Below are 108308 nucleotides of genomic sequence, written 5' to 3' on the forward strand. Positions count from 1 at the left end.
TCTGCACCAATTCGTAAAATTCACTCTTTTGGGCTCAAATCACAGAGTCTGAGATTGTGGTACCCTCTTTAGTCATTGCCCCTGTTTAGCAGCTTCCATCCACTTCCTGATGCCTCTCATCACAATCTCCTTCCCTTTAAAAAAAGGCCAGTATCCATCTTATGGGCAGTTGAGTGGCACAATGGATAGAACGTTAGGTAGGCCTGGGGTCAGGAAGAACTAGATCAAATCCGGCCTCAGACACTTACTAGCTGCGTGACCCTGGCCAAGTCACTTAACCCTGTTTGCCTCAGTTTCCTCATCTGTCAAATGAGCTGGAGAAGGAAATAGCAAACCACTCTAGTATCTTTGCCAAGAAAACCCCAAATAGGGTTACAAAGAGTTGGACATGACTGAAATGACTGAACAACAAAAACAGCATCCATTTTACCCTTAAATTAACCTCAAGGTCAATCTCTGTCAAGGTGACAATTAATTAATCTTATTATGTTAATGTGTTAAAGGAAGTCTGCTTGGCAAGGCTCCCTTTCAAATTCCTAGGCCATTATTACATTAGAATGAGAGAAGTGATTTTTTTCTATGATATTAATAATCAATTATTAAATTACGATTGAGCCTTAAGCCTTTTTCTTTCTATTTCCTCATTCAGAGACCAGCCCATGTAAGTCATTCAGCCAGTCTCTGAAGGACAAAGCTGATAGATGAGATTGGCCTAATCTTTGGGGTACATGCTCTTCAATTTTGGGTAGGACTCCACTCAACCAGAAGACCTTGCTTCTGTTTAGAATGTAAACAGAATCTAATCTAGGTGAATTCTAGCCCTAAAGCATTAAGTTTATGTCCTTGTACCCCGTTCCCCTTGGAATTTAAGATAACCTAGCTCATGAAAGAGAAAACCAACCAGAGTGGTCTGGATAGAGATGGATTCCTTTGTTCAAATTGCTGGAGGTGGTTGAGTCTCACAATCAAACCTTGTTCTCATCAGGAAGATCTGAAGGCCTTCAGCCTACCTCCTCATTTGAAAGTCGACCCCCTCATTAATTGTTCAACAATCAGGGTTGATTTTCAATTGTCAGGGGTACTCTCTTTTCTTTACATTAAGGCATCCAGTATCTCCATTAGGTGTCTGGTTGCTGAGAGAGACCACTAACCATCAATTTATTGATTATTTGGTAACCTAATTAATAAATTGATTATTAATTATCCAGAAACTCTGTCTCTCAGGCTTTTCACTTCATTTTAAGAAAAAAAGCTTTCTATTTCAATGGCTCTCAGTGCAGGTATTCCCTACAACCTCACTGATTGTTACCCATCTGTGCTTTATCCCATTTTACTATTCTTGTCGATGGTGTCTCAAAGATCCTCCACAAAAGATCTCCTGACCATGCTAGAAGCCTTCTTCTTCATATTTTTACATTTCATAGGTATCGGTGCAGTATTTGGGCTGTTCGTGTTTCTTGAACTTTCTCCTACACCTAAAAGGCCCACCTATTTTTCTGATCATATAATCGCTCCATGGCATTCATTAAGTTATTTAGGAAATAATGGTGCAGTGTGTTTGTGTACTCCATGTACCTTTGGACCATTCCCTTTGCCCTTTGGCTTATTCACAATTTTGAGTGCTGAAGACCTTCTTAACCTTCTTTAGTACTATGAAACCCTTTGGCAGTCTGGTGAAGCCTACGGACCACCCCCCACACCTCGAGGACAAAGATTTTAAAATCATAAATAAAATACACAAGGAAACCAAATATATTGAAATGCAGTTATCAAAATATTTTTTAAAAGTTCACAGACCCGAAGTTAAGAACTCCTGTTTTAGAGGCAGTAAATAATGTGGTCTTTCTATTACAATTGCTGGAGGTCAATCAATCAAGGAGCTTCCTTGATCAGTTGGGTAAGTTTAAGCTTTTGCATCAGATGGAGGGTTTGAATACAGCCGCTGAAATCCTCTAGAGGATTGGGGGATATCTATGAGGCAATGCTTCATTGAAGATGAGGATGAGAACATCTCACATCTTTTTTGTTGGGGGATGAATTGATTGGCGTGGACTTTATTTCTTTTCACAGACACCCCTTTATGTTGGGCCTCTGAAAATGGGCTAGTTGCAATAATAGGCCCTTTTCTCTATTCCCTTTTTAGAGAGATCCTAAGGGAGATAAGAATGAATCAGAAAGCTAGGAATGGACCTTGGTCCTTGGGTAGCAACTGCATGTTGGTACAGTTCCCCAGGTACAGACCAATTCTTTTAGACCCAGAAATGGCAGCCTCTTGGCCCAAGAGATGGCAACATGTCAGTCAAAAAACATTTAAGTACCTACTTTGTTTGGCACTGTGCTAAGCCCTGGAGATACAAAGAAAGATAAAAGACATCCCCTGCTCTTAAGGACCTTACAATCTAATGGAAGATGAAAGGTCAGAGGTTGAGGGAGAGACCCAGCAAGGAGGCCTGATGAAGTCCAAAGTAATACAGCCAGGGGGAAAATGAAGAGATGGTTGGCATGGGGCCCCTCCTAAAATGGAGGTTCTCCACCCTCCATTTAGAGGGATTCCAGGGGCAGAGGGTACTGATGAGGTCTCAGAAAGGCAATTGAACTAGTTGAACTAGTTTCTCCCCCAGAGAAGCCAGAGAACTTAGATCCCTAGGAAAGGGGAGCCAGGTAGCCAGCTAAAGGGTGCTCTGAGTCCTACCCTTCTAGGGAGAGATGGGGAGTTGTGGACAAGTATGAGGAAATCAAAGGAATCTGGAAAGATTTTTATGAAATAATATAAAGTTTAAAAAGTTCCAACAAAAGGGAACATATATTAACTATGAACATATGAGGAAAATAGAATGAGAATAGAATGAAAAAGAATCTTGATAGAGACTTTAGAGGGAAGGTGTGAAATATGTTTGGGTTTGCTTTTTTTTGCAGTGACATGAATTAATTTAAATATAAATTGTTACTGTGTATTTGTATCTATATTTAAAGTTTCTAACAAAACATTTACTTTTTAAAAAATAAGCCAGAGACATTTTTAGTAATTAGAAATGCCTACCTCTATCAAAGGTGTATTAATAGCAGTACTGACAGTAATTCCTGTGGATATATGTGTGTATTACTTTGGTTAGGAGCATTTTTTTTTATTTCTTCACCACTGAGTAGTGTAAGTGTAAGATCCTACTCCAAAGAAATTCCTCTGCTAGGAAAAAAAAACTGACTTATATAAGAATTCTTGTGTTGGCTCTGCTTTTGTTCTAATTTTGAGGGAAGTCTTACTATTTTTTTCTGTTAAACTAGCCTAATTGAAAGTACAGGAGAAATAAATCTATTAGCTTCTTCTGCCTAAGGGTTTGAGATTAATAAATGTTTATTGATTGATCTTACGGGAATTGTAGAAAGACTAACAGATTCCTTGTGAAGTATTGCGCTAATAAATTCTTGCATACTAAACTCTGGAAGATTTTAATTAGAAAACATTTGTATTGATAGTGTTGTACCAGAAGCGAGCGAGACACACCACAGAGTATACGTTTTAAGTGGAGAATTTATTAGCCGGCGGCCGTCGGGGTATGGCACCACAAATCAATGGCAATGTGTTGAAGCGAAAGGGTAGTTTATATAGGATATATGTGGGGTACAGAATGGGGGGGACAGGAACAAAGGTCCTGGCTGATCAAAAGATTCAGTCAGGTTATCGTACTAGTGGGATAATCTCATTTACATTCCTTGGTGGAGTCACGGAGTCCCAGGGATATCTCCCAGGAAGGGTCTGTCAAGTTATCTCTCAGTGGGATGGTTCTATCTATTGACATTCCAGGGAGGAGCCACGGAGTCCCAGGGGGTTTGCTAAATACCAAAGATATCTGAGTCCATTCTTTCTGGGGGTGCTTGTCAGTAGCTAGGGGTTTCTCAGGGGTTCCTAATTTTCCTTGCATTACAATAGTATATATCACATATTTCAATAGATATCTATAAATTTATACTTTGTCTTTATTAAAATACCCTTACAGTCTTGTTTCAGTTTTTTTGTGTGTTTTATTGATGCCTTCAATTCCCAAAAAACTAAGGAGGTCCTCCTGGCTTGCCAAACAGAAATTATGGGCTCATATGTTGGACTGCCATGTGGAGGAACCCCTCTGCTTCCTCAGGCCAATGAGCTATTAAGAATGACTCTTCAAAACCCAAGGCCCCAGCTCAATGAAATCAAGATCCCATAATCAAGTTAGAATTAAGCCTGGCCTCTGACTCATAAGAACCACATGAGACAAATCCTGAAAGAGGGGGAGGAACAGATAAGAACATGATAGCCTCTGTGAAGAGGCAAGGCCACTATATAATAAGGAGTGCCAGGAATCTCGTCTCCAGGCTGTGGCTTTCCATGAGCCTGCATCCCAGCTCTTGGTACTTTCCCTTGTGGGATCAGCAGGTTCAAAGCCAAAGATTATCTGCAAACATGCAACATATCCAAACATCCAAAAGGATATTCAAATCAATTGATTTCAAGTTATAAAGCACCTACTATGTGTCGGGCATTGTGCTAAGCAATAAGGAAACCAGAAAAGAGTCTCTGCCCTAAAGGACCTTACAATCTATTGAGGGAAGACAATAGACAGAAAGGAAGAAGAAAAGGTAGGGGGAGGGGGAGAGAGGGTACCTGTATACTGTGGAATCTAAACCAAGCACAGTTGCTGACAGAGAATGGAGAATTACCTAGTACATCCTGAGCCTCTATAAAGAAAAGCTTTGGGAAGTTAATGTTCTCTCTTCCAGTCAGAGCAAAGAGGCAGCTTTTGGAATTGAGAAAGTGCTGAGTATCAGAAACTGAGTCTATCTGTATGAGATTTCAGGTGATCAGCTTATCCCTGGGGAGGCATGATGTTCCATGGAATTGAAATCAAGCAGAGGTACTGATGGAAAAAAAGAATATGCCCTCTATTGGAAACACCTGGAGGCCATGAGACCGAAGGCTAGCTGATTGTACTTCAAAAATATCTTCCCAATAAATTAGGCTCCAGATATGTTGTTTGGTGCATTTTTTCTGATGTACCTGCTGACTTACCATAAAATCACACATTTAAAGAATCCTGCCTGCTGAGTAGTGGGGACATTGGGCCTGCAGAGACTGATCACCTGGAAGTCCCTTAAAACTCCTAAAACTCTTATATAAATTAAATATTAAAAATAGATTTTAAAATACAAACGTTAATGTTGACTCTCCCAGGTGAAAGAAAATGTGTGCATAATGCTTCTCTTCAAAAAGTAACATTCTAATGATATTAAAATTCTGATGCTTACAATTGTGATAAGCCGTGCCTAATTAATTCAGCAGCAGCTGTTTCCATTTTCAGGCTGTGTTCCACTGGTGGGGAACCTCTAGTCTTCCACCTTGATGTCATCCAGACACGAAGAGGTCACACTATTTCTCACCCATAATCCCCGTCACGAGTATCACATTGTTTTGGTGCTGATAATGGGTATTTCACTCAGAGCCATTTCTTAGTTATAGATAGTAATCATCATTTCAAAAGTGGTGATAAAAATGAAAGGATTACACCAAACTATTTCTAAAGGCCCTCCTACTCTAATAATTGATAATTCATAATGACAATTTTCTCTTAGTCTCGTGGTCCAAGTGAACAGAGTATGTGAGAACAGTTTAATTCTGAACAACATGCTCATGTTGGAGATGCTAACCCTCCCAGTCCTTTTATCTCTATCTCTACTTTCCTTTTCCCCAATACCCATGAATCTTCTTTCCCACTGTCTTTTCCTTCCTCTGGTCTTTTATTTTCCCTTTGTCCCCTCTCAATCTGCCATTACTAGAAGTGTATCTATTTTGGCATTTGTTTCCCATTCCTGATTCTTCGAGGTAACGAGTTCCACATGTACTACACAGTGCTTTAAAAGACAAACAAACCAAAACAAGAAACCTATTCAATTCCCAACTTCAAAGGCTGGATAACGATTAAACATGTCTATGGTCACTCCATCCACAATGGCCCTTCAATATTTTAGAAGGGTTCTATGTGGGTTTTAGAGATGGAGGAGTCTTAGAGTGTCCTCATAAGGGAAGGTGAAAGGGAGCAACATGTGTAGAGCACCTTCTATATTCTAGGCTCATAACAAGGCAGGTGCTGTTACCACCCTTTATAGTGGAAGAAACTGAGGCAAACAAGGATGATGTAACTTGTCCAGGGCTACCCAGATGGTGAGTGACTGAGGCTGGACCTGAATGCTGATCTTCCTGACTCCAGCCTCTTGGCTCTAGTCTAGCAGCCTCTACGTTCTGTCTGCCTTTCAACGAATGGCTCTGCTTGTCGTTCTCGAGGTACGATGATCAGAGATGCACACAGGTACACCATCAATCATGGTTTTGAGACATTTTCAGTTGGACAGTCCAACTGTTACAATAGCATGCTTTAAGGAATAACTTTTGGTACCATTTCAGGAATGAGTAATTTGTGCAATGGATAAAGTACTGAGCCTGGAAGCAGGAAGACCTGAGTTCGGATCCAGTCCAGAGCAAGTCACTTAACCTTTGCTTCAGTTTCCTCCCACCTCCCAGCGTTGCCAGGAGGATCAAATTAGATCACTGTAAAGCGCTTAGCATGGTGCCTGGCACATAGTAAATGCCATATAAATGTTAGTTATCATTCTGATCTGTGAGGTACAGTACTTTTAGCATTGGAAGGGACCTCAGAGAACATCAATTAGAACCTCTTATTTTACAGACGAGGAAATGGAACCAGACAACTTAAGGAACTTCCCCAAGTACACATAGCTAGTTAGCGACTTGACTCCTAGCCCAGGGCTCTTTTTTCTATACCTAGCTATCTTTCATGATCCCTTAGGATTTTTAATATTTAGGTGAGCCCATAACTACATGATACCTAAAGCTTCTCTATTGTAATTTAAAATTAAAAAGTTATCTCAGGAACTTTTCCCTCAGACTTTTTGATGGTGACAGTATACGTACTACTGGCCATATATGTATTATAATAAAATCATCCCTATTTTTACAATGGGAAATTGTAACCTACTATGTGTTTGAAGTTCGAGGCAAAAATATATGGACATTCATATGCATGTTTTGTCTCAGTAAAAGGTGGTTGGTTAGTTTTGTTGCTAGAAGAAATACGGCCTGCTCATCAGCAGTCAGAGCTCAGACCAACAGGCAAACTTGGGTTTTCCTGTATCTGTCCTAGTCCAGGGGTGGGAAACCTGTGGCCTCAAGGTCGCATGTGGCCCTCTAAGTCCTCAGATGTGGCCCTTTGACGAGTCCAAGTCTGTTCTGTGAAACTTGGACTCACTCAAAAGGCCACATGCAGCCTTGAGGCCACAGGTTCCCCACCTCTGTCCTGGCCCTTTCTTGTCTTGATCTAGTAAGAAGGCCAAGAAATGCAGGATCTGTTCTAACACTGTTCTTATGTCCCCAATCTGTTTCTGACTGGTTAAATTTTAATTTATTTTAGACATGTGCCTTCCCTTCCTTATATTCTCACTCCAAATAAAGGGCTAATTAGGGGTGAACTTCCCCCTCTCCCATTTATGGCTTACTTAAAATCTTTTACTGAAACATGGAAAAAATTAAGGTAAAATTGGTTGTCTTTACATTTGAGAAATATACTCATCTGATTTTTCAAATTAAGAACAGGGAGCATGAACCTTGTTGAACTACAAGAATATAAAACTTATTTGGGTTTTTGGGGAAGGTTAATTGAAGGCAGAAAGAATAAGATGGGAAAACACGTAGAAAGGGAAAGGTGAGCAAAAGGTACCTGCTCAAAGGAAGAGAGGGGGATAAAAAAGGTAAAAGACTGAGAAAGAAAAAGATAAAGTAATCGAGACTCAGAAGGTTCTTGGGTAAATACTACAGGAAGGGCCAGCTGCAATTAGTTCTATAATAAAATCTGGCTAACTGAATCCCCCAGGCTTCTGATCCCACAGCCCACCTGATATTTTAAATACAAAGGGATTTTGTCTTTTGGCCTGTTGGTTACCTAGTTCTAAGCACTGATGAATATCTCAAATCTGTTTTGGGGAAGCATTTACATGATTCTGAGAAATGAGAAAAGTCCTTAAAAAGTGCAGTAACAATGAAATTTCAATCAAAATATATCTGGGACATATGAAAAGAATTGATTATTCATACACAAAGGCTAGAAAACACTACGACAAAATACTTCTGTTGCTTCCCTTCTAAAAGTTGATTTGACATCTCGTAGGCACAGAACATCCTTTGTGTCATTTTATTTATAACTATATTGCCTATAATGCGTTGGTCATTGTATCCCATGTTACTACTGTTCCAAGTAGTTATGTTTGGGGGAAAATAATCCAGTTTGCTCCAAAGCTGGCAATAAGGATCTTTAGAAAGAGAGTTTAAAATTAATGCCACTTAATACAGTCTCTTTTTCACCAAATTTATTGTTGAACATTTAGAACATTGAGTATGATGGGTTAAAAAGAAAGCACCAAAAACTGCTACACATTAATACCTGAGCAAGGACTGAAGTATTCACGCACTGCACCCTACACCTAATAGCAGAAAGTTGAAACAAGGTAAAAAACCATTTATAACACTCTATATAGAGCACAGTAAGTAGCACTTTTTGTGAATTACGAGTTAGATGTAATAACGTTAATTATACTATACAAAACGAGTACACATAAATGTGTCTTTAGCACAACACTGTACAAAGTTTTGAAGAAAAGCATGCATGTCCTTGTGGAAAAGACTTGGAAGAGAGTTATCTTTTTAGTCTATGTTATAGTATAATAACCCTTTGCACTGAATGGGAGTGAGTATACAGCATAGTTCAGTTACTATGCACTGCATGATCTGTATGTGAACATTATTTGCAAAAAGATTTCTATGTCTCTTATGTCATCATTACATACAGCCTTTCTATGAGCCTATAATTAGAGTATGAAAGTAGATATGGGACAGCACTGGGTCTGGGAATGAATTTCTTCTATTACTTTCCCTTTTCTCTGCTTCCATCTCAATGTAGTCAACAAAGGTATAGTCTCTACAGACTTTCAGAGAACCTTATCATTTCATAAAAACCAGTGAGAACAGACATTTAACATGAAAAGGGATGAATTAAAAAAAAAACCCCAACTTGAAATGGACTGGCCTATCAAGTCCACAAACGTGGGAAACTTTCAGTTAAGACTGCAGATCAAAAGACAACTTGGAGTTCAAACAGGAATCACATCTATTATTTTAGGAAAAACATACACATGATCCTTTGACAAAAAAATCTGTTCAGTCTTGGTAATTGAGGTGGAGAGGGAAAAGAATCTCAAAACACATACATAATGTATATGAGTTTAATGGATTAAGAATAAAACCACTAAAGTTTTTTTTAAATGCTCACATACCACGTTTCTAAAAAATTTGAGGGGAGAGGTCCCTGGCCAAGGTAAATCCTAGGAAGAAATGCATGACTGCTGGATCATTAAGACAATTACATGTTAATATTCAGATTTTCACATGTAAAGTCAAGGTCATAGGTGTTTCCAATTGCTTCAAAATTAGAATTTAATTATTTAGTGTCATCAATTCCCTATTTCTTTGTATTATAACTGTTCATTTGAATTTTAAATGAAATCTCTAGAAAGTAAGGGAGATGCTTGGAATGACAGTTCCCCAAATACGGAGGAAATGAGTAGCTCATATTTTTAAAGCCTTATTTTATTGACCTTGAAGAAAAAGATTTTTGGCCAATTTGAGATGAATGCCCATAATGAAACCTATAGTTTCCAAAAATCTATAGGGCATTCTTCTTTACTGTTTTAAGGCACAGTCTATTTTGCCCTATAAGACTAGTAATCCAAGGTCACAGTGAGAATATAAGCTCAGTTTTGGCCTGGTTTCCCTATGAATACAGGTCATATTGACCTTTGTATTTTGCCACATTAATGAAATGTCAAATTATTATTGTTCTAAAATTATATTAGAAATAATACCATATATTTAAAATAAACATTTAAATGATCTGCATTTAAAAAAAATCTAGCAGTATGACTGTCAAATTTATAATACATTAGGAAAAATCCAGTATGGTAAAGTTTGGAGTATTTTAAAAATATACTTTTGAACATATACAAAATATAAATACATGAGATACATACACTTCCCACTTAACAGATATTAGCAACATTAATCTGGAGTTTAGATCAAATTTCTATAGTGTTTTAAGATTTGCAAAGCACTTTAAGAATGAAATCGCAATATTTTCTCTTGAATTCATAGTTCCTTAACTTCCACATGGTCCTTGCTGCCTCTAATAACTAGCTGAACTATCTGTGCATGAGTATAACAGTGAAACTATAGCACTTGCTGAAGTTCAACAGTGTTTAGCACTTTGCTAAACCCAATCAACACTATCTTAACATGAGGATAGCAGCAATTATTCAATTAAATAAATAATTATGCACAATCTACTAATTGTTGTTGAAGCAGCTATCAGACAAGGTATAGGATCAAATACTATAGCTATAAAGGATTTTTAGGGATCATCTAGTCCAACCCCCTTCATTTTCTATATGATAAAACTGAGGCCTAGAGGTTCTGCAGTAAGACAGGTTAAGGTCATGCAGCTAGGTTACGGACAGGACCAGGAATAGAGCAAGAGGTCTCTAACTCCCAGTCAGTTGCTCTTAGCACAAAACCTTGCTGACCTTTCAATTGCACAAGTATTAGTAGGCAGTGAGAAGCCAGTGAAGTCACATGATGTAAACGTAGAAAAAATAAGGCAAGATTGCCTGATATGTGAAGTTAGAAGTGTTAGGGCTTGTCGTAAAGGCAAATCCACTGCATCTATAGGGTGACACTGGAGGCAAAGTATGACTGTTGTACACTTTGAGTTTTAGTAATTCTATTTTGTGACTTAAATGCAATAGTACAATTATTATGTTAGCATGGTTAATGTGGCATCCTAATTTTCTCTTAGCTTTGATATTTTAAAAAATCAAAGTTTTATTTGAGTACATCTAGTAGGCTCGTTGTGTCAAGTTTCCTTCATGGTGGTACCGGAACCAGAGAATCTTAAGAGCTGGAAGGGATCCAAAAATAATTTCCCTTTTTGTCTTTGTATTCTCCAGAGTCCGGCACAGTGCCTAATGCATGGTAGGTTATGCTTAAGAAATGCTTCCTGAATTGAAGGACTGACTCTGCCTTAGGATCACGCACAGTTTGATTTGCTGGCAAAGTCATTATGGTTAACCCCAACTCTGAAAGATGAACTGATCCCAAGGTGAATGACTCTTATGTCACTTTCTCTCTTGGAACAACAGTTTTAATATCTGTAAAAACAAGAGGGATACCTATAAAGTACAATTCTAACTTTTTGTGTTTTTTTTCCCCTAACATAGCAATCTACTATTATCTTGGCAGTTAAGTGCTTTTTGGAAAAATTAGAACCAATGAACCAAATCTGCTTTACGGCAAAGTTCCCTAGAACTACTGGTGTATTCCATTAAATGAGGGACACTTTTATTAACAACAAAAAGATCAAGTGATATAAAAATTAAGACAAATTACCATCAAATAATGTAAATTAGATACTTCAAATGAAGAACCAGATGCTATTTCAGAAATCGAATAAAGTTGTGATACTATACTAAAATCTTTAAACATATAGAAAAACAAGGGTACAAAGTACAAGCTTTTGTCAGTTACACATTTGTTAAGAGTTAGCTTAAAATGCGAAAAATTGTTTTTGCTTTACCCCAACATGCATTTGTTTGCTAAATATAGTTCATTGGCACAAGTATACAGAGGTATATTACAGTTGCATGTGGCTTTGGTGGCAAAAGTACATTCTGCTAAATTTTTGAATACTGTTCAATAATTTCCAATTCAGTGCTTTATGCTCAAACTTAAAAAAAAACCCATCATTTTTCATTACAAAAGGATGTAAAAAAATTTAATATGACACAGAACAAGTGTAATGTGAAATATAAAATGTGCCCTTTTGAGGCCCTGGAACATATAAATAATTTTTTACTAATTATGTTACTATATAAATACTAAAAATGAAAGCAACGTAAAAAAAAGGCAAATATAAACCTATAAAACGGCTATTCTCAGTGTTTTCAGAAGCAAATTTTCATTGGCCCAAACAAAATAAATCAGGAAAGTTCTTCACAAATGTTCAAAGTTAGAGGTTACAGAATAAAAGACACATTGATTCTGACTTGGTATTTATCAAGTCCTATAAAAAGTCATCAGCAATTTAACCTATGACTTGGCATTTCAAAACATAATTTACAGCTGGCAATATGCCACGCCAAACAAAGTTATGAAAAGATCACAGGAAAATGAAATTGTATCAAGAATATAACTCTGCGAAGAACCTAAATGAGAACATGGTATTTTTCCCCTCCACATTTAACTGAGGTGTATTGTCTACATTCATCCTATAAGGAAATGTTTCTCATTCTTATTCTTTCATATCAATCTTGAGAAAGCTTTATACTTGAGTTTATAAGGAACAAAGAACCAGACATTTGCATTTCTAGTTCAATTAAGCAGATTTAACAAAAAGATTTTATTAGATCAATCATATTTTCTCATATGGACTTTTTCTCATTAATCACAGGATGCTCTGATTTGGCCTTTCCTTTGAATTATGTGGTTGCTGCAATGCCTTTTACGAATCAAGTGTTGAAAATGTATTATGCTACCAATTATGACAGAATCTTGAAAACTTTTACTGTGAACTGAAAGCAAAGGCTGTCCTGAATTAATAAAATGCTGCCTCATCACAATCAAAAACTTAAATATAGTAACTAGAGCTCCATTAACCAAATATTGCTGAAAAGAGGATTTTTTAATGAATAAGAATTATTTGCAATTAGTCTATCAAAGCAGGCTCCAGGTCAGCGCTAGCCTCTGTTCATGTGCCATAATTTCATGTAGGAAAGAATTCAGAGTTCAGGATTCATGGTTTCAAATATGGTAAGCCCTGACAACCCAAACAAATCAGTAACTAAGGTCCCCTTGCTTTTTGTTCCTGTTCCTACCACCCTTATTGGCTGCTAATGCAGAGTGTCCAGAAACATCTTTAGTGTTAGTGAAGGGACGTGTGCAGCTCTCTCTCAATAATCAATTGGAAGCAAATACCTGTTAAAAATAAAAAGAACTGATAATGCTGGATTACATCAAGAAGAAAGCCTCCCTTTAGCACTAATAGCACTAAAAAGACACAGAGAGAGAGAGAGAGAGAGAGAGAGAGAGAGAGAGAGAGAGAGAGAGAGATCTGGAAAACAAAACAAGGGTCATCATTTTCTGTTTTAGAAAAGAATAGTGGTGGATTTAGACATCTGTGGGTCTTTTACTCACTCTAGATGAATTTATTGTCCCTCCAAGGGAGAGTAAAATGAATGCACTTTTATTGTGCCTCAAAATGATTCATTTTCTTTAGTAGATATTCTCTCTAAAAATTTAATTTACAGAGGAAAATCAGTCCAGCCTTGGTAAATTATTATAAATTTTGAGATTTGGACATATATCTACTTTTATTTTAAAGGTTTTAGCTTGACACAATTAGCATCGCTGAATCTTACTTTCTCATCACTATAAATTAAGAAAGAACACAAGGCTAGAATTTTGAGCATCCTGTTTTCTCAGACTGATTGAAGATATGAAGCATTAAATGACTAATTACAAAAGCAGCCTGGAATTTTGAAGCAAGGAATCACAGGATCATAAGATTTAGAGCTAATTAGTAGGGCCCTCAGAGGTCATTTAGTCCAACCCCTCATTTTATAGATGAGGAAATTGTGACTCAGGGACATTAAGTGACTTGTCCAGGGTCATAAGGCATTAAGTGGCATAGCCAGGATCTGAAGTTAGGTCTTCTGATTCCAAAGTGGCAACCTTAGTTCAAAAAGATGGGAGGAAATTTTCTAATTCCAAAGCAAAATACTGACTCTACTTTGTAAAAGTATCATTTCACTTTTACCTAAGATAAAGCATGGGTATGCAGGTATGTATACACAAACATACATACACAGTTTTTCTGCTTGTGGAAAACTTTTTTCTTGTATAATTTGATTACATGTATAAAGTTCCTAAAGATACTTTTAATATTTCCTTACTGTGAAGATCCAAATCCTCCTTAGTGCTATTACCTTCTCTCTATTATGTATCTCAATTTTATTTTCTAGCTATCTTGTTTGTACACAGGTACCTGCATATTTTCCTCACTAGATTATTAGTTCTGTAAAAGCAAAGCTTGTCTTTTGCCTTTCTCTGTATACCCAGTGCTCAGCATGGTGCCTAGAACATAGTAGGTACACTAAATAAATGCTTGTTGACTGACATTCCACAATGCCTTTTCCCAGTTAACTTCATAAGCCTAGGACCTAGGTGATGCCTAAAATACTGCAGAGTAATACATCCTAATTCATGAAAAAATTTAAGATAAAAATCAACAAACCAAGATATAATTAGATTAATATAATTTTTTGAGCGGAAAATAAACTTAGATGTCATCTGTCTAGTTCAACTTTCCCTGTTTTATTCAATATTTTTAAAATATCACAACAGGCTAAATGAGTTGTTAATAGCAGGCCTAAGTCAAGAACATACTTCATTTAACCTCTCTATGCCTCAGTTTCCTCACCTATAAAATGAAGAGTTGAACTCACTGTCCTCTAAGGTCCCTTAAATACAGGATTTTATGTCTCCTGATTACCTTTCTTTTGTACATTCCACTAAACTGACTTTCTCTGTAACTAAGTTAAACAAGCATTTATAGCAAAGGTATAGAAATATATAGAATTTTGGTAAATATTCGATTTGTAGATATGAATGTGAAGAAATAATTTTCTAAACTTAAACAAACTAGCATTTTTAATCTGCATCTACTTAGATCCAAGTGGAAAATTTGAAACTATTTGTTTAGTTTCATTAGACAGTCAAACCATGATCCTATGAATTCGGGCCATATAAGTGATCCATATTATTCAGCTTAAGTGAATATTTTTAATTCCCTATTTCCCTTCATGATGCACAAACAGATCATACCTTTGTTTATTGTGGATTATTAAAAACTTAAATAAATTTAATTTAATTTGATAAAGCATTTATTACTGTGAACTTAGGACAAATTTCCCTATAATCTATGATTCTGATGGTCCTCTTTACATCTATTTCTTTATCATTACAACAAAATATGTGAGGCCACTTGGCACAAAGAACAGAAAACTGGGCTTGGAGCCAGGAACACCTGGACTCACGTCCCACTTTTGGCTACATTATTCTGGGAAAGTGACTTAACCTCCAGTGCCCTATGCAACTTTAAAACTTTAAGTTGGAGAGAAGGTATTGCCTTACATTGGTAGAAGGAATTGCCTCATCTGGAAGTTCCCTTTATTAATGAAATCAAATGTTCAGTCTCTATGCCTATTATGAAATGTAGTATGTTATACTATAATGAAATCATGTAATATAAAAGTCCAATTTAATATTGGTCTGATCAGCAGTCAAAATGGTCAAAAGATATGAACAGGGAGTTTTCAGATGAAGAAATCAAAGCTATCTATAGACTCATGAAAAAATGCTCCAAATTACTATTAATCAGAGAAATACAAATTAAAACAACTCTGAGGTACCACACCACAACTATCAGATTGACTAACATGACAGAAAAGAAAAATGACAAGTGTTGGTGGGGATATGGTGGAGTTATGGACTGATCCAACCATTCTGGAAAGCAATTTGGGACTATGCCCAAAGGGCTATAAAACTGCACATACCCTTTGATCCAACAATAACACTACTAGGTCTGTATCCCAAAGACATCAAAGAAAAGGAAAAAGGACCTATATGTACAAAAATATTTATAGCAGTTCTTTTTGTGGTAGCAAAGAATTGGAAATTGAGGAGATGCTCATCAATTGGGGAATGGCTGAGCAAGTTGTGGTGTATAATTGTGATGGAAAACTATTGTGCTATAATGACAAGCAGCACAGTTTCAGAAAAACTTGGGAAGACTTATATGAAATGATGCAAAGTGGAGTGAGAAGAACCAGGAGAACATTGTACACAGTAACAGCAATATTGTATGATGATCAACTGCAAACGACTTAGTCATTCTCAGCAATACGAGGATCCAAGACAATTCCAAAGGACTCATGATGAAAAACACCATCTGCCTCCAGAGAAAGAACTGCTGGAGTCTGAATGCAGATAAAAGTACACTATTTTTCACTTTCTGTGTTTTTTTTCGTTTTTTTTTCCTTTGGGTATGTTAATAGGTTTTGCATAATTGAATATGTATAACCTATATCAAATTGCTTACTTTGGAGGATGAGGGAGGGAGAGAGAAAATCTGGAACGCAAAATTAAAAAAAAAGAATGTTAAAATTGATTTTATATGTAATTGGGGAAAAATAAACTATTATTTAAAAAAATAAGGTATGGATGGCATGCTCATCAAATCGGCAGGTGACACAAAGTTGGGAGGGATAGCTAACACAGAGGACAATAGTCAGTATCCAACATATTGGCAGACTAGCAATGGGCTGAGTCTAATAAGATGGACTTTGGAAAAGTATTTTACTGGCTACAAAAATGTAAAGTTTTATAAATGGGTACCAAACTCCTCCCTGCAACTTCACAAATATGTGATGGGAAAGGAATGAATAGACAGTTTATCCGAAAAAGATCCACGGGTTTTCATGGACTGCAAGTACAACATGAGTCAACAGTGTGATGTGGCTGCCAAAAAAGCCTCAAGTGATCTTGGGCTGCATTAAGAGAGGCATGGTTTCCAGAAATAAAGAGGTTATCATCTTTCTGCATCTGCCCATCACTGACCTCATCTGGAGCACTGTGTCCAGTTCCAGGCATCACCACTTGAGGACATCAATAAACTAGACAGCCTTCAGAGTGGGGCAACCAGGAAAATTAAAGGACACTAAGTCTTTGTTATATAAAGACTGACTGATGGAACAGGGGATGTTTAGCCCAGAGAATAGAAGACACTAGGGGGAGGGAAGGAGAGATCACTGTGTTCAAGTATTTGAAGGGCCATCATGTGAAAGATGGATTAGACTTATGCTGTTTGGCCTCAAATGCCCGAACAAGAAGCAATGGGCGAAAGTTACAAAGAGCCAAACTTAGGTTTGATGAAGGCACAGACTGAAATCATTAATTCAATGCCAGTAAGTAAATAACTATGACAAATTGTTTTCTTATGACCAAACACTAGCATTATTTAGGAGACTTTAGGTATTTGCCATGAATACAAAATGATAGTTGGCATTTGAAAAATAACAAAAAGACCATTTCTTTAACTTCTAAGCTCTTGATGCTTTTAGCAATAAGTTTTAAAAGGTTACTGAAAAATATCTTGTCAGAAGGCCAAGAAAAATTCAAAGTGAATATAACCTTGTAGACATAAAAGAATATTAACAATACACCTCATAAATATGGTTTTGCAAAACTGATCAAAAAGTATTCTTGGTATTTTGTTTTCTGAGGAAACTGATATTATGAATTTTATCCACCTCTTTAAGACTTGATTCTCAATATACAAACTATAGTAAATACAAAGGAACACATATTTCAGTAGAAAAACTGGATGAAAGAACAAAATGCCTGCAATGTCAATACAAACAATGCCATATCTACTGAATCTAGACTATAAAAACATCACTAGTATCATAAACCAAATAAGATTGGTACGCACAGAAATTGATATCTTGAAAGAGTTTGGCCACTAAACTCCTTATGTTCATTTTTCAAAATGATCGGTAGACAAATTCCACACCACAAGAGCAAAACCATGCCTCAAATACTTTCCTCAGGGGTTACAAAACTAGCTTTGAATTTTCATATTGTAAAAATAGACTTGTCTTCTCCAAAGGATCCCGCAGTCCGAGTTGATGAGTCTGTTCGTTTTTCGTTCTCATTACCTTCCTGAAGAGCCAAAGTACCCCTACTATTTCTCAAATCAAATACTAGACAACATGTGGAGTAAAAGAGGAATGACCACAAAGTATGGCACTCTGTATAAGTGTGTAGAACCAAAGGCAACCACACCAATGGCGACTATGAGTGGAAACTGTGCAGCAGTCTTCAACAGTCTACTGCAAAAAGAAAGAAACACAATTATATGTTATGATTGCAAACTACAAGCAAGAGTGGAATTCTGTAAAGCCAACATTATACATGATTTTGAGAAAAAAATAAAAAATATTTTACGCTGTTTTAAATGTAATATTTTGCTAACTGTGAAGCTTCCCTCATGTACAGATTTTTTTCTATATCAAAAGATTGAAAAAGCTGATTTTGAAAATTACATTTTATAATCAGAGTTTTGTTTGGCTTTGTAAAATTTTACCACTAGAAAAGCACTAATTCTATAAATGTAGGAAATTTACAATTAAAAATAGCACTAGTTATTTCTATGTTACTATAACTTATGCCAAATTTCATTTTATATTCAATTTTACATATGACAATCATGATGGATGGCTGAAAAATTATAAAAGCACAAAGAACCTCAAATAACAAAAACTTGGGGGAGGGAAGAATGAACAACTTGATATAATGTTTGTAGACAGTCAGCCTATAAACATTATATAAACAATAATTATTATATGCTTACAACGTGCTAAGCATTGGGCTAACACTGGAGATACACACAAAAGGAAGGCAAAAACAGTTCCTGCCCTGAAGAAGCTCAGATTTTAATGAGGGAGACACACAAACTATATACTAACAGGTATGTAAGGGGCAAGTTGAAAGTAGTCACAGGGCGAAGGGTGAGGGAAGTCCATAGACTTCTTACAGAAGGATGGGAACCTAGCTGAGAATTGAAGGAAGCCCAGGAAATCAGGAGGCAAGATAAGAAGAGAGAGCATTCTGGGTATGAGGCACAACCAGTGAAAATGCACAGACTCAATCAGGAGATAAAGTGTCCTGTGCAACTAACAGCAAGGAAGCCAGTATCACAGGATTGTAGAATATCATCTATGCAGAGCAATAAAGTGTTAAAAGACTGGTAAGGTAGGAAGGAGTTAGATAATGAAGAGCTTTAAAAGACACATCTTTTAGCTTAGCCTACCACTAAGTCTTTGCACACTTATTAATCTTACTTGTAAATGAAAAATAAATATACAAAGTTAAGATCCAGAATATTTCAAACACCAATTTTATAGTAAAGTTAAAGCTTTCTTAGGAACCTAATGAAAAAGGCAGGCAATTGTACTGACAGTAAAAGGCACATAAAAACTTTTCATTTGGTGAAACAAGCAAGATAGGCTTCAGAAAGCTTAATTTTCTGCCAATCCTGCCTCAATACCTGTGACTTGTAAGCAATCCTGTATGTGAAGTGATTAGTGCAATTTGATGTCTCCCTTCAATAACTTCTAATAATATGGTAATTCAGTGGCAAGTATGGTTGCATCATTGACTATATGTACATATACATGATGTAGCAAATCAAAACATAATTTTATTAGCACTAGAAGTGTATAGGGATGCTTAAAATGTTTCAATATTTACTCATGTTTAAATATAATAGGTGCTTTCAGAAGTTTGAATTCCTAACACATGGCTTTGGTTTCACTCTGTATCTGTGCAACATTAAAATATGGGTATGAAAATGCATATTTCAGCGTCACCTGGTTATAAAATTACTATGGTAACAGATTTAGAGCTGTAAGGAGCCATAGAGAGTGCAACTCCCACATTTTGTAGTTGAGGAAACTGAGGCCAAGAAAGTTTTACTTGCCCAAGGTAACAAGGCAGCAGAATCATGTTTGGAAAATAGATTCTCTCATTCCAAATCCAGAGTTTTTACCACTGTACTACATTTTATTTAGGTTACCATTTTACACAATTAAAAAACAGTTAAAGTTAACTGAGAAGGAAAGAATATCAAGTTTTTGATTTTGTACAAATTATATTTCTATGAATACACTAATTCTGGAGGACAAAAATATTCTGAAATTGATAAAGAAATGTAATAACATAAGGTTTTGCTTCTAAAATACAAATATATGTGTACATTCTGAAAATCAAAGACTCCAAATATTAAAACAGATTGACTTTGAAAAATATTACGTTAATAATAATAAATATCATATGTAAATGTATATTGTGTATAATATAATATATAACTAAGCAACAATAAATAAAACTTAATCATACTTAATATTGTGTTTGTAAATTTTATTAGGAGTCCAACTAAAATTATTTAGTTTATAATTAGGGCATTTTTAGTAATTTTCTTGATATTCAAATGCTGAATTGTTCTCTTGTCCCTTAAAAAGTTTTTCATTATTTTGTCTTCTGTTCTGCAAAACTGGTCTCGAAATCCTTTTATAATATTTAATTATTACAAACAGATAAAACCAAGAGCTTGTACACAGCTTAGAATAGGAACCAAATCATCTTAAAGAAAAACAAAACTTTAAGACTGCCGGTATGTTAAAGTTGGAGGGAGCATAAAAGCATGAAACAGAATAATTTTAAGAGGCAGGAAAAAATTCCTGGAAAAGAGGAAAAAAAATTGAGGAAGGGATTTGACTTGTTCTCACTGGGCAGCTTTGGAGAGTATAAATAAGAGAAGTGAATAATGAATGAATGAAAAAAAACATTAAATGCTTACAACGTGCAAAACACTGAGGCTACAAAACACAAATTAAGACACTCTTTGCTTTCAGGGGGCTCAAATTCTAATGGTGGGTGAAAGTTACAGAGAAGCAGATTTTGGTTCAATGTAAAGGAAAAGCTTTCTAATAGAAAGTGGATTGGGTTACAGTTAACATCAGCTCATAAGGTAATGAGCTCCGCATCACTTGCGGAGGATGTTATAGAGAAGGGTCCTTGAGGTCCCTTCTAACACTACAATTCTGAGAATTCTACTCCTTTTACCTTTAAAAATGATTGACTAGGTAGACATGTCCCATAAAATCACAACAATAAAAAATAACTTCAGGATTTTCAAAGGCAAAAATAAAAATACAATATAAGAAATAATAAGCATCAGGTAAGGACTGGAAATGGAAGAAACTTATGAATCTATAAGCAAATAGAATTACAACAAATTAAGGAAAAAGAAAGGCAGTATGGTGTAATGGAAGAGCTAGTTCTAAGTTCAGACTTTCACACATGCTAGTTCTGTGACTCTGGGCAAATTACTTAACCTCTCAGTGCTCCAGGAAACTCTCTAGGACCATAAATGGCAGAGAAAATGCTGACCTGTATTGGTCCATGGAGTTTCCTCACCTGAGAGCTCCCTAAACCAATGATATCATCCCTATACTCAAGGAAAATATCAGTAATTTACTATATTCTTAGAGAATTATTGCATTCTAAGTTCATAAGAAGATCTTAACAAAGTTAGTTGACTCTTCACCTGGCTTACAATCAGCTAGCTAGGACACATCTGAGAACCAGGGATGAGGAATAAAAAGCTTTCCAGGCAGCCAAGAGGGAGGCTACCAAAGTCCCTGCCCTTTACTCAAGGGTGAGCCTTTGAGGGAAGCTCTTTCAGTCCCTATCATTTCATTTTCAGTCAATTTTAATAACTCTGGTTGCCTCTTTTCCAAGCCTACATGTACCAGAAAATGCCAATTAGAAGAGCACAGAAGGGCTGCTACCAGAAGGCATGACCCTCACAACAGGGTGGTTGAGTAAAGAGTTTTGCATTCAGAGCCAGAGGCTCACAGTTTAACTCTTGGCTTTACTAAGTAACTACCTGAATGAATGTGGCAAGTTATTTAACCTTGCGGAGCTTCAATTTTCTTACCTCTAAAATAAGGGACACAGCCTAAGTAATCTCTAAGCTTAAGTCTTTCTACTCAAAAGGCAGTAGAGTGTTAAGCGTAATGAGCCCGGAGTCAGGGTTGTTGTAAGAATCAAATGACATAATGTATGTAAAGTTCTTTGCAAAACATAAGTCGCTATATATCTTACTGACATTATTTTTGCTGATCTGTGACCTTGGACAAGTCAATTAACTTTGAGGGCTTAGCATGCTCATGTGAAAGATCAGAGCTGAGCTAAATGAGTTTTAATGTCTAGTCCTAATATTATATGATTTTTCTATGCTGCAAAACAGTGATACCCTCAGATGTATAGGCCTGCTTAAAACTATACAAAATGGATGCAAACTGCTGAAATTTTAAATTCTTTTGTCCGATTTTTATGTATTTTTCATTTTTCCCTTTTATCAGCCTTAGTTGTTAGTAATAATAAAAATGGATACTGTTATTAGAGACTGTACAGTAGTAGTGCTGGCTGTGTGATCCTAAGAAAATCACTGAAACTCTCAGCGTTCTCTATAGGTTAAGACTAGAATGGCAGAGAAAGGTCCAACCTACATCAGTAGAGGGAGTTTCCCTTACCTGGGAATTCTCTATGTCAATGAAATTCTAGGTCTAGTTCTTATCCCTATTCTTGTATAACACAATCCTCAAAAAATATACTCTCCTCCAGAGGTGTCAAACACAGGGCCTTTAGGCCACATGTAGCCCATAACACTTCCAACTACAGCCCAAGGAAATATTTTTAAAAAATATATAAAAATACAATAAAAATGGGTCTAATCTGTGGGGAAGTAGTACACAGGGGGATCATTTTCTGAAATGGTTATTCTTCTATGGACAATGTCCTTGCCTCAGAAGAAAGGAAAGTGGAGTTTTTGGGGGCAACTGGGACCCAGATGGAGGGAGGACATATACCCAAAGATGATACCGCAGGACAAATGGAAAGGAAAATGATCATGGGGAAGACAAGACCAAGAAGTGAATGTTTTCGGACACTGGATATGGCTCGTTCCACCGCATCTTGAAGGTAGACTATTAGCTGCACTGGGCCCAACAAACAAAATATCTGGCTCTTCTAAATGGTCCAAAATCATTAGCTCTAGCAAATAAAGATGAAAACTTATTAATCTAAAAAGATTTTGTAATAGGCCATTTTCTTTACAAAGATGAAGGTTAATTTAAGGTGATCACTTTAATTACCAAGAATAAAATATTTGCCTATGAAAACAGAAACAAAACAGAAAAGGAAAGGTAGAGGGAGACCTGTTGAAAAAACAACAAAGCACAATGCTAATTTAGTATGTAAATGTCTGAAGATACATATAAACTTAATTACAGAAATGTTATAAGTGGCTAGCAGTGTAAATCTACATATACATCATATTTCCTATTTGAACCTACTTAACCTTAGGAAAGAGAAAAGTAATCTAAAATTATATAACAAATATGAAATGTATGGTGCAAATGAGGACTAAAAATCTATGTGAGAAATAAAAAAGATTAAAGTACTATACCTTGACTTTACTGAAACAATGTCAGAATTCCCAAGAATTCCCAGAGTTGGAACGAAGAAAAATGACAGATGTTTACATGGATCAGGATTAAGTCTAATATAATACCTATATAGGGGAAAAGGGGAGAAAAAAATGTGGTTACATAGACATGGTTATTTCAAATCAGTATAAATCTGAATAACACTCACAAATCCAACCAAAAAATAGAGGCCTTGCTCCTGAAACGGCCAAGCAGTCAGTGTCACTGGATCAAAGTGTACTAGTGTTAGGGTGTTAAGAAGACTTGGAAAGGTAGAAGCATATTAGGGTTTTAAGGGTTTAAAGGGTTTTAAGCACCAAAGAGAAGATTTTGTATTTGATCCTGGAGATGATAGGGAGCCCTTGAAGTTTATCGAATTAGATGAGTGGCATGTTCAGACTTGTGCTTTAGGAAAATCACTTTGGTGGCTAAATGGAGCATGGACTGGAGTGAGGAAAGATTTGAGGCAAGCAGAAACCCCCCGCAGCAGGCCACTGCAATAGTCCAAATGTGAGATGATGAGGGCACACATCAGAGTGATGGTGGTGGCAGAGGAGAGAAAAAAGAAATATTCAAAAGATGTTGCAAAGGTGATATTTGTCTTTTGGGGTCAATCTGAATTTCCACATTTTAGTTTTGCTTAAAAAAAGAAATATATCTGAAGTCTTGTAAATCTAAGATTGGTAGTTTTTTCGAATAAAATTGATCCAATAGCAAAAGCCTGGACCTTAATGACAACAAGGAATTAGGAAACTACTTAAAATGTACACAACCTTATTTCTCAAATCTATATTGGGCAGGATTCACTGAAAACTCTGAGGTTTTACCTATTTGTCTCCTTTAAAAAAAGTTTCTTAATTAACGAGCATTTATTTTCTTCCCCTTCTGCCATACCTCTCTCTGAAGAAATGAAAGAAGAAAAACAAACATAAAACTCTCATAACAAGCATGTTTTCAAAAACTCACGAAAATATAAACTCTAAAAACAAACTTTGGTAACACTGTTGAATGTGTTGTATGACTCATGACTTCAGTCAGGACAGAAGATGATAGTTTTCTGGGCACTAAATTCTTTTTAGTCACTAACGTCATTTTAGGTCAACTTAAGGGACTCCTTGCAAAGCTACAGAAATCCATTTTTTATTTCTAAACTTTTCAAGTGCAATTATCAATTAAGTACAATAGAAGTTCTACCTTTCTCTTTTTGTTGCATATTTATAGGAATTTATGTTTAATAAGATAGAGAAAGAACTTTGGCAAATGTAAGTGGGCTCAATGTAAATTTTCCTCGTCAAAAATCGCATACAATGACCAGAAGATGTGTAGGTATCTTAAATCTTACTTAAGCTTTATGGATGGATAGTTCAGTTGTAGGCCAAAGCAAAGTCAAAATTATACCACAGTTTTTACACAACTCTAAACATTTAATTGTATCATTACCTGAGATTCTTTAGCCAATAAATTAAGGATGGCATACTGAGTAATACAACCCATATTACTAAGTTAACAATAGTAATATGCATCTTGAAATTATCTTCAGCATTATCAATGGCTAAACTTAGAGGAAGTATATCTGGTTTTGGAGGAAGTCTTCGCCCAGATCCATTGTTCTTCTCTGTTTCTCTAGCGGAAGAGTTTGTATTGTTTGAAACATTTGAAATCTATAAAAAAAGCAAGAATACCAAAATACTGATTAGTTATCTTAAACAAAACCAGGTTTAAGATAGTTTCATTTTAAATCAAACCCTTATTTAAAAAAAACAATATGCATACACTACAATCCTCATAACTGAGGACTTCCTAGATAGTGATGTTTATTGGAAAGCACAATATAAGCACAATTGGAAATAATTTCTGGGTCTTCTGAATTAGCCACTCTCAATTTTATGGCGAATATGTCCTCAAAAGATGATCCTCTTTCTAAAACTTTTTCTCCTTAATCCACAATAGACAGGAGATATTGACCCTTCCTCAATTTTTTATCCAAGATGAAGGTCCACAATTTGAACTCTTTCAAACTTGTTTTTAAAAAGCAATTTCATAGGGACAGAGTTGGATAGAGCAATTCATAGAATAACAAATGACTAATTTTACTACAGTCAAGAAGAACTGGGCCTTGAAGGTGAGAGAGTGTTTAGTTTTCATGCGGTTTCCATATTTTCTTAAAAATTAAGATGTGAACAGTTGAGGTTCCAGGGCTCAAAGGCTAAAATCACCTCTTGACTAGATGGAATACAAGTGAATACAGTGGGTACCAGAGACATTAACCACAGAGTTCTGAGGGACATCTAGAAGGGAATATGGATAAAGGACCTAGTGAGACATTAGGAACACAGAAAGTGGTTAATAATTTTAAATAGGGTAATCAAAATGATCTATGATTTCCATAAGGATTAAGTGGTAAAGTCGTTCCATCCTGAAATGATAAATGGCTAAAGATGATGAAAATACGTAGTATGTTTTACCAAAAAACCCAACTTACCATGTCAGGGTTATTTTTCAATGTTGTTATGTTGGAGTACAACTTAATAATCTAGGAAAAGAAATGAATTTTTGTTTTCAAAATTGATTTGGATCAAGAAATATCAGTGTCCTTGTAAAATTTATAGATACACTTAATTCCTCTTTAAATGGAGACTAAAAATCCAGGGAGCAATGGGTTTCTATTCCTTCCTAACTAATTCTGTATCTTACTCCCCATAGAAGCTATTCTAAATGTTCTTTCTTCTTTAAGCCTCCCACACCTCACCCTTCCCCCTCTTTAAGCTGAGGACTTTGCCTCTTAACTTAGAAAATGGAGGTCATTCAACGTGAGCTCCTCCCTCTCCCTTTCTCTTCAGCCCCAAATCTTGCCAACTCCCCCCTCCCCTTTTCCTCCAGTATCTAACAAAAAGGTGGTTCTTGTTCTTGCCAAGTCCAATCACTTACCCATCTCCTACTATTTTCTCCATTGGGTTGCATTCTCAATAGTGCTCTCTCGAATTTTCAGTCTCTCACCCTCTGTTCCCTTCCCTATGATCTTTAAACGTGCCTCTGTCTCCTCTATTCTTAAAAAAGCCTTCACTAAACTAAAATCATTTCTAGCTATCTTCCTATATCTTTTCTCCCTTTCTCAGACAAACTTCTTGAAAAAGCAGTGTCTATTTGCTGTCTGTACTCACTCGCCCTTTGCAATCTGGCTTTCCACCTCATTTTTCAATTAAAATTACTTTCTTCAAAGTCATCTTTTTTTTAGAAGGGGGAAGGTGGGGCAATTGGGGTTAAGTGACTTGCCCAAGGTCACACAGCTAGTAAGTCTGATGCTGCTTTTGAACTCAGGTCCTCCGGACTCCAAGGCCAGTGCTCTACTCACTGTGCCACCTAGCTGCCCCATCAAAGACTTCTTAATTGCCAATTCTAATATATTTTTCTCAGTCCTCAATTTTCTCAACCCATCTGCTAGACTTCATCATATTCTCCCTCCAGGATACTCTCTTCTTTCAGTGTTTTCTTCACTCTGCTTTCTCTGGTTCTCCTCCAACATATCTGACTACTTCTTCTCAGTCTTCTTTGCTGGCTAAGCATTCATAGAACACTCCTTAACTGTGAGAGGCCACCAGGCCCTCTTCTTTCTCTACTTGGTAACTTTATACACTTCCATGAGTTTAACTATTATCTCTATGCACATGCTGTCAGATCTATGTATCTATCCCTGGTCTCTCCCTTCCACTTCAGTCCTGCATCACCAAATACTTACTGGACATTTCAAATTGGATGTCCCAGAGGTAGCTTAAACTCAACAGGTCCCAAACTGAATTCATTATCTTTTCGCCTCAAACTTCCTTCTTCTAAATGTCCCTATTTCTGTTGAAGGGACTGCTACCCTCCTAGTCTCCCAGCTACATGACCTCAATATTATCTTCGATTCACATTTCCTCACCCTAGATAGCCAATCACTGCCCAGTCTTACCGTCCACTTTCACATTTCTTGCATCCAACCCTTTCTTACACAGCCCCACCTTAGACCAGGCCCTTATCAACTCTTGATTAGATTATTATAACAGCCTCTTGGTTTTCTTGCCTCAAGGATATCACCATTTCAATCCATCCTACACAGTAACACACACTAAGCACATATCTGACAGTGTGACTGGCCTACTTCCAGGGGTGTCAAACGTTGAGTGAGGCATGAACCAGATTAAAATGTAAATGGGAACTATTTAACAAAATAAATAAAAATACAATAGGACATAACGTTAATATGTTTTCTAAGTCAATATGCAGCTGCAGGGATCTTTAGGTAGGGTTTAATGGTCCCATTTCTATTTCAGTTTGAAACCACTGTACTATTCAATCAACTTGGCCTTTAGGATAAAATATAAACCCCTGTGTTTAGGATTTAAATTCTTTCACAAGCTGGTTCAACCTATATTTCTAGTCTCAGTGATAATTACTTCCTGTCCTACACTGTGCAATCTAGCCCAACTAGCCTCCTTTGTTCATCACAGATTGAACTCCATGTCCTCTGTCTGAGTGCCTTTGCATTGGCCAGAGTCCATGCCAAAAATACGCTTCCTACTCAACTTGGCCTCTAAGAATCCCTTTCTTCCTTCAAGATGCACTCAAGAACCATCTCTCTCATAAAGCCTTTGCTATTTCCCCCAACTGAGAATGTTCCCCTCTCAAATTACAAGGTATTTAATTACTTTATACTTACTCATACTTATTGTTTGCATATGTGCATGTATGCGTGCATACGTGTGTGTGTGCGCGCGCGCGCGCGTGTGTGTGTGTGTGTGTGTGTATTTTCTTTGGGAAGGGTATTGTTGCAGTGATGAGATGCAGCAGCTGTCAATATATAAGGAATGTACATAAGAAAAGTTGGGTGTTCATAACTCAGGGACTACCTCCAAATAGAAGATAAATTCACTTCTTCTTAATAACTTGAGAATTAGTTAACATTAAGATATAATGTTCTTCTGAGCTATGGGGATGAATCTATATCAACGGTTCTTTTTGGTCATATGCCCCTTTGGCAATCTAGTAAAATCTATGGAACTCTCCTCAGGATAATGTCATCTATAAATAGGAACATCTATAGGATATCTCTCTTCATTTGGACTTCATTCTCAATATCCCATATAAGAGTGGCAAATGTACATCTTTCTGTTCTAAATTTCACTTGATATTATTAACCAAAAGGCTCAAAATTATTTCCATTAAATCTATTTAGAAATTGAATACGATTTTGACATGTGCAAGGAAGATACCTTACTGAAGGACAGCTTTTTGAAGGTTGAAGGTATTTGCTACTCCAAAACAAATGCTTTTTTATGGTCAAGGATCACGTACGATTCTCTACACTTCTGAGTCAATTTTCTAACTGCAGACTACTGTCCCTCAAGTTTGAAGGAATTTGCAAACCTATCAAGATTGTCCTCAATGTTCATGTAAATTATCTTTATATTTTTAAAAAATATTTCATTGATGCCTTGTTTTTAATATATCATTTCCTAATCTACTCCACCTCCTCAAGTGAGCTCTCCCTTGAGACACAGAAAAACAAACAAAACTAACCAACAGAACAACTGTGTCCAACAGCATAGGCAACATTCCATAGCTACAATCCTCTGCCTCTCTGAGGGAACTGCATTACCTGTTCTCTAGGACTAAGACTGATCACTACTGATCAGTTCAGTTGCCTTTCACTGTTGTTTTCATTTACATTGTAGGAATCATTTTCTATGCTGTTCTCCTAGATGTATTTATTTTATTCTTCATCATGTAAGTCTTGTCACTAAGATTTTATAGAGGTAGATTAGCCATATGTTTTCCCAATCAGTTCTTCTGGTAAAAGTAATATTATCTTTTCTAAGCATTGAACATCATCTCCTCTTTGAGGTACCTTGAGACGCAATGCCCTCAAAATCGTGTTACCTTCAGCACCGGCCTCCTCTACACATATTTTTCTATTTCAGTTTCCCTTGTCTTTACTTTCTTTTGGGCTAGCTCTCCTTCCTCATGTGCACCTAGGGTACTATAAAGATGGATTCGAAATGGGGTGCACCATAGTCACTGAAGGAGAATGGTTGAAGAAATCTTCACAGATCTTTTTCTTTTCTGATGTTTGTTGTCTTTCAAGTTTCATCCCTAACTGTTCTTGTGGTGGGGGCTTAGTTGTGTTTATCAAATATCTTGTTAAAAGAGAGAAGTTTTATGCCACAACATCGCTCATAATCCTCTGTCAGCTTCCTTGTCTTATCTTACAAACGTGTTGATATTTTGAACTGGTGTGTTATCTTTGGCTATTATCTCTCAGCATCTGGCAAAGATAGTATTTATTTTTCTGTTCAAGTGGTTTCAGGCCCTTTAATTTCCTTGTTGGGGCAACTGATTTCATGAATTGAATGTCCTGAGAAAACAGTAGGAGTCTATGCAATCTATTTTACATTGTAAACAGGTTGTTTAAATAGACTACATTGGATTTGCCTCAATTACACACAATATCTTCTCATTTTTTATTTAGTACTGATTAAAAGATGTGGGAGTCATTTTCAAACTACAAAATTTCAAGGGATCCAGAGGAAGACTTAGTAGGTTAGGTGGACACCCATGGGGAATTTATGGGATGATATGTACAAGATTGATAAGAAAACATGGATGTGGAATGGTATCCTTGGAGGGAACATTCCCATTGATGAGATCACAGATACATCAAGGAAGAAGTATTAGTTTCCACAGCAAACCATTTATATTAATTTGCTGCTATGGATAACAGCTATATCCACAGTAAGTGGGGGGGAAGGGTGGCAAAAACCCCTTTGCTTAACAATGTTAAAAACATATTAAACAAAACATATCAATAAGAAAAAGAAATACTGACTCCCCTGCCTCTCCAAAAAAAGCAGTTTACTAGTTTTCACTATCTTCCTGTGCTATTGCCTTATTTTTTACCTACCCTCTCAATCCTGTATATAGACTAGCAAGCTGGAATGTTCTGGTAACCATTCTTGGTAAGTAACTTTCTTTATTCTGAAACTTGACAGCTTTGTGCTTTAGGTAATTTCTTTCATTATTTGAGTTGTCATCAATCTGTTCTAAGTACATGTCAGCCCTTCTTTCTCACATCATTTCAAAGCATGCTTCTCTTCATAGCAACTGTTATAGAAAATCCAGTCCCTGTCCTCACAACTCAAGATGGATTTTAACTTCTCCTAATTTCTTTTTATCTAATGAGAAAATAGTTGCACTTGACACAGTGCCTGGCACATAGCAGGTTCTTAATAAATGCTTGTTCCCTTTTCTTTGCCCTTTTTGGCCTCTAACCACCAAAGCCTACTATGCTTAACTATTTGTAGATGCAGATTCCCATCCTACAGCTTACACCTCACACCACCATACACAAATAGTTACAACAGTAACAAAAATATTTAAAAATGTCCTGCAAAATAAATTGTAAACTCAAATTTTAACTTATGAATTTATAAACTCTTTTTGAAGAGTCTGTATGGAATGATGTTTGATATAGTGATGAGCATATTCTGACATTCAGGTTAAAAGACTTTAAGTTGATACCTTAAAGACATAGTAAAGATAGATGAGAAGTATTGCAAGTGCTCCACAAGTTGTCCAACCAATTATTAGCAGAAGCATAATCAGAAATGATAATCTTGTTGTTATCAACCTGGGGTCGTTAGGGATTTCAGAAGGTCTAAAATAACAAGAATATAGCCTTTTAAAATTCTTTAAAAAGCAGCTCAGATCCAGGAGAATAACTTATACTGTAACATCAATACTTTGACAATGAACAATTCTGAAAGACTTAAGAATGCTGATCAGTGCAATGACCAACCATGATTCCAGATCAGGGCTGTCCAAAATACAGCCCGTGGACCACATGCGGCCTGCAGTGCGATTTTATGCGGCCTGCCTGTGGGTTTTAATTTTCACGAGCGAAAAAATAAAATATAATTTGCATAGAATGTGTATTAGATTTTTGAATTCCATCACTAATAAATAATCTCGTAGATGTTAATTTTCTTTGGTGTTTTTAAGCAGTATCACGGATGGAGCATATCGCATGGAATTTTCAATCGATCTGTGGGATGCATTCCGTCTGTACCATGCAGACTAGTCAGTATGCACCTACCTTTAAACTGTTGTGTTGCCGCTTTGTTGTTTTGTGTTTGCTTTCGTGCTTCACACCTTCGCCTGTATTGATGACACGCATTCCCCCACTTTCTATTAGTGTACTGTATTTTTTATTCTGGGTGTGGCCCTTGAATAATCATTTTATTTTAATGCGGCCCTAAGATAACCTAAGATTGGACAGCCCTGATCCCAGATCAATGATGATGAAGGATGTTACCCATCCCCTGACAGAGAGATAACCAATTAATATGCAGAATTAGACACATATTTTTGGACATATCCAATAGGGGAATTTGTTTGTTTGACTATGCTTATTTGCTTTAAGAGTTTTGTATTTCATTCCCTCCCCCCACCCCAACTAGTGGGACAAAGAGGGTAGTGAGGAGAAAAATTGTTTCATAATTGAAAATAAATTTTTTAAGCAGTTAATATGGTCATATGTTAGAAGCAACATGATCCAGATAGTCTATGCATTTTGGGGAAGGCAAGGTTAAGAAAATACTAGGTATTTACAATGGTTCTAGATGATGTTAATTGTTGGAGTCTTAAAACTTTTTAAGTATTTTAAGAATTATTTTAAGGCATTTCTAATTAATACAGAATTTCACATTGTAAGCAGATGTAGAAACCAAAGTTAAATACATTAGCTATTCTATTTATACATATTATGGCTAATAAAGACTAAAGTGGTGAATTTCTAAAACAGAGGAAGGCGATTAGCAATGAAATGGTAGTCCTATTTATATGTCTATTGTGAAGAATAATGGTTTAAAGTGAGACCTTAGAGCTTAGGGTCCCAAATATTTTTTATGAGGAGGGGTTATTTTTCATTTTCCTGAAAACTTGTAGGAGAACCTGAGATAACTGTTTTTAATGAAGTCAATGAACAGGAAATGATGCTAAAAGTACAATATCTGAGCATGGTAATGTAAAAGAGTTCTACAGCTAGGTTTACTCTAGTTCCTGCCAGAAATCCTAGCAAATGATGCAAGGGGGTGTGATAAGAGAAAATGGCATCAGAAAACAGCTTTGAGGTGAGTAAGTAGAACACCAGTTGAGGATCACTACACTATGACTTTACCGTCTGTATGAGAATACAAAAATATTGTCCTAGGATGGGGCCACCCACTGAGAGAAATGCAAGATAGTCAAATTCAAATATGTGTATGAATTACAGCATATTTTGATTTACTCATATTTGTTAAACATAAAGTACCTTAAAATGATCAACTTTGATGATAAAAATGAAGTCATTAATTTGTAAATTATCTATAGAAACCAGTTAATATTCGGGGAAATATGCAAACTAATCTTTAAGATATCTTTTAAGAATATAACTTTAGCTTATGCAAATATTTAATAGATTTAATGTATAATCTTCTTAAATTATAGAAGAAAGATTTTGACCAATTATTGAAATGTCTTTTTGTTTTTTACCTGTTTAAGGTTAGCCACAGTGAAGAAAGAAGCCTCACAGATAAAGATGAAAGTATGCCACCCCAGTATGCAATACCGGTTCCAAATAGAAAGAGGACCAATGATACAAGTGGGAAACACATACTTTGCGTATTCAGAAAAATGGCATCTAATTCTGGTAAGAAGAAACTATCCCAAATTTGTTTAAACCAGTTATAGCTGTAGAGAGAAAAAAAAGACAATGACATAATTAAAATAGTCAAATATGATGCATATACACATTTAAGATTTAACTTCAGATTAACCCATGCATGTTAAATAATTATTTCTGAAATTACAGTTTTAACAGGTTTATAGAACTCAACTTTCATATTCATTTAGAACAGTTTTTTTTTTTAAGTCAAATGTGTAATAGTTCAAACTTAGTCAAACACCAGCATCTACTGTTCTACATATACACATTTGCAATGGAGGTAAAACAAAACTTGAAAGTAATTACACAAGTAAAATAAGTTCTGAAGATTGTATAGGGCAGTTTTTCACCTTTTTTCTGTTGTGCTCCTCTTTAGCAATCTAAAGAAGTCCATGGAACACTTCTAAGAATATTTTTAAATAAATAAAATAGAATACATGAAATTATAAATCATTATAAACCACAACATTTCTAAACATTTATCAAAGTAATTATTTTAATGGCTACGTGACTAATCTGTATTTTATTTCATTATGACTGATAAAAGAATGCAGTGAATTCTTATCCATGTTCATGAAAGTGAGCTGTGCTACAGATACCAAAGTAGTCAAATAAATGAAAATCATTTATATTTAGGTGTTTAAGCACATGCATTTTAATTTTATTTTTAAAATTTATTTTATTTTTAATTTTTGGAATAAAACAAGCATTTCCATAACATAGTATAATAAAAAAATAATTGCACATGAAATGGCAAACCAATTATGTACAACTTGCTATTCCTTTTAAATATATAATAAAGTTATTATGTAAATTTTTTTCCTTCCCCCTCCCCATCCTGAAGATGGCTACCATTAGATATAACAAATCTGTAGATTATTTCAAATTTATCTTGTAAATAGGTTGTTTGAACATAGTTGTTTGTGTATTATTTGAACACTGTTGTTTGTGCTCCTTGAGAGCAGGGACTGTTTTGCTGTTTTTTACATTCACAGGGCTTAGTATACAGTAGGGGTTAACAAATGTTTACTGGATGATCAACTGGATTGAGCTATCTTTGGAACCAAAGCCTTTGATCAAGTGGATGTTAGATGACCATTTCTCACATGGGCTGTAGAAGGGATCTGACTTTTAGGTAGGAGCTAACTTCTAACATTAGTCCTCTTTTACTCTGAAATACCACATGTCTATGAAAGTTGACTACACTTTGATTGTTCCCGAGTCCACATAGTCCTTTTTCACATTAGCTCATGCTTTTAATTTCTGTACTTATTCTTGTTTTCTCTAAAAAAAGCTTAAAGATCAATATGCATTGGGTCTAATCATTTCCCCATTTCTATTTCTTACAAATCTCTTGCAATTTGAAAAGGATGACTCTGATCTCTAACATAGCTCCTTTTCTAAGTTTCTTATCATAATGATCCCCATAATACTGCCATTTTCCTTTTATCAGTCATTCTAAAAGTCTTTTATAAATTAAATATGGGGCACTATTCCTGGAGCTGCATCTCCCCCACTCAAATCTTTTTTCTTTACTCAATTTTATCCTTCCCTGGCTCCTATGGTACTTGCAGCTTAGTTACAATGGTGCCAGGTCCCCTAGGCAAGCTCCCCAAACAACTAAATGACTCCCTGGGAGAGGAAAGATCTAGGAGATGGATAGAAAGAGTTGGTATAATGACAATCGGGCTAGACCTGGGCTACAGGTCCCATGAATAAGGTCATATGGAGTACAGCACATTGGAAAACAGACTAATATGACCACATTACCACATTATGTTCTCTTTTAATGCCTTCTATAAATTCAAGTCATCATATTAACATGAGAATAATTAACAGAATATCAATATAATTCTTGTTACTTAAGGAATCTGTGCACAGATCAACGAGAAAACCAAAAGTGAAGTTTCAGTTCTTCAGCAAAGGACTAATGAATGCAGTTCCTGAAAGCCCAGATTTTTTTGGTCATCAAGGTAGGATCATAGAGGGGGAACTGAATACCATTTTCTAGGGCTGTGAATTCAAATCTAGCCTCAGACACTTACTAGCTGTGTGACCTTGGTCAAGTCACTTAACCCCGACTGCTGAAAGGAAGGAAGGAAGGAAGGAAGGAAGTCTGGGATTCTATACTGGATTAGGATAACAGATCACGAGCTGGTAGGGGGACCTATGAAATAATCTAGCCCAATGTTGCTGGACTCCAAATGTACCACACTATGCTATATCCAACCTCAACGTCAAGTTACCTCAGAAGAGATTTAAACTGTTATAAGCTCTACTAGAAAATACAAGATGATTCAAAAGGCCTCAATCAACTTATGCCACTTTCTGCATGGGGGCAGCTAGGTGGCACAGTGGATAGATCCCTGGGCCTAGATTCAGAAAGTCCTCAGTTCAAATCCTGCCTCTGACACTTACTAGCTGTGTGACCCTGGGCAAGTGACTTAACCTCTCTTTGCTTCAGTTTCCTCATCTGTCAGATGGGGCTAACAACAGCACTTACCTCCCAGGGTTATTGTGAGGATTAAATGAGACAATATTTGTAAAGTGCTTAGCAACACTGTGCCTGACACACAGGAAGCACTAAGTGTTGTTTTTCAGTCATTTCAATTTTGTCCAACTCTCCGTGACCCCATTTGGGGTTTTCTTGGCAAAGACACAGGAGTGGTTTGGCATTTCCTTCTCCAGCTCATTTTAGAGATGAGGAAACTGAGGCAAACAGGGTTAAGTGACTTGCCCAGGGTCACACAGCTAGTAAGTGTCTGAGACCACATTTGAACTCAGGTCTTCCTGACTCTAGGCCAGGTGCTCTACCCACTAAACCACCTAGCTGTAGTTGTTGTTATTATTATTATTATTATTATTATTATTATTATTATTATTATTATTGTTATTAAATAAAGCTATACCAGTCAACTGCAGAAACAAAGTTCTAAAATATTCATAATAGAACTCTGCGGTAGCAAAGAACTGAAAATAAGTGTGAGCGCACATCGACTGACGAATGGTACGTACAAAACTGATATTTGGATGTAATGGACTACTGTACAGCAAGAACTGACAAATTTAAGGAACTCAGAGTAACATCAGAGGAAAATAAAGGGAAAACGAAATATGTAATAACTGCAACAATGTCAATAAAAGGTCACTAAGAGGAAGTATAAACAAATACCTGAAAAACCAGAAATGTTCCCAGAGAACAAATAATGAAATACAAGCCCATTTCAGGGAGAGGCGGGGGATGACAAGGGAAGAATGTTGCACACATTGTCAGAATGGTTATTTTAGCAGTTGCTGCTGCTGAACTCATTCTTTGTTAAAAGGGAAGGTTCAACTTGGAAGGGGAAAGACAGATAATTTTCAAAACTGGCTGTGACCAAAGGCATTCTGAATCTGATTTTAAAAAATAAAGCTATAATTAATAGATTTGTCTAATTTCTTATTTTATACCATAAAAGACAATTACAAATATTGGCATACAATTAAAAAATGAAGAAAAAATGTGGTATTTTAAGCTGATCTTGAGTTACTCAAATCATAATAAAAGTTGTCTTTAGCCAATTTGTGAAGAAAACGAAATAACATGGGAAACTTGTGTTTACCAAATGGCATGCTGTTTTGGTTATTAAGCAAAATTAAACTACATGAAAAACATAACTCACCCCAACATGAATTTCATAATTATTACAAAGGGATCGACTTTGTATGGTTTGGCTTCTTTATCCAACATACTGGTAAAATCTAAACAATGGCCTGGGAGAAAATTTAAATTTAATTAAGTATGAGTTATTTTAAAGAACTGTCAATAACTGCAATAGCTTTAGTTTTAGGGACAGTACATGTCTATAATTGCCAGAGTAATACTTGATAAAGAACTGATTTCAGAGATAATCTGATTCATTCGGTCTTTTAAATGAACAAAATAATGATAACAGTTGACATTTATTAGCACTTTATCATCTACAAAGCATACATTTGCTTCTTACAACAATTTAATGAAAAGAGTTTAAGTATAATTATCTCCATTTTACAGATGAGTCAACCACGGACCAGAGAGTTTAAATAATTGTCCATCCTGATCTAGCTATTAAGGAGCAGACACATGAAATGGCAAGCAAAGTGGGACTTTTTGTTGTCTTTTGTTTTAGAGTGCTTCTCAGCACTAAAGCAACCAGGTGCCTTTGAGTCTTGCCTTTGTTTAAATCAAGAGTCATTGATTGGAAACAATATATATGACTGGTGCTAGTGTGATTAGAGATCTTTCCCACACCCTTTGCTAAGTAGATGCTAAGCCTCAGGCCTACACCCTTTTGTTAAGTAGGCCCAAGGCCCCAGGGCCCTAAATAGGATATATATGCTCTGAGGTTAGCATATTCCTTTGGGGGCTTACTCATGGGAAGAGTGTTCATGTGATTTGGCCAGATGAGACTCTGGGTAGCCATTAAGGAGCCCCCCTCCCCACTTTGAAAACCCAGATGTTGATGCTTCTCTCTCTCTGGTAACTATGTATGTATTATCTTGGTCAGACAGCTGGAGGCCTGTCTATTGATTTGTGTCATTTGCTCTGTTTGTATAATTTTTGCTTGTGATTTCTGTCTGAATTTTCTCTGAAGCTCAGGGTGCTGACTTTTTCCCCTAAACCAAGTGAATGATACATGTATGTTCAATTAAAGTAAGATTGTTAACCCCTTAAAGTTGTTTTCCTTAGAAAAGCAGATCCAAGAACCTGTGCTAGCGTCCCTCCTGTGTGCTGGTGTTATTGGTCTTACACCCCCACAGCAGCTGCTAGCAACATTGTTGTTAGAACACAGGATTTGAACCCAGGTCTTTTAATGCCAAGTAGGGTGCCATTTTTGTTATCTCACAGCTGCCTCTAAATCAAGGAAGAATAGATTTTAAAAGAGGCAATCTAAGACTAAACAAGATGGCTGGACTAGATGACCTCTAACATCAAGGCCTCCATATCTAAAGCAATCATCCTACATATTAGTCAAACATTCTATAGTGTATTCTCTACATCTGAGATCCAAGAGTTCTTGAATGACATACTACAAAAAAGATATCAATAAACAATAAATATCTGGGTGAAGGGCAGTGAGGTATGCTAGGCAATGTGAGAGATAAAAAGTTTATCCTCAAACTGCTTGCAGCTTAATAAGAAATGGAAGGAACCTTAGGGGTCATCTAGTCTAACCCCCTCATTTCACCACGTGAGGAAATAGGCCAAGAGAGGTTATTGACTTGCCCAAGGTTATACCTGTAGCCAGCCAGAGCAGAGCCAGAATTTACACCCAGATGCATTGACTTCAAATTCAGTTTTCCTTTCCCCTTTTCCTACCCTTTGCTTCATACATCCTCTCAGGAAGGTAAATATAGTCAGCTGAATTAAAACATGCAAAGCAAAAATAATTTTTGTGGGGGCCAAGTAGTTCAGAAAACTATTAGCAGGACTCGAGATAACAGTTATGATTTAATTAGGAGATTTAGGAGGGGGATTTAGGGGATTTAATTACCAGGCTTTAAATCTATTGTCTACGAATTTTACCAGCACAACTCTGGATCCTATGATCAAAGGATAAGAGATGAAGTGCTCAAGAAGATCTCAAAGGTCATCTCAGTTCAGTTTCATCCTATTACAGATGAAGGGAGCTATGACCAGAAAGTTTAAATGACTTACCAAAAGTTTCACAGATAGGAAATGGAAAAGCCAGGATTCAAACTCTAGTCCTTTGACTACAAATACAGTACTCTACCATGCTGACTCTCACAGCAGGACTGATGGCTAAAAGTATCTGGAGAAAATATCTAGACATTTTTCTGGAATGTGTTAACCATTTAAAAATTAGCTAACAGAAGTAGGGAAGGAAGAAAAATCATCCGCTACTAAGTGGTTAATTTTTAAAGTTCCTGAATTTGAAATATCATCGAAATAAAATGGACTAATAACTTCTTTACTTCATGTCTCATCACCAAAATAACAAAAAAATCTTCATGGACATTCTTACCTATTGAAATAAGGGACTGTAATTGTCCTCCATAAGTAAGGAGGATACTAGACATGACATAGGCAGGAAGAGCTCCACCATGGAATCGAATTACCTAGAAAACAGATAAATCACAAGGTATTTCTAATTATGCAAATTATTGATGAAAAGGTACTCTCATGTGCAATAAAAATATTATTTTTCATTATCTTTTTTAAACATGGTTATACAATCACTTTCATCAAAGAAAAATAAAATCATGGCTCTAGAAACAATAAATATTGTAAATTTGTTATACTACGAATGTCATCTGCATTTTCCCAATAATTTGGGTAAGCCAATCCACAGTTGGGCTAGACTGTGTTGCAAACCTGTTTTCAAAGATCTAATCCAAGCCACATCATATGCTAGTCTATCTTGCTTGCTTTTGGTATTTCTACTTTTTTTTTTTTTGGCAGATATATGCATTGTTTTTGAAAGGACTTCTTTAGCTTCAAAATACAAATTCCCTGCCACCTGAATCCTCTTATGTATTCTTCATTCAATAAAGTTTATTAATATGACATGAAAGCTTTTTTAAAAAAATCACCATTTCAAGAATTTGTGCTACTGCATTCTCATGAAGACTTAACCTAATGCTTACAAAATCACCATCACCATCATCTGAGGCTTCTGAAAACATAATACAATCCTTAACCTTTTCCCCAGAACTGGACTTTATGCTTGACTTTATACATAATCCCATGCACAAGCAACATTAAAAATTGTAACCTTAATGTTATAAAATTGAAAATCATCTATTAGTAAGTACATGATGAAATCACCTTTCTTATAAAATCTCTTTGCTAACAATATTTCATATTCTGAATAACACCCTGGCTCAGAAGTTGAATCAACAAATATTGATGCCAGAGATGGCAGATCTATTACCATTACAATGCCTTGGTCAGAATCGCTATCAGCTCTGCATTTGTCTAGTAACAGACTACTTTTGCTATCCTTGAGAAGGTCATGATCCTGAAATATTCTTTCCCTGTAGGTACAAAATTAGGATAAAACTGATCACAAAAAACTATTTTGTTCTTCTATGTATCAGGATGTATTCTATGAGCAACATAAACACCTGGCAACTTTGAAACCGCTAAGGTAACTAAGCTTTTCAATCAGCAACGTTTTTTTATGTAAGAATGTGGCAGTATCCATCAATATCCAGCCTTTCATTCTGTTTAACCTAGTAACACCTTATTCACTTGTTGCTAGTAGGGTAAAACTTGGCAAGCACTCCCAAATTAGACCAATGTTAACCGCGTTGGAAAACTATTCAGATGTCTAGTGAGACGACCAAGGTTATGTCTAGGCAGATCCTCTTCACCACTTCAAAACAGCAATAAATGCATTTTAGTAAATAACAGAAAAAGGGAAAAAAGATAGAAAAAAGGATGAGGGTCACATTAACGAGACCCTGAAGATGTGTATTTTCTGCTCTGTGCTCTATGTGTTAGTGGCAGTGGTTACAGGGAGGCTACTAGAGGCTGTTATTATTAGCAGGTGGGGTAGATTCCCACCAAGAACATTCAAAAGCCACCCCATCTAACACCCCTCAGGGTTTGTTTTCAGCAACAATTCAACCAGATTCTTTCGAGTTAAGATGAAGTTCATGGGTCCACTTGAGCAAACCCTATTGCACAAAGTATTACCCAGACAAAAGAAATGGGGCAGCACTGGATGAAAGACAGGCTTAGCAGCTCTGTTCCAGTGCTATCTAGAACCAAAAAGAAAGGGTCCCCAGTAATAACAATAAAAAATGCTTAATCAATGCTCTAGCTAGCTATTTATCTAACTTTCTCTCAGATGCTCAATACAGTCAGGAAAGCAAATTAGCTTAAAAGAAGCCACTAACTACAGTAACGAAAAGAAGAGAAATTCTAACAGAAGTTTCAATGATGGAGAGAGATGGGGGAACACAATTCAGTGGAGAGTGAAGAAATGAGTAAAGAAAAAATAGCATTGTGTAGGATACTCTCAAAATAAAATTCAACAGAAGAAAATTATGTAAAAACTACAACCAGAACTCCAAAAAAAGAAAAGGGAATGGCCACAAAACCCACCAAGAGTAGCTGGAAAAATAGACTAAAGAGAGAGAGTGAAATTGGAGTTCTCAAACTCGAAAGAGGAAAGTTGGCAATAGAATCCCTGAAAGAAAATGAATTTTACAATTTAATAGTTCAAGAAATACCAGACAAAGTTTAAAAAGCAAATTTGGAACATATGAGACAGTTATAATCAATATAAAAAAGTTTCAAAAAATAACAAAGAATCGAGGACCTCCCAGAAAAATCTAATGAAATAAAAAATATGAATGCTCTACTTTTAGAAATCAATTGCCCAAAAGTACTAGAACCAAAAGCTATGAGAAATTCATAGGATGCCATTAAAGAGGAACATCCTAGGTTAAATCACCCAGAACTGTGACTGCCAACCACAGGTGTTCCTAGGTCAACTAGAACAGCACTTCTTAAACTGTGGGTTGCTGTGGGGGTCTTGAAAAGGTTTCTGAATGGGCAAGGACCAAAAATTAATTCAAAATCAAACTCATAATGAAGCAGAGGTGTTTCTGGCAGAGCTTGCCCCTGTTGCATCAATGCAACTTCACTGCAGCTTTGATTCTGAACACATGTGCACTTTGCACTACACATGCCATCTCGCCACCTAATGTCAATGAATACAGTGCTTTTACTTTACATACAAAATTATTAAATGAATTTTGGCATGGGATTGGAAAAAGTTTAAGAAGCCCTGAACTAGAAAACATTGCAGGTGACTGGGAAGAAATCTAAGGAAACAACAAAAATAGATGGTCTTTCACCCTTCTGCCCAAAAATGAAACTGTCAGAAACTACTATACTCAACTATATATGACTCCTTGTCCAAATGTCTGAATAAAATGAAAATTTACAAAGATATGATACCCAGATTAACAAAAAAGAAAATAATACAATCAGCCCGACTGAGGACAGTTATAGCTTTCATCAAGTCAAAAATCCAGTCCTCCACCTCCCAAAACAAACCAGGTCAAGATGAACTAATAAGTGAATTCTACCAAGTACTTAAAAAATGAGAAAGTTAGGTGACACAACAGATAGAGCTCAACTTAGAATTAGGAAGACTGAAGCTTGAATCCTGCATATTTACTAGTCATGTGACCCTCAGTAAGTGACCTTCATCCTTTCTCTGCCTCAGTTTCCTAATCTGTAAAATGAGGGTAATAATAGCACATACCTCACAGAGTTGTGAAGATCAACCGAGGTAAAATATGTGAAGCATTTTGCAAATCTTAAAATACTATATAATATTAGCTATAAAAAAGAACAAATAACTTCTATACAAATGGTTCTCAAAAAACCAAGAAAGATAACATCACAACAAGCTCGCTTTATGAGACAAATATAATCTTGATAGTAAAATCAGGAAGAGAGGAAACAGAAAAATATACATATACTAATATCACTATATAAAATAAAATATTGGCAAAGATAATATAGTAACATCCTTGAAATTTTTAAAAATATGACTCAGTTATTTTTATAACTTGCAAATATGGTCCAACACTAGGAAAAGTATAAACAATAACTTTTGAAAAAATATAGCTTTCATTTATGCTCCAAACACTAAAAACACAGGAATAAGAAATTCTTTGCTGAATGATTAAAGTACATATGTGAAACCAAGAGCTAGCATTATTTGTAATAAACACTAAAAAATATCTCAAAAAATCTGGTATAAAGCAAGAATTCCCACCCTCTCCACTGTTATTTAATGTAGTACTAGAAATGCTGAGTATAAAAATAAAGTAGGGAAAAAAATGAAGGAATAAGCAAAGGGAAAAAGTAGGCAAAATTATCTTTTTGCAGATGATAGGATGATTTACTGAGAGAACTCCAGAGGATTAGTGAAAAGCAACAATTTCAAATAATAGCTTTAATAAAGTAGCAGAATTTAAAATACAAAAAAAACTATTACTAAAAATATTATTAACAAAACTCAGGAAGAAAAGAAAAAGAAATTCTATTGAAGATAACAAGAAAACACAATTATTATCTGGAATACATGTAAAATTTATACAAGATAATTTGAAATACATATTTATACCCAGTATTACTAACAAAACCCTTGCTCTGAGTCTATATAAGTACATTTAGAAACTACCTAATATTGATATGAAGCTATTATGACAGCATGGCATTTAAAAACTAAGCTTTTGTTGCCAAAAATAATGTGTGCCACCTGGAAAAAACTCTCAAAGGTACACACATTGAAAACATAATTTTCCAACCTGTTTAAAAATTGGTTTTGAAGCTATTTACTTAAAATATAAAAACACAAGGAGTTCTGATTAGTTTCAAGTACTACTGCTTAACGACAGGCAAGATGGAAATTTAGTGGACAAATTTCGATTAAAAACCTTTAAATGAATAGGAAAGAAAAATAAACAACACAAGTCAGTAAAGTGCAAACAACAATACAGCTTTCCCATTAAGATATTTGTGAAGTTTTAAGTTATGTTAACTATTAAAATCAAATATCAAAATACTATAAAACTGGACTATTATTTTATGTAACTATTACAAAAAGTATTAAAAATTTTCAAAAATGATGATGCATATTCAATATTATTTTAAAATATTAATAATATTTAGTATAATACAGTTCTCTTTGTATCACTAATATTGTTTATTTCACCTTTATCTCTTCTGTTTTAAATTTCCTTTTCTGTATATTTTTAAAATGTACACAATATATTAGTACAAATACACATATATCAGGTGAGTGCTCAAATTTTTTTTATAAATTTATAAATTTTATAAATTCAATGATTAAAATATTTTGAAAAACAGTTTGAAGATCTCAATAACTGCATTTATTCATAAAAGCATTTTGCATTTTCAACTAAAATTCAGGACAAATATAGGGACACTTTTATCTATCAACAATCTCATGTTAAAAGTTTAAATTTAGCTATAAGCAGTATAAAATCTATGTTGAATAGCTGTAGGTGACTAAGACTATGCAAATAAATAATATACCCTAATGTTTTTCCTGAGTCTAGGTGTCTAAAAAAAACTATACTGATCCACTAAAATGTACCCCTTTCATTCTTATGTAGAAATCTTCAGTTTTATTTTAAAGTTGACTATACAACTATTTGAAAATACAATCTACATTTTTCCCTCTTGCCTTTCACTGGAGGAGAGGTTCTTAACCTGAGATAATGGGAACTTTTTTTAAACTGTTTTGATAGCTGTATTTCAATATGATTGGTTTTCTTTATAATCCTCTGTATTTTATTTCCTGAATTTCAAAACACTCTGAGAAGGGTGTCATCAGAGCAGTCATCAGACTGCTAAAGGGTCAAAGACACAAAAAAGCTTAAGATCTCCAGCAGTAGAGGAGTAGCCCACCAGAATACTGTTAGCGGTGGTATTTTCTCCCACTTGGTGGCTGGCTGGCTGTATTTCTATGGGTTATTTGATCACCTTCTCACTGTCTCTACTGCCCTCACTCTGGACTCCACTCTAACACCAACCCCACCCACTCCCCTTACTGCTATAGTTTTCTCCTCCAACCTTCATTCTATGCTGTATATAACTAGTTCTTTTATGTTATTGCACCCATTTTATTGGCATTGGCAGTGACCATTTTATTTAACATTCTTTATATACCCAGTGCATAGTACCTGGCACATAGTTAGAGTTTAATATTGTTGATTGTTGACTTATCCCTACAATCCTACACACACACACACACACACATACACAAACACACACACACAGCAGGTGCATAACAAATGCTTACTGAATGACTTTTTTTTGCCTGTTCTCACCATTTCCCTTTTTGCTTCTCTCCCTTTCATTCATTTTTAGTGTCTCTTAGGTTTTTGTAATCACTGTGAAACAATAAGAACATACCAGTGGCTCAGGGAACTAACTGGACAATCACAATTCACATTCTTTAATTTTCAATTCCTTTCACGGGTATTTCTGCTTAAAGATTTCTCTTACCTCCAAGCTCATAAGGGATCTGCAAGGAAAGGATGCCAGCTGTCTGAGCATCAGACAAGTAGAGTATTACTCTATAAAATTAGTCTTAACCTTGCACTTAAATACGCAAAAGTAAATAGTGCAGTTTGGAAGAAAAAGTATTAAAATAAGAGTTAGGAGATCTGGGTTCTAGCCAAAGCTCTGCCATTAACTAACTTCGTGATCTTAGGACAGTTATAACTTCTCTGGGCCTCAATTTACAGACAATGAAAATCATAAAAAATTCTCCTTCAAGTTTTCAGTTCACCATCTTCTAAATGTAAAGGCCTGACTTATAGTTCCCCTACAGAAATACTTTAGCTCTTCAGAGAGATGTGTATTTTTAATGTCAAGTGGAAAATACAAATTATGCCTTCTGGGTATTTCTATTTACCATACTCTGATAGATGAATACACTGTTTATTAAAATTATTATAGATTCTTGAGGCCACTCATCCTCATCCCATATCACTTTTACCAAAGGCAAACACAGTTTTTTTTTCAAAATTCCAAGACTATTTAAAGGCTCTTCCCATGTCCTCCACTTACTACCACTATTATCACTAACTGATAGCTAATATGCATCTATCAATCTGAGGTTTGCCAAGTACTTTACATTCATGACCTCATTTGATCCTCAAAACCATATGAAGAAGGTACTGTAGGTATTTGTTACCCTCTTCTACAGATGAGAAAACTGATGCTCAGAAAGATTAAGTGACATATACCACCGCGAGGCTAGTAAGTTTTTGAGATGACTTAGTAGCACTACCCAACCTCCCCCCTCCTCCCTCCTGCCCATCAATATGAAAGCTCCTTGAGGATAGTGACTGCCTTCATTTTGTCTTTGGATCCCTAGCACTGGTGTGGGGCATGTAGTAGGTACTGAATAAATGGTGATTTAAATTGAAGAATACGCTTTCTGTTCTTTTTTTGACTATAGGTGATAAGTTTGCTCTGAATCATTTACATTGATCCTTTTATGAGCAAAAACAGACATTTTCAAGGTGGTCAGTAAGGTTCTACATCTAACATATGTTAGAATCCTGACTCCTGACTCTAACTTCCAAATGACTTACTAATTGCCACATCTAGTTAAAAGAACTCACGGAGCACCATTATTCTCAACTACTATATGAATATAAAATCCAGATCTTGATTTCCAGGTCTGGCTTTTTTCCTTTGCTTTGGTTTCATATCTAAAACTACCTGTTGGAAAATCTTCACCTGAATGTCCTACTGGAACCTCAAGTTTAACATGTCATTTCCCCCTAAATCTGCCCCTCCTTCTAATTTGCTCATTTCTGTTAACAGTATCATTCTCCCACCCAGGCTTAAAATATTAATCATCTCTCATTCTTTCAACTCTCTAATCCACCAAATCTATCAGTTGCCAAAACCTGATGATCTGCCTTCTGACATATATCTGGCATGCATCCTTTCCTTTCTGCCCCCACTGTGTCATTAGGCTAATTTAGCCTTTTCAAGTTCACCTCACTAAGATGAACTAGCGGCAATGATCTTCTTCTTGGTCTCCTTGCCCCCAGTCATATCTCCTCTTTAAATTTAGCCCACACAAAGCAGTGAGGATACTTTTCAGCTTTAATCACATTACTATCTTGCTCAAAAATCTTCAATGCATCTCTGCCTACTGAGAAAGGTATAAACTTCTTAGTTTACCATGCTGCTTCCCTACTGCCTAAAAATATGCCCATGTGTTCTCCATCCTCAAAAACCCTTCATATTTCCCACCAGGTGCACTCTTCTGGACTTCAATGATATCTTCATCTTATATTCTCCAGAATCTCCAGAATCTCTTCATCCCAAAGGACATTAACCCCGAAATGTACAGGACCTCAGCCTCCCCTGCCCCTGGGGCCCCTCCGTGTTGGTAAGCAAAATGTGCTCTTAGCACTCAGTATAACCAGGTACCCTTGAAGAGTTTGGCTTTTGTTTCCTTTGATTAATTCAGTGTATTTCATTGAGTCTTACTAGGTGCTAAGCCCCAGGCCCAAACCCCTATTAGGTGCTAAGCCTATGTGGCTGTGAAACTTCTAGGGTCCTAAGAGGAGGTGCTAACTCCAGAGCCAATCATAGCAGCCTAAGTTCTGGTCATTCAGATGATGTTTGATGAGGTCTGAAACAGTGTAAGAAGAGAAGACAGAGCTATTTGCTCAGGGCTCTCACTCTTGGTGGTGCACTGATGTGGAGACTCCAGGCAGCTGTAGCTAAGAGCATTCCAGCTAGTAAACCCGGATGCTGGGATTTTGTTAAACTCTGGTAACTATGTATTGGGATTTGAATCAGACAAGGTCTGTCTGTTGACAATTGTACTTTGTATTTTGCTCTGAAGTTCAGGGTGCTGGCTTTTTCCCCTGAACTAAATGACTGATGTCTGTACGTTGGATTGAAATAAGATTGTTAACCCCTTAACGTTGCTTTCCTTAGTAAAGCAGATCAAAAGAAGGTGGGCTTTTGCAGCGTGCTGGTAGCATGCTTGTTGTTGGGCTTGTGTTGGTCTTTCACCCCCACAGCAGCTGCTAGCCAGATTGTTGAAACACCCTCCCTTCCTCTGCCTGGAGAGGGTGGAGGGTAGACAGACCTTCATTTAAGGCAGGTTCCCAGGGAAGCCATCACATTATTTCCTACCTAGCTGCACTCTAGACTTCTTTATGCCCCTAAGATGGGTACCTTCCCCATCCTGTTTTTACGTATTGTCCCCACCCCCCACAATTAGATAGTACACTCCTTGTAGGAAAGAATTGTCTTTTGCCATTCTTTGTATCCCCAGTGCTTAGTGCAGTGTATGACAAACAGTAATAAATGTTAACTGACTGACTGGATCTATCCTTCCCAACTAACTTTCATCCAATATTTCTCCTCTCTTTAATGGCTAAACTCTTTAAGGAGGTTGTCTACAACAGCTGCCTCCACTTCCTTTCCTCAAACTCTTAACTCTCCATAGCCCTGCCTCTTATCTTATCATTCAACTAAAACTGCTCTCTCCAAAGTTACTAAAAATCTCTTAACTGCCAAATATAAGGAGCTTTTCTCAATCCTCATTCTTCTTGACCTCTCTGTAGCCTCTAACACTGTTGATCGCTCTCTTCTCCTTGATACTCTCTTCTCTCTAGTTTTTAGGACAACCACTATCTCCCAGTTCTCCACCTATCTGACTTCTTCTCAGTCACCTTTGCTGGATCTACATCTGGGTCATGACCACTAACCAGGAGTGTCACACAGGACTCTGTCCCAGGCCCTCTTACTTCTCCCTCTATACTATTTACTTGATAATCTCATCAGCTCCCACAGATCAATTATTACCTCTGTGTAGATGATTCTCACATCTATTTAAAGGTGAAACATTTCTGCTGACCTCCAGTCTCACATCTCCAACTGTCTATTGGACATCTTGAATTGGATGTGCCTTTGACATCTTAAACTTAACATGACCAAAACTGAGCTCACCTTTCCTCCCAAACCCTCCTCTCCTTCTAACTTCCCTGTTACTACTGAGGATACCACCATCCTCCCAGTCACTCATCTACAACTCCTCACTCTCTCACCCCTATCACCACATCCAACCTTGTCAAGGTCAGTCTATTTAATCTTCATAACATCTCATATATATGCCCCTCTCTCTTCCAACACTGCCACCATTCTGGTACAGGTCATCACCTCACGCCTGGACTACTGCAATAGCCCTCTGGTTGGTCTGCCTGCCTCAAATCTCTCCCTAATCTAGTCCATCCTTCACTTAGCTGTAAAAGTGAATTTTGTACAGCATAGGTGTGACCATGTCACTCCCTCTTTCTCTCTCCCCCCATTCAATAAATTCCAATGGCTCCCCAAATCTCCAGGATCAAATACAAAATCCAGTTTGGCATACAAAGTCCTTCATAATCTGGTGCCTCTTTCCAGTTTTTTGGCATCTTACACTCCCACCCCCACTCATATACTCTGTGAAACAAAGACGCTGACCTCCTAGTCGTTCCTCAGTCGTGACACTCCACCTACTAATTTTGGGCATTTTCTCAGGCTGTCCCCATGCCTACCATGCATCTTCCTCATCTCTGCCTCCTGGCTTCCTTCGAGTCCACCAAAACCCCCAAATTCTACAAGAAGCCTTTCCTGGGCCCCCTTAATTCCAGTGTCTTCCTCCTGTTTATTATTTCCAATTATCCTGTATATAGTTTGCTTGTGTATAGATGTTTACATGCTCTCTCCCCCACTAGACTATGAGTTCCTTGACAGCAAGAAATGTGTATGTGTGTGCGTGTGTGTGTGTGTCTGTGTGTGCGTGTGTGTGTATCCCCAGTGTTCAGTACAGTGCCTGGCACATACTAAACTCTTAACAAATATTTACTGACTATATTCAACCTGTTTTAGCAATCTATCTTTCACAAGACTCCATAATCCATTCAAATAGGTTATATAATCCATCTATAATCCATCCAAATATCTATTTCCCAAATTCATTATGCTCTTTTCTGCCTCTATATATTTGTTCATACCGTGAAATGTTATCTGGAAGTGGTATTTTTCTCCTGAGATATACTGTTATAGATCTCCCTTATATGCTTATAATATTCCATTGTGTATTATGTTTATATTTATATTCTATGTTGTTGGCATTTTTTTTACATCACAGCAGTAAATGCAATCAACAGTCTTCAATGGGAAAAGTTCTGTAACTTTTGGAAAACTTTGGGAAGTTTGGGAAACTTTCCTACTAGACTGTTAAAAGTGTTTCAATTAATTGTAATTACTCAAAAGAACACAAAAAATGGCTCAGAGAGTCATGATTTTAGAGATCTACTTCACTATATTCACTTGTACCAGCAACTATATAATCATTTCTTCCTTAACTTCAATTTTATAAAGAGATAGGGATAGATAGCAAAGTGAAAGAACACTCACCTAATTTCCTAATACTTTTCTTATTTCTATCCAGAGTACCATGATACCACAAAAAAATGAAAGCAAAGATGAAGTAAATGGGAAATTAGGATTGATTTTGAATGAAAAGCAAAATGGAGAAAATCCAGAGATGATATAGACAAAAAATTAGTCGCTCTGACATAATCTGAAGGTAGCATTCTAGAAATACAACCAAAAGCAGAGATTTCTATTACTTGTCAGTAAATACCTGGAAGAGGTAATAAAATTCATTTTAATTCATAAAATAAGTATGTGTCATGCCACCATTTCAGGAAGAACTATCACAAAATTGAATAAAAGGATATTGTAATTCCAAAGAAAGAAGAGAATCACTGTTCAAGACCAAAATACATATAAGAAACAATAAAAATGTAGCATGATATATTTTCCTAATAAAAGATTTTAGGAAAAAGTTAACTTCCTTTCACCTTTATAGATGCTTAGATTACTTGTATTTTAGGTATATCCACTTGCTCATTTTTGTTCATTATTACTTATACTTTAAGATTTCAAAACATCTATGACTATGTCAATGTGGGTTAGCCCACCACAGACATAGATCCCAATCCCTTCCAAATTTTAATACATTGTTTCATGAGTTGCTATAGCCTCCCTCCAATTACCACCTGCTTGCTAATCTTAAAGTAATAGTTGATTATCTTTCATAACATATTTTGCTCATTATTGTTAGAAAAAATGCATTTTTATATATATATGCACATATTAATCTCAACAAAAAGTACAGAATCTTATAACTGAGCCATATAAATAATTTCCACTTAACTCTCTGATTTAAAGTCAAATGACATTCTTAGAATATATATCTGACAGATTCCCAAAGTTGATCTTTATGCTAGGAGGAGATCAAATAAAACTATTTGGTAGAATCTAGATAACACAAGCACAGTTGTGTACCTACAAGATTTCAAAATATGTTTACTTTAGATGTAAAAAAATCTTTAGATATGGCATTTGTTCATTCCTAATTGGGTTAGAGCCTATTGTATTCTATGCTGTTGGCATTTTTTTGTATCACAGCAGTAAATGCAATCAATAGTGGTCAGTGGGAAAAGTTCTGTAACTTCCAGAAAACTTTGGGAAGTTTGGGAAACTTTCCTACTAGATCCTTTCCTACTAGATCCTTTGACTAAATCCAAACTTCACAGAACAAATCCCCTTAATAAAAGGATTTGTTCTATAAAACTTGGACTCAGTCAAAAGGCTGTATGCAAGTAGCTAGAGGGCCACATGTGGCCTGGAGACCACAAGTTCCCCACCCCTGGGTTAGACAATTAGAAGGACTCTAAAGATCGCCTCTTCTGGAGCTGGTAGTGTAACCTCTACCTTTTCCCTACCATAAATGTAAATGATTTGAGGGAAATCAGGTTGTAGTCACCGGAGCCCAAATCTCCTCCACATATATTTTCTGTGAGTAGAAACCAGTATCACAGGCTAACTGCAGTACCCTCCCACAAAGCAGAAAAACCAGGGCTAACCTGCAATCAAGGATGTAAAACACCTTTCCAAAAATAGAGCTGAGACTAGAGTTTCTGGAAAATCTTAGTAACTTTGAGGGACATTAAAACTGTAAAACCAGTTAACATTTTGGAATGACATTTTCAAGGTCATACTATATCTAAGAAAGCCATAGTTACAAAAATGAAAAGTCAGATTTCCTCACAAAGCACCTTTATCAGACATGGTATCACTGTTTTGTCTAGGGCCTCTCTAGCTTTTGCTGAACACAACTGATTGGAATCTTGGTGAAGGCAGGCCTAAGTAATCTGTTCTTGTCAGGAATGATTCCCACAAATGATCTTGGACTTAGGTCTTACAAGAACATACATGTATAATGAAACAAAGGCAGGTCCTCTACATAAAAAGACTTTTAAGATATTCCAAATGAGGAATAAACTGACTCATAAATCTAATTTTGGAACCTCTTGAGTTTATTAGAGGCATATCTGCTAAAGATGATCAAGGTAAAAATGCTTCTAACCTTTAAACTTTCCTGTTGTTTGGCTCCATGTGTTTAGATTCTCTTACATGTAGAGAAATATCTCTGTCCAAGGGGAGCTCAATGAATAACCAGGCTGGCATCTTACCTGTAAACTAGTGTTCATATTAATAGTACATCTACCAATCCAGTTCATTTACTGGGTTGGCTCCACCAACAATAGTTCCAGATTATGCAAATATGCTGACTGTAGCTAAACTAAGGTCTACAAGAGGTTGCCCAATGACATCTTTCCAAGACACTTCCACAGCTGGAGTGAAACATAAGAGAAAAGAGACAAAAAATGCAAGGAAGGGAACTGCCAGATTGGCAGATGTACTTTGCATGCAAAGACTGATTTTTTAGATCTAGAAATTAAGTTCCGTATTAAAGTACATCCACCAAGCAAACTGATCTATTAAAAGAAAAGCAAAAAAGACAAAAAACTCCTACATGAAAAAGAGAAGGGAAAAACAAAGACTCAGAAAAGATGAACAACAACAAGAAAAACCAAAATCTTATAAATTGGGAAAAACTTCCCAAACATGGACATCCAACATGATGCTTTAGACAATTCTACTCCATTGTTCCCTCTACAAAACAAACATTTGTAAATAAAGACAGTACAGAGCCCCAGCATCAAAATAAATCTGTGCTTATACATTTTTTGTCATAGACCCTTTGGCAAACTGGTAAAACCTATGGATTACTTTTCAGAATAGTATTTTTAAATATGAAATATATGGGATGACAATGGAAACCAGATGTGAATATTGAAATTCAGTTGTTAAGAATATTTTTAAAAATGTTAATGAGTGCCAGGTTAAAATAACTACCCAAAAAGAATTGTGGAATCACCTAGATGAAAGGGGCTCTAGAGGCACCCTCTCTAAGAAGTGGTTATTCAGCCTTTGTGTGAATTCACTACATCCAAAGGAAAACCATTCTATTTTTTTTTATTAACTCTAGTTGTTAAGGAGTATTTCCTTATAACAAGAAAGTCTATCTCTTTGCAACTTTTACCCAGTGTTCCTAGTTTTGTCTTGTTGGGTTAAATAGAATATGTGTAATCCTTCTTTCCATGAGACAACCCTTCGAATACTTCCTTGAACTATCATGTTGTCCTATTCCACTCTTGCACTTCCAACTCTTTTCTTCTACAGGATAAACATGTTCAGGTTTTTAACTAATCCTCATGCAGCATGAACTTGAGGACCTTTACCAACTTCTGGATGCCTAAATGGGGTCCCTTCTAAAATGTGGTGCTCCAAACTGAATGCAGTACTACAGATGTGATCTGACTTCCTTATTTCTACAGTTTAGGACTGCCACGTCATACTGATGGTTCGTGAGCTTGAAGTCCACTAAAAGATCCAGATCTTTTTCAAAAGATCAGCTGCCTATCTCTCCCATTGTAAATGTGGAGTTTAAGTGTAATATTTAAATTTAAAATTATCTTTGTTCAATTTCATCGCATTAGATAAAAATGTTTAAAAAGTATTTATTTGTATAACCTAGATTCTCATAAGTGCTTAACAAGTATTTAATTTATCAATTCATTCCTTTTTTCATGCATCTAGTAACAAGTCTCCTATTTAATATGAGATTTTTCAGGAGTGCTTTCTACTGATCCATCTCAATCTGGCTAAAAATAAGATAAATCAGAAAAGCAAAATAATAATTTGTATCCAGATTAAGAAGGTTCAATCTTGCCTAAAAAAAGGTCCAAGTTTTTTTAAAGCTCTAATACTAAACAGAAACAGGATTAAACAAAATTTTTAAAGGTATGCTTTAGTGGTTAATAGTAACATGTTTATGATAAAGAACTTTAGTAGGAGGTAAATATGGAAATATGGGTGCTTACTGAAGAAGATATTTTCCATTATAACATTATATAAGACAGAATAGATTCTTAAAGACAAAAAAAACACCTATAATTTTGAAAATAAGCCTGCATTTTTTGTAACCACTGGATAATTCTTATCATCTGAGAAAAATACTAAGATGTACAGATAGAAGATACGTACTTACATCCATCTATGCTGACTAGGAACTTTTAAGGAAATAAAGGAATACTATATTTAGCAGTCTAAATTAGGAAATAGCCCTAGTTCCACAACAAAGATTTTCTTGGGGAATTTCCTAATCAGGGATCCCTACGTGAGTGATTTTTAAATTAATAACTATCCTTGGAATTTGGGAAGTGGTCTCAAGCCCAGAAAGAACTCATGGATGAGCTTTAAAAAGAGCTTAAAATCATATAAGAGAGAAGAAAAATAGGGAAAAGAAATGAGAGTGATGCAAGAGAATTATGGAAAAAGAATCAACAACTTGGAAAAGGAAAATAACTGCTTAAAAAGTAGAATTGGGCAAATGGAAAAGGGGGTAACAAAAGCTAACTGAGGAAAACAACTCCTTAAAAGTTAGAATTGGACAAGAGGAAGCTAGTGACTGTATGAGACATTAAGAATCAATCAAACAAATTCAAAAGAATGAAAAAATAGAAGAAAATGCAAAATACCTCACGGGAAAAACAACTGACCTGGAAAACAGATCTAGGAGAAGTGATGTCAGAATCATTGGACTACCTGAAAGCCATAATCAAAAGGACGACCTGGACAGCATCTTTCAAGAAATTATCAAGGAAAACTGCCCTGATATCCTAGAACCAAAGGGCAAAAAAAACCATTGAAAAAAATCCACTGACCACCTCAGGAAAGAAATCACAAAATAAAAACTCCAAAGAACATTATAGCCAAACTACAGAATCATCAGGTCAAGGAAAAAATACTCCAAGTAGCCAGCAAGAAACAATTCAAATATTGAGGAGTCACACAGGACGTAGAAGCTGCAACATTAAAGGATCAGAGGTCATGGAACATGATATTCTGAAAGGCAAAGGAGCTAAGACTGCAACCAAGAATCACCTACCTGGCAAAATTAAGCATAATACTTCAAGGTGGAAAAATGATCACTCAATGAAGGATTTCAAGCTTTCATAAGAAGTCCAGAACTGAACAAGAATTTCATCTCCAATATCAAGATCCAAGAGAAGGGTAAAAAGGTAGAAGAAAACATAAGGGATTCAATGGGGCTGATGTGTTAGCACACCTAAATGGAAAGATGATACTTGTAATTCTTAAAAATAATTGTACCACTACTAGCACAGCTAGAAGGAATATAAATAGACATTGGGTATGGGTATAAGGTGAATTTGAAGGAATGACACAAAAAATAATAAAGAGATGAGAAAGAGGAGTATGCTGAGTGCAGAAGGAAGGGAGAAAGGGGTAAATTATTTCAAATGAAGAGGTGCAAAAATATAGTTACAGTGGAGGGAAAGATGGGAAGATGGGCAATGGGCAGCGCTTGAACCTTACTCTCACCAGTATTAGCTCAAAGACAGAATAATATGCACAATCAGCTGAATATAGAAATCTATCTTAACTGAAAGAAAAGTAGGAGGGAAGGAAATTAAGTAAAGATCCGGGTTGGGGGGTAGGGGTGGACTGACAGAAAAAAGGGCAGACCAGGGGAGATGGTAGACAGAAGCAAACTACTATCAAGGAGGTAAAGGGTGAAAGGAGAGGACAAACAGGAGGGAAAATAGGATGGAGGTAAATACACAATTAGTAATCATAACTGTGAATGTGAATGGGATAAACTCTCTCATAAAACCAGAAGTGCATAGCAAAGTGGATCAGAAATCAGAATCTGAAAATATGTTGTTTACAAGAAACACATTTGAAGCAGAGAGATACACAGAGAATAAAGGTAAAAGGCTGGAGCAGAACATATTATGTTTCAGCAGAAGTAAAAAAAAAAAGCAGGGGTAGCAATCTTGATCTCGGACAAAGCAAAAGCAAAAACAGACCCAATTAAAAGAGATAAGAAAGGAAACTACATCTTGCTAAAAGATACCATAGACAATGAAGTAATATTAATACTAAACATATATGCACCAAATGGTATAGCATCCAAATTCTTAAAGGAGAAGTTAAATGAGTTACAGGTTCATGACCAAACAAGAGATAAGAAAGTATTAGGAAATGTAAAACAGATAATTTTGACTACATTAAATTAAAAAGCTTTTGCACAAACAAAACCAATGCAACCAAGATTAGAAGGAAAGCAGAAAGCTATAAAACAATCTTTACAGCAAGTGTTTCTGATAAAGGCCTCATTTCTCAAATATGTAGAGAACTGAGTCAAATTTATAAAAATACAAGCCATTCCCCAACTGATAAATGGTCAAAGGAAAGGAACAGGCAGTTTTCAGAAGAAAAAAATCAAAGCCTATATATGCACACAGGCATATGAAGAAGTGCTCTAAATCACTTTTGATTAGAGAAATGCAAATTAAAACAACTCTGAGGTACCACTTCAACCCATCAGATTGGCTAATATAACAAAAAAGAAAAAAGATAAGTATTGGAGAGGATGTGGGAGAAGTGGGACACTAAGGCACTGCTCATGGAGTTGCAAATAGATCCAACTATTTTGGAGAACAAGTTGGAACTATGCCCAAAAGGCAACCAAACTGTGCCTACCCTTTGATCCAGCAATACTATTATTAGGTCTGTAGCCCAAAGAGATCATAAAAAAAGGGAAAAATATTTATAGCAGCCCTTTTCACGGTAGCAAAATATTGGAAACTGAGTGGATGCCCATCAATTGCAGAATGACTGAACAGGCTGTAGTATATGAATGTAAGAGGAATACTACTATGCCATAAGAAATGATGAACAGGCAGATTTCAGAAAAACCTGTAAAGACTTATACAAACTGGTGGAAAATAAAATGAGAAGAACCAGGAAAACACTGTACAAAGTATCAGCAACACTATGTAATAATCAACTATGAATGACTCAGCTCTTCTTAGCAACACAATGATCCAAGACAAGTACAAAGGACTCAAGAAGGACAAAGCTAATCACATCCAGAAAAGGAACTGATGGACTCTGAATGCAGATCGAAGCATACTTTTTTTCACTTACTTTATTCTTTTTTGTGCTTTTTTTCTTTTTAATCTTTTTTCTTTTTTCACAAGTATGACTAATAAGGAAATACATTTTACATGATAGCACATATATAATGTATTTCAAATTGCCTACCATTTTGAGAAGAGGGAAGGGAGGGAGAAAAATGTGGAACTCAAAATCTTGTAAAAATGAATGCTAAAAATTGTCTTGATATGTATGTAATTGGGAAAAAAATAAAAAAAGTACTAAAGAGCCATTATAAAAATTGAAAAAAAAGAAAGAAACTTTCTAGCTATGTGATCTTGGGCAAGTGACTTAGCCTCTCTAAGCCTGTTTCCTCATCTGTAAAATGAGAATAATAACTGCACCTACATCACGGGGTTTTACAGAACAAATCCTTTTATTAAGGGTATTTGTTCTGTGAAGTTTGGATTCAGTCAAAGGGCTGCACTTGAGGACCTAGAGAGCTACTTGTGGCCTCAAGGCTGCAGGTTCCCCACCCCTGCCACAAATCATTTCATAAACAAAGTGATTTCATCATAGCTATAATATTTGATGGCTGATAAGCTCTGGAAATTTAACCTTTATAATCTCTCACATACTCTTTGTGATTTCTTTACCCTCACATGACACAATCTCTACTTCATTCAGGCAGTGGTTATGCCTTCCGAAACAACAGTCTTTTCTCCAGTAAAACATTCTGCCACCATAGGAGATACGTTTTCCTATACAAAGAAGACTGTCATAGATCCCCCAAATTTTCCACCATCCCCCTAGAATCAACTAATTACAATCTCATCAACTAGCCTGTTCTACTTGGCTTCTCTCATCTTTTCTCAAGTTTATGTTCTCTTCTTCCACTTTAGTCATTTTACATTACTTGCTGTTCTATCCCTGACCAAACAATTTCAAAATATACCATGTGCACCTATGTTTAGACTTGATTAAACAATTTAATATTGTTTTTTCAAAAACAATAATGATAATTATGTAGTGCTTTGTACCTTTATCCTGACAAAGCATGGTACTATTTATTTTAAAGACACAAAACATGTTAATTGCATCAATGAATTTCAGATATCCTTATGAACATTTAAAAAAATTGTTCCACTGACATACACAACCCTTTTTTAACCACTATCCATGTAGCTATTTTTCAAACTTAGGAGCATGATTTAAAAGGCTTTCTACACATATGCACACATAAAGATGCACATTTCATTCTCAGTTTTCTAATATTTGCTCTCATGTTCTTTATGGAGGCATTTCTGCTATATTATGATGACTTTTAGTATCATTCTGAATACACAGTCTATGATGTAGCCTAGTCTGTCACCCTGAACTCTTCTAGGAAAAGAAATGAGACCACTTATTTCACAAAGTGATCTTCTGAATACCATGTATAGCAAATGGAATGGTAATATTTAATTTGAATTTTTGCTGTTGTTGTGTTTGTCTTCATTCTTGAAGACATCAGGGAAATGATGACATGACTTGCAGCTGACTTTGATCTGAATGAGAGAGGGCTGTGCAAGGTCACCAGACTCACTTTCTCCTCCAGAGCCATCTGGGTCCAGTGGCCTGATATTCACCAGGACGACTGGAGATGGCCCAGGATGCATTGGGAGACCCTGGCCCTTCCAGGCTGAGGTCTTTTCAGGTTCTCACTGTGAGTGAGGTTACTCCCATTCAGTGAAGTTAATCAAGGGATGGCCCCTTTAATCAAAACTCAAAAACACAAAATCAAACTGGGAGGGGAAGACTCTCAGGGTAATTCAAACTTTTAAATCAAACAGAAAAGCTAAAAGATAGTCTTAGTTCTTAAACATAGATACTTGGGCAGATTTAAGTGTGGTTTTTGGGTAGTTTTTCCATCCTGGATAGCAGACGTAATATTTAAAATTTTTAAAGATTTTACTATATCTAGATTTCAAAGCACAAGTGAAAAAGGAATAAAACAATGGAAAACAAGCTTCAAGTAACAAGCTTGAGGGAAATAAAAATGTTTTATTAGGCATCTTTATCACCTATGTCTTCTTATTATATTAATGCTAAACTTATTTGTATTGTTATGTTTATAATGTTGCTGTTTCATTAACCCGTCACCATAACAAAAGCTATTAGTCTAGGACAGGCCTTCTAGGTCCTTGCATGTCCTTTTGACTGAGTCCAAGTTTTACAGAACAAATCCTTTTATTAAGGGGATTTGTTCTTTGAAGTCTGTATTCAGTCAAAGGGCTGCACTTGAGGACCTAGAGGGCCACATGTGGCCTCAAGGCCATATGTTCCCTACCCCTGGTCTAGGAATTTTATAAGGTCAGCACAAGTAAATTCAAGGTGATTCAACATATTTACAAAGAATAAAATTCTTCATCTCTTCTGTTCACCAAAATATACAATATATAAAAAGTTACTCTAAAATATTTTTAAATTTTATGACAAACATAAAAACATCTTTACAATACCTAATATTACATACCTAATAAAGTAAAAGAAGTTATTAATTCATTTGAGGATCAGGTGTTACTTCTTATTCATATCAAAAATATAAATCATCTTGTATAAATATAATTCACAAGAAAAAATGTAATTAAGTAGAAAAATTTCTTACCTGCCCAAGAATTTGTAAAAACGAAGTCCTAAGTGTTATCTAATTTAAAAAATATTTCAATAACATATCAGGATTATTTTTATACAGTGAAGGAATTATTATGATATTTCTTACTGCATCAACCGAAGCTATTAAACTTATATCCCCAAACAGCTATATGATACTCATGACTCATGGGCATAATAGTTATAGCTAAAGAAAACCCTAAAAGTACTCCAAGATCTTGAAGGGTTATCAGTCGAAAGGATCCGAATTTAAACAGAGCTTATATGTGCAAGTGTGTACGCTTATATGTATGGGTTATTTCTGGGGCAAAGAGTAGTGTTGTGTAATGGTTACAGTGCCGAATTCGTAATCAGAAAGTGCTCAATTCAAATCTGTCCACTGACACTAGCTGTGTGACCATGGACAGAAAATTTAATCTCTTTTACCTTATGATAATTGTCTACTATAACTTACAGAGAGGCATGCATACCATGACAACTCTAGATCTTCTGGTATTTATATTTTTTTCACTTGAATTCTTTGAAAATGGGAATTAGAAATCTGATATATGTGGTACTTCAATACTTCAGTGATTTATAATTTCTCTGGTGTGGTTACCTCCTCCAGTAATGCAGTTTATAATCCTTCTATTACTTAGTAGAGAGTCTTCAAAAGTTGCTGTGGCCAAAACAAATAAGTGCCCCGTAGCCAACTATTAATAATTATGTTAGGTTAACCTGAACAATACATTATTCCACAGCCACAACCATGACAGATGACTCACCGAATGAGTAAATCTAGAAAGCATATAAATCTTTGTAGGGAAAAATAGTCATTTGTGAAATAATCAAGTTACTTCAACATCGAAAGTCAAGACTAAATATTGCACACAACTCTCCTAACGCAGAGTAAACTTTATAAAGAGTGTTCCACCAAGATTCAAAGTCAAAAAGAAATAGTATTAGATTGACTAAATTAAAGGTTAAAATAAGAGTTTGAATAAATTCACCATTAATTCTCCCTATATTTTCACAGAAAATTAATTCATATTATATTGTTAAGAATGAGAAAAAAGTGTTTTTTGGGAGAGTAAAAGTAACTTAGGGTAATAGCTGTTCTAAATTTTTTTTCAGTTTTTTTTTTAAATAAAGATAGGCAAGCCTTTAAAAGCATACAGCAGTTTTAGTTATAGTACCTAGTACAATTATTTAAATAACAAAATCGAGAATTTTTCTTTTTACATAAATTTATCAATACAGATTTAGTTGTTAGTATTTTATAACATGAAATGTTATTGAGAGAATGCATTTAAAATGTGACATTACAAAAATATTTCATATCTCAAAAGTAGCTTAAGAATTCAAGATTTTTTACAAGACTATAATATATTGTGGGTTAATAAAACCATTGACGCCTTTTACCTTCAGTCAGCTCTAAGACTTCTAAATTGAATCACTGATATTGCCCTTATTTTGACCAAGGAATAAGTCCCTTCTCTCAGAGAATGTACCATTCAGCAAGGAAGAAATTAATTATATTCCTTGGCACTTAATACCAATTTTAATTCATCCTAATGGGGTTCCCACAAAGAAACCAAATGTTTAGTTTAAAAGCAAAGTTGAGAACAATTGGAAAATATTTTAAATTTATACATGGCATCACTATTATAAAACAATATAAATTCTCAATGTTTCATTTTATGATTATTACTTTATTTTTATTTATTTAATCCAGGAAAAACTAAGATGATATTAACAGACAAAATTAAGGATGCCAAGGACGCACCTAAGGGATTGTTTCACATGAGCTTTTATTTATAATGACTATAACAAGATTATGTGCTCTAGACTAGAGATGTCAAATAGAAGGTGTCAAGCCTCCCAAATGTACCAGGATCTGATTTAAATGAAATTGAGAATTGGAAAGCAAAATAAATGAAAATACAACATAATGTTAACTGTGGTTTTAGAAGTCAGTACGTAAATTGCAAGGGATCTGTTTCTACTTGAGTTTGATATCACTGCTTTAAAGAATTACCTGAAGAAATGATATAAATATATCAAATATTACACAAATAAACTTCCCTTATGTGTAATAAGAATTAGGAATTTATGTTACCTCATAGCGACACTCTGCTGATGTAAACATATGGAACACAGCTACATGGCTATCATTTTCTGGTTGTGCAACATGAAGTTTTAAAGAAATTTCTGTAGTAGTTGGGGCTCTGAAATGAGAAGCAAATTACTCATTCTTCAATAAAAAAATAAATAGTAAGGGCAATGGATATTCCTAACAAAAGAAGCAAAAGGCTTCCAGCTAGGGTGGAGCTGATAATGACATCTGAACAGAAGAATTATGATAGGTGGATATTTTCACTGGATTGCTTGGAAACAATACACATTAATAACAATCATTGTATTTCTATATCATGTAATAGTTGGTATTTATTTCTATGTCAAGGATTACAAAAAACTGTAATACACTACTTCATTTTATCTTCCCTACAATCTTATGAGATAGGAATTCTAGATATTATCCCCTTTTTGCAGATGAGGAAACTAATGCTTGGAAAAGCTCTTTTCACAAAGGTCTAGCACTTTTCCATTTTTCCATATCTTTCTATTATACCATACTATCTCTCATTCATCCATTCAGTCAACAAACAATTCTTAAGCAGCTACTATATTGCCAAGCTCTGCCCTAGATGCTAGGAATACACAAACAAAAAGTTTCTCTCCTCTTAGTGGTGGTTGGTTCTCCCAATCAGGTTAACCATAATATATTTGACAATATTAAATGTGAAGCAAAATACGAGAGAAAATAAAGTATACTACTTAACAAGATATACCATGTGTTTTGTCCATATGACTTTTAGTGAATAAACCAAGACAGCATATAAGTTACCTGAAAAACACCGATTCCAAGATAAATTTGTTCAGAGACTTACTTTGCAGTAGTCATGAAATCTTCATGGGCCCAAGGTATATGGAGTCTAAAAACATTATTTTTTTCAACTGTAACAAAAATAAAAAAATATTTCATAATTATTACCATGTCACCAAGATTAACATAACCTACTGGAGTTCAAAATCACATCTAAATAAAATGTATGAAAGATTTTGACAATTTCTACTTTGCCAAAAGACAAGTTCTCTAATCATTATCATAATTATTTTTTTTTAGCGTCAGAGGTATTATCAGTTCTAATGAACGATTACAAAAATATTCCTAATTATTATGATCTTATAAATTAAGATATTTGAATAATAAATGCTCACTGATTTAATGTAATAGTACTAAAAGACTGGAAATCTGCCAAATGGCTAAAATTTTGCTATCATAAAGTCTAATAAATCATAGTATTTCCCAAACTCTGAAACTAATAACTGATATCTAATGTAACTGAAAATCAGTCAAACAAAAGTTTAAATATCTCCTACATATTTTTCAATTTTATTTAAGGAAATATATAAAACTGGCATTTTAAGAAAAATATCAAAATAAGCAAGCTTAAACAATGACTCCTCTTTTACGTCTAATTTTAGGGGCAATAAAATTACCTTTGGTAGATGTGCATTTGCTCTTTATTTCCACATTGAAAGCTTGGTATATCTAAGCACAATTTAAAAAAGAAAAATTTACTCATTTATTTACATACCCCAAATAGGAAATATAAAGTCTTTCTTTTTTCTTCACCTAGAATTGTTACCTGTCCAAAGTTCATGACTGGTACAGTGTAGAATAAGCCATTTGAATTTAATTTGATCTGCTTTGAAGTTAACCCTGTTGAATTAATTAAAATCTGGTTTTAATTAGAATGATTACCAAAGAATCAGACTTTGAAAAATAATAAGTTAATACAGTAACAAAATTTATTTTTTAAAAAGTTAAGAAAGATACAAGTTACTAATGAGAGAACAGGAATCTAAATAACAAATTTAAATTAACTTAGTATTTGTATTAGACTAACTCAGTATTTGTGTTAGTATTAATAGGTGTTGAGTTGTGGCTTACCTTTGAATAATTTCTAAAAAAGAGGAACTTGCTTATTTAATAAGCAAATAAATCACTAAGAAATATGTATTAAGAGCCTACTACACAAAAAACATAAAATAATACTGCAAAGGGTATGTTTACCTATTAAAGAGAGAAAACTTATAAATCATTCATTTACACATTAAGACCTGCCAAATAAGCAGAAGCCAAAACTGTTTGAGTTGGTCCTTTGATAATAATTCAAATTACATTTTTTTCATTAAAGTAGCACTTCTACCAGGCAACATCTGATTAGTTCCCATTATTAGTACCTGAATATAATAAAGCTATTACACTATTGCATTCAATATAATCTATAACAGAGCTGTCCAACCTTAGGTTTTTATTGAAACAATAGACAATATATTTTGATTTGCCATTTTAGTGAGAGCTCTGCGGTAGCTCGGCTTCCTTTACTAAAGCATTTATGTAAATTTCTATGCTTGTAGGCAGGCCGCATAGATCGCACTGGGCCTCATTTTGGACAGCCCTGACCTATGATACAGATAATTCTTTTCCCAAAATAGTCTTAATAAGTAAGGCTTTGCTTTATAAGAAAATATCATGAACTCAGAGAAAATCAGAAAAACTGAAACAAACAAACAAAAAGCTCATTGGATTTGGGGCTAAAAGGAATCTCTCATTTTCACATATGATGAAATTGAAACCCAGGAAAGTGAAACTTCTTGGCTAATGTCATACAGGTCCTACTGGCAGGCAGGTATTTACTTCTCTGCATAAGTGGTAAAGCCTGGAACAGAAGAGCTCTTTCAAACAGAAAAGGCCTTGGTTTTTTGCCTCTTACAACAGTGGTATCAAACAAAAAAACAGAAAATAGAAATAACTGTACAGAAGGATCCCTGCAGGCTGTACACTGACTCAGTTTTAAAATATATTATCTATATTTTCATATTTTTATTCATTTTGTTAAATATTTCTCAATTACATTTTACTTAGGTTTGGCCATACTCGGGAGTGTTGTGGACCACATGTGGCTCTCATGTGTTTGATGCCTCTGTCTTATGATATGTGAGACAAATGACAATAGAAAATCATTTCGTAAACACTTCTAGACAAAACTTTGTTCCTTCTGTTAGGTGGGAATGTTGGTCATACATGTTTCTGATTTTTAAAAAAGAAACATTTGAATTTTGATCAGATGACATAACTATGACAAAGGAATATTTAAATTAAAATAGAATAGGGAGGCTATAAGTTACAGATTCCTTAAGTCATAATAGATATTTTGATAAAATTCTTGGGAGAATTCATATTGTCAAAAAGGTTTAGCTTTTATTACTGAAAAGTCATGGAAGACTGATAACATACTAATTTGTATAACACTTTGCAATTTTCAGTGAGTTTGCATACCCATTATCTGACTGGACCCTCAATACTGACTTGGGCAGTGCAAGTATTATCCCCATTTTATAGATGGGGAAACTGAAGCTCGAGAGTTGATGTGATTTGTCCAAGTGCTTACAAATCTTGTAAATAGTGGAGTCAGAACTCAAACTTGTGTCTTCACAGCTCAGTCATCTTCCACGTCAGCATTTCCCAAACTATATTCTGTGGAATCTTCATGCTCCACAAATTATGAAAAAAGGATTTCATGACAAAATGTCAACGGAAAAAATGTTTCCCTCTGAAGTATTTAATGTGAAATTCTGTATTATATTTATGTGCAGTAATCTTTACAAAAAAATTAATTTTGACTAATTTGCTCTCAAATGTTCCCAACCCTCCTTTATTCCTGAGAAACCCCATTTTCGTAGAGTCCCTGAACCAGAATTTTAAGGTTCCGTCACTGTACTTCAAAGCTCACAATTGTTCAGGGTCAAATTAGTTTGGGAAATACTTATTCATACCATATTATCTGAGGTAGTATACAAAATATACATTTTGAATAAATAATTTTAAAAATGGAAAAAGGACTTTTTAAAAGCTACAATTCTGTAACAAATAAAATTAATTTCTTTCAATGAGAGATAAAAAATAAACTTAGGAGATTAATAGAAGGAAAAAATCTTAGTTTCAATAGAGTTTTCTATTTGTCCTTTGGCAACTAATTGGGAAAACATGCCATAACCATTAAACATAACTTCTCTTTTCAATCATCATGCCAGTGAATAACCTGTCTGAGTATTTAACATGGAAACATAGTATTTAAAAGATATCATGTCACAAAATCTTAGATTTGTAAGGGACCTCTGAGGTTATCTAGGTCAATCTGTAAAGAATAAGAATCTTCTCTACAACATACCTAATATGTAGTCTTCAAAATTCTGCCTAGACACCTCTGAGGAAGGGAAATCCACTACTACTCAAGGTAACATATTCTACTTTTAGATAGCTCTAATCCAACTCCCTTATTTTAAATATGAGGAAACTGAGGCCCAGAGAGATTGAATGACTTGTAACACAGGTAGCAAGTAAACAGAAATGATATTTGAAACCAGGTTCTCTGATTCTAGATCAAGTTTTTCTTCCATGACATCATATTTCTGAAATGCCTTCTTCTCCAAACATGTCCTTGATGCCCAAACAGTTTATGGATGAAAAGAGGAAACTGACTTAGAGATTGCAACGATGGCTATACATATAGGAAAGTTACTAAGGCATAGATTGGTATAAAAATCAGAGTTTACTGGATAATAGTCTGATAGATTATGTCACAGGTTACACTTCTCAAAGACTAGACTACCACAGGCTGAACATACAAGTGGCTCAAAAGTCAGTTCACAGGATGTAAGTATTAGTATTCTCACTTTAAAGATAGAGAAGTAGTCATAGAGTAAATGACTCACTCAAATCTGTTGTTACTGTTCAGTAGTTTTTTAGTTGTGTCTGACTCTCTTTGTGACCCCATTTAGGGTTTTCTTAGCAAAGATACTGGAATGGTCACACAGGTAGTAAGTGTCTGAGGCCAAATTTGAACTCAGATCTTCCTGACTCCTGGCCCAGAACTCTATCCACTGTACCTCCTACTTGCCCTATGCCTAAATCTAATACCTGCTGAAATCTGGATTACTTGAAGAGAAATGCAATAACCTTTTAATTTTTCAGAGTATTACCACAAGAAGTTTTCAATAGGAAAAAGGAGCCAGGTCAGATGCTAATTGTACAATATCCTTCTGAATCTAACAGAAATATTTTTTAAAACCAAGGCATGTATAAGCAACTAGACAGCATTTATATTAAAGGATATTACATTAATTTAGGAATATAGTTAGCAATTTAGAGAATAGGACTAAGGAATTAGGATAAAATTAAGGAATAGAATAAAAATATCTTTGGCAAATTGAAGAAATGCCCAATAAAAGCAAGAGAAAATTCAGCAAGGATGCAAAATTATACATATAGCTATAAAAATACCAAGGAGAAATAATGAGGGACTGAATTCCTATATGTCACCTACTTCTAACGCTTGGCCTCTGACTCAAATAGTAAAAAAACTACTGCAGAGAATATGTAACACTGCAGTCAACTCAGAGTCTTGATTTCTTTGATCTAAGTTTTAGGATTTTTATTTGGATTAACATCTTTAAACTTAAAAACTTGCACATTTTATTCCATTTTCACTTAAAAGCAAATGATGAGCTAGACTAACTTTTCAGTCATATACACACACATGGTTAAAAACATCAAACATAGATTAATTAATTTTATCAAGTTAAAAAAATTTTGCCACATCATTTTTGAGGGAAATTATATAACGGGATGCCATAGTCTTAGTAGTTTTCTAAGAAATGAGGCCTAACTTGATGACAGGATTTTCTTTCAAATAGCACTTTTTTTTTCTCATATAGAATGTAAAGAACATTTTAGAGAAATCTTGGAAAGTTATGAGGAAAATGAAGATCTCATAAAGGGCCAACATAGCACAAGAACATATGTAAAAACAAAATTAATAAAAAAATCAAACCCATACACCTTTTAATTAATGTAATTTGCAAGTCAATGTGATTATTATGGAGGACAGACAATTCTTCCAAAGGTCATTTCAAGAGACTGACTCACTATGAATAAGAGCATTCATACTCATAGCCACTTCTGATATTTACACAGGTAGTACAGTATGGTAGAAGGAGAACAGGAAGTCAGTGAGGAGACCTGGATTCAAGCTGTGCAAATCACATTTTCTTTGAGCCTCTGTTTTTTAATGCATAAACTGGAAAATAATATCAGTCCTTATTTTATAGGGTAGTATTAGCATCAAATGAAGTCATACAAGTGAGAACTCTTCATATAGCACCATAACAATGAGAGGCATAATTATTATGTTTGCTTTAAACAGTTTTTATACTGCTTCGATTAAACAACAATCTTTAGCACGACACAAGGAAGCAGGCTCCAGTGCCTCTTAACTTGTCAGTGGGAATCCAGCACACAGATAAAAGATACTTTGAAACTATAAAACATAAAATAATCTGTTAAAGATAATCTGTTACAAATAAAAGTAGTTTTCAAGATTTGAAGAAATAAGATACCTACCAAAAGAAAAGAGATGAGTTACAGGAAGCTGTACAGTTCTTAACTCTATTTGAAAAAATTCACAGTCTAAAACAAACTGGGGGGAAAAACACACAAAAAAACCTTACTGGTAAAACTGAACTTATAGTAAATGTGGTGACCAAGCAAAAAGTCACTAAATAAAATGTAAAAGTTTACAAAACTCAACCTCTAAACAAGTAATATCAATGATACCAATGATCATTAACTATCTCAATAAAACAATCAACATAAGTTGCAAAAAATCTTCTATTAAAGGTGTGCCAACTTTTAAGAAAATTCGATACAATACATTTAACTTTTCCCAATAAATTAAAGTTATGTTCATTATAAAAAGGGGTAATGGCAATGTCTCTTTAAATAGCAAGTCTGCCTATTATTTTTGAGTATTAGTTTATAGATAATCACATACTTGGCAGACAGGCTCAGAAAGAGGAAAGGGAGAGAATATCAAAAGTACTTTAGGAGCTACTAACAAATGAGGATGAATTATAAATGAACAAATTATTTTACTGAAAGTCTAAGTCAAAAGGAAAATGTAGCTCGATTTATACATTTATAAGAAACATCTATTGTGTATAGTGAGTATAGAACACAAACCATAAAAGATTTTGGCAAACTTGTAGATCAGTTGTATATGGTTGATCTTATAATTATGGAGTATTTCAGGACAATAGTGTTTATCGTAAGATTAAAAAAAGCCAGTAAATGGAAAGAAACTAAAGGAGCTCCCTAAAGAAATAAAGAAAAAATTATTGAAATTTGAGGAAAGACTGGAAAACCATTTAAATTTATCTGAAGTAACACACATTTTGGAAAAGAGGGATTTTACATTCCCCAACAGACAAGCAGTCAAAAGACATAAACAAGTAAGTCTAAACAGAAGAACTGCAAACTATCAATAACCATATGAAATAATGCTCCAAATCAATGATAATGAAAGCAATACAAATTGAAACAACCCTGAAGTTTCACCTCACATCCAGCAAACTGGCAAAGGGTACAAAAGATAGAAAGAATCAATGTGGAAGAATTGTAGAAAGATAAGCATACTAATTTAATGCTGGTGGCCCTGTGAATCAATACAATCATTCTGAAAAATAATTTGGAATTAAGCAAAATTAGCAAATAAAGGGGCTAAAATGTTCTTATCTTTTGGCCCAGAATATACGCTATGCCTACATCCAAGAAGGTTGCTGATTATAAAAAGAAAGTCTCTATACACATCAAAATAATTTATAGCAACATTTTTTGTTATTAAAGAACTGAGAACAAAGTAGATACCCATCAGTTGGGGAATGACTAAAGAATATAAGGGAATATTATTGTGCTGCGAGAAACATGTATGAATACAGAGAAGCACAGACTACATGAACTGATATAAAGTGAAGTAAGAATAGTCAAGAAAACAATAAACACAATATCTATGAATGGAAATGGAAACAACAATCACAAAACAATCAAAATGAATGTTAAAATGTTACAAATAACAAGGTTGGCCCCAAAGAAGAGACATGAAAAAAATACCTCTCTGCACTTCTTTGTGGAGGCTTTAAGGGGAAGGGGTGGGAAGTTCATGGTTGTGGAACATGGGAATACATTGTGAGATTTAAAAAAATGTAATCATACGTTTTGGTAGTGTTTTTTTCCTCTTCATTGTTATCGTCCATAAAGGACAATTCTCTAGGATGGGGAAGGAAGAGGGATACAAGGGGAAATTTACACAGTGTAAAAAACAAAAGATATCAATAAAATGTATTTGTAAAAAGAATTAGTAGTAGTGGTAGTAAATAAAAAAGCCCTAAACATAAAAAAGAAAAGGAAATTATAAAAAGGATTGTTAGATTAATGCCGCTGAAGAATCCCTTCTGATTTAAGCTAAGTAGAAGAAAGCCGTGAATCTAATATAGGTATTGGTAAGACTTTAAGACCGAGAATTTTGCTTTCAAACCTTTCCAAGACAGAAAAATGCAACTGAAAGTTCTCATCTGGACAAGCATTTGTATTCAAAGTTGAATCAGAATAAAATTGGTATTAATGCTTTTCTACGACTCTAAGGAGTGCTCCAAATACACATGAAGCATATCGTGTTATTTGCAAATAGGAAAGGGAAAAATAAATACAATCACCAAATATAATTTTATAAAGGCTATTTTAAAATTTTTATGTAACTATCACAAATATACTTAGAATATCTTATTTCCATTAATATTTTTATATTAACAGACAAGTTGAGAATGTTTAAAAATTGTTATTACCCTGTTTCCATTAGTAGTTGGTACATAAACAACAAGATGAGACAATTTTGGATAATCTTGAAGTTTCAACATGAAAGTCTGAAACAAATGAGAAAGGAGTTTCATTCAATTAGGTGCATAATGATTTGACATATGCTATAAGACTTTGCTTTAAACACATATGATTCCTGTTTATAATTATGACAGAGTCTCCAAATTTTATTTGGTACTTTATAAAATTTCCTTGATGGCACATTTAAATTACCAATAATGATAAAATAACTGGAAACCAAGTTCCTAATAATTATGTTTACTGAAGAAGCTTTACCATTGTGTTCTTTATATTTCACTGCAAGCATGGTAAGTAAATTAAATTAAATTAAAAATAAATTATATTTCACTGCAAGCATGGTAAGTAAATTAAATTAAAATAATTAAATGCAATTTAAAATAACTACATAAAATAATTTGACTCATTTACTATATATTTTTAAATGTAAAAAAAGTTTCTCAGAAACTTAAGATAGTAAAAATTAAAAGAAAAACTGGTAACTGAGAAAAAAAATCTTTGCAGCAAGTTTCTCTGTTAAAGGTCTCATATCCAAGATAAATGGATTTAGCTATATCACTACTAGTTTGAAACCTCAAAGAAAGAGGAAAAGAATTTACATGTGCAAAAATATGGATAATAGCACTTTTCGCAGTAGCAAGAATTGGAAATTAAGGGGGTATCCTCTTATTGGGGAATGGCTTAACGAATTGGAGGGCTTAATTTCTGGTTTTTTTTAAATTAACTATGGGGGAAGCAGTGGATAGTCAGATTAATTTTTCAAATGTTTATTTAAAAAAATCACTAAAAATTTGGAAGATTTATATGAACAGATTTACCATGAACCAGGAAAATAATAAAAGGAAACTAAAAAAATGCTTCTTATATTCCTTAAGAAAATGCTTCTAAAAGGCTAAGGAAGTACTTACTACCAAGACAGATTAAAACTGCATGTACCAATAGAGTTTCAAAGTATTTACAAATATACCAAAGCACTTTTTCATCAGGAAGAACCCAAATTAAAAAGGTATAATGTACCTTCATTGTTGGCAGTAGTTCACTCTTCCAGGACAAGTCAACACCTTGAGTACTATAAATGAACCAGAACAAGGTTGTTATCAAAAGAGACAAATACCTGAGGTTAGACTCTGATCAACATAACAGTTGCATATGTGAAAAAAAAAGCAAAAACAACTGGCAAACAAAAAGCAAAAATAACAAAGAATTAGCAAATAAGCCACAGAATGAATTTAAAATTGGTAATACAGTTGTAAACAACCATCAGGAATTATGTAATTGGCAACAATTATATAGCATTTTAAGTTTTATAAAACTCATTATTTCCAACATCCCTGGAAGTAGGTGGTGAGAGTATTACAATCTTCATTTAATAGAAGAGAAGATGGATGTTCAGAGAGTTTAAGCAACTTGTCTAAAGTCACATAGATATTAAGTGTTGGAACAAAGACTCAAACCCAAGTCATTCTGACTCCAAGTCTGGCAGTCTTCCACTATACATGTAACATTAAATTAGTTTAAAATAAAGTCTGATGGTTTTGAATATTTAATTTATGTTGGGGGGGAAACTAAAATTTTGGTCTTTAAGTGACTCTAAATGGAGGCAAAGCAATACATTTCTAATACAATATAACATACTCACCACATAGAAACACTGTTTATACAGCCATAAATCCAACTATGTATATCCTGTCAGTTAACACAAAACAAGACAAAGTGTTAAATAGAGTTAAAATAAGAACAAAGGCAACATCAATTTTTTAAAGATCCACTACAGACTGAGTGGAGAAGCAACATAAACAAAGGTAAGGATATTGTTACTTAGAATTCCACCAGTGATGCCTCCTTTGAGAGGGAGTAAGAAGACAGGGAAGGCAGGAAGCCTAAAGCAGTAGGATGACCTATGTGTCTTAAATGATTTAACAAAGAAAGAGGGACTTAAATTAAATGGCTGGAGGGTGGGAGGGAGGAGGAGTCAAGATGTGCTGTGGAAGGCTGGCAGGAAAGTGTGGCATTAATGGAACATCAAATTCCTGGATGAGAGTCCTTTACTCTAATGTCATCTAATCTCCTAAGCAGTTTTTCATCCTGAACCTAGGAAAGGCATTAAATCCAGTTTCCTGATAAATTCTATCAATAATGCAAGCATGTCATATTTGGTCCTAAAATATATTCAGTATACTAATACTGAAGTAATACTCATCAAAACAGGATATGACTGTGCTAGACATTTAAGGAGACAACATAAGAGAATATTCTATTTCAGTTGCAGAACGAATTTAAATGGAGTAACCACAAGCAAAGATGATTCAAGAAATTCACAAAGAACAAAATGATAAATAACTTCAAAGAATGCATGACATAACTGTGAATCTCTGTGAACTGCGAACCTAAACTAAGGCAACTGGCAGACTAGAGCAGATGGGCCTGGGATAATCAATAAGCAAGATAAGTAAGTCAACCATGAGAATAGAAACAAACACAAAAATAAGGATAAGCTCTGCAAAAAATAATGCAGCCAAAATACTCTACTAGATTATAAACATTTTAAGAGCAAGGACTTGTTTTCAAATCCTGACTGCTGTCTTTTAATATCCATGTGACCTTGGGCAAGTCACTTAACTTCCTTAGGCCTTATTTTTCTCATCTGTAAAATTTAAGGGTGGAATTAGAGGAAGCTTCTGAAATCCATTCCATTTCTAGACCTATGTACCTATATGTCTTATTAACTTGAAGAGTTAATACATAACCCTAACCCTCAGCACCTAAGCCAGTGCCAATAAATTAACTGAATCAATAACTGAAAATAGGACACTTCATATGTGAAGGGTGAAACTGAGTGATGGCATACATTGGTCTTAAGTTATGCTTATGTACAATAAACAAAATGATAACATAGGTGCCTCCAATTCACTGGCGGTGAAGCAAGCAGAGAAATAAAGTAAATATATATTTGAAACTTCAACCTCAAAAAATACTATTTGTAAAACACATGTATCTTTAATTTTAAGTAATAGGCTTCTAAGAAGAGACCTTTGAGGTTTGAGAGGTAAGAGCATCAGAGAGGGTAGTGTCATAGAAATGCAGAGAAGAGAAAATATGCAGGCAGAGAGGGTAGTAAACACTGTCAAATACAGCAGAGTGATCAAGAAGGATGAGACCTGAGAAAAGTTTCTTATCTGGCAATTAAAAGACTATTGGTAATTCTAGAGAGAATATTCCAAGAGACATATGTTCCCAAACTGAGCAATAGCGCCCCCTGGGGGCACTGGACCAATGGGGGAGGGCAGTAGTAGCCTCGGGTGCAATTGAGAGGCATTGAATAAAAATAAGGGGGGGGGGCAGTAAAAGTATAAGGAAAGAAGAACAAATAAGAAAATCTTGAAAAACCATTCATACATGTTTCATCTGCTATATAACAGAGCTAAAGTCATAGTGACTACATTATTTTTCAAATAAACACAAAAAATGCAAGTCAGTGGTCATGTCTGCTGATGTATTAACAAGCAAGTGTTGGCAGGTGAGTGTGTCATGTCACACATTGTCGAGAAGTCCAGCACACATTGGCAGGAATATGTGTGTGTAATGACTTACTTACAATATAATACTATACAGTTACATGACACAATTTGCATCATCAAAATTTCAATCCAGGAAAAACCTCACAAATTTACAATAAATTATTATATTTAAGATGTGTCTTTTTTAATAAATTATTTTATATATTTTTTGAAGTGATGCAAATTTTGAAGAAACGTTAAAGCGTTAAAGAAATTAGATTTCTAGTGGGGCACTGAGTAATTTTTCATTAAAAGGGTGGCAGACCAAATAAGTTTGGGATCCTAAGGGATAAGAGGAGAAGCCAGATTGCAAAGGGTTGAACGGGAATGAGAAGAAGTGGAGGTAATAGAACTGGAGTCTGCTTTTTTCCCCTAGGAATTTGGCTGAAAAAGGAATGAGAGATAGAGCATGATAGTTTGAAGAAATGGGAGGGTCTTGTAAAGGTTTTTAAACAATGGGGGGTAGGGAAGAATCTTGGGCATATTTGAAGGTAGTAAGCAAGGAGCCAGGTGGGAGACTGAGAATTAGAGAGAGGGAGGAAATGACTGAAGGGACAAGCTGCTGGGAAAGGATGGAATTAAGGATATGTGTAGAGGTACTGGCCTTGGCAAAGAGAAGGGTCACTTCATTTTACATATATGTGTGTATATAAACACACATGTATTTACAGAGAGATTTATACAGATATATATGTGCATATCTACAAAATGTGTGTTTATGATATACAGAAAGCATGCATGTATGCATGCATGTGCAAGTGGCAGCAGAATGCTGTGGATACAGTTCCTGGCTTGGAGTCAAACAATCTGCATTAAAGTCCTATATTTGATACATTGTAGATGTGTGTCCTTGGGCAAATCACTTAATCTCTCAGTGCTGCAGGCAATTCTTAAATGAATGAAATGAATGAATAAAAAATCATTTAATAAGTGCTTAATATATGCTAAACATTGCCCTAAACACTGAGGGTACAAATATAAATACAAAAGCAATCCCTGCCCTCAAGAAGCTAACATTCCAACAAGAGAGCTAACATATATAGGAGAGTAGTTGCCAGGGAGGAATATTTTGGTTTGGAAGCTTACAGGGATGGTGAGTGCAGTCAAAAGGGAGCAGACTGAAGACTAACATATCTTTTCCATGAGCAAAGACAGTTATTTGATCCTAGTTCAGCAATTAGGAAAGGGACAGAGCAGCACGGTGGCTAGTGAGGAGAAGTCTGGGGAGTCAAATGAAACATGGCTTGAGTTTGAGCCTAGATGTGAAGCAACCACCACTCTAAGACTTTAATTTGAAGAAGGGTTGCTGATCTGCATCAGTACAAGTTTCTCACTGGGAGTTCTCCACACCAATGAAATCATACAACTGGATCTATCAACAGATAGAGCTATAAGACAAATCCTATAGATTGGGGATATTTACGCCCCCAAAAACAGTGTGATGTAGTGAATAGAGAACTAGACTTAGAGTCAGGGTCAAGGTCTGCCTCTGTACCACTGGCGACCAAAGTTACCATCAATGTTCCTCACAGTTTTCTGAGACTAGAAATTGCAGATGAGCTGCCTCATTGATAGAGGAAGTGTCCTCACTTCGAGTTTCCTATACCAATGAAATCAAAGAGGGTGTGTGTGTGTGTGTGCGCGCATGTGTGTGTGTGTGTGTGTAACTTAATGGAAACCCTTTGAGAAGCTGACTGATGATGTGGGAAGAACAGATGTAGAAGAGTGACAGGGACAGGACAGAAACCAACCACACTAAAAAGTTATAGATGAAAATCATCTAAAAAGAGAAGAACTGCTACATGCAAATAATAATATTATGTTGAAATTAAGAAGATTGGTCATGTAATGAAAGTGCTAACAGAAGAACAGTGGACCTCATGAAGTCCAGGAAAAGCACATCTGAAAAAGAATGTTACCTTATCTGTAGCACTGTCTAGCAAAGGAGTTCTGACCAGTGGATATGGGTATTCTATTTGTATAGCTGATACCACCGTGGGAGGTAAGGCTTACTCATGAGGCTTCTCCAGTGTCATAAAAATATCCTTTTTTAGACAGCTAACTCTCTTGGCCTTAACTCTATAGTTCCTCAAGAACCATCTGATTATTCATTAGGTTTCACAGATCCCTAGATACCGGGAAGGGTATATTTATATGTTCAGCCCAATGAAGAATAAAATTGTGAAATTCTTGATAGTTGTGTTATATGATTGGCTCTAAAGAATGAACTATCTTTAGCCATTTTAAACTTTAAAAAATAAAGTACAGACATTTTCTTACCATCATGCTGTTCTGACAGTATACATGGGTATAGGTTTTTCTGTGATTTGCGAGCGGAAATGCAAAATACATCGCATAAGACTCCTAAAAAATAGAGAGGAAAAAAATCACTATATATATTCACCCTCACAAAGTAGATATTATCTTCATTCTAAAATATTTGGTTAAGTACTTACATTAAAAGCCATAAAGGTCCATTTTGATACTTTCACTGGAACCCATTTAGATGTCCCTAAAGTAGAGAAAATTATTCTCACTTCTGAATGATAAAATCTTAACTGCTTTCCTGCTGACTGCTGGAAGAAACATTTATTCTTCATAATATGACATTAAACAAAGTCTACATTTCTAAACATAAGGTATTTTAAAACAGGAAATATGGGTTGCCATCATGTACTCATAACTAACTAGCACCTACATTAACAATTTAATAACTATATTTAGTCTTGTTCTCACTATGGAGCTAACAACAGAAAGGAAAAGTATTTATCTTCTTTCATAAAACAAGAAAAATATGTCCCTTCTAAATCATTTTGTTACTATCCCATTTCTTTTCTTCCCCTTTGTGGTCAGTGTTTTTTTCTAATTTAAAAAGCATATATTAAGTGACTACTATGTGTAAGATACCATTGGGGATATAAAGACAAGGCAACTATCATGTTTCCCCTAAGTATTCTCTTCTCCAGGCTAAATATGCCTTTTTCCTTTAAACAATCCTTATTTGGCAGTATCTCAAGGTCCATTGCATTCTGGATGCTTTCCAGTATACTCTTTTCTAAAATGTGGTGCCCAGAACTATACACAATATTGTCAATGTAGCCTGACCAGAGAAAGGCAAAATTATTTCTCCATTTCTGGACACTATGTGACAAAAAAAGCAGCCTCTATTCCAAGTTTCCATTTTACTAACTCTCTCTTCAGTCCTTTGTAATCTCACTTTTTGTCTGCACAACTTTACTGAAACTTCTCTCAAAGATTACCAATGTCCTCCTAATCACCCAATTTAATGACCTGTCTTGACCAAGAGAAGGTGGATCACTCTGTATTTCTGGAAGTTTTTTTTCTCTTGGCTTCTGAGACATCATACATGCTCTGCTGGTTCTGTGTTTGTTTCTTTACCTGCTGCTCTTCCTTAAATACATCCTCTTCTCTCTCTACCTTGGTGACTTCATTAACTCCTCTGAATTTAAGTAATTCATTTCCACAGATGACTCACAAATATGTTTTCTCCATCCCTGACTTCTCTTCTAAGCTCCAGACCCAAGTCTTTAACTGCCTCCAAGATGCTTCTGCCTGGATGTCCCATGTGTATCTCAAACAATGTGTCCTTTCCCCAAAGCTTATTCCTGCTTCTGACTTTACTATTTCTATCACTGGTACTACTACAAGCCCTGCATGAGAGGGGTATACAAAGCATTCATTTAATTTTTTCAACTGGATGAGAAACAAGTACTTAATGCTTTGGCTAACATGGGTCACACTTCTCAGACACACTGCCCTGGCAGGCTAGGCTTTTGATAAGGTAACAAGATAACAAGACTAAAATTTTCCAAGAAGGCTCAGATCAGCCGGCAGAAGAAAAGTTTCAGTGATTAAATGAGAACAAAGGTTGCTATGATGACTCCTTAAGCACAAATTCCAGTTGAAATAACTGAATTGGCTTTTGAAAATGGAAGGAATGTATCTTAAACATTATACTCACTTGGCAGCCCTCGGCCATAGCTTAGTGACAAGCATGAAATTTGAAAGCAGAAACAAAATTTTTGCATTGAATCTGGTGCAGACTTGAGATCTGGCAAGTTCTCCTCTTAGGATCTTCAGAAAGGATTGAGAGGAAAAATTCTCTGTGTGACAGATTGCAGCATTCATCTGGCAGAACTTCCTGGTAAATCATTGCTCTGCACCAATAACTGTGAGAATGTGGATCTAATTTTATATAGAAACAATTCTGCATCCTGAGGTGGATTTCTTTTTTAAATTTTAAATTTAGTATTTGTGTAAAATCAAGTTTTGAAGCAACTACTATCAAGCCAGGAAAAGAACTGAAGGATTTCACGTACCCTCTAAAGTTCAGTAGCCTTTATATTGTATATTTATACACAGTATCTTAATTTATACTAAAGAAACTATCATTATCATCTTCAGAGCTAAACTGTTTAAGATGTATTTCTGCATGAAAATCCAGGGTCCCTTCTCACCCAAGATAGTTATTACCTTGGGAGATAAAGTGTTACCTAATCTGGAAATGCAGGAATCTTGAGTTTTTTTCTTATATCATTACTTAAGTCTATACCTATTATGCTTATCCTATTACCTCTATTTTTCTTTAAGAATTCACTCTTCAGCTGGTACTAGCTAATCTAAATTTGAACCACAGTCATGAGAAAATACCTTCCTTATTTTGTAATACTGTTGTCAGTAGAAGAAAATTTTCATCCACAATATCTGAGAATCTTTTTTCTAATTTCCTGCTTCCATCCTTTCTCCTTTGGCTTCTTACTTGTGTATTGTATTAATGTATTGTCACATGTACACATTATATTAATACACAAAAAGCTACATGAATGCCACTGTTTCACTATGAATTTTTTAAAAGCTGCAATACATTAAATACTTCTAGTTCACTCTTCAGTCTTCCTCTGTCTTCTCATCAGATTCCCCTGTCCACCTAAGGCCTGATTCCTGATAGGTAAATACCTGCCCACGATAGCCTTTATCTAGAGGAAGTCCAGTGTGGCTGGGGCTCAGTCACTTTCTGATCTGTTCTACCTTCCCACAGGAGTCTTGCCCTGTGTGGCAACCCTTCTCTCCACATTCCTCCCATGTTTCCCAATCCCTCTTAATGTTTTATCTTCCCCTATTAGAATGTAAGCTCCTTGAAAATAGGAGGACCTTATTTTCTTGTTTTTGTATCTTCATAGCTAATCACAGAATTTGGCATATAGTAAGTGCTTGGTAAATGCTCTATCATCTATTTATCTATCTACCTATTTACATCTGTCTATCTTTTTCTACTTATCTATCATCTATCAATCTACATCTATTAATCTATAGCTATCTCTACCTATCTACCCTCCCTTAGCCATTATCTATCTCTCTATCTCTCTAATCCCCATGGGGTCCCAAACTCTGTTAGGTTATAACGATGGTGTGTCCAGATATTATTCTTAGAATCTACTAAAGTATAAATATGCTATTCTTATCACCAACCTGTTAAATCAGCAACTATATTAGGAATTTCCTCAAAAAGCTTTGCTGGATTCTTTATAAAGTGATGATTCAAAACAGACATCTTCTTTTTGGGTTTCACAGTTATCTGAAAAGAAAACATGCGACATTTTTCACAGTTCATGTGAAACCATAGTTGAGTAGCAGTCTAAAGAGAAGACTATGTAGCTTGTAATATTACTACGCTCATAAGTCCCTCAAGAGGAGGAACATGCTATTCTTCTCTTCTAGTTGTTGTTGTTTTCAGTCATGTGTGACTCCTTGTGACCCCTTTTTGGGGTTTTCTCAGCAAAAATATTGGAGGGGTTGCCATTTGCAATTTCCTTCTTCAGCTCATTTTATAGATGAGGAAACTGAAGCAAACAAGGTTAAGTGATTTGCCTAGGGTAACACAGCTAGTAAGTGTCTAAGGCTGAATCTGAACTCAGGTCTTCTTGACTCCAGGCCTGGTACTCTAGCCACTGTACCACCTAGCCACTCCATTTTTGCTGTAGTAGGAAAACTCCAAATGGGGTCACAGAGAGTTGAACACAACTGAAAAACAACTTGACTACAAACTATTAAAGCTTCATATTGTATATTAAGTTGTACATTTTTGATATTTTTTTCTAAGCTTTGCATTTCTGGTATCAATCCTACTTAGTCATGAAAGCTATTATTTCCGTAAGAGTAAAAATAAATTATGTATTAAGTCCACAAGTCAATGAGGTATAGGAGTCCATTATATTAAAATACACATGTAATACACATGAAATACATATGTAATTTGTAAACTAATACTTACCTGTTTAGTGTCCTCATCAATAAGGTCAAAAAAAGCTCTAACTGTAGTCAACTGCAGTTGTTTACACCTAAGGAAATTGATAAGAAAATATTTATAAATGAAAAATCTAAAATAAGAAAGCTCTGTATCATATGTCTTTGGTTTCAGGGATGACTATAATCCTACCGTTTTAAGCATTATTATTAAATACAGCATAGCACCTTGTACAGTGGTAGCCAGAGCCTAGGAACATTACCTTGAGTCTCACAGAGAATGCAAACTACCTTGAGTAAATGTAAAGAGCAAAAGAAACTCCAACTATCCCATGCGAAAACTTGCATGTGACCCTGGGCCACCCTGGCACTATGCCTTCTTTGTTCTGTTTCTATATAATATCTGAGCTGGGGTTGATGTTGTGATCTACAATGTTACTTTTTCCTGCTGCCCCCCAGGACAAATGGCCTCTTGTGAGTAAATTCTCCCAATTAACTTAATTAACTACAATTAAACCTATTAATATCCAAGCTGGTATGAGCCTTGCTTTCTTTGGTGCCCCTATTCTCTCAGAGGGTATGCCACCCTACAATTGGCAGAATTAGGGCAAAATGATTCTACCCTCTTACATACCTGAGAATTGCAAAATGATTTCATAATTTTTGTTATATTTACTATGCAAGAGAAATTAGATATTGATTATTATCTATCTATTTTAAGGTTGAGAGGTGTGAGACCTAGAAGAGGTAAGTAACTTTTCCAAATCCCACCTACCAGGTTGCTAAGTCCCTACATTAAAAAAAGCCTTTTTCTGAATTACACTTCAGTGCACCAAATGATAAGTGGGGGCCCCACAATATGAATGGCAAAAATGACAACTGCCTTATTAACTATAGATCTGTAACCAGAATTGTCTTTGTTTTCTTTGAGTGACTCAATTTATCTCAGTGAGCTTTACTAGGTGCTAAGCCCCAGGCCCAAACCCCATTAGGTGTTAATGTAATCCATGTGGATGTGAACATCCCAGGGTCCTAAGGGGAGGGGGCAACTCAAGAACCAATCACCAGAGCCTGAGCTCTGGTGATTCAGATGATGTCTGATGATGTCTAAAGCCCTATAAGAAGGGAGGACAGAGCTATTGGTGCGGGGCTCTGGAGATGGTGTTGATGAGGAGACTCCAGGCAGCTGTAGCTAAGGAGCCCTCCAGCTTGTAAACCTGGATGTTGAAACTTTGTTGAACTGTGGTAACTATCTGTTGGGACTTGAATCAGACAAAGTCTATTGATGTCTGTAATTTGCATTTTGTTTTGAAGTTCAGGGTGCTGGTTTTTTTCCCCTGAACTAACTGAATGATATTTGAATTAAAAGTAAGCTGGTCAACCCCTTCACCTTGCTTTCCTTAATTAGGCAGATCGAAAGAACCTGTGCTGTTGGCAGCTTTCTGGGTGTTGGCTGTGGGTGAATCTTATACCCCCACAGAAGCTGCCAGCCGGGTTGTTGACACAAGATCTTACTCACCAAACTATAGAGAGATGGTCTGTTGAAGCCCAAGTTCTAGGGACTGCTGTACTCTAAAGGGAGAGAAAAAAAATAAACTCAGACTTTAAAAGAAACACATTTTCAGAGCCTCCAAAATATGTTTTACAAGCAAACATTTACACACATAAGTGACATATTCATTGTACTCTACAATGCTAGTCCATTCTGAAATATTACAGTCCTCCAAAGAGAGAATATTGGATCTTAAATTAAGAGCTGGAAGGAATGCGAAGGGTCATGGAGTCCAACTTTCCTCATTTTGGAGATGAGGAAACTGAAGTTGTCTAAGGTCCTAGGGGTGGGATCAGAGGTCCCCTGATGCTAAAATCCAGTATTCTTCTCACTGTGCCACAATATGACTTAACAGTATTAGAGCATTTTTAAGAATAAGCTTTAAAGATCCACCTAACCCAAATGATACTACTGTAAAGCTCAAGGATTCTTTATTTCTAAGACGTCAAAGCTTGAGTAAATCACCACTTACTGAAGTTAATGGCTACTGGAAATTATAGTAAGAAATTCAACTCAATGTCACCTAAAACATCACAGACATAACTGACATTCAAAGAACAGAATTTTGAAAATATAAAGAAAGTTAAAATGGCTACGGAAGTGCACAGTGTAGAGAAGTTGGCCAAATTACGTAATGGGCTAGATCTAAGCTAGCAATATAATGAATCTGTGCAAATGGTGTCGCTAAATCTCCTAGAAAATGGAAATGCCTCCAAAATGCTTCCTAACAGAATCTTCACAGTCCTCTTCTTTGAGAAGCCATGTGAACCAACATAATGAATGATGAGGTGACTTTCTGCAATATTCTATTCCATATCTTACGCCTGTGCCTTGTACAATGTAAGCAATCATACTTATCTGGGAATTAGATTTTCTCATCAATCCTCTTAGCACCACATGCACAATAAGTATTCATCTCTGGTTCTGACTCAGTTCCTTAAGAAAGAATTCAGAAAGTACTTCCCATGCAGCAAAACAAAGGCTTACTAAAACTGAGTCATATAAGTATACTGTGACAAATGGTTCAAGGGAAGAAACAGCACAAAAAGGTGGGAGGCAGGAGGAGTCGTCTTCAACTGCCTACTATGTATCATTACCAATAGTGCTTTGAGAATCAAAGAGTGACCTTCCCCCCTACCATGATCTCTGATATTTAACAAAGACAGACATATAGAGAATATGCCAAAACTCTACATTTTGTTGATAAATGTAAGCATCTGACATTATCTTTAAGCCTTAACTCTACCAGGTACTAAATAAATTAGCATAGTTAAGTTAATCAAGTTACAAAGATCACATTTAGATGGCATTTCAGAGCTTGATAACAAATATGTTAGAAAAAAAAACCAATCTCTCTGACCATCTCCCAGTAACGTTGCCATGTGCTTCCAGTTCTGAAAGCAGTAATCAAAAACCCACTGCTATTATGATATCTTTCCCAGTCTTTCCGTATTAGAATGTAAGCTCCCTGAGGGCATGGATTGTCTTGCTTGTTTGTATTTGTATGCCCATTACTTTTCACAATGTCTGGAAGGGCTTCACAAAAGCTTTTTCATTTATTTATTCATTCAAATCGCCATCATAAAGGATATATGGCAAGTATTCTGAAGTATTTTTCTGAAGAAAAATAACACAAAACATGTAAGAACAGCTGCCATAATGCTGGTCTCTACTGAGAGGTGGCATGGTATAATAGAAAGAGCACTTAATAGAGAGTTTGGAAGAGATCTGAGTTCAAATTCAGTATCCTCATGGGCAAGTAATACCCTTTCTGGATTCATTTCCTCAACTGTAAAATACAGATAACAAGACCTGTAACTCTTATCTCATAGAATTGATGCAAGAAGAAATAAGACAATGCATATAAAATGTTAACATACTACAAAATGTCAGTTCTCATTGTTTTAGAGCTCAAAAGCTGTCAGTCATCCAGGATCCAATCATTATTTCTTCAGGAGTCATCATATATTGGGTGATTATTTCAGAAATGAATATTCATGGAAACAAGCAAAAGGTGATAGGCTATTTCTCCTAACTAGCACAGTATTACATGCTAGAAAAAATGCAATTCTCCTCTGTAACAAATTGGCAACTGGTATGATAACAGAAAAAGGACAGAGATGGATTAGAAAGATAAAAATGGCCTTCAAGGGGCTATGTATAAAATGTGCTACAACACAGAATTAACCTCTAGACTAAGAGTTGGAGCTGAAGTTGTACCTAACTTATTCTCCGCCTTAATGATCTGGATTTGTTACAAAGGACACATTTAGCTGAGTTGTTAGAGAGGGTAGTGACTGCTATACGCCAGACCAGAAAGACAAACCAAACTGGAAGTTTTACATATTGGCAGTTCCTTATTTGTTAGTGGTTGATAAATCCAATTTGTAGGAAACGTTGATTACTTAGAACTCATAATGTAAAAATTACCAAATGATTTCTTAAATTTCCAGATCTAATGGTCAATCCTCAATTCTTGACTTCTCTGCAGCATGTGACACTGCTGAACACACTCTTCTCTTGTAACCTCTCTTCTATCACTGGTAACCTGATACTCTATCCTGGCTCTCCTTCTACTCGTCTGCCCTTCTCAATCTCTTCTGTTCTTTCGTCATCCTAGTCATATCTACTATCCCTAGCACCTCTTCTGTTTTCTCTTTGTTATCATTTGCTGACTTCATCAGCTCCCATGGGTTTAAGGATTTATCTCTGCAATTTAATTATCTCTATATACCCACCTATCCCTAGACTTCCCCCTATTGAGCTTAAGTTCTGCAACATGAACTGTCTGTTGGACAATACCAACGAGTATCTCAAACTCAACATGTTTAGGAGGCAGTATGGTGTAGTGGATGGGATAGTGGACCTGGAATCAAGGAGACCAGAGTTCTCATCTCCCAATTTAAAACACATAAAAGTTATATGACCCTGGGTAAGTCACTTAGCTTCCTTCTCTCAGCCTCACTCCCCTTAGTTGTAAGTTTATTTAAAAAAAAAACTTTAAAAAAAATGAAGGTGTTGAACTAGAGGACCTCTGCAGTCCCTTCTAGCTCTAGCACTATGATTCTATGGCTTTGAGGTAAAGGACAAATAAAAGAGAGAACATTGGGAGGGTCAAGTCCTCTGGGAATAATGTTGAGGGTCTGGGAAGGAAGCAAAGAAGGGAAGCACAATCTTAAAGGTTTACCCTCCCCCTTTAACTAACCAGTCAGTCTTGCCACATAGAGTCAAAAAGAATCAGGGGCTGAATGAGAAGAGGAAGGTCCCAGGTAGTAGCTTGTAGAGAGAAAAGGTTAATTCCTGTGGTTAGTAGACCAACAAAATTGGATGACCATTTACACTTGAAGAATGAATTTAAATCAGTTTAGAAATTGAGAATTTTATCTAATTCAAGTGCCTCTTATGTTATTAGATGTGGTTTCATTTGAATAATGACATGGAATTCAGGAAAGCATAAGAAAAAGGCCTGGTGGATGTATGTGGGCTTGTTGATTCAGGTGAAGGTTAGAGAGACCAATTAAGAGGAGATTAGATACACAAAAACTGGGCTAAGAGTTTATCTCACTATGGAATATTTATGCCAAGGAAAGTCAATAAAAGAAAATAGAATTTTTGAGGACAAGTACATGATCCAATGGGAACTAGTATTGGGAAGTGACTGATAGCAATAGATGGTAAAATGTTCTTGTTCCTTGGGTACTACACATTTTGTTTCTCTATTTTTCATGTACATTCCTTCATCTCCTTGCCAGCTGCAATGTACTTGAACCAAAAACCAAGCCCTGGAGGATTTAGCCCTTTCATCACCAGAACTCCTGACATGGAACCATGCTTGCTCTGATTGAGACTTGTCCACTACATCTAGGCCTGGAATCTAGCCATGCTTCATTTCATTCCCTAGATTTCTCTTCATCACCAGTAACATGCTGCAACAAAAGTATTCTGCCCTAAACTCACCTCTTCCAGGTCTGGAATTATTATCAGACCAACTCTGTCACTCTTCCTAAAAGGGTGTGTCAATCTACTCTCCTATGGCTCCACATCATCTCTGTAACTTTTAAAACCAAAGTATTCTTCCTTGCCCACCAGTGCCCTATGTGGATTGTCTCTGCCTATTAGAATATAAATTCCTTGAGGTTAGGAATTGTAAGCCCTTCATAAATATTTTTCCATTCATTCAATGATTAATACAATACTTTCCTATCCTTTCTTTCTCAAGACTTATACACTGTGCATATTCACCATCACAATCTCTATGCAATTTTTCTGCATTTCATCCTATCAATGTTGCTGCATTAGTTTTTGGTGTCATTAAATAATTTGTATTAACAAAAGTTCTGCTTCATATAGTGTGCATTCACTCGTCAAGGTACCAGGTAGCTAAGTAAATTGGCCAAACATAAATGGAATAGGTCTGAAGGACTGATTCATAAAGGGGTAAAATGAGAGGCCAGAGAGTAGTCTCCAAGTGGATAAGAGACTAGGTATCTGTCTGGAGAGTACACAATGAGAAATTTTAAAAATCTGTCTCCAGTTAAATTTGGAGCTATATAAGGAATAAACATACAAATAAGGATATGTCCTTAAGTATGTGAGAAGCCAGAGAGTTATCAATGATGAACAGAAGACAAAGGATCTATCTGAGTGGACAGGAGGCCATGAAGGCTAACCAGGAGACTGAGAAGGCTAATCTTTATAATTATTACAGTTTTACTGAACAAACTATGATCAAGTTCAACATTCTGGCATTGCAAGCAATCTATACTAGTTATATTTAGTGTGTTCAGACCACCATGTAGTGAATTATGGAGTTATGGTCATAACCAAAGAGCTCCATTAACCTGAAAGTGATGTTAAACTCAATCAGGACAAGCTATTTGTCCTACTAAAAACCAAATATCTGATGACCTAGCAAGGAAGTATAATTTTTAAATTCACTAATAAGGGTCCTGAATACAGTCCTATTATCAAGACTCATCATTTACTATTAATACTGGCATAACTTCATTAAGGGCTGGTTGCTTGTGAATTACTGACCCATGAATTTTCACTGGTATGTTAAATTTTTTATACATAATGAATTTCATAGCAGAGACAAAGCTAAGTCAATATTTTCCTATTGTGACAATTATAATCAAAGAAGTAGGTCTTATTAAATATAACAAATGATTATAATGCCTCTGCAAATAGATAAAATATTTGTTCATAAATTTTCCAATAGTTTTTCCATTACAGGAAGCAGCCCTTTTTAAATTATTGGTTACATTTTTCAAATCGCCTTTAGCACTAATAGAGATGCTATAAATATGTTCAATGCTACTGTCTAAGCAATAGGGAGAATCACACGGTATTTCCCAACATCACCTCTGCATAGATTATTTCAGCAGTCTCATAATTGGTCTCTCTGCCTCAAATTACTCTCTACTGCAGTCCTCCACATAGCTGCCAGAGTGATTTTTCCTAAGTATAGATTTGACCATCTCATGCTCTTACTTAATAAACTCCAGTAGCTCATAATGCCCCTAGGATAAAAATATAAATTTCTATGTTTAGCTTTTAAAGCCTCAACCTAATTATCCAGCTTCAAGGGACATTATTCTCCAAAACGCTACAATCCAGGCAAAGTGGCCTTCTATCTGCTCTTCGCACAAAGTATTCTATCTCCCATTCTCATGCCAGTGCTTAGAAGGTATTTAACAAATGTTTATTAATGATAAACCCAAAGAACCCAGCTTCTGGGATAAGAAATCACTATTTGACAAAAACTGCTGGAAAAATTGAAAAATAGTGTGGTAGAACCTGGGCACAGGCCAATATCTCACACTGTATACCAAAATAAAGTTCAAATGGGTACATGATTTAGATATAAAGGCTGATATTATAAACAAATTAGGGGAGCAAGGAATAGTTTATCAGATTTATAGAGAATGGAGGAATTTATAACCAAACAAGATAGAAAACATTATGAAATGCCAAATGGATAATTTTGACTAAATGAAATTGAAAAGTTTTTGCCAAACAAAGCCAATGCAACCAAGATTAGGAGGGAAACAGAAAATTGGGAAAGAATTTTTACAAGTGGTGTCTCTGATAAAGGCTTCATTTATAAAATACATAGAGAACTGAGTCAAATTTACAAAAATACAAGTCATTCCCCAATTGGTAAATGGTCAAAGGATATGAACAGGCAGTTTTCAAAGGAAGACATTAAAGCAACCTATAGTCATATGAAAAAAATGCTCTAAATCACTATTGACTAGAGAGATGCAAATCAAAACAACTCTGAGGCACCACATCATACCTGTCAGATTGGCTAACACAACAAAACAGGAAAATGATAGATGCTGGAGAAGATGTGGGAAAGTTGGAACACTAATTCATTGTTGGTGGAGTTGTGAGCTGATCCAACCCTTCTGGAGAGCAATTTGGAACTATGCCCAAAGGGCTACAAATATGTGCATACCCTTTGACCCAGCAATACCACTTTCTAGGGCTGTGTCCCAAAGAGATCATACAAATGGAAAAAAGACCCACATGTACAAAAATATTTATAGCAGCTCTTTTTGAGGGGATGCCCAGCAATTGGGGAATGGCTGAATAAATTGTGGCATATGAATGTAATAGAATACTATTGTGCTATAAGAAATGATGAACAGATGGACTTCAGAAAAACCTGGAAAGACTTATATGAACTGATGTTGAGTGCAATAAGCAGAACCAGGAGAACACTGTACACAGTAACAGCCATAGTGTGCTATGACCTGCTTTGATAGACTAACCATTCTCTCAGCAATGCAAGGACCTAAAACAATTCCAAAGGATTCATGATAGAAAATGCCATCCACATCTAGAGAAAGAACATCTAAAGAAAGAGTCTGAATGCAGAGCAAAGCAGGCTATTTTCTTTTTTGATTTGTTTTTTTCTTTCTCATGGTTTCTCCCATTCGTTAAATTTCTTCTGTACAACATGACTAATGTGAAAATATGTTTAATAGAAATGTATATGAAGAGCCTATATCAAATTGCAGGCTGTCTTGGAGAGAGAGGGAGGAGGGAGAGGGAGAAATATTAAAACTTACGGAAGTAAACATTGAAAACTAAAAATAAAATAACTAATAAAAAATGTTTATTAATGGACTGATGCCCCTGCTCTAGTTATCCCCATGAATAAAGTGAATTCCATTCACATTCCTGATTGCTTTCCCTCCACTCTTGGAATCTCTCTCTTCCTTCAAGAAGCATCTTAAGCAACACTCTTCTAAATAAAGCCTTTCCTAATCCCCCCAATTGCTAGTGCCTTATCCTTCCTTATCCCTACATGTATTCATTCTTTTTAGATTTATTCAGTATATACCTACATACATAATTGTTGCTGATTAGAAGGTAAGCTCCTTGAGAGGAAGATGGTTTTATTCTTTTTATTTATATTCCCAGTGATGATAACATATTAAAGCTTAATAATTACTTGTTGATTGATTACATATTACTTCCCCCTATCTGCCATCAAGAAGAAAATGAGTATACCCCAAAGAAAAAAACCCCAAATCAACAAAACTGATTACCACAACAGATAAAGCCTTGGTCTGAGGACTTAGTTTTGTTAGGAAACTAAGTCCTGATCGAACTTGATAATCTCGGAACCCTCCAGCTATGGAGAGGGTAGTTAACTTTATGTCCTCAGCATTCAGAAGCCAGTAGTTGTTAACTGTGTTGTAAAAATCTGAAAGAAAAAAATTAATAAGGTAGTGACTTAAATATGTTATATAACAATAACATTTCTGTAATGCTTGTGATTAAACTGAAAATTAAAATGGATTAGTATTCAACAATGTACAATCACCATTGTCTTGCCTTAAAAATGAACAGAAACCTAATAAAAACATTGTCATCTATTTCCACTTTGCCAACAGTCAGTAGTTAGGCCAGTAGTTAGGCTAGTCAAAAAAAAAAAAAGGAAAAAAAAATAATACCTACGAATTTAATCCCCTCTGGAACCTCCAGATTCACAGAAGCAAAATTATAGATAATGGTCTATGCATCTCATCTGGATGACTGTTAATCAATGAAAAATATACTTTATCAGGGAACCTTAGGCCTTAAATGCTCCAAAATCAAGACTAGAACCTGCCTCCCCAAAAAAACCATATGACTTCCAGAACCTATGTAAGTGTCCCTCCGTCTATGCAGGCTTTAAGATTCCATAGTATGGTAAGTCTTAACACCAAGGCTTTTAAATACTACCATTCGAAAAGTGTCACAGAGTCCTAGTCCTAGGAATATGCTACAGATTGATAGCTCAGCCTTAAATTATCTCTAACCTGACTGATGATTTACCATTAAAACCATTAAAAGCTGTGCAGCAACAATACAACAAAAACATTTCCTTACTAAAAAGCTGATATAGGATAAGTGCAGGTAAGGAAAAAAGATAAGGCAAAATTCATCCTGAGGACTGCTGGGTCAGATTTGCTTTTTGGCAATAAATTCTAACAGCCACTTTAGCGATATTATGATTGCTACATTGTTTCAGACTCTCAAAGAATTCTGTTCAACAATTTATTCCATTTGTACAACCTGAGAGTATAATAATGGCTAGAAAGGCAAAAAATAAAAATTAATGTATGGTCATTTCTGAGTTTTTATCATGTGATACACACACACACACACACACACACACACACACACACACACACACACACATAATAGTTCACTTACTCTATATGCCAACTGGTAGAGATTTAAATAGAAAACCTGAGATAGCCCCTGATCTTGAAGAGTTCATACAACACAGGTAGGAAAGAAATCTTGTGCTGTGTTTATGGAGTGAGGGAAATAAATTTTCATTTTCAAAACAAACTTGCATTCACACATCTAATCCTCTGCAAAGCACCCCTGACTCTAATTAGCATAAGACTGGGATAGGAAGAGCTGGATTTTGTTTGTTTTTTAACACTCTCATATTCCAAAAATAAGATCTGCTTCATTAAAAAGCTCAAGTTTATTCTAAGGTACATTTGGTTCCAAAATTCCTCAGAATACAGTATGCAGAATATTTTCTATATTTCTACCTTCTGACTTACATATCACAATTCAAATCTTAGTACAAATCACTTTTGTCTATTTAACAATTAACAACTTTGAGACATACTCATTCTGTACTCATATTGCTGAAATAGCAAACAAAAGATTGTTCTGTATGTTCTGGTCCATAATATGTGCCACAGGTATTTCTTTGGATACATAATCTAAGTAAATTAGCAATCAATAACTTATATCTGTAAGTTCAGAACTTTTATTCAAACACTTACCATTGAGATAGCTATCTAATGACATTACAGGTGCAGTATGAGGTGTGGCTTGGGTAACTAGAAAATTTACCAGTTCTGGGTTAAAATTCTTTATTGTAAGCAATGCTCTTGCAACAAGGCCACCCATGGAATGACCAACAATTGCAACACTTTTTGGTGCAAAATCTTGACCCTGTGAAAAATAAAAAAGTATAAATATTTTGAAAGCATCAGTTTAAAGGGGATAGGGACTAGACCTGTAATATCACTGGTACAGAAAAGTGAGGAAACTTCCTCTACCAATGCAGGTCTGTTATTTCCTCTACTACTATCATTACTAAAAGATCTATCACTTATTCATTCATTCATTCTGTTTCCCCAGTCCCCCATATTGTTCTCACTATATCTATCCAAATCCTGTACATTCAAAACTCATCTAATATCCCAATACTGTGGTCCTCACTACTGGCTCTAGCCACCTAAAATCTCCTTCTCTAATTTAACCTTCTATCTATACTACAAAATCATTAGATACTGTCTTATTCTCTGGTTAGTATGTGTACATAGTGTGAATACTATAAAGTAATTAAAATAATTTTCATATGCATGAAAAATCAATCATTATACAGGTACACTATTTATGTTGTTTCCTATATTAAGTTATATGTACCAAAGACTGTATCTTATGTATGTTTCTTTAGTAACTCACTAGAGCCTCAAATATTTATTACTAAACGCCACTTTTAGTACTAAACCATGTAAACTGAAGCTTAAATTTTGTTATCAGGTGCATAAGCAATCTGCTATGTGATCATAGGTAAATGGCCAATTTGCTTATCTTTAAAGTGAAGAAAATTACTACCAGGGACTACATAAACATAATGAATTATTAGCAATTACATGTCTTAGTAATAACTGTTAACTGCTAATTTCCAAAATACCCATACCAACAAATATTCAAGTTTATCACAAGAAATTTTAGTGTGAATTCTAAATTTCAGAAACCACAATTGAGTACACACATACACACAAATGCACACATGCATGCACACACACAATTTTTTAAACTTTTGTGAATTTATTAACTTTGAAATAAATGATACCTCAAAGTGAAAAAACCCATAAACTACTTAACTAACATTTACTGCTTTATAAAGAAAAAGGAAGATGAAGATTTGCTATCTAACAATCTTACCTCATAGAGTTTAAGGATTATTTTAATGCATTCATGAACAAATTTTGTTTGCTTCTTAAGACTTCCACCATATAGTGCCACTAGCTCTTCGTTGAAATTTATACTAAAGAAATCAAAGTGGTATTTGAAGTCAATGTCTTCTGCTTTTCTAAGTGCAATAGAGCCAAGAGAACGCACTGGAATGGAAAAGGAGGGAAATTATTTTAAGGAAGTCCAAAATAATTTAGATAAATATTACTACAATGCAAAGTCTTTTTTTCAAATAACGACTTGCCCACCAGGTCCTGAACATAAAGAGCATATTTCATAATGGTAGCAAGCAACAACCAACAATGGAATGCCTTCAATCCAGCGGCATCATCGTTCTATTCAGAAAAGTTACTCCCAGTTTAGAATTGAGGGGGAAAAATGAATTGATCACTCCAAAAGCCGTATGGTGTCATAGAAAGTAATTAAGTGATATATAAATTCATCACCCCCAAAGTGCCCAATGGAGTAGTCCAATGTCACACAGTAATACAGAGATGTCCCTGGATTCTCCTGGTCTCTCACAGTGGAATATTAGTTCTGGAATGTTCTACCCAAGCTCAAGAGGCTTTAACCACAGCCTCCAACACAAAATTAATCTCCCTAAGGAACCTATAGCATCTTCTTATTATCCCTCAGATAAAGTTCACACTCCCCATCCTGGTATTCAAACCCTTCTATAACCCCTTACTTTATCCATCCAACATCACAGGGTTGCTGTGAAGATCAAAGGAGATAATATTTATAAAGTGCTTTGCAAACTTTAAAGTACTATGTAAATATTAGTTATCACCACCATTACCACCACCACCATCATCATCTTCTTCACCTCCCCATCAACACCAACCTCAGTTCTAGTTAGTTCTTCTTCTTTAATGCTTCCCAAAACAATATGCCCATTCCTTCCTTTCAGAATCAGCCAGAAGGGACCTCAGAGTCTATCAAATCCAACCTGCACTTAAATAAGAATCCCCTGTATAACATTCATGTTAAGTGGTCACTCAGCCTTTAGTTCAAGACTTCCATTGAAGGAGAAGCCTCTACTCCAAGAAGAAGCCCACTCCGCTTTTGGATGGCTCTCTGTTCAGGTAACAGGTCTGGAAACATGCAGCTGCTTCACCTGCAATGCTCATCCTACTCCTCACTACCTATCCAAATCCTTCCCATTCTGTGTCCTATTGTGCTAAATGAAGCATTTCCTGAAAACTCTAGCCCACAATAATCTTTGCCCTTTTTCACCTCCCATAGAAATTAATGTCTATGTACTACATATTTTATCCCATAATTACATTGTTTAGTCCTATTACCTACTTTTAAAGTAAACACTATCTCAACTAGATTCTAAATTCTTTGAAGGTGGGATGCTATATATATATGCTAACATAGTACTAACCACATTGTAGGGATAAAAAGATTCTTTAATATAATATTTTTCAAAATTCACTTAAAGCAGTCTTACCTTGTTTATAACTTCCAGCATTACCAGGAAGAAAAAGAACTGGAATCCCTGACAACAAGAGATTTTTGTTTTCTTGGGCATAGCTCCCTTCTCCATACAAATACAACTCATAAGCTGGATACTGTCTAGTCAGTTTGTGTGGAAGGTTGATTTTCTGTGGAAAGAAACATAATTAACCACATATCTTTAACTTTTCTAAAGAATTCAGGTCATTGAATACTTAGAAAATACATTAACTACCACAGCAAAGCACTAACAGAATCAAGTAGGGTAAATTAAATATATTAACAAAATCAGCAAAAAATGCATCACTAATCTTTTCTTCCCTTTCTGAAGTATAATTCATATCCCCAAATGCTCATCCATATGTTGCATCTGCTACCTAATTCAAATTAAAACTAGTTATTTTTAATAATGCAGATTTATGACCTCTCTGCTTCATATACTTTATCCTACAATGGACTTAGCAAATACATTTTAACCCTGTAGCCGTACTTTGTGAGAAAATCCTACATTTTTTACACAGATGAGCCAAGAGATTAGATTTGTTTCTGACTTTAAAGGCCAAGTAGATAAATAGATAGATGGATAGACAGACAGATACATAAAAACATTAGATATATACACATACATACATGTAAACTTAGCAATCATTAAGCTTCTGAGCAGTTTACCTAGCTCTATTTTCACTTGGTTATTATTTCAAACAGAAAAAGTTCAAACATAGCACATATAGTCTATTATTCTAGCATGGTTCAAACAACATAAAGGCAGCATGCTGTGACGGTGAAGAGCTGTGTTCAAGTCCCACTTCTTACATAAACTGGCTGTGTGACTCTAAGCAGTCACTTAACTTCAATGCCCTAAACAATTAAGTGGCAAAGATTCCAAGCTGCACTGGTGGATAGTCTCCTCATCAAGCAGTTCCCTATGCCCATGAAATCACAAGTCCACTGCTTATCTCAAATGAGACTATCTACCACCCCCAAATAGCTTATCTTCACCATATTGCTAATTCAGTTCAATAAAACATTTGTTAATCTGTCATATCAAGATATCATTGTAGGTCCTGCAAACATACAGACAAAAATGAAAATCCTTGTCCTCAAGGAGCCATCCACAATGCTGGTTTACCATGGCCCCAATATATCTAGCCAGTCCAAGTCATGCTTCAAATTCTATCCCACTCATCTTCTTGCCATCTGCCTTCTTGCTGGCTTTGCACATAACATTCTAGCCTCCTCCTCCCTTTCCCCTGCCTCTTCCCCCCACCCCCCACCCCACCTCTTCCTCTGGAAATTGTAATCAAATCCCTACTGCCATCACTACATCAAATTAACTCCCTCAATGTCATCTCAGTGACTTCCCAGTCCAAAAGACTACTCCAAAAGCATGCGGTCTCCCTTATTAGAAAGTAAACTATATGAGGGCAGAGACAAATTTACTTTTGAATTTTAACCTCATGCCTTAGCACTTTTGACAAACAATAAATGCTTAATAAAAATAAATGTTTCTCATTTACTCATTCATTCATTCTAACAACAGTGACTTTCATGGAAGAAAGGGTATAAGATACGCATGAGTGGAGAAAGTGGTAGGCCAATTACACGGCAAGAGAAAAGGATAATACGTGAACAGCCCCAGTGTTGTATTGGTTTTCACAAGACATCGAAAGATAATAACATTTGGACACCCAAGAGGCTTGGGGTCAGCAGTAACCTTACATATACTCTTCTACATATTTAAAATTAGAGTTATCAAAGAGGCAAATATGCCAAGTGTACATATATAAAAGGTGATAACTGTTAGCCTGAGGTGTACACCTGACTTTAGCAATGTCCTCTTGAAACCAAAATAGGAGTTAACTAAAGAAACAAGAATGAAGAAAATACAGAAACTGTCTGAATATATTTCCTAACATCAAATTATCTAATTCGTATCAGTTATTAGATATAATCGCTATTGAAACAATATTCTTAAATGTAAAATTTTAACTGGTATAGACTGTATCCGGCTCACCTTGTTCACCAACCCCATAACAGAATTGGCACTGATTTTATTAATCATTACTCTTTTTTAAACAGAGAATTTTGAGAATAAAAGGGAAAACTCCCTACATTTTGTTAATTATGTTTAAAATTGAGTTATTTCAAGATTGTGTTACTATTTAATAGGTATCCAAAGAATTGTTAAGATACTTTTATTCTTCCTAAGATGATAATAACTCAAATCAAATCTAATGATAGCACCAGAATGTCAAAGTGAATATAACCTAGTATTCTGATACCAGATGTATAACAAATTTTGCTGTGTAAAAAGTTATTTTTTATAAGATAGTTTTAAAGCTGTATAGGTTCATTTTATACGCATAAGTTTTGTAACTACATATCTGCACAAAAAACTACTTTAAAAAATTTGGGTGGATCTGTTATGGATGATTTATAGGAGAACATAAAGGAGAATCACATGGGATGAAAAGCCCAGGAGAAGTTGTAATCTGTAGCACTAGAGAAAGTATTCCCATGAAATCATAAAGTACTGAAGTGTGGTCCCCAGTGGATTTGATTCTTTTAAACCTCAAGCAACATCACACTTAAGAAAGAAGAACTTGATCCAAATTTTCAAATATAATAATGTAAGTCAACCCATCTAAGGGCAACACCATACCACTGTTAAAAACAAAACCAATATTTCTCAAACTTTTTGCTTAGTCAGAATTGTTCAAATCTAAAAAATAGAAAGAAGTCTGTTGGGTTGCAATACAGCACACACTAAGTGTCTGTAAATAAATGAGAAAGAACATTTAAAGGAAACAACAGTTACAGTTTAAAATTGTATAGGCTTAAAATATCTATAAATATTCAGCCAACACTAAATAATCCAGTCAAGAGAAGTAGAAGTAGAGAAATAGCATAGACAAGAGAAAAACAATTTGTTAACAAATTCCATTTTTGCAAATATTTTCAACTTCCTCTACTGACATATAGCTTTTAATAAAGGCAAGTAAATCTGAATGATCTACCTCTCCTGCACCTAACTGCTGATATATCAAGTAGGAAACTAGTACCTGGCTCACCATATTCCTCTCCTCCCCAACACTTGCCCTTTTATTAGTGGGCTTTAATATCCACATAATCTCTCAATTACTATTTTCCCAATTCCTTAGCCCAAAATCCATTCCTACACTCTACCTCTGCCACACATAGGGATAGTCACCTACTAGATTTTGCCTTTATCCACAAGTGTTCTGCTTCCCTAATTAGAAACTCTGACATTCTCCTATCTAACCATAACCCATGCCTCCATTGATCCCTCCCTCTTCAACCTGTTCTTCTATCTCAGGGAGACCTTTAATCCCTTCACCCCTCAGTACTTTCTCAAGCTTTCACTTTCTTCCCTCTCCAGTCTCAACCTAATAGCCATCTCAACTCTATACTACCCTCTGCTTTTGAATCTCTTACCAACTATCCCTTCCCTTAAACTGCCAATCTTCAGCCCTGGGTTATTCCAACCTGTTTTCAATCTTAAACTTCTTTTTCATACCTCCATCTGCTCCTATTCATGAGCTGTTAAACATAGCTAGAGGAAGTCTCAGAACTGTATTGACTGGGTTAATTTATTGTATCCAAGTTCAATTTGGCCCTCACTTCAGCAAGGCAGTCTTTATATTCCTCCCTGAACAATTCTCTATTTCATTTCCCACAGAAGCTATAGCGAATTTTCTTTTTTCAAACCTTCCTCACTACTTTCTCTTTCTCTCTCTCTCTCTCTCTCTCTCTCTCTCTCTCTCTCTCTCTCTCTCTCTCTCTCTCTCTCTCTCTCTCTCCCCCCCCCCAAAGACTGCCTACTATTTTACAAATAAAGTTGAAGCCATTTGACATGAGCTTCCTATTCTCCTACTTTTCATCTGTAAACCCCTTGATATTATTCCCCACTCTAGAGTCTTGACAAAGAGGTAGGTCTTCTTGTCAAGGTCAACTTCTCCATATGTATACTCGATCTCATCCCCTCCTCTCTTTTCCCAACTAACTGCATTCTCAATCATTCTCTCTCTCTCTCACCTCTCCCATTCAAGTAATTTCTTCCCCACTTCCTTCAAACATTCCCAAATCTCTTCAATCCTTAAAAAACCTGCACTAGATACTACCTTCCCTTCAAGTTATTTTTCTATATCTTTCCTCCCATACTCAGCCAAACTCCTTCCCCTGCCCCACCCCCAAAAGCTCCCTCTACTTTCCTGTCATTAAACACTTGGCAAACTGGCTTTCTACTTCATCACTAAACTGTAACTACTCTACCCAAGGTTACCAATGATCCCTTAATTGCCAAATCCGATGGACTTTTCTCAGTCCTCATTCTTCTCAATCTATCTGCTGTTTATGCACTGTTAAGCACCATTTTCTGGATACTCTCTGTTCTCTGGGTTTTCATGACACTCCTCCCTCCAGATTTTTTTCTTACCTGTCTGCTCACTCTTTTTCTGACTCCTTGGTGACTAAGTGTCTATGATCACTCTATCCTGATTCTAGATTCTAGATTTCCACAAGGTTCTGGCTTAGGCTCTCTTTACTTGTTCCTCTACACTTTTTCTTGTTAACTTCACTAATTTGAAGGATTTAACTATCACCTTTAAGCAGATGACTCACTGTCCTCTGGCCTCTTTGCCTTAGGGCATTCTACGGAATCCCTGCTGCAGTAAAGTATCCACATCAGAGTCCTTGGCCTCTGTCTTCACTCCAGAGCTTTTTCCAAGTGCTTAAGAGGCAGGTCCCAGACAAGACCCACCTCAAATTGCAAGCTCCTGCCTCCTGTCCATACAACCTCAAGACATGCCTTCAACCTGCCCTTTCCTGCTGCAAGATCCTGTGGGCCTCATGGGACCCATGGAACATTTAACCACCTGTCATGAGATTAAACCATATGAGACAGCCTTGAACAGTATAATCATCTGCCTACCCCTATATTCTCCATTTCCCAAAGATTCTGAACACCAAGGTCCCAATGTACAAATCCTATTCTCCATCCCCCATTATTTGCTCCCTTACTCCTATTCCCTTCAATCCTGTACTCAAATGTCCCGCTCCAAATCTACTTGTCCCTTCCACTATATTCTCTGAAATACATGCTTTCAATCTTAACCCCCTTTTGCATTGCAACCCCCCCAAAATGCTAGTTGACAGACTTCCCTTCATGATTTCTACAATCCCACAATGTCCATTTCCAAAACTGTATGTCTCACTCTACATATTTTGTCCATCACCTGTTAAGAGATGGGCAAAATTCTAAATTATCAGTCTTCTGGAATCAGGGTTGATCACTGCATTCATCAGCAATCTTAAGTCTTTCAAAATGGTTCCTGTTTACAATGCTGTTGCTATAATATAAATTATCTCCTGGTTCTATTCACTTCATAGTGCATCAGATCAAAGTGAGGTTCAAGTGACACCTACTCCCCTTAACGCTTCCTCATTTGCATATATTTCTACTGTGCCCCCAATTATGTGAAATAAACTCTCCTATTCCTCCCATTTTATTCTCTGTTGTTTCTTTTCTGCCTCCTTTTCTTTTCTTCTTTTTAACAACATCAAAAAATAACAAAAATCACTCCTAGGTCCTCTATCTTATTTGACTCCCTGTATGATACCTATTGACATCAGATTCTCCAAGGATGCTTGAAAAATCCAACTACTCACCATTAGAATGTAAACACTTCATCCTTATAAAGTATATTCCAGTTCCTCACTTGTATTTGCTTTTTTGTGTTTCTCTTTACTCTTACATTTGTATTTAAAAGTTTCTACTGAAATTCAATCTTTCATAAGAAATGCCTAGAATTGTTTTCATTGAAGGCCCATTTTCTTCCTTAAATTATTATTATACTCAATTTTACTGAGTAAGCTATTCTTGCTTGTAAACCTAGATCCTTTGCCTTTGAAATATCATATCCCATGATCTCTTCTTCTTTTAAATCTTGTATGATCCTAATTCTATTTCTTGAGTACTTAAACTGGTTCCTTCTGGCAGCTTGTAGTATTTTTTTCCTTTGATCTGAAAGTTCTAGATATTGGCTATGTTTCTAGGAGTTTTCATTTTGGAGTTTGTTTTAGGAGGTGATTGGTGGAATCTTTCTATTTTCACTTGGTCCTGTAGTTCTAAGAAATCTGAGTCATCTTTGATGATTTTTTGAAATAAGATATTCAGGTTCCTTTTTTTTCTTTTGGTCATAGCTCTCAGGTATGCAATTTTTTAGCTCTATGTAATAAAGATTCTCTGATTCATAGACAGTGATCATTTCTGTCCTATATTGTCTTTTGGGGGATGCTTATACATTATTTTTATTTTTTCAATTGACAAGTATTTTAATTACTCTCTCCTCACTACTTGCTACAGCAATCAAATATAAAAAAGAACTAAAAAAATAAACCTCTGAAGGGATAGCTACATATTGCAAAAATGTGTGCCTCTTTTTCATCTTAAATAGGCAGCTACATGGAGCAGTGGATAGAATGCTAGGTCTGGACTCAGGAAGACCTGAGTTCAAATCCTACAAGACATCTTTTCTGTTCCTTCTTAATGCTAGTATTTTGCCTCTGTAATTATCTCCTTTTTATCCTGTATATATCTCGTTTGTACATAGTTTTTTGCATGTCATCACCCTCATCAGACTGTGAGCTCCTTGACAGCAGGAACTGGTGTTTGACTTTATTTGTATCTCTAGTGCTTAGAGTCTGACATAGAGTAGGCACTTAATAAATACTAGTTGTCTCCATATGAATGTTGTTACTATATTTCTAGATCTAAAATATCCTTTAGGACATCAGCTAATACAGTGCCAAATAAGAAAATTCTTTTATATCAACCAATAAATCTTTATTGTGCCAGATACTGTGCTAAGTGCTGGAGACACAAAGAGGCAAAAAGATAGTGTCTAATGGAGGACAGACAACATGCAATATATACAAAGCAAGCTATATACAAGATAAGTAGGAAATAAATAACAGAGGGAAGGAAATGCAATTAAGAGGGGTTAGGGAAAGCTTCCTGCATAAGGGAGAATTTTAGTTGGGACTTGAAGGAAACCAGGGAAACCAATAGTCTGAGCATAGGAGGGAAAGCATTCCAGGCATGAGGAACAGCCAGAGAGAATGGAGAGAGCCAAGAGATGGAGTCTTATTTGCAAAAACAGCAAGGAGGCCAGTGTCACTTGATTCAAGAGTACATAAAGGGGAGTAAAGTATAATAAGACTGGAAAGGTAGGAGGGGGCTAAGTTATGAAGGGCATAGAACGCCAAACAAATAGTTTTATAGTTATCCTGGAGGCAATAGGAAACCACTAGGGTTTAGTGAGTGGGAGGGGGTAAGATGATCAAATTTGCATTTTAGGAAAATCATGTTAGTAGCTGAATGAAGAATGGATTGAAGTGCAGAGCACTTGAGGCAAGTAGACCCTCTAGCAGGTTACTACAATAATCCAGGCAGGAGATAATGACTGATAGCAGAGAGAGTCGTGGCAGTGTCAGAGGAGAAAAAGGGGCACATTTCAAGAGATGTTGCAAAGGTGAAACTGACAGATCTTGGCAACAACTTGGACATAGAAAGTGCAAGATAGTGAGGAATCCAGGACCATTCCTAGGTTGTAAGTCTGAAAGACTGAGAGCATAATAATGCCCTCTCCAGGAAGAGGGAATGATAGGAGGGGGTTAAGGTTTAGGGGGAAAGATAATAAGTTCTCTTTTAGATATATTGAATTTTAGATGTCTACTGGAAATCCAATTCAAAATGTCCGAAAAGTATTGGGAGATGTAAGATTGTAGGTCAGGAGAGAGATTAGGACAGGAGAGGTAGATTTGAGAATTTACATAGTACTGGTATTTCAAAACTTATATTAGCTAGACTAACCCTGAGGAATTAATATTTCACCAATTATTAGGGTCTCTTTATTTCTGCAAAGGGTAAATAGTTACATTCCTAGTTATAGTTAGTCTTAAGTGAATCTTGGCAGGTATGTTCCCTGATATTTTATTGCTTCTGTTGATATTTTGAATAGATTTTCTCATTCTAGCTTTTCCTACTGGGTCTTCTCGATTGGGATAGGAATGGTTATGATTTATTTGCATTTATATTATAACCTACAATTTTGCTAAAGTTTTAACTATTTTTTACACTTTAAATATTGACTATTTTAACTAAATTTTGGTTGACTCCCTAGGGTTTTCTATGTATAACATATCACCTGCAAAAATCAATACTTTTTTTCCTCTTCTCTTATGCTTATTCCCTTACTTTTTTTCTTTTCTTATTGCTACAGATAACATTTCTAGAAATATGTTAAATAGCAATGGTGATAATGAGCATCTTTGTTTACTCCTGACCTTACTGGTAAAGCTTCTTTTTTTCATTATATATAATGATTGCTCTTGGGCTTAGATAAATATTATTTACTTGGCAAAGAAAATGGCTATCTTAGAAGAGTAAAAAACCTCACTCAACAATTAAATGCTCTGAAAGGGAGAATAGACCAGGTAGAAAACAATGACTAAATAATATAATATCAAAACAAAATAAAAAAAACAGAAGAAACTCTAGGAATAATATCAAAAACAAGTGACTTGGGAAAAAATATCAAAGAGAGAAGTGAAGAATAATTGAACTGTCTGAAAATTATAATCAGAAAAAAAGGTTTAGATACCACAGTTAAGGAAATTAAAAATGAAAACTGTCCAGAACTATTCGAACCAGAGGTTAAAGTGAAAATAGAAACAATCCACTGGCCACCTTCAAAAAGAACCCCCAAAATGAAAATTCCTAGAGGTTTCACAACCAAAATCCAAAGCTTCCAGGTCAAAGAAAAAAAACTACAAGTGGCCAAAAAGGAGGAGTTCAAATTCTAAGGAGCCCCAATGGGGATTATACAAGACTCAGCAGCTGCCACCCTAAAAGAGAAGACAGCTTGTAATATGATATTACAAAATTCAGGAAATAAATGTTTATAGTCAAGGGGAACCTATCTGGTACTGCTATTTTACAGGGGGGTAGAAATGGGACCTTTAATGGTATAGCAGATTTCCAGGCATTCCTGATAAAAAGGCCAGAAGTGGGTAGGCACTTTGAAATGGAAATTCAGGTGCTAAGAGAACCTAGTAAAGTACATATAACCACATAACTGAACAGGAATATGTGAGGATAAACTGTTTACATGTTAACAAGGAGATAAATGTTTTCTCATAAGCCTGGTATTTTTAAAGATCAAAAGAAAGGTAAAAATAACAAAGGGTCTATAAGTAGTTTTGTTCTTTTTTAATGATCTCAGGAAAAGATAAAAATAGAAGGGACAGGAGACCAGGAGCTGATGATGGATAGGAAAGGAGCAAGAAGAGGAGGGAAATCACTATTGCATAAAAGAGATGCATAAGATTAAGAGTATATAGTTATAAAGGAAGAAGAAGGGAGAAAGAGCATCCCACAAATCTCACTTTCATTGAATTAGACAAAGGGAGATTGATAGTTATAAGCATACATACCCACATAATGATCTTGATATTGAAATATATTAAAATCAAAAAGGAAAAAGAGAGAAGATTAAGAGGGGGAGAAGAAAAGGGAAGGGAACAGTCATAAGCAAAACAATCTCGAATATTAAAGAAAGGAATGTGAAGATTAAAAGGAAGAGAAAGTGAAAAATCTGAGATGAGGGGAAGGTTAAGAAGAGAAAAAAGGGTTATAAGAGAGAGGAAGTAAGCCCTTTCATTTAGAAGATCACAAGTGTCAGGCAAATTGTCTCATTTTATCACCTTCTTATTTGTAAATAGGGAGGCAGAAGTAAAGAGAAGAAAAAATGCAAGACAGAAGAGGGGAAATACACAATTAGAAAACAAAACTGTGAGTGCAAATAGTATGAACTCACCCACAAAATAGAATAGTGGCAGCAGGGATTAGAAAGCTGAATCTGACGATATGTTGTTTACAAGAAACAGATTTGAAATACAAAAACTCACATAGTGTTCAAATGAAGGGCAGTAGCAAAATATATCATACTTCAGCTGGACTCAAAAAAGCAAGTGTAGCAATAATGATTTTAGATAAAATTACAGTAAATAGAGATGGGATAATAAGAGGCAAGGAAATTATAGAATGCTGAAGGGCACAATAGATAAGGAATCGATATTAATACTTAATATACATGTACTTGATAACATAGCAGCTATATACTAAAAGGAAAAGTTAACTGAATTGGGGAGAAATACAAGGTGTTCCTAAAGTTTGGACACATAGGCAATTGACAGCAATGTGGAGTTATTGCATCGAGTTCACGAGAATCTTGCAAAGTGCATTAACCTTTGCATCACAAATGAATTGAAGACGTTATTTGTTAATATTCCAATTAAATAAAATGTTGTGGAAAATTTCCTTCATTTCAATTCTTGAAAATATGCATTTTTGCCTATGTGTCCAGACTTTAGGAACACCCTGTAGATAGTAAATCTATAATAGTGGGGGACTGTAATATATCCCTTTCAGATATAGAGAAATTTAACCAAGGGATAAATGAGAAATTAAAGACCTGAATGGAATTTCAGAAAACTTAGAGATCATAGAATCTTGAAGCAGACTGAATGGAAATAGAAAGGAATTTATATATTTCTAAGCTGCATATCACACCTTTACAAAAACTGACTGGCATAAAAAACCTCATCAAAAATATAAAAAATGTATATATATACATACATACATTATTTACTGATTATAATAACTCTATTCAATAAAGGGCCCTTAAAGAAAGAATTTAAAGTCATTCTAAACAATTGCTGGATCAAAGATTAAATTATAGAAACAAAAGAAATTTTCATCAAAGGCAATGGCAATAATGAGACAATATACCAAAACTTATGGGATGCAGCTAAAGCAATTATAAGGTGAAAATTTATATCTCTAAATACTTTCATCATCAAGAAAAATAACAAATCAATGATTATGCATATTATTAAAACAACTTGATCAAAACATCAAAAATCCATAATTAAATAAAACTGAAAGCAAAATGACCACTGAATTGATAAACGGAAATAGGAACTAGTTTTTAAAAATAACAAAATAGATGAAATAAACTAACTTGATTAAAAAAGAGAGAAAAACCAAATTGATAGTATCAGAAATGAAAAAAAAACCCTTAAAATTAAACAAATGAAATTATTAGAAACTCTTTTGCCCAATTATATGCTAACCAAACTGAAAAATACTTATAAAATGTAAAATACTCAAATTAACAAGTGAAGAAACAGATGATGTAAATGAACCAATTTAGAAAAATAAATTGAACGAGTAATAAATGAACTCACAAAGGAAAAAAAAAACTTCTAGGACCAGCTGGAATCACAACTGAATTCTATCAATTATTTCTGATACTACACAAACTGGTTACAATAATAAAAATATCATTTCTATCTTTTTCTATGATAAAAGTATCCCTAATGAACACTGAAGCAAATAAAATATAGCAATGCCTGACACATAGTAGGCCTTTAATAAATGCTGACAGAATTAATGGCTAATATAGTAAATAACATTTAGCATGAAGAATTAGAGAGGGAATAATGGGAAGAATGCAATCCGAGACTGCAAGTAAAGGTTGAATAACCACATGTCAGATACATCATAGGACAGGATTCTTTTCCAATGATAGGCTGAACTAAATGGCCATTGAGGGCCCTTCCAATTCCAAAATTCTGTGATTCTGTGAAAGATCAATTTCTTGCTACTATTACTACAACTAAAATACCTTTATTTATTATTTGTAGTCTAAAAGTAAATGGAAATTACCACTACAGTAATATGATTTAAACCAAACTCATATCACAGATAATTAAGGTAACCTACTTTAGCCCATAAGATCTTACTAATTATTAAATGATACAAAACAGAAAGGAAGTAATATTCAGTTAGAGCAAGGGTTATTAACCTGGAATCTTTAAACTTGTTTTTTTAAAAAAAATTTAATAACTGTATTTCAATAAAATTAATTTTCTTTATGCATTTTAAAACATTATTTTGAAAAGGGGTCCATAGAATCCACCAGATTGTCAAAGAAGTCTATCACACACACAAAAATCTAAATACCCTTGAGTTAGACAAAATAAAGCAGAACCATTTAAATAAAAGCAATCTTAAAATGCCAGTATTTCATCACTTCGCTATCAGATCTAAATTTGTTCTTTGCATATTCTACTCTTTATTCCTTGCTTTGCCCTCTTAGGCCAAGCAAAATTTATCATCAAATGTTTCCATTTCATTTCTTTTGCCAGTCACTAATTCAAAACCCTGATTAGCAAGCACATTAAAAAAAAAGAGCCATATGTAAATTTCCACAAATTTAGTACTTAAAAAACACATCACCACTTCAGATGGAATAGCGTATAGAACTGTAAACAGTAGAAAAGCATATAGCAGAAACATACTACTTTCCCATGACATTTCACTGAATAAATGTGGTACTACATTTCTCCCTGATTTACCAAAATACAGTTTTAGAAGCCATATGGAGGTGTTTTTCTTGGAATTATTACAGGAGTTATTGTACAATGTAAGCACCAGAAAAGATCTTCATCATTTAATCCAACTTTTTTTACATAATTGAGGGAACTACAGAAAGTAACCTTTGACTTTGACTTACCCAAGGTCACAAAGGTAATATAGGAAATTTAAGTAAGGTACCTAGGTTTTTCTGACTCCAAATCCAATGCTCTTTCCACTACATTATTATTATAATTAAAGCTAAACATATTTTGGATAAAGATTACAGGGAAATTAACTAGGGCAGTGCCATCATTTTGATACTGAACCATTTTACCGTGAAGAATAATCCGATGCTCTAGTACACCATATTGGTGAGAAAATCGAGGTTGAACATACTTAAAAGGGGGAGGGGGGCGTGGCTAAATCGATATAAGCAAGGCAAGGCCTTTGTTGTAAGCACATTAAAGGAAAAAACTGGTCCTTTTTACACTGTAGTTCTACCTGTTCTGCTCATAGTAGGCACTCAATAAATGTTTGAATTGAATAGAAAAATAACCACACCGTGGAACAGGTGGTGCATGCAACTGGTAACAGGTCAGGATTGTTAAGTACTAGCACACACAAATACGAAAAGAGATATATAGCTTATAAAATATATTTGTGCAAACAGCTTCAAAAGACGAACATATTCCCCCTCTCCCCCGCCTCAGTCATGCATCAAATCCTACAGAACACAGCTTCTACAAAGGAAAACAATGCCTTCAACAGGCAGCCTTGAGATCACCTATACTCACACTCCCTCCTTCAATGCAGCATTTTATACCCAGTTACAGAAAAGGGAAAGCTGTCATCCGTGATATTGGGGGAGGGCGAGTTAGAATAGCGAGGTATCGGCAGGCACCTGTTGGGGGGGCAGGACACACTGGGGTAAGGTTGGAATGGGGGTGGGGGGTCGGTAGGGCCATGCCAGAAAGAAGAATCCAGAGCTGGGGATCTGGAAACTATCGTGAGGCAAGGAAGAGGGAGAATATTGGGGAGGAGAGGGAAGCAGGGGCCAGTACCTAGCAATGATCCCCATTAAATAGGAATGGGCTCTCTGTGAAAGGAGGTGCCACAGAGAGAGGGATGGGGTATGTTGGGGTGAGGGGAGAAAATGGGGTTGGGGGAGGGGTGGGGCCGAGGTGGGGGCGGGGCAACACTCACCTGGTATTCCGGATACTCGAACATATAGCTCATGCTACACCTGTTCTCTTCGTACCCAAAGAAAACATCCCACATTCCGATGGCCACCATCAGCGCCAAAACCGCGTAAAACGTCACCGTCCAGGCTTTGGTCAAGGAGACCATCTCGCACAGATTGCAAGGGCCCCCAGCTCTGGTTGACTGACTGATTGACCGAGACCCGGACACTCTACTGACTCTCTGCTAGGAGACCAGGCAGGAGGAGTGCGTCTGCGCATGCGCCCAAGCAGCTCCCCTGTTCCCCGGCCCCCCCCCCCACCTCCGACTGTCTGTCGGTCGGCCAGCCAGCCTGTCCCCGCGGCTGTTCGGCCGTCAGCACGCATGCGCAGTGTGTGTGTGTGTGTGCGCAGTGTGTGTGTGTGTGTGTGTGTGTGTGTGTGTGTGTGGTGTGTGTGGTGTGTGTGTGTGTGTGTGTGTGTGTGTTCCGCCCCCTCCCTCTCTTTAAAGACACCCACCAGAAGAGGGGAGGAGGGATGGGCGGGGGAATTGGGGGAGTTCTTCGCCACTGCAGCTGGGAGAGTAAAGATGGAAGAGGAAGAGGAAATGGAGGAAGGAAAAGGGATGGTTGAAAGGGAAGCGAGGAAATGGGGAAGAAGAGGCTCGAGGCCATCAGGTGTCCCTCCCGGTTCCCTTCTGCCGCCGGGTTCCAGGCCTTCAGTTCCACTGGGAAACGCCCCACGTCGAGCCCAGACACTGAGGCCCGAGTTCCCGAGGCTAGAGCGGG

The 108308-nt window shown here is 35.6% G+C and overlaps 1 protein-coding gene across 1 annotated transcript; it reads right to left on the reverse strand.

Annotated features, from left to right (window-relative positions):
* Positions 1–16241: 16241 nt before the first annotated feature.
* On the reverse strand, positions 16242–107796 carry PGAP1 (post-GPI attachment to proteins inositol deacylase 1). The gene is made up of 27 exons (XM_036747142.1): positions 107546–107796; positions 93833–93986; positions 92347–92522; positions 91173–91344; positions 89427–89584; positions 81832–81884; positions 80341–80407; positions 79539–79644; positions 76505–76560; positions 76329–76412; positions 72131–72177; positions 71509–71560; positions 70443–70520; positions 68167–68242; positions 63347–63420; positions 63198–63249; positions 62585–62651; positions 61753–61861; positions 59650–59688; positions 39064–39157; positions 36721–36811; positions 32887–33084; positions 30874–31009; positions 25802–25852; positions 24760–24980; positions 23301–23405; positions 16242–18096 (listed from the first exon to the last, which is right to left on the reverse strand). Exons 1-27 carry the CDS (start codon positions 107687–107689, stop codon positions 17961–17963), a joined length of 2796 nt encoding a protein of 931 aa, XP_036603037.1. The 5' UTR covers positions 107690–107796; the 3' UTR covers positions 16242–17960.
* Positions 107797–108308: the final 512 nt, after the last annotated feature.

This window comes from Trichosurus vulpecula, chromosome 2 (assembly GCF_011100635.1).
Source record: "Trichosurus vulpecula isolate mTriVul1 chromosome 2, mTriVul1.pri, whole genome shotgun sequence".
NCBI classification, from domain to species: Eukaryota; Metazoa; Chordata; class Mammalia; order Diprotodontia; family Phalangeridae; genus Trichosurus; species Trichosurus vulpecula.

Coding starts and splice junctions, on each gene's coding strand:
- PGAP1 (XM_036747142.1), bottom strand. CDS start 107,689: ATGGTCTCCTTGACCAAAGCCTGGACGGTGACGTTTTACGCGGTTTTG. Junction 61,862..62,584: donor GATTTCATGACTACTGCAAA/GTAAGTCTCTGA, acceptor TTCTCATTTCAG/AGCCCCAACTACTACAGAAA. Junction 36,812..39,063: donor ACAGTCCCTTATTTCAATAG/GTAAGAATGTCC, acceptor ATTTTCTCCCAG/GCCATTGTTTAGATTTTACC.